Genomic DNA, 139,730 nt, shown 5'->3' with positions numbered 1-139,730 from the left:
CAGGGTACTGGCTAAATCCTAAATCAGGCCTTGCACATTAGCAAAGACTGTTATTTTACTTGATATCACTCATAAACACTAGAATTCAAGTTCAACAGTATTACACATATTTAGCACTCTGATAAGAGAAAATACAGGTTCAGATAGCAGCTAAGGAGATTATTTAAATACAATATTGTAAGAACAATGAGGATCCACGACGTGCATGCAGTCACTCACAAGAAACAAAACCGGAGGCCTTTTACTTCAGGGTACTCACAAGAAACAGTCGCTCACTCCAATAAAGAAGTGAGGTGTCATTAATCCCAGGAAGTTTCCTTAGACGCTGTTCCTGTCTAAGGAAAGGACTCCAGTTCACAGACCCGCAGCTCCGAGAAGACCACTCAAAGGGGGTCTTCGGCGGGAACCCCGTTTCATTGTTTGGCCAGATGTGGCTGTGGGCGTTACAACATAGTCCAGAAGCTTCTCAGCGAGTCTGGGCATCTCCTTTGTTAAGGACCCTGTCGACTGACCAAGGGTCCCACCCCTCCTGACCCATCGGTTGGTAGAGGTGAAGTTTATTGACAACACCTTGGTACCATTCTAGGTGTATGTATGTGGGGACAGGCACAGTGGGGCACAGAAGGTGCTAAAGAGCCGTCAACCTCCTCACTGAAAGCTCCAGATTTCAGGGGAATGTGTAACTGCCTCACAATCCAGCCTGCGACCACAGCCATCTGGCAAACTACTTTGGAGTGGTGGTGCAGTCACCTCTTGCCTCCAAAGTCAAAAGGGGGCATTCTGTTGGTGAGTTTGAGTGCCTACTGTGGATCGTCATACCTTATGTGTCATTTTCTTGTTGCAAATCAACCTACAACAAAATAATACAAATTACAACAATTACAGTTATTAACAAATATTGGAGAAAGCTGGTTAGCCATACTAATAAGGAAAATAAATGCATTGAAAGTGCTTTCGACAGTTAGTCGCCAGTCCACATCATGTAAATCTGTATCATTCTGATATGGCAGTGCCTCTTCCTTTGATCTCTTCTATTTCTTTGTTGTCCTCTGCCGCAGGGACAGATGCTGGATCTCTGGCATTAGGTCCTGCATCGTGTTTGTCCAGCTCGTAGAAAGGTTTAACGTATTTCACAGGAAGCCACTTTGGTCCTGTTGGAAGAAGAACACAAGCAGAGCCCTTCCCCAGGCGATTAACTACAGGCCCTTGCCACTGACTGTTGTGCAGGGGATCCGGTTATAAAACCTTTGGTCTCTGAGACAGTGAATCTGGAACACGGCAGTGTTTTTCCGCTGCTGCGATAGAGGAGGGAGGCACAGTACGATTCAAAACATTTAAAGCATATATTGCATTGTCTGATTGTTCTTGAGGCACCATATTTGCCCTTTTTTGTTTTAATAACATGTGTTTCAGTGTGGAATGTGCTCGTTCAGTGATGGCCTGTCCAGTAGGAGAATGTGGAACACCTGTGACATGCGAAACACCCCACTGCTATAGAAATTATTGCATGGATCTAGCAGTGTATCCAGGACTGTTGTCAGTTTTAATCTGTTGTGGCACTCCCAGCATAGCAAAACAGTCGATCCAGTGGGGCTGAACATCTCGACTTTTCTCACTTGTATGTGCAGATGCACAAAACGTACCTGAAAAAGTATCTATAGAAACATGTACGTATTTCAAACGGCCAAAAGATGAAACACGTGTAACATCAGAGTGCCAAACGCCATTAGCTGAGAGTCCGCGAGGGTTAACTCCAAGGGAGGGCGAGCTTGTAATCAGACCTTGACATTCCCTCCAGCGCATCCACGGCACCACTCGGTTTGGTGGAAAAGCAAAACTGAATTCTCTTGGGTGATGCAGAGACCAGGGAAAGCTGCCTGGCTTTAGCTCTCTGCCAAGCACACCTGGGGAACCCTTTGAAATGCTTCAGCCACTTTAGCAGAGAAAAATAACACCCCCACACAGCTGCCAGGCTTTCACTGCTCACGCAGGGACAAAGGACAGCGCGGGGACAGCACAGCTCTCACTCCGGAGCTCGCCGGCTCTGACACCGGTGTCTGTTTAGGACAAATATCAATGGGAAAGATTTCGTGCTCTGGGATTCAGGTCATCTGGAGAACACCAGCAAGGAGAACGACTGCCAAAACCTGCACAACGATGTGACCAGCTCCAGCTCCCCTGGGGAAGGAGGCGGCTGCTGCTTGTCCCAGCCCAGCCACGCCATGGGCGACCCAGAGCAGATGACAGCAAAGCCTCTTTCCAGGCTCTCTTCGCTGTGAGACCATGGGGCAGGGTCCCATCCATGGGGGACATGGGAGCACATCCTGCCCGAGCTCTCACGGGCCACTCTGCTGCACAGGGAGCAGAGGAAGGGACAAAGGCGCCTGGGTGGGCAGGTAGCCCCCCAGCACTGGGTGGTGCAGTGACACAGCGCGGTGACACTTGGTGCAGCCACCATCACCCCAAGTGGCTCATTTTGCCCACCAAGGTGGTTCTGTCTCCAGGATGATTCTACCCTGTCCTGGGGGGTGGAGGAGAAGCTCCAGTGCTTGGGCCAGAAGCTGCAGTACCTGGAGCAGTGGGCAGCCCACCTGCCCCCTGAGTGCAAGATCCTCGATGAGAGCAATGAGGTACGTGGGGTGTCCATCCCTGCTGGGGTCTTTGGGGACCCGCACCAGGCTCCTCCTGGCGGCCCGTCCCAAGTGAGGAGAATGGCGGTGGCCCCATGTCGAGCGATCCTCGGAACGTGATGGTTTCCTTTGCGGAGAGAGACGGTAGGAGCAGCGATGATGGTAGGAGAGCATAGCGGGGACGTGTCCCACGGCGACTGTCCCTGCCCCTGCCTGTTGGGATTTCTGACCATCCTTGCCTGTCTCTCCCTGTCCCAGCAGAACCCAGCCCATGAGTTCTCTCCAGACCTTGGGGCTGTCTCCAAGGCTTTGAGCACGGGTGGCGCTTTTAGGTGGGGATGTGGGAGCATGAAGGTGGCCGGTGGGGTGGCAAGCATTGGACCACAGAGGGAACAAGAAAAGCTCCGTGGGAACAGGGAGCAGCTCCCCTGCCTGTGTGAGGCCGTGCAGGAGGATGCCCAGGCTCTGGCCACGGCCCGGAAGGTAGCGGGAGGTCCCATCTGCCACATCCCCCTGCCTGGTCCTGGCCCTGCAGAGCCACCTGCTCCGCCAGCCCTCTCCGGGAGCAGACAGCAGTAGGACGTGACCGTCCCCATGCTGACGGGCAGTGCTGGAGTCACCAGTCCTGGAGGGGTTTGAATGATGCAGAGATGAGGTTCTCAGGACATGTGGCAGTGCCAGGGGTGGGTCATGGTTGGACTCAATCTTGAAATGATTCTATGATTATTGAATCAGGGTTATATTATCTACACTTTATGGATGACACAAGTACAACACAAGTGGCACCTGTTTACAGTAGAACTCCACCAAAACTCTCTTGCCAGCTCTCTGGTTTCATCTCCGTGTGTGTGGCTGCATCATGCCCTGCACACACCAGTGTCCCTCTGTCACCTCTGCTCACCCACGGACTGGGTGCACGGAAAGGTCAATTTAATTCAGAAATTAATTGCAAAGATAGTAAAACAACCTCCTTATAGTTACCTTCATAAGTGATTTCACATACCGTGTATGACATCTTCCCATATGTTAATTTCCTTTCAAGGCATCTCAGATGCCCAGGTCCCAGCTTCGCATCGTGCGCTGAGCTACAGCCGAGGGCAGGACTGGCTCCAGCGCTGCCTTTTCACTCATTTCTGGCTGTTTCTGTTGGCTGCAGCATCTTAGAAGTGCCCGAGCATCCACACCCACGGGGAGATGCTGATTTGTTGGCTACAAATAGGAAGACAGCACTAATCCTTCTCACTTCAGCACAACTGAAAAGTCATCAGTCTTTCTGTGATGTTTTTCCACCAGTCTCCCTTTATTAGATTTTTCCCCAGGGGCTGTGCCAAAGGCTGCGCTGGGATTGAGCCCGATTGCTTTTCAGAAAGTGCCATTCTGTGGCCAAGTGTGAAATCCTTGCTGCTTCCTGTTCTAAAACTGAAGTCAGCAAAGCCACCTCAGACACCATAATCCCTGTAGCACACCACGGATGTGCTGCAGTGAGGCAAATACCCAACCTCTCAGCCTTGCTCATCCCCAGATCTACAACAGTCCTGCTCCCACATCTTCACGGTTCTACATGGACCCTTAGTTTTAATTACCCATTCATTTTTTTCTTTGAGGGACAACTATCATTATTTTTCACTGTGAGGCCTGACTTAATCACAGGGTTTGGAAGTTGAAGATGACGCTCAAATAAATGAAGCAAAAATCACCACCACTCTACTGTAAGGGGAGTTTCCCAGAGTGAAACTGCTGCTTACAGCACCCCCTCATCCACATCGTTATAACAAACATGCCAGACAAAATCAGAGCCAGGACTGCCCTGTGTGCTACACCACTAGTTACCGGCCTCCACGTAGACTTTGCGACACTGATCACCAACCCGTAGGCTCGGTACACACTTCTTCAGCTTATAAACTCTAATCAATCCACCCAATCTCCAATAAGATTTATTATTATCATTGAGACACCTTGGAGACATGTCGAGCTTTATTAGTGTCTGTATTACCAGCAGGTCTAGCAGGATAAATCCAGGACAGGACTCAGTCCACTCACTGCCTTGAGAAATAGCTGAATACACCAAGAATATCTCTTCAGAAAAAAACATACAGGGGAGACGTCTTTTATACTTAGAAACTACAGGGGTCGTGGCAGCTGGACGCCAGAACCCTCAGATAACGGTTGGTTGTTGGACTGAGGGATCAGCTCAGATAAATGTATTAAAGCCCAGCTCAGGAGCGGGTATCTTCCCCTCCCCAGTGAAAGAGTCCACAGGCAGGCCTTTCGCTTTCCGTAGCCAGGCTTTCCTGCGCGCTCGCTCCCGTTCTTCCGTGAGCTGCTGCTCTGCCTTACACTGAGCTGCAACAGCTGCCTCGCACCGCTCCTTCCATTTTTCCGTCAGAAGCCTGAACCCACCGTTAGGCTGGGAAGGGTCTGCAGCACTCGTGCAAAAAGAGATTTTTCTCCTGGAAACCTCTTTGTTTCCCATTCGTGCAATGGTCGCATGCGTTGGTTTGGTCCTCTCAGCAGCAGCTGTAACGGGATCAACAACCTGAACCCCATCTCCAGGGGGAGGAATGACTTCCCCAGGAGCTTTCTTTTCCTTCAGCAACCCAGAGCAAGTCTTGAGCCGCACAACAGAGGGAGCAGGGATGGAGGACTTCACAGTGGGGCCATGCAAAGAGTTTTTCAGCTTGAGCTGCAGCATTTTGGTTTCAAAGGGCACAGAGATTACCCTTGGGGTCAGAGAATCACTGTGCAATTTGGCACGTTGGAGCTGGGCTGCCTGATCGTTTTTGCGTTGCAGGGAGGGTTTGTGTATTTGTACCTTTTCAGGGTGGTGTTGCTCACTTTCACAGACTTCCCTGACTTCTGCGTGGCGATGAACGGGGTACCTGAGGGCGGCTGCCTTGCGGGCATTCTGCAGCGTGTTGAGCGATAAGAGGAACTTGTCAACGGACATGGCACCACTTTCACCTCTTCTCTTTCCAAATTGCCAAGTGGATTCTGCCTTGTCAAGATGCGCAGGTACATTGATAGGAGGGCCATGTTGGAGTCTGCTACCTGTTCCCAAAAATACAACACAGCAGGAGTCAAAAATACTTTTTCTGATCATCATTGCACTCCTATTTGTTTCCTGTTTCTACAAACTGTGCGTCCCTTACCAAGTAGAGCCACATCAGTGAGGTCAACACCCGGTGGCCTTAAAAGCATGAAAACTTTCTCAGTTTCCCTGCAATACACAGTTTGACTGTGGAGCTGGAAGATCTGTGATACGTCCTGCATTAAATAACTGCTGATTAAAAAAAATCACTGTGTTACGATTTAAAAGGTGCCTGCTCATGTCCAATTGCATTTCCCACGGATGGCAGATCCCGAACGCAGGTGTCCTGTGGCTTTCTGGAGTATTTTCTAATAAATCAGAACTGAACCAGCAGCCTGTTTCCCTGCACACCAGCTGTAATAATGTGAATAATACTGATTTCTCTGTTACTGAGCTGGAAAAACGACAGTGCCTGTCTGTATGGGGATATAGCAGAAGATTTGGTGAGGAGCTTAGTTAAATGTAAATACGCTCAAGTGACTTGCACCTGTCTGTAAAAAAGCACACACATCACACTCATTGTTTTACTGACCTTGTGTGCTTGGCGAGCAGAACCTCTGTGTTAGATACCATAGGCCTGTGAGAAACTCCAGGCACCTCATCACTATGGCTGAGATTCCTGCTCTGGTGTGAGAAAGAGCAGGAGGCTGCGCCTCCCTGAAGCCTTGAAGCACAGGTGAGCTCAGCAGCTCAGAGCTCCCAGCAGGGCTGAACTGACCAGCGCCTGCGTCCCTGCCGGTGTCACCTCTGCTGGGAGCTCCCGTGAGGCTTCGGAGATCCCCCGGTAGAGAGGGAACTAAAATGAAGCTCGCTCTTTGCAGCACACCCGTGCCCTCTGGCTCTTCTTGCGACGCCTGCGGATGTGCACACACTGTCTTGGCAAATGTCTCGAATTTATACCAAACCTTTCTAAAAAGGCACAAAAGTTTTGCAAAAGCCTACAAGTGACGGAACCATTGAAACCAACAGCACACCTCCCAGACCGCGCTTTTGAAAAGCACAGAGTCTGTATATTGATTAAGACGAAGGCAGCCATATACTTGCAATTATTTCAAATTCATTTTAGGAAACGCCAGCGTGTTGCAGAGGCCGTTTGTAATATTTTGAGGTGTTCCCCAGCCTTTCAGTGACCGGCAGCGGACCCAGGTTGAAAACAGGAGCGGCCAGCACCTTCTGGTTCCAGAGCCAGGCGGCGCATCCGGTCGTGGTACAGCCTTCGCCAGCAGGGAACCGCGGTTCTGCTCCAAGTCGCCTGCTGCTGGTTGGTCTTCCCCGCCACCTCTCGGGCAGCATCCAAGGTGTAGTCCCAGCTGACGTCCTCAAACTGGAACACCAGCACTACGGCTGGAGAATTTATCACCATCCTGAAGGAGGGAAGGAAAAGCTGTGAAAGCACCAATACCATTAACCCAGGGCTTAGTGCCTGCAGACACTTCAACAGCTCTGCGATGACCTGCACTTGTTTAAGGGAGCAGGAACAATTAACCCCATCGGTGGTGCTGCACATTGTAACCCAACCTCTGTGTGAGCTCTGTGGGGCTCTTTTCATTCAGCTCTATAATAAATTTAGTTGTAAGATGATTAGGATGAAAACTTGCAGCAGTAGAGTGAGCTAGATCAGTGCAATGCCAAAAGAAACTGGAGACACCATATTATGAGGGACATTTAATGGAAATTGGAGGGGTGGAACGGGCCTGGCTGGGATGGAGTTTTCTTCATAGCAGCCCATATTTTGCTGTGGTTCAGAGCTGTGACCAAAACACCAGCATTTTAGCCATTGCTTATGCAGAAGCTGGGAACCACCTTCACTTCAGAGCTGCAGATGTGAGGACACCTGGGAGAACTTTCCACTGTTGGCTTTTACAAAGAGGCAGTAAGGCAGGGAACAGGTAGAGGCTTTGTCAGGCCTTGGCTCCAGTCCCCAACCTGCTAAGAAATTTGGGTGCTCAATTCAACTTTACAGTTGGTCCATAGAATCTTTTAAGCTGGAAAAAACCATTAAGATCATGAAGTCGACCATAAACTCGGCACTGCCGAGTCCACCGCTGAGCCACGGCCTGAGGTGCCACATCTTTAAAATACCTTCGGGGATGGGGACTCCACCGCTTGCCCGGGCAGCCAGTTCCTCTGTGTGTCTTAAGTTGGATAGAAACGGGAAATTGTCAATTGCTGGATGGAGTAAGCAAATCTATTTTTAGCCACTGCTAACAAAACCAAGTTATTAAAGCAGTCAACAAGCAGTAGAGCCCTTTAAAGCTTATTTGTGAGAAGGAAAAATGCTTAATTCCTTCAATTACCAAGTTATCTACCTAGTTTAGTTCAGAGACGACAGCTGCCCTCACCAACCTGTTTTCTGACACATGGACAGAAGAGATGGGGCCCCCGCTGGTATCGGCCGTCAGCACTTTCAGGCAGGTCCCAGTCAGGTAGTTAAATATACGGATGTTCCCGTCAGCGCAGCCGCTGATGACCCGGAGATAGAGGAGCTGCAGAGACACGACTTCCCTGGAAACACAACACGGCAGCGCTGGGACATCCACCGTGCTTTCCCGAGGAGACGCGATCAGCTCCCTCTTTTGTCCTGGAGGAGATGCAGAGCTCTGCCTCCATCAACAGCCTGAATAAAGAAGCTCATGGAGATATTTCAAAGGCCTGGTAGCGAAGTCCTTCATAATCCCTCCCTGCCCAAACCAACCAACCCAGCGCATCCTCAGAGCAGCCACTGTGGCTGTGGCCATCTGCCGTGTTTTGAATTGCATTTTTATGTCCAGGAAAGTAAAAGAAAATAATCTGATGGTACAGTTGTAATGAGGATTAGAAAATAACATAGTACACAGTTGGCAGGGTTCAGCATATAACTTGGCCACCTCTGACATATACCGTGTCTTCTCTTGACCAGGTAGCATGACACCCTCTTGCATACAGGTTATGATCCTTGGATTATTAGACTATGCCCTGCCATCCCTGTTCCGGAACAAGTGGTTGCAATATTTGCATTTGAGGTTGTTATAGGTCTTAACTGACAAACACTGGTTATGATCACATAGTGCCTGACACTTTTAAAGATGAAGACTGTTGAATGTGGGGATATTTCAGATACTAAGCTTGATAATTGAGGCATTCTGTGTTTCTATAAGGAAAATGTTTTCTTTACAGACTTAGTAGATTGCTGAATACGACTCGAAACGCATCCGATTCCTACTTTGGGTGGTGGAAAGCTACGAGGCATCTGCTCAGCTTTCCCAACATGCTCCATCCCAGGGCGCTCCCATCGGTGCTGCCTGTGACAAGGTGCCACTGGTCAAAGGACAAGCACTTCACTGGGCCTTGGTGCTCCTCTAATGTCTGCAAAGTAAAAGAAATAGGTGTAACCCTCAGTAATCTAGATGTAAATACGCCAAGGTATCTTATGGCATTCCCAATACCAGCCTCATGTACTATATTGTAGTTTTATCAGGTATTATTCTAATGTACCAATATACTCTGTGGATAACTGTTGGGTTTATAGTCACCAGAAATATTTCGGGCTCGCTGCTGATAATGAGCTGCTGGTGTGGAATTAACATTAATTTTCCATCTTTATTTATGTGCTCAATAGATGTCACCACACCAAGACCTTTATCATCCATTGAATACTCACCCAGGAGAGAAGAGACCCAATGGCCCTGACTGTAATGAAAGGGACAATCGCAAATGTAGTTCAGCTGGAGCTGGGAAATCCTGCATCTGAGATGCTCTCAATTTGCAGCTAGATTGCTGTCAATTTGCAGATAGAAAGAGCTTCACTCCTCTCAAATGTGGACTAACACTGATTCTGGACACCTGCTAAGGTAATTAGCAGTCTCCAGCCTCGACCTTTAAAATGCAGAGCAGCCATCCAGCTACTTCAGCTGCATCAACTGCTACCAGTTGTGAAGGTTTCATATTTTAGGCTGACAGGTGAGACCCAACCCCAAGAGCTGTTGGTCAGACCCCAACCTCTTCCCAGGGTCTGAATGTTCCTGCAGGAGCAGAGGTGAACGTTTCTACAGGAATGAAGGGGTCAGGCACAGCACATCAAACCCTGCATTAAAATTGACAGTTGTTTGCAAACAAGTTTTATATTATTTGCTTACAAATAAATCTGTGGTTTCTTTTACCAGTTTAGGCTGCCTTTGGGTTGGGGCTTTTTTTTTTTTTAGAAAATTTTTGACAGGAACCAAAGGCTGTGATAAACTAGCACAGATTTTTAAACATTTAGCACAAAACGATCCACCTAAGAAGAAACTCACTTTGATCAGAGCGCCCGTATCCGCAGCCCAGACTCTGACCAGCCCTCGCTCGCACCCGCTGACAACGCGGGCACCGTCGGTTCTGACCACCCAGACAGCGCTGCTGTGCTGCAGGGTCTGGAGACATCGCCCACTCCTCAGATTCCACACTGTTGGGAGCAAGGGGGAGAAAGGTCACAAATTAATAGTAAAGAAACCTCTGGCAAAGCTGCAAGCTGATACCATTTTCCCCGAGAGCTGGTGTGGCCTTAGAGCCAGAAAACCTTTGAAAGTGAATAAAAGCAGAAGTAACGAGAATTTATGCAGTGACACAGAGACCTTGCATGTGCACGTGGCCACAGCTTCGGCTGCTCTGGAATCAAAATGGGATGCTAAACTCCACCCTCCAATCGATGCCCTTGCTCTATTCAGACGCTGCCCGTGTCACCCGTCACACCTCCAGCACTCTGCCCATCTCGCTACTCCCGGCCTTTGTCTGGAAGCTCCTGGTCTCACCTTTTACCATCCCATCCCTGGCTCCCGACACGAGCTGCTCTTCGTGTAAATCCAAGCAGGTGACTGTCCCACGGTGACCATCGAAGACTTTCACACAAGCACCACTGTAGATATTCCAGCACCTACAAAGGACCAACCAAAACAGGAATACAGCGATTAACTTAATTGATGGCTTATTCATTTTATTATTTCCTACTTAACAGGCCCAGCGTTTCTCCTCTACACACTAGGCTAAAGCCAGGAGTCATTCCACTAAGGTGTCAGAGTATTTGGAATGATCAAGTCAGGATTAGTATTAATTTTTTACCAATATCATTTGTTCTACCTGCAGACTACCTGGAAACACATGTCTAGATTCCACCTTAGGCACAGCTACCTCCAATTAACCTTAAAATGTAGAGCTTTGCAGATAAAATTGTTTCTTTAGTGGCTGGTGTCAATGTGATTCCTGTTGGCCTCGGAGAACACCAGCACCTGTTCAGACGAACATTTTGGAGCAGGGAAGAGCAGGGGGGTCAGAGCCTGAGTCACTGTAAACTCTTTCCCTTTTTAAGTGCTGCCTTTCATGAATTTCTGGTATTGCTGTGCCAGAGCCAGACAGCCTGCTGTTCAGCTTTTACCCCTCCTTGTGATACTCTCGAGATGTAGAGATGAATAACACGGAAGAGCTGAGCATCTCCTTGTCTGAGGGGGCAGTGTCTGCAAAGGAGCAGCTGTGCAGCGGGTACCAGGCTGTTAAACCTGCTCAGCCAAACTGTCACAGATAGACCCAGCCTTGCTGAATTCAGTGCTGACCTTAGCAAGGCCAGAATCTCACAGCAAGTGCCTATGGGAAACATCTGGTGTTTTGAGGCACTTTAGGAAGACCTGTGCGTCACCAGGTGAAACCGGAAAAGAGAAGCTGTCCTATGTGAGTGGGGGTTGTTTCCTTATCTACTGTCCTTTCCTCGTTACTATAACGAAAGTGAGGGAAGGAAGATTCCGAAGATGGGCTGGAAGGACTAAAGATGAATGTTTTCCTGGATATTCCAAGAGGCTGGTAATCCCGTGGCACGGTCCCTGTGCTGCTCACCTGATGCTGAGATCAAAGCCTGTGCTGAGGACCAAGCCTTTGTTCTCATCGAGGAGCAGAGCTTTGCTCCCAGCACTACCAGAGAGCAGAGGCGGCACTTCTTTCGTCCCCGGCATGCCAAGGAACCGCACTTTTCGGCTTGCAGAGCCAACGGCTACCAGGTCACCACCACTGTAGTGGATTATTCTGCTCTGGTCTGATCTGGATAAGAAACAGTGACTGAGATGAGCTTTAGCCAGGTGACAAGGTACAACATGTCTAAGGTTGTGACAGGGATTTCTCTGATGCTTAATGGTCTTCACTGAACAACCTGACACACAACACACTTAAATGGGTGAATCCTTTGCAGGGCACCACAGCCAAGGTCCCTAATTCTGCATATTCAAGATCGTGTCTGGAGAATAAGCTCAATAGGTGCTGGAGCGAGTTGAGAGAAGGGAACGGAGCTGGTGAGGGGCTGGAGCACATGTGTGATGGGAGCAGCTGAGGGACCTGGGGGGTTCAGCTGGAGAACAGGAGCTGAGGGGAGACCTTCTGATCTCTGAACTGCCTGAAAGGAGCTTGGAGCCAGGGGGGTTGGGCTCTGCTCCCCAGGAACAAGAGCCAGGAGCAGAGGAAACGGCCTCAAGTTGCACCAGGGGAGGTTGAGGTTGGATGTGGGGAACAATTTCTTCCCCAAAGGGCTGTGGGGCATTGGAACAGGCTGCCCAGGGCAGTGCTGGAGTCAGCATCCCTGGAGGGTTGGACAGACAGACATGAGGTTCTCAGGACATGGGTCAGTGCTAGGGGTGGGTTAATGTTTGGACTCCATGATCTTGAGGGTCTTTTCCAATCAACACAATTCTGTAATTCTAAAACGGCCGGGGTGCTCTGTATCCTTTCTGATACACTGGGGATCACCAACCCTTAAGCCTTTAAAAATTCCCCTGCTATCTTTATTAAAAACTGGATTTGACACTGAGGATTTTTCAACACTGATGCTGAGGGACTCTCCCCTCCAGCCACACATTCCCACAGAAGGACCGCAGGGAACAGAACGGGTTTGGAGGAGCTGCTGTTGGGCCCTACAGGGTTAGTGCAGAGAGCAGCCAGGCAATCTACTCACTGGTCCATGAGGACACGAACACTGTAGGAGCCACAGAAGACATTTCTCTCTTCTAGTTGGACTGTGTTGGTTTTCAGATCGCGATAGGCTTCCTGCAGATTGTCTTTCTCCTCCCGTCTTTCTCCTCTCTGTCCAAAGAGAAATAGGGAAAAGTAGCTCATGGAGGGAGGAAGGTAGCATTATTCCACAGTATTAAACATCAAGGCTTGGTCCCTACTATAGTGATGAGACCAGAGACAGAATGTGTTGGTAAGGAACACCCAGAGTGCAGGAGCTTCCTGCTTGGTGCAGAAACAAGGGTTGTTCCTTGGCAAAAATGCAAGGCCTGACATCTGCACCCTTGATTTCTGGGGAAAATGCTGTGCCCTCGGGATGCTGCCCGACCCTGCTCGCAGCCCTGGCCCCAAGGCTACGCCTGCGAGATGCAGTAGGACAAGGCAGGATTTAGGGATGCAGGCTCCTGCTCGTGACAGAAGGTGCTGAGCAAGCTCTGGTCCTTAGGAGTTGCTCACGATGGTACAAACCAGAAGAGCAAAGCAACTCCAAATTCACTGTCACATCTTCCAAGATGTGTCCTCCTTCTTCCTCAAATGCTGAAATGCAGGATCCATGGAAGGCAAACACCTTTCAACATACCTGCGGTTTACTTTCGCAGTCATGGCCTTCAATGACATCCCCCTCTTCGTTTAACACTGGAACTGTCACATCGACTCTTTTGGCATAGGTTGGAACTGCTCTTCTGGGGCACAACCCCTGGAATGAACCGGCAGAGGCACCACAGTCACCGCAGAGCCCGAGCACACAGAGGACGCTGCTCACGGGTGGTGCTCCAGCATCTCCATGGGACGCTGAAGCCACACGCAAATCTGAACTGCACACACTGGTTTACTGTTCCTTAAGAGACCTGACTTGCATTTACCACCTTGTTGCTATATGACTTGACTTGTTGTGAAAAATCATTGCCCTTTCTTTTTTTCCTCCAAAATCCAGTCTTGAGCTTCTAAGAGCCTCCAAAACTTTTCCATTTCAACAGAAAAAAGTTGGAAAGTGCATCTCATCTCTGGTGAGCGCTCACTTGGTTCAGAATCCAAACCCACTGAGATGAGAGGCTCTCAAAACATCTTCAGCAATATCTAAGTTTCATATGTAATGCGCAAAGCCTGACATGAAACAGCCTTTAAATGCTGGCCCAGAGCTGAGATTTCAATGCTCTCTTCACAAATCAAAGCACACAAAGATCTCCTACTTTCTCTCTTTGGGGATTTACCTTTACACTTAGCTTGCTCTATGGCAAGTCTGTCCTAAGCAGGACAGGCATTTCCTAGCAGTTCTGCTTTACTGTGTCCCAACCGCCAGCTGTGACTTCTCACAAAGTCATCTCATCTTTCCATCTTCCTTGGTGGAGCAAATAAAGCTCAGGGAGCTGTTGCAGGTCTGCCAAATTGTCACCAGCTCCTGGACATACAGGATTTGCATTCCTGACCAAACCCTGTTTTCTTTGTTACAAGAGTGTTTTGATCCATTTTTAGAGTCGCAGGCTCCCTGAAGGTCAGTAAAGGCTCTTACGTTGTGCTTACTGGTGATAGTATGAACATCTAACCTGGCTTAACTCTGCAGATGGAAGAACAGGACAAAGGTGGGAGGCGGCCTCTAGTAAAAGCATTTCCATCTAAGGGTTTGGGCAGTAGCAGAAAAACCCTCTTTTTAAAGCACATCATCATGGCAGAAGCCCAGACATCATACCTGCAAATATAGGATACTCTCCTGGATTGTTTTTTGACATTCACGTTCCTTATTGACTTCTTCAACCAGATGAGCCCAGAATCTATTCACAGACGCACATGCTTCGAGGGATTTCTCATCCAAAAGTCCTGAGGAATTAAAAGGACAGAATGGTCAACCAAGATCCACACTACAGGCCATCCATGGCCCTCGGGGGAAACCACCCTTGGAAAAACGAGGGCAGCTTTACCAAAGATGTACAGGGACAGGTGAGATGGCAGGCAGCTAATTAAGTTCTTGCACCCAAAGACATTAGAGGGTGACCGGTGGGCGGCAGGACCCACAGCCTCATCTCGACCAGTTAAGGGGCACAGCAGGCGAGTTCTCCTCTGCATCAGGACCCTCCCGGGGTAGGCACTTGATGCCGTGGGGCCAGCAGCTCACTGCTGGTGGGTGACCACCTAGGAAACAGAGGAATTGACAGTTTTGTAAGCACTTGAGCTTCAGTGGCTATTAATGATGCTGTTGTTAGCAGTGCACCGCAAGAGCTGGTTGATTTTCCTTAAACCCTTCACTATTGTACTGTTGAAAGGAAAACACTGGACACTCAGTGTCTTGCAGGACAATTCAAGCCAGCAAGGCTGGGGGGCAGAGGTGTGTGGGATGACAACTCTTCCCACTCCCCTTTGTCCCGAGGAGCAGGCAGGGGCTCCCGAACAGCCCGGAATCCCAGTTCTAGTCTGCAAACAAAAGCTCCCTCCCCAGAGGAGGGAGGGCTGTGTGCTGCTCCTCCCCACCGCCGGCCCTGCAGGGAGGGGCTCTGCTGACAGCCACCCAGGCTGCTGACAGGCGACATCTTCCTGCCTGGGCACAGTTGCTTGCAGTTTGTGTTAAATTCAGCCACTTTAAGTCTCAGCTGGGAGAAATCAAGAGGATTTTCGCAGCTCAGGGGAATCCAGCACAAGCCCCAGCAAAGCAGCATTTGCTTTTCCTACACCCTTAACCCTCAAAAACACTACAGGGAAAACCAGCACGGCATCTGCACCCAAAACACCGAACCGCGCCGGCCTGGTTGCCCTCGGTGCGAGGTTTCGGTCCCCTCCAAGCAGCACATGAAGCATCAAGCGGTGCCCCCAGGCCCAGGTTCAGACAAACCCCTTTGTCCCCGGCTCCACCCGCGCCCACCGGCCCCGGGCCCGCTCACCCGCCCCGATGCCCCCGCCGCGTCCCGTTGCCAGGAGGCAACCGCTTAACGGAAACCTCCGAGCGCCGCCCGTGTTCTGCCGACAGCCGCGCCCGCCCGCCAGCGCCCGGCGTTCCGTGCGAGCACGGGAACCCGCGGCGGGGCAGGGGGCACAGAGCCCCCGGAGCACAAGGCAGCTGGAAAGTGAAGCAGAGGGGCTGTAAAAAGACCTCAGGGAAGTGGGAGACAAGAGAGGGGTAAAACAGCCAAACACCACACACACTCCAAAACAACAACCAGCAAACCACACTTCCTTAGCCATCTAATGATTCAAAAATGCATGTAGATTAAGATTAAAGACCTGTTCATCTATCATTTGGAAGAAGGTAGGGGGATTAATTAGATTATTAGAAAAAACCTTTTGAAAAGAAGATCAAGTTCTGCAGAACAGCCTGCAAAGGCCAGGATGAACTCGTACCTCCCCAGGGACTCCCCTCAGCCTTGCAGGGACAGGCCCAGATGCATCAGGACAGCAGTGGCACGTACCTGGGTCATGCTCTGTTCACAGCAAGTTCGGAGTTATCGCTGTGCCTGTTAGGCAGGACTGGAAACGATGGTGCTGGATGGGAGCACAACAGTCTCTGCCCTGCGGAGATCTCAGCGCTGTGCAAAGCACTCGAGGCACCATCCCATGCACATCCCCATGGTCACATTCGCCGTGCAGGATTTTAACACAGCCCTCGGGCTGAGCAAGCAGAGAAATGCAATGCTCCAGCCTCAGCTATTTCTCCAGCGCTGGGTTGTTTTCCTGCCCCAAAGAGCTACTTAGAACAAATCCACCCCTTTTCACCAGTACCAAGCACTGCTACGGGGTCTCTCTGGGTGCTTGCTCAACTAGATCAAAGTTTGGAGCTCTGCCCAGATCACAAACCCCTCCAGAAATGCGTTTTACTCCCTACGCACAAAAATGCTTCTCTTACCTACCTTCCTGCATATCTAATGGTATCTCATAAATAATATTTTCTAGCAAAACAGTCCATTTGGGATTACAGCACCCAGCACCGAGACACTGCTGTCCCAGGTGAGAGAAGCTCTCAGACCCCAGACCTCCAGGAGGGCTCTGGAGGGAGCAGCCACCTCTCCCTGGGCCAGATTGCATTCTGTCCCCTTCTCCATGTTCACAAGAAGGTGCAAGCACCCTGATAGGGCAGCTCCTACTAAAACCAGCACTGAGACCCTCATACAACCGCCCATGGCCTCCTGGCTTTCACAGAGACCCCCAGCCCCAGCGCTGAGATGTCACTCTCCACACCAAACCTGAGCCCTGCCAGGGGGACCAGGAGCACATCCCACCCTGCCAGCTCTATTCAGAAAACCCAGAGTTACCTTCCTAGCTGCACATGACTTCCTACCTGTGGGGTGCTCAGCACAGCAAACAAGCTGGGGCTGCGGGTGGCCCCAGCACCCCCACCCCAGGCAGCAAAGGGGGAACCATGGCAGCAGCAGATCCCACAACACATCCAGTACCCATCAGGGGGAAAGAAAACACCTGAGTGGGGGCAGGTAAAACAAGAAACCCCCACAGTGGGCACAGAGAACAGGGCTGAGCAGGACACATCCCAGCACTGGGGCTGCTGGGATTAAATTGGTGTCCAGGAGCAGAGGGGTGCAGGTGAGGATGTTCAGGGTAATGAAGGCATCAGGGTGGGGATGCCCGTGGGAGGGGGTGTTGGGGGCTCTGAGGTGCCTGGGGATGTGTGTGTGTCCCCAGCCGTGCAGGGGACAGGGGGACAAGCACAGCCCTGTGACACACACGTAGTGGCTGCTGCTGGGTGTCACGGTGTGGAGACCCAGGATCGCCCCAACACGCTGCCCTGGGCTGGGCCCAGGTGGGTGCTCCCCCAAACTGCCAGCACCCACTCCTGGGCACCCCCCCCACTGGCTGCCACCCCTGGGCAGGCACAGCGGTGCTGGGCTGTACTGGGACCTCCTGGTTCACAGCAGGATTTCGGGGGGGCCCAGGAAGAGTAGTCAGGCACCCCACCCCGTGCTGAGCTGGATCCATCCACCAGCACCATGTGCAGGACATTGGGGTGCAGGTGGGCTGGGAGGGGGCTTGCAGGGTGAAGGGGCAGCATAGTGGGGTACAGGACAGGATAGTGGGGTGCAGGGAGAAATAGCAGGGTGCAGATGGATGATGCCCACTGGAGGGCAGGTAGAAAGACAGTCCATGGATCCCAGTACCACCCCACCAGCTCCTGGTGAAGCCAACCTGCGGTAACTGGGCATTGGTGCTCATGGTGGGGGACCAGCCATAGCAAGCGCCCACGGTGTATCCCAGCAGGGCTCACCCCATCATGGGGGGGGCACAAGGATGTTGGGGGCAACTCATGAAGAGCAATCGCATCCCCAGCCCAGGATCCCTGCTCTGCTCCCCCAGGTCCCATCACGGTCCTCACACCAGCGGGACCCCAGGGCAGTGCATGGGGGGACCCTCACCCTTGGCTGCTGCCTCAGCCCCCAGGTGGGGTCCCACAGGGCTCTCCCACCCCCCTCCAAGCTGGGTGCCCCTGTGGGTGCAGCAGAACCCCCCCCAACATCCATTTTAAGCCTTTTTCCAGGAAATAGGAGCCAGAAGCCGCTGAGCGGTCACTGTCAGCCCCTGCCCGCACGGAAGCCACTCGGGGTTGCAGTCAAGCCGGGTCAGCCGTGTTTATTGAGAATGGTTGTGGAGGGATTAAAAATATTTCCACTAGCTCTGTAAGAATGTATAAACCTATACTCTGCTTCTCCCTGAATAAATGCCTCTCTGGCCCTCATGCAAAGGGAGGTACTTCTGTAAGAAAATAGCAACGTTAAAAAAAGGAAAGCGCTAATACACCCTGCAGGGCCCTGCCGTGTCAGGGGGGTCCCTGCCCGCGGGGGCCAAGGGACCCTCTGGCTGGCACGGGGACATGGGTGACGCACGCGGACGCTGCTCCAGCACCCTGCAGCACCCACCCCCAGTACAGCCCCCGTCAGCAGAGCCCTTGGTGTGCAAACCCCTTCGCTCAGGGGTGACCCCCCCGGGGACCACGGCTCAGGTGGCTCTGATAGGGAGGGGACACGTCCCCGCGCTAGGGAGCTCCCAGTGATCCCATTGCTCCCAGTTCTGCCTCCACCCTGCAGCTTTGCTGTCCCATCATCTCTCCCCATAGCCAGGGACACCCCTGCGGGGGACACGGCACAGTGTTCTGCAGGGCAGCAACACGGATGGGGACATCCTGGGGGGACACAGGGACACAAAACTGTGTCCCCAGCAGCAGGGCAGATGGAGCGGCTGGGATCGCTCCTCCACTTAAGCCAGGGCCAAGCTGAGCGTAACAGTGGAAAGCAGGCAGCTCGAGGTGACACGGGGACAAGGGACACGATTGGCGAGCAGATTGGCCAGTGGCCCTGCCCCGAGCGGCAAGGGGCACAGAGAAAGCCAAAGCTTGGGGATCAGAGCTGTCCCCAGCCCGCCAGGGGGTGGCTGGGGCAGCATCTGGCCGAGACAAGGGGCCTGTCCCCCTGGGTGGCCTGTCCCCTCGCTGTCCCCGCGGGCTGGGCGCTGGCCGCTTGGCGAAGGCGATACCGCAGCAGCGTAGGGTGGCGGGTGCGGCGTTGGTACCGGGGCAGGATGGAGCGCGATGTAAACATTTCTGATCTGGGGGGTGGCAAGGAGGAGAAGGAGGAGGAGGAGGGGGCTAGTGCCAGTCCTTCATCTGCTTCTGGATCTTCTGCAGCATCTCCTGCATCCGCCGCAGCTGGAGGGGAGCAGAGCAGGGAGCGTGGCGGGGGCTCGCACCCCCCAGCCCCCTTGCAAACCATAGTGGGGTTGAGCATCCCAAGCAAATTGGGATCCGCGAGTGCTGTGGGTTGGGGAGGGAACCTCTGACACCCCTCCAGCACCCCCCACCATGGCTGGCAGCTGCTGGGGTCTGCGGGAAGGGTGGTCCCTTGCTGTGGTCGCCGTTTGCTCTGCCCGCTCCGTGATCTTACTCACCATCTTCTGTATTATCACAAAACGCACATTTTGAGTCAACGGATTCTCATGATTTAACAGTCTGTGAACTTACTGTACCATATAACAGACAAAGACCTATTAAACGGTAATATGCTTAAACAGATACCTACAAAGGAAACAGGTTAATAAGGAAAGCATCTTGCAGAGTTCAGCAAGTTTACTGTGACCTGTGTGTTATCAGTTAACTCTCTCAGCTTGTTGAAGTTCAAACCGTTCCGCCTGTAAAACTGTCCGAAATGATTTAATGATCTCTTGTAGAGATTTCTTTTGTCCTGTTCCTCTCGCCTTAAAAGCAACATTAATTGTAACAAAGTGTTATACTTCAAGATTCTATTCTTCGGCCACTTTTCCCAATCATTTGACTTATACAGGAGCCACCATTAATTATAATATTTCACAAGATCTTCCTTCCTCATATTTCCAAGTGCTTTCCTATGTTTTAAAACACCTCCCAATACCGATTTCTTAGGAACACGAATGAAAACAGTCGTTCCCGACCCCATCTCGTAAGTAAAGACCATGAGAAGAGGGAGGGGGGAAGCACAGGGCTGCTGGCAGCGCGAGTGGGAAAAGTGGGGAGAAAGTCTTACGGTGCACTTATAGCACAAAGAAACAATTCTGACAACAACCAGTAAAACAATGAACTCGCGTTCCTGACAAGCTGCTTGATTTTCAGCGAGGCAATGCACAGAAGCATGCAATATGTACTGTAAAACCCGCAGATAACACGTCGATAGCAAACATTAGCATTCTCTGCTGCTTATTTCAACACCAGCGCTTCCTTAAATTCTAAGTTTTCAACCTACTTATTGATGGCCTCTTGAAGATGGTCGATAAATTGCATGTAATCCTCATTGGGACCCTGATAATAGTTATAAACGATTTGGCTGCTTTGTTGGTTTCAGACACCTCTACTATAGCTTGATATGCAAAGTCCGTTGACTGTCTCAGGATTTCAGAACTAATCGCTCCTGTAATTGTGGTGTGCCAATTAGTGTCTGTCCCAGGAGTTGGGGGATACCCACTCCTTTCAACGAGTCCCCATCGTTCCGTCCTAAATGATCCACAGCTGTTACACTGCATAGGTCTAATTTTGCTTGAGTCTTTCATGGTTTTTATCTGATCTCGAGGCAACACATACACGAACTCTTTTTCCTGTTAACTTTTGAAGAAAATGCTGCAAACCCCCGTCCTCATCCGAGTCATCAGATAACGCGGACTCGGGCGGTGCTGCAGAATCGTTAGGAACAGGGGGGTTCGGAACAGTGCACGTTCTCGCCAATACTTTCTAGCATCATAGCTATTCGTATAACCTGAGTCCCCAGGCGCACCCCCTTTCCCGTCACGATCAGCGTGACCGCATTGCCGACTGCTGGATTCCAGCGACTCCTTCTGCTCTCTCGTGGAAGTTGGAGGGTTAAAAGGCGATAAAAAAAAGATACAAATTGGCAAAATTGTTTGCGACTTTAGCATTCTCAGCTTTCTCAGGTTCTTTGGGCAAGTTGTCCGGCTCCATTCCTCTGGACTTGCTGTTCTCACCAGGGTTGGGCAATGGTACAGGAACCCACCCGCTCGGCATTTTTCCTCCCCCCGCCCCGGACTGCTGAGCTATCGGGGGTGCCGAAAGCGCAGCAGGGGATGGAGTAGGGAGGGAATCAAAGACACGAACCGGGTGAACTTCACAGCGACTTTCAGGATACTTATCAGGCTGCAACGCTGCAAAAATTCCGGCAGCAGCAGACCGTTCAGCCTTAAGATCTTTTAAGGTGCTAATTATAAGCTTCCATGTGGTTGCTAATGATTTAGCTTCTTTACCTCCATTGCTGACTTTATCGCATAATTTCTGCCCTGTGTCGTCCCAAAGTTCAAGTTCGAGTCACTAATGCTCATAACAGTCTTTTCAGGTTTTAATTGCTTCGCTGTAGTAATTATCAGTTTCCAGGCGGTTACAAGGCCGAGAATATGTTTTTCACTGCGACTAATTGCCTTCCACAACACCGTTCCCACTTTTTCTCAAGTCTCTCTTTGAAAAGCTCCTAAGAGATCAGCAGGAAACCCATTGCCTCTGCACCAAATTAATAGTCTTTTGAGGTTACTCTCCTCATGCTTCACCCCTCTCTTAGAGAGAATATGCGAGAGGAGCCGCAGTATTTCTTCTTCTTTAAAAATATTCTGCCCCGTCTCCTCCCGCCCCCAGCTGCCCACCTCTTTGGGTGTCCGTTGCAACGATATCGGATCCTTTATCCCTCCTCTGTCGCTTCTGTAGCGATCAATCAGGAGTCACGCAGCCCGCAGACCGCGTCCCGGTCACGGTCCAGCCGAGCCGTTCCAGCTGGGGCTCGCTCCCCGCAGCGATCGTCCCCCTGCCGTAAATTCTCCTTATGGGTCACGTCGGGGTCACCACTTGCGGGGGCGAAAACTCATGGACTCCACACAATTCAATATGGATTAAAGCGAAGCCATTTATTAGAGAAACAAGCCTCTTTATATACGCAGTTATTTCCTGATCACGCGTCCACGCTCCAGGCGTGCACGGGCCGATTGGATATTGTCCGTGTTCACGAGCTGTCCACGGGCCCGAGTCTCACTGCTGATAGGCCTGTTGATTTACATCCCCCACCACGGCTGGCAGCTGCTGGGATGCTGCGGGAAGGGTGCTCCCTTGCTGTGGTCGCCGTTTGCTCTGCCCGCTCCGTGACGATTAAACAGAGCTCTGGTTTGTGCTCCTGACACGACCTTTGCCTTTGTGCCATTAACGCGGTGTGAATTGTGTAGAATCGAAGCAGGGAGAGCTGATGTCAACGGGAGGAGCTTTGACGTGTGGGGTGCGGAGAGTCTTCGGGACTGGATGCTCTTGGAAGCTGATTTCTGCGGCGGTCGATTTACGGGAGCTCGTGCAAGGCTGGGTTAAGTTTCTTTAGGAATATTTTCAAAGTATTTGCCACTATAGACTCTGAGTTTTGCTGAGGGCCACTGCAATGGAGATTCTTGAACACTTTCTCCTGCCCCCAGGCTAATCTTCCGCGGTGTTTAAATGCTGCCTAGGAAAGTTCAGTGGCATAATGATTCTATTTGCTGTGTGGCCACAGCCTCAGTGTGGAAATCTCTCCGTGGACAGATCGGTAAGATTCCTCGCGTGTACAATCCGTGCTTTTCAGACGCCCATCTCTTCATGCGTGCTTTGTGAAGCGCTGAGGATGGTAACGTTGATATTTAGCTTGTCCCTGGCAATTAGCGCTAACATTCAATTCATGAATGTGCGAGTGAGACGCTGAGGAAGAGCCTCCGATGATGTTGTGTCAGTAATACTCGATTTCCTAATCCCGCCATTTGTTTTCTACATCCCAACACGCAGAGCACAAGAGGACGGCTGCAGGTCAAAGAGCTTCTGTTACAGAAACTTCATCTAAGCCAATTTACGCGCTTGATGCTAGGAAGGCAATTTCCTTATCAAGTCTGTTTTTTCTGCAAATGAAATGTTAAGTGTTTTCTCTGGTAGGGGGAGCTTCATTTGATCTATTAACACATCAATGCACATGCTTGCAGTTGTTCTCATAGTTGTCCTTCAGCAGGAATGTATGGTAAGCATCCAAATAAAGATCAGTATTGGCGGCTGGTTTCCGTGTGCGGGTTTGAAGAACTCCCTGCGCAAGCGTGTCCTGACCAATGAGGTGGAATTTGGGAAGGAGGATGTGCAGGGAGTGACAGACTCCTCCTGGCACTTGGAGCGAGCTGGCAGCTCCCGGGCGAGCGCTGCTGTGTTGTGTGTCCGTGTGCGCGTGTTTTGGCTGTGAGCGGCCGTGTGGCCGTTGGAGCTGCCGCGTGGCCGTTGGAGCTGCCGCGGCAACGGTTCCGCAGGCAACGGACACCCGGTTCCACAGGCGGTGCCGGCGGCGGCTCCGGCAGGCGGTGGAGCGGCCATGGCTGCGGCGGGGCCGGGGGACCGGGACGCGACTGCCACCGTGCGGGGCCAGAAGACACGGCTGAGCCGGCGCGCCCAGGAGCTGCGCGCCGCCACCGCCGTGCAAGGTGCTGCCCCTTGGGCTTGGCGGGGACGGGCTGGGGCTCTCGCTCCCCCCGTTGTCCCGCACCAACGGCGCCTTCGTGTCCCCCAGAGCAAGGGAGTGAGTTTTTCACGCAGTCCTGCGAGAAAAAGCTCCGTGGGAACAGGGAGCGGCTCCCCCGCCTGTGTGAGGCCGTGCAGGAGGATGCCCAGGCTCTGGCCACGGCCCGGAAGGTAGCGGGAGGTCCCATCTGCCACGTCCCCCTGCCCGGTGCTGGCCCTGCAGAGCCACCTGCTCCGCCAGCCCTCTCCGGGAGCAGACAGCAGTAGGACGTGACCGTCCCCATGCTGACGGGGACGTTCTCTCTGCCCGCAGCACAAGCCCGTCCTGGCCCCCGAGGTCCTCAGGGCGCACAACTTGCCCCCCGATCTGGCCGGGCTGACGGTGGAGGTAACGGGCTCTGGTGGGCACGGGCTGGTGCGGGGGCTGGGGCTCAAGGGACGCTGGGAACAGGGTGCGCCGTGGAGGGACCCGGTGCCGGCACAAGGACAAGCCCACAGGGCTGGTGTGGTGAGACACGGGGTGTTCACCTGTGTCCCACGGGTCCCTTTCCACCGCAGGACGCATCCGTGCAAGGTCCTCCTTTAGCTCCCGGAGCAGATCCCTTGCCCCAGCAGAGCTCCTGGCCCTTCCAGCCTGCCTCTCCTGGGCTGTCTGACGCAGAGTCCCCCAGCCCTGAGGTGTTGATGTCACCTCTGCCTTACCCCACCCACCCCCCAGAGCAAAGCTCTCCCAGTCCCCATCCTTCCAAGGGAGTGACAATGTCCTGGAGCAACGTCCCAGCGTCCCCGGCTCTACGGTGGGGGGAGTTTCCCAGGCAGGACCCCCTTCTCCCGCGGGTGCCCAGCAAGCGCTGCCTCCAGCTTGGTGACCTCTGGCTTGCCCATCCAGGAGGCCCGGGAGAAGCTCCGGGCCACAATCTACAAACAGGCGAACACGCTCAACATGCTGGACTACCAGCTGAGGCAGCGCTGCCAAATCCGGGACAAGCTGCAGCAGCAGCTGCTGCGGCTGCAGGAGGAGGAGTCGGATGAGACCAAGAAGCAAAAGCGGGTACCCAGGACCCCTCTTCCTGGGGTGGCTGCACCCATGGGAGGCTTGAACCCAAGCCCTGCAGCCCCTGGGTAGGTGCTGGGTTCAGCAGGTGGTGTCAGCCCATGTGTCCCCCCCATCTCTGCCCCAGATGATTCGCCAGCTGGAGAAGGAGCTTGACAAGATGCGCGCCAAACTCCGCGCTGCAGAGAAAGTGGGCACCGTGTACGAGCGGGTGTATGATGCCCTGCAGAAGGTGAGCCCCTCCTCAGCGGGCCATCGTCCCACCTGCTCCCCCTGCAAAGGCAGCGAGGTGCCCCAGGGACTGTGCTGGAGGGACGTCCTCCTGGCTCAGCGAGGTCCTTGTGCTCCCCTCCATGAAGTGGTGAGAGCCTGGCCCGGGTTGCCCAGAGAGGTGGTGGAGGAACCATCCCTGGAGACATCCCAGGCCAGGCTGGAGTGGGCTCTGAGCAACCTGAGCTGGTGAAGACGTCCCCGCTGATGGCAGGGGTGGCACTGGGGGAGCTGGGAAGGTCCCTTCAACCCCAGCTATTCTAGGATTCTGTGATTCCATCCATTGTCACAGTGTGGGGACCCCCAGGGCTCAGTGGGGTGACACGCTGTGGTTCCCTGTGTCCCAGGAGGTGAGCCAGCTGACTAGAGACGTGGAGCGCATGTGCAGGGAGTCCGAGCTGGACGACATGGAGCTGAAGGACATGGAGGCCAGGGCCGAGGAGGCCCGCAAAGCTGCTGAGAGAGCCCAGGTGAGATCAGCCAGGGCACCCTGGGGCCCACTGCCACCCTCCAGAGCCCACAGACAGCACCATGCACCCAGGCTGGTGGATCTTCCTGCAATGAAGAACAAAAGAGACTAAGCTGGGCTGGCCCACGGCACCTAGATCCTCTGGAGCTCCTCTCACGTCTCATTCTTGGGCCAGGATGCCCTAGGGCTGGGGACAACGTGCCCAAAGCAACAGCCATGGTGAAAGTAGCACTCTCCACCCTCCAGCCCTCCCTGCCCTCCATCCTGCTCGCTTTCCTACCCAGCCCATTTACACGGGGGGTCATTTATGACACTGGCCATCTCAGAAGCTCAGCTGGCTCACAGAGGTCCATCCTCAGAACAAGAAAGCCCTTGAGGTGCTGGAGCGAGTTGAGAGAAGGGAACAGAGCTGGTGAGGGGCTAGAGCACAAGTGTGATGGGAGCGGCTGAGGGACCTGGGGGGTTCAGCTGGAGAACAGGAGCTGAGGGGAGACCTTCTGATCTCTGAACTGCCTGAAAGGAGCTTGGAGCCAGGGGGGTCGGGCTCTGCTCCCCAGGAACAAGCGCCAGGAGCAGAGGAAACGGCCTCAAGTTGCACCAGGGGAGGTTGAGGTTGGATGTGGGGAACAATTTCTTCCCCAAAGGGCTGTGGGGCATTGGAACAGGCTGCCCAGGGCAGTGCTGGAGTCACCATCCCTGGAGGGCTGGACAGACGGACATGAGGTTTTTAGGGACATGGGGCAGTGCCAGGGGTGGGTTGACGGTCGGACTCGATGATCTTGAGGGGCTTTTCCAAGCCAAATGATTCCATGATTCTGTGGTCCCAGCTTCTGCAGCCACTTCTCTCTTCTCTGATACCCTCCAGAAGGAGCTGGCCAAGAGGGAAGCCGAGTTCCTTGCGGAGCGCTCCCTGGACACCCAGAAGGTTCCCATGGAGAGGCTGTGGCTGAGGGAACTGAGCGAAAAGAAAGTGCCAGCGGTGAGCTGAGGGGAAAGCAGCAGCACCGAGCCCCATGGGTGGGGGTGGCAGGGCCAGCTCCCCAGGGTGCCAGCAGCTCGGGGGGTGACCATGAACGTCCTTACAGGCAGCCAAGTCCGAGCCCAGCACGGACGTCTCGACCCAGCAGGACCCAGTGGTGGGTGAGTGCTTGGCGGGGTGCAGTGGGGTGGGACGCGGGGGCAGCTCCGGGCATCCCTCTCTGCCGCTTTTCTCCCGCCTCAGCCACCGAACTGGAGGCCGCCGAGTCCCAGAGAGACCGCGAGGCCAGGATAAGCGAGACGATGGAGGCGGCCAAGGCTGCAGTACAGTGCTCCCGCCTCTGGGTAACGGAACAAGCCATCTCCCCAAAAACCTGAGGCTGCTCGTAGCCACAGGGAGCCGAGACCTCTCAGCTCGCTTTGTTTTCTTGAGGGGTTCTCAGCTCTCATGTGGGCCTGGAGAGCCCAGAGCCCCTATGTGTGGGCAAGGATGGAGCTGTGTTTCTCCACGCCTTGAGCCTGCAGTGGTCCCTGGTGCAGAAACCTCCCTGAGGCCACGGGCCAGCTCCTGCACCCTGCATGAGCACTGTGGGCTGAGTTCTCGTGCTGTCCCTTGGTTAGAACGTCCCCAGCAAGCTCCTGACACAGGACTCAACCTTGGAGGACCTGGAGAAGTACATCAAGGAGCAGGAAGAGCTGCAGGAGGAGCTGAAGAAAAAACTGAGGGATCTGGAGCTGAAGAAGGCTTTGCTCCTGTTTCAACCGGCCCCCAACAAAACCAGGTGCTGCTGGCCTCGGGACAGCCGTGTCATAGAATCACAGACTCGCTTTGGTTGAAAAAGACTCTCAAGATCACTGAGTCCAACCATCAACCCACCCCTGGCACTGCCCCATGTCCCTGAGAACCTCATGTCCGTCTGTCCAACCCTCCAGGGATGGTGACTCCAGCACTGCCCTGGGCAGCCTGTTCCAATGCCCCACAGCCCTTTGGGGAAGAAACTGTGCCCCAGATCCAAGCTCAACATCCCTTGGCGCAACTTGAGGCCATTTCTGTTTGTCCTATCACTTGTTAGGATTAGGGTGGCGAGAGCCTGTCCCATGTTGGCCAGAGAGGTGGTGGATGAACCATCCCTGGAGACATCCCAGGCCAGGCTGGACGGGGCTCTGAGCAACCTGAGCTGGTGAAGATGTCCCCGCTCATGGCAGGGGGGGGTGGGTTGCAACCTGAGCAGCTTTTGCAATGATTTGTGGTGTCTCTGCACCCCTGTGCAGTTGTATGCATGTGGCTGTGGTTGGCTGCAGGATGCTGGAGAAGGAGCTGAGGGCGAAACTGCAGGAGCAAGAGGCCCGGCGGGACCGGTCGCGAGCCCAGATGCTGAAGAACGAGGAGCTCCTCTTTCAGATTGAGAACAGAATCGACCACCTCCTCTTCCGTGTGCGTGACATCACCGTGCCCGGCCAGGTAACCCCCCAGCGCTGGGTGGTGCAGTGACACAGCGCGGTGACACTTGGCGCAGCCACCGTCACCCCAGGTGGCTCATTTTGCCCACCAAGGTTGTTCTCTCTGTCTCCAGGATGATTCTCTCCTGTCCCGGGGGCTGGAGGAGAAGCTCCAGTGCCTGGTCCAGAAGTGGCAGTACCTGGAGCAGCGGGTGGCCCACCTGCCCCCTGAGTACAAGATCCTGGACGAGAGCAGCAAGGTACGTGGGGTGTCCATCCCTGCTGGGGTCTTCGGGGACCCGCACCAGGAGGCTCCTCCTGATGGCCCGTCCCAAGTGAGGAGAATGGCGGTGGCCCCGTGGAGCAGCTCAGCTCCAGGTGGCACTGGGCACTGCAGGGCGTTGTTGCCAGGGGATCATCAAGGGCATCCCTTGGGTTGTAACACCCACCTCCCCTTCAACAACTAACCCAGGGTGTGTTTCACAGATTTTTGTGAAGGCCAGGGATTTTCTAGAGAAGAAAATGTCAAGCGATCCTCGGAACGTGATGGTTTCCTTCGAGGAGAGAGACAGCAGCGCTGATGGTAGGAGAACACAGCGGGGACGCGTCCCCCGGCGACTGTCCCTGCCCCTGCCTGTTGGGATTTCTGACCATCCTCGCCTGTCTCTCCCTGTCCCAGCAGAGCCCAGCCCATGAGTTCTCTCCAGACCTTGGGGCTGTCTCCAAGGCTTTGAGCATGGGTGGTGCTTTTAGGTGGGGATGTGGGAGCATGAAGGTGGCCGGTGGGGTGGCGAGCGTTGGACCACAGAAGGAACAAGAAAAGATGCTATGGGGGAGGGAGGGAGAGCCTTGTCTTCAAAATCACCTGGTTTCGAAGAATAACCAGTGCTGGGGTCTGTCTGTGGCCTCTTCCTCTTGGATGCTCTTGGAGGAGCCACTGAGTTTTTGGAGCTTGCCACCTCTTTTGAATGAAGCTGGAGCGGCGTCCAGCACCGCGTGGCTCCAGACCTTTCTGGGAAGCCCCAGCAGCTGGGGATGGGCCACAGCAGCGGCACTGCCAGGCCCTGCAGGTCAGCCTGGGATGCTGGGCAGGAAGAGCCAGGGCTTGGCAGGAAAGCTCACTGGGATGCCACCAGCCCTCCAAAACGTGCTGGCTCTCCCTGGTGACACCGGCACAGCGGAGGTGGCCCTGCAGACCCTCCCCAGCCCATTTCTCTCTGTTCGCTCCTCCAGAATCCTCTGAATCCTCTGAAGAGAAGGAGGACGAAGATGGCGAGCACGTCCCCACTCGGGAAGACATCAAGAGGGAGGGGCAGCTGCTGATCCAAAGACACAAAAAAGCCATCGAAAAGTAGCAACCGCTCCACGAGAGCTTTGGATGCCCCCGCCCACCCCTTGTTCTTTGGATGCCCCCACTACCCCTGTGTTTTGGATGGCCCAGACCATCCACTTGACCCTGTATTCTCCCACCACCCCTTGTACCCTTTCTCCAACAGGTTTAATAAAGCAGATCTTTTTCGTTCCTCCCAAACCTGTGGTCAAGCTGCAATGGGGGGTCCTAGGTCACTTCTGTCACCCGGGGCGCGTGAGGGTCAAACCTTGAGGAGCACTCACCTGGGTTTGGAGGCAGCCCCATCGCCCTGGCCCTCACCCAGCTGTTCTCCTCGCAGAGCTGGGGATGGGCTGGGGTGGGGACGGCGTTCCTGGCCAGAGGAAAGCCGGGGGCAGCCTGGCTTTTCCCCACTTGATGCTGTGGAGCCAGCAACTTCCTGGGACCTCTGTCCCCCAGACGGCTCTGAGTGCACCAGTGGGCCACTGTGTGTCCACAAACATCTGCCAAAGCCTCAGGTAACCAAGAAACCCACTTCTCAGCAGTGACATCACCGAATCCAAGAGCCAGAGTCTGTTGGTCAACAGCTGGGAATGTCCAGTTCCAGGTATTCTGACAGCCTGAAGGTCATAGAGAAGAAAATCATGGAATCCCAGAATCAGACTCACAGAACAGTTTGGGTTGGAAGGGACCTTCAAAGCTCCTCCAGTCCAACCTCTGCCATGAGCAGGGACATCTTCACCCAGATCAGGTTGCAGCTGGTAGAAATGATGACCTTTCAGAGCGTGCTGGTGGTACTTTGTCCCTTGTGCCCTGCCCTGATGTGCAGAGGAGACAGAAGGGACACTGGGAAGCTTTGGGGAAGACCCTCCATATGCTGAGGTGTTGCGTCTCCTTCCTCTTCAGCCTCTAAAAGGCATTTGGTAAAGAGCAGAGTTGGAACTGGGGGTTCCCACCTTTTGAGATAAACTGTAAAAACTCATTAATCATTTTGGTTGGAAAAGACCCTCCAGATCATGGAGCCCAACCATAACCCACCCCTGGCACTGCCCCATATCTCTGAGAACCTCATCTCCGTCTGTCCAACCCTCCAGGGATGGTGACTCCAGCACTGCCCTGGGCAGCCTGTTCCAATGCCCCACAGCCCTTTGGGGAGGAAATTGTTCCCTATATCCCATCTAAAGCCTCCCCTGGTGCCAGTTGTTTCAGGCTCTTGGTCTGGTCTTTGCACTGGGACTGTGGGGAACAGAGAAGCCACAAAACGTGTTGAAGACTTCTCTCTGGTAAAGCTGGACTCCAAGGACATTCGCACATCCCACGCACTTGGGGGCGGTTATCCGGCCCGAGATACCATTCTCACAAGTCTGGGCTATAACTTTTTACAATTACAAGAAACGTACACAAAGTAATCTGTCCAAGGCCCTTTATATGTTATTATGTTAGTATTATGTCTTTGACCATCCAAATGGTCACGTTAGTATTGATCTTCCTTTATCATCCAGATGGCTGGAACCGCACGTCTTGCTCTCCCATATTTGACTTTCCAACATTTTCCCCTTTTTTGTTTTAAAATCAGGTTCTCAATGAGTGCAGTAAGGACCCTGGCTTTGTTCTTCTTTGCATTCTGTATCATTGTCCAGATGATTCGAAGGACTACAAGAAAAACATCACACAAGCATATCCAAATCCCTCAAAAACCCATATACGTAGACTGAGAGCTGAAAGTGAAGTTTTAGGGTCTAATCACTTTATGCTATGAGATAATGTTAGCCATTTTGTCTTACAGTCCTAACTCTTACAAACTGTGTAATTATTTGCAGGGTACTGGCTAAATCCTAAATCAGGCCTTGCACATTAGCAAAGACTGTTATTTTACTTGATATCACTCATAAACACTAGAATTCAAGTTCAACAGTATTACACATATTTAGCACTCTGATAAGAGAAAATACAGGTTCAGATAGCAGCTAAGGAGATTATTTAAATACAATATTGTAAGAACAATGAGGATCCACGACGTGCATGCAGTCACTCACAAGAAACAAAACCGGAGGCCTTTTACTTCAGGGTACTCACAAGAAACAGTCGCTCACTCCAATAAAGAAGTGGGGTGTCATTAATCCCAGGAAGTTTCCTTAGACACTGTTCCTGTCTAAGGAAAGGACTCCAGTTCACAGACCCGCAGCTCCGAGAAGACCACTCAAAGGGGGTCTTCGGCGGAACCCCGTTTCACTGTTTGGCCAGATGTGGCTGTGGGCGTTACAACATAGTCCAGAAGCTTCTCAGCGAGTCTGGGCATCTCCTTTGTTAAGGACCCTGTCGACTGACCAAGGGTCCCACCCCTCCTGACCCATCGGTTGGTAGAGGTGAAGTTTATTGACAACACCTTGGTACCATTCTAGGTGTATGTATGTGGGGACAGGCACAGTGGGGCACAGAAGGTGCTAAAGAGCCGTCAACCTCCTCACTGAAAGCTCCAGATTTCAGGGGAATGTGTAACTGCCTCACAATCCAGCCTGCGACCACAGCCATCTGGCAAACTACTTTGGAGTGGTGGTGCAGTCACCTCTTGCCTCCAAAGTCAAAAGGGGGCATTCTGTTGGTGAGTTTGAGTGCCTACTGTGGATCGTCATACCTTATGTGTCATTTTCTTGTTGCAAATCAACCTACAACAAAATAATACAAATTACAACAATTACAGTTATTAACAAATATTGGAGAAAGCTGGTTAGCCATACTAATAAGGAAAATAAATGCATTGAAAGTGCTTTCGACAGTTAGTCGCCAGTCCACATCATGTAAATCTGTATCATTCTGATATGGCAGTGCCTCTTCCTTTGATCTCTTCTATTTCTTTGTTGCCCTCTGCCGCAGGGACAGATGCTGGATCTCTGGCATTAGGTCCTGCATCGTGTTTGTCCAGCTCGTAGAAAGGTTTAACATATTTCACAGGAAGCCACTTTGGTCCTGTTGGAAGAAGAACACAAGCAGAGCCCTTCCCCAGGCGATTAACTACAGGCCCTTGCCACTGACTGTTGTGCAGGGGATCCGGTTATAAAACCTTTGGTCTCTGAGACAGTGAATCTGGAACACGGCAGTGTTTTTCCACTGCTGCAATAGAGGAGGGAGGCACAGTACGATTCAAAACATTTAAAGCATATATTGCATTGTCTGATTGTTCTTGAGGCACCATATTTGCCCTTTTTTGTTTTAATAACATGTGTTTCAGTGCGGAATGTGCTCGTTCAGTGATGGCCTGTCCAGTGGGAGAATGTGGAATACCTGTGACATGCGAAACACCCCACTGCTATAGAAATTATTGCATGGATCTAGCAGTGTATCCAGGACTGTTGTCAGTTTTAATCTGTTGTGGCACTCTCAGCATAGCAAAACAGTCGATCCAGTGGGGCTGAACATCTCGACTTTTCTCACTTGTATGTGCAGATGCACAAAACGTACCTGAAAAAGTATCTATAGAAACATGTACGTATTTCAAACGGCCAAAAGATGAAACACGTGTAACATCAGAGTTCCTAACGCCATTAGCTGAGAGTCCGCGAGGGTTAACTCCAAGGGAGGGCGAGCTTGTAATCAGACCTTGACATTCCCTCCAGCGCATCCACGGCACCACTCGGTTTGGTGGAAAAGCAAAACTGAAGTGTCTTGGGTGATGCAGAGACCAGGGAAATGTGCCTGGCTTTAGCTCTCTGCCAAGCACACCTGGGGAACCCTTTGAAATGCTTCAGCCACTTTAGCAGAGAAAAATAACACCCCCACACAGCTGCCAGGCTTTCACTGCTCACGCAGGGACAAAGGACAGCGCGGGGATAGCACGGCTCTCACTCCGGAGCTCGCCGGCTCTGACACCGGTGCCTGTTTAGGACAAATATCAATGGGAAAGATTTCGTGCTCTGGGATTCAGGTCATCTGGAGAACACCAGCAAGGAGAACGACTGCCAAAACCTGCACAACGATGTGACCAGCTCCAGCTGCCCTGGGGAAGGAGGCGGCTGCTGCTTGTCCCAGCCCAGCCACGCCATGGGCGACCCAGAGCAGATGACAGCAAAGCCTCTTTCCAGGCTCTCTTCACTGTGAGACCGTGGGGCAGGGTCCCATCCTGGGGGGACATGGGAGCACATCCTGCCCGAGCTCTCACGGGCCACTCTGCTGCACAGGGAGCAGAGGAAGGGACAAAGGCGCCTGGGTGGGCAGGTAGCCCCCCAGCGCTGGGTGGTGCAGTGACACAGCGCGGTGACACTTGGTGCAGCCACCATCACCCCAAGTGGCTCATTTTGCCCACCAAGGTGGTTCTGTCTCCAGGATGATTCTACCCTGTCCTGGGGGGTGGAGGAGAAGCTCCAGTGCTTGGGCCAGAAGCTGCAGTACCTGGAGCAGTGGGCAGCCCACCTGCCCCCTGAGTGCAAGATCCTCGATGAGAGCAATGAGGTACGTGGGGTGTCCATCCCTGCTGGGGTCTTTGGGGACCCGCACCAGGCTCCTCCTGGCGGCCCGTCCCAAGTGAGGAGAATGGCGGTGGCCCCATGTCGAGCGATCCTCGGAACGTGATGGTTTCCTTTGCGGAGAGAGACGGTAGGAGCAGCGATGATGGTAGGAGAGCATAGCGGGGACGCGTCCCACGGCGACTGTCCCTGCCCCTGCCTGTTGGGATTTCTGACCATCCTTGCCTGTCTCTCCCTGTCCCAGCAGAGCCCAGCCCATGAGTTCTCTCCAGACCTTGGGGCTGTCTCCAAGGCTTTGAGCACGGGTGGCGCTTTTAGGTGGGGATGTGGGAGCATGAAGGTGGCCGGTGGGGTGGCAAGCATTGGACCACAGAGGGAACAAGAAAAGCTCCGTGGGAACAGGGAGCAGCTCCCCTGCCTGTGTGAGGCCGTGCAGGAGGATGCCCAGGCTCTGGCCATGGCCCGGAAGGCAGCGGGAGGTCCCATCTACCACGTCCCCCTGCCCGGTGCTGGCCCTGCAGAGCCACCTGCTCCACCAGTCGTCTCTGGGAGCAGACAGCAGTAGGACGTGACCGTCCCCATGCTGACGGGCAGTGCTGGAGTCACCAGTCCTGGAGGGGTTTGAATGATGCAGAGATGAGGTTCTCAGGACATGTGGCAGTGCCAGGGGTGGGTCATGGTTGGACTCAATCTTGAAATGATTCTATGATTATTGAATCAGGGTTATATTATCTACACTTTATGGATGACACAAGTACAACACAAGTGGCACCTGTTTACAGCAGAACTCCACCAAAACTCTCTTGCCAGCTCTCTGGTTTCATCTCCGTGTGTGTGGCCGCATCATGCCCTGCACACACCAGTGTCCCTCTGTCACCTCTGCTCGCCCACGGACTGGGTGCACGGAAAGGTCAATTTAATTCAGAAATTAATTGCAAAGATAGTAAAACAACCTCCTTATAGTTACCTTCATAAGTGATTTCACATACCATGTATGACATCTTCCCATATGTTAATTTCCTTTCAAGGCATCTCAGATGCCCAGGTCCCAGCTTCGCATCGTGCGCTGAGCTACAGCCGAGGGCAGGACTGGCTCCAGCGCTGCCTTTTCACTCATTTCTTGCTGTTTCTGTTGGCTGCAGCATCTTAGAAGTGCCCGAGCATCCACACCCACGGGGAGATGCTGATTTGTTGGCTACAAATAGGAAGACAACACTAATCCTTCTCACTTCAGCACAACTGAAAAGTCATCAGTCTTTCTGTGATGTTTTTCCACCAGTCTCCCTTTATTAGATTTTTCCCCAGGGGCTGTGCCAAAGGCCGTGCTGGGATTGAGCCCAATTGCTTTTCAGAAAGTGCCATTCTGTGGCCAAGTGTGAAATCCTTGCTGCTTCCTGTTCTAAAACTGAAGTCAGCAAAGCCACCTCAGACACCATAATCCCTGTAGCACACCACGGATGTGCTGCAATGAGGCAAATACCCAACCTCTCAGCCTTGCTCATCCCCAGATCTACAACAGTCCTGCTCCCACATCTTCACGGTTCTACATGGACCCTTAGTTTTAATTACCCATTCATTTTTTTCTTTGAGGGACAACTATCATTATTTTTCACTGTGAGGCCTGACTTAATCACAGGGTTTGGAAGTTGAAGATGACGCTCAAATAAATGAAGCAAAAATCACCACCACTCTACTGTGAGGAGAGTTTCCCAGAGTGAAACTGCTGCTTACAGCACCCCCTCATCCACACCGTTATAACAAACATGTCAGACAAAATCAGACCCAGGACTGCCCTGTGTGCTACACCACTAGTTACCGGCCTCCACGTAGACTTTGCGACACTGATCACCAACCCCTAGGCTCGGTACACACTTCTTCAGCTTATAAACTCTAATCAATCCACCCAATCTCCAATAAGATTTATTATTATCATTGAGACACCTTGGAGACATATGTCGAGCTTTATTAGTGTCTGTATTACCAGCAGGTCTAGCAGGATAAATCCAGGACAGGACTCAGTCCACTCACTGCCTTGGGAAATAGCTGAATACACCAAGAATATCTCTTCAGAAAAAACATACAGGGGAGACATCTTTTATACTTAGAAACTACAGGGGTCGTGGCATCTGGACGCCAGAACCCTCAGATAACGGTTGGTTGTTGGACTGAGGGATCAGCTCAGATAAATGTATTAAAGCCCAGCTCAGGAGCGGGTATCTTCCCCTCCCCAGTGAAAGAGTCCACAGGCAGGCCTTTCGCTTTCCGTAGCCAGGCTTTCCTGCGCGCTCGCTCCCGTTCTTCCGTGAGCTGCTGCTCTGCCTTACACTGAGCTGCAACAGCTGCCTCGCACCGCTCCTTCCATTTTTCCGTCAGAAGCCTGAACCCACCGTTAGGCTGGGAAGGGTCTGCAGCACTCGTGCAAAAAGAGATTTTTCTCCTGGAAACCACTTTGTTTCCCGTTTGTGCAATGGTCGCATGCGTTGGTTTGGTCCTCTCAGCAGCAGCTGTAACGGGATCAACAACCTGAACCCCATCTCCAGGGGGAGGAATGACTTCCCCAGGAGCTTTCTTTTCCTTCAGCAACCCAGAGCAAGTCTTGAGCCGCACAACAGAGGGAGCAGGGATGGAGGACTTCACAGTGGGGCCATGCAAAGAGTTTTTCAGCTTGAGCTGCAGCATTTTGGTTTCAAAGGGCACAGAGATTACCCTTGGGGTCAGAGAATCACTGTGCAATTTGGCACGTTGGAGCTGGGCTGCCTGATCGTTTTTGCGTTGCAGGGAGGGTTTGTGTATTTGTACCTTTTCAGGGTGGTGTTGCTCACTTTCACAGACTTCCCTGACTTCTGCGTGGCGATGAACGGGGTACCTGAGGGCGGCTGCCTTGCGGGCATTCTGCAGCGTGTTGAGCGATAAGAGGAACTTGTCAACGGACATGGCACCACTTTCACCTCTTCTCTTTCCAAATTGCCAAGTGGATTCTGCCTTGTCAAGATGCGCAGGTACATTGACAGAAGGGCCATGTTGGAGTCTGCTACCTGTTCCCAAAAATACAACACAGCAGGAGTCAAAAATAGTTTTTCTGATCATCATTGCACTCCTATTTGTTTCCTGTTTCTACAAACTGTGCGTCCCTTACCAAGTAGAGCCACATCAGTGAGGTCAACACCCGGTGGCCTTAAAAGCATGAAAACTTTCTCAGTTTCCCTGCAATACACAGTTTGACTGTGGAGCTGGAAGATCTGTGATACGTCCTGCATTAAATAACTGCTGATTAAAAAAAATCACTGTGTTACGATTTAAAAGGTGCCTGCTCATGTCCAATTGCATTTCCCACGGATGGCAGATCCCAAACGCAGGTGTCCTGTGGCTTTCTGGAGTATTTTCTAATAAATCAGAACTGAACCAGCAGCCTGTTTCCCTGCACACCAGCTGTAATAATGTGAATAATACTGATTTCTCTGTTACTGAGCTGGAAAAACGACAGCGCCTGTCTGTATGGGGATATAGCGGAAGATTTGGTGAGGAGCTTAGTTAAATGTAAATACGCTCAAGTGACTTGCACCTGTCTGTAAAAAAGCACACACATCACACTCATTGTTTTACTGACCTTGTGTGCTTGACGAGCAGAACCTCTGTGTTAGATACCATAGGCCTGTGAGAAACTCCAGGCACCTCATCACTATGGCTGAGATTCCTGCTCTGTTGTGAGAAAGAGCAGGAGGCTGCGCCTGCCTGAAGCCTCGAAGCACAGGTGAGCTCAGCAGCTCAGAGCTCCCAGCAGGGCTGAACTGACCAGCGCCTGCGTCCCTGCCGGTGTCACCTCTGCTGGGAGCTCCCGTGAGGCTTCGGAGATCCCCCGGTAGAGAGGGAACTAAAATGAAGCTCGCTCTTTGCAGCACACCCGTGCCCTCTGGCTCTTCTTGCGACGCCTGCGGATGTGCACACACTGTCTTGGCAAATGTCTCGAATTTATACCAAACCTTTCTAAAAAGGCACAAAAGTTTTACAAAAGCCTACAAGTGACGGAACCATTGAAACCAACAGCACACCTCCCAGACCGCACTTTAGAAAAGCACAGAGTCTCTATATTGATTAAGACGAAGGCAGCCATATACTTGCAATTATTTCAAATTCATTTTAGGAAACGCCAGCGTGTTGCAGAGGCCGTTTGTAATGTTTTGAGGTGTTCCCCAGCCTTTCAGTGACCGGCAGCGGACCCAGGTTGAAAACAGGAGCCGCCAGCACCTTCTGGTTCCAGAGCCAGGCGGCGCATCCGGTCGTGGTACAGCCTTCGCCAGCTGGGAACCGCGGTTCTGCTCCAAGTCGCCTGCTGCTGGTTGGTCTTCCCCGCCACCTCTCGGGCAGCATCCAAGGTGTAGTCCCAGCTGACGTCCTCAAACTGGAACACCAGCACTACGGCTGGAGAATTTATCACCATCCTGAAGGAGGGAAGGAAAAGCTGTGAAAGCACCAATACCATTAACCCAGGGCTTAGTGCCTGCAGGCACTTCAACAGCTCTGAGATGACCCGCACTTGTTTAAGGGAGCAGGAACAATTAACCCCATTGGTGGTGCTGCACATGGTAACCCAACCTCTGTGTGAGCTCTGTGGGGCTCTTTTCGTTCAGCTCTATAATAAATTTAGTTGTAAGATGATTAGGATGAAAACTTGCAGCAGTAGAGTGAGCTAGATCAGTGCAATGCCAAAAGAAACTGGAGACACCATATTATGAGGGACATTTAATGGAAATTGGAGGGGTGGAGCGGGCCTGGCTGGGATGGAGTTTTCTTCATAGCAGCCCATATTTTGCTGTGGTTCAGAGCTGTGACCAAAACACCAGCATTTTAGCCATTGCTTATGCAGAAGCTGGGAACCACCTTCAGTTCAGAGGTGCAGATGTGAGGACACCTGGGAGAACTTTCCACTGCTGGCTTTTACAAAGAGGCAGTAAGGCAGGGAACAGGTAGAGGCTTTGTCAGGCCTTGGCTCGAGTCCCCAACCTGCTAAGAAATTTGGGTGCTCAATTCAACTTTACAGTTGGTCCATAAAATCTTTTAAGCTGGAAAAAACCATTAAGATCATGAAGTCGACCATAAACTCGGCACTGCCGAGTCCACCGCTGAGCCACGGCCTGAGGTGCCACATCTTTAAAATACCTTCGGGGATGGGGACTCCACCGCTTGCCCGGGCAGCCAGTTCCTCTGTGTGTCTTAAGTTGGATAGAAACGGGAAATTGTCAATTGCTGGATGGAGTAAGCAAATCTATTTTTAGCCACTGCTAACAAAACCAAGTTATTAAAGCAGTCAACAAGCAGTAGAGCCCTTTAAAGCTTATTTGTGAGAAGGAAAAATGCTTAATTCCTTCAATTACCAAGTTATCTACCTAGTTTAGTTCATAGACGACAGCTGCCCTCACCAACCTGTTTTCTGACACATGGACAGAAGAGATGGGGCCCCCGCTGGTTTCGGCCGTCAGCACTTTCAGGCAGGTCCCAGTCAGGTAGTTAAATACACGGATGTTCCCGTCAGCGCAGCCGCTGATGACCCGGAGATAGAGGAGCTGCAGAGACACGACTTCCCTGGAAACACAACACGCAGCGCTGGGACATCCACCGTGCTTTCCCGAGGAGACGCGATCAGCTCCCTCTTTTGTCCTGGAGGAGATGCAGAGCTCTGCCTCCATCAACAGCCTGAATAAAGAAGCTCATGGAGATATTTCAAAGGCCTGGTAGCGAAGTCCTTCATAATCCCTCCCTGCCCAAACCAACCAACCCAGCGCATACTCAGAGCAGCCACTGTGGCTGTGGCCATCTGCCGTGTTTTGAATTGCATTTTTATGTCCAGGAAAGTAAAAGAAAATAATCTGATGGTACAGTTGTAATGAGTATTAGAAAATAACATAGTACACAGTTGGCAGGGTTCAGCATATAACTTGGCCACCTCTGACATAGACCGTGTCTTCTCTTGACCAGGTAGCATGACACCCTCTTGCATACAGGTTATGATCCTTGGATTATTAGACTATGCCCTGCCATCCCTGTTCGTGAACAAGTGGTTGCAATATTTGCATTTGAGGTTGTTATAGGTCTTAACTGACAAACACTGGTTATGATCACATAGTGCCTGACACTTTTAAAGATGAAGACTGTTGAATGTGGGGATATTTCAGATACTAAGCTTGATAATTAAGGCATTCTGTGTTTCTATAAGGAAGATGTTTTCTTTACAGACTTAGTAGATTGCTGAATACAACTCCAAACGCATCCGATTCCTACTTTGGGTGGTGGAAAGCTACGAGGCATCTGCTCAGCTTTCCCAACATGCTCCATCCCAGGGCGCTCCCATCGGTGCTGCCTGTGACAAGGTGCCACTGGTCAAAGGACAAGCACTTCACTGGGCCTTGGTGCTCCTCTAATGTCTGCAAAGTAAAAGAAATAGGTGTAACCCTCAGTAATCTAGATGTAAATACGCCAAGGTATCCTATGGCATTCCCAATACCAGCCTCATGTACTATATTGTAGTTTTATCAGGTATTATTCTAATGTACCAATATACTCTGTGGATAACTGTTGGGTTTATAGTCACCAGAAATATTTCGGGCTCGCTGCTGATAATGAGCTGCTGGTGTGGAATTAACATTAATTTTCCATCTTTATTTATGTGCTCAATAGATGTCACCACACCAAGACCTTTATCATCCATTGAATACTCACCCAGGAGAGAAGAGACCCAATGGCCCTGACTGTAATGAAAGGGACAATCGCAAATGTAGCTCAGCTGGAGCTGGGAAATCCTGCATCTGAGATGCTCTCAATTTGCAGCTAGATTGCTGTCAATTTGCAGACAGAAAGAGCTTCACTCCTCTCAAATGTGGACTAACACTGATTCTGGACATCTGCTAAGGTAATTAGCAGTCTCCAGCCTCGACCTTTAAAATGCAGAGCAGCCATCCAGCTGCTTCAGCTGCATCAACTGTTACCAGTTGTGAAGGTTTCATATTTTAGGCTGACAGGTGAGACCCAACCCCAAGAGCTGTTGGTCAGACCCCAACCTCTTCCCAGGGTCTGAATGTTCCTGCAGGAGCAGAGGTGAACGTTTCTACAGGAATGAAGGGGTCAGGCACAGCACATCAAACCCTGCATTAAAATTGACAGTTGTTTGCAAACAAGTTTTATATTATTTGCTTACAAATAAATCTGTGGTTTCTTTTACCAGTTTAGGCTGCCTTTGGTTTGGGGCTTTTTTTTTTTCTTCAGAAAATTTTCGGCAAGAACCAAAGGCTGTGATGAACTAGCACAGATTTTTAAACATTTAGCACAAAACGATCCACCTAAGAAGAAACTCACTTTGATCAGAGCGCCCGTATCCGCAGCCCAGACTCTGACCAGCCCTCGCTCGCACCCGCTGACAACGCGGGCACCGTCGGTTCTGACCACCCAGACAGCGCTGCTGTGCTGCAGGGTCTGGAGACATCGCCCACTCCTCAGATTCCACACTGTTGGGAGCAAGGGGGAGAAAGGTCACAAATTAATAGTAAAGAAACCTCTGGCAAAGCTGCAAGCTGATACCATTTTCCCCGAGAGCTGGTGTGGCCTTAGAGCCACAAAACCTTTAAAAGTGAATAAAAGCAGAAGTAACGAGAATTTATGCAGTGACACAGAGACCTTGCATGTGCACGTGGCCACAGCTTCGGCTGCTCTGGAATCGAAATGGGATGCTAAACTCCACCCTCCAATGGATGCCCTTGCTCTATTCAGACGCTGCCCGTGTCACCCGTCACACCTCCAGCACTCTGCCCATCTCGCTACTCCCGGCCTTTGTCTGGAAGCTCCTGGTCTCACCTTTTACCATCCCATCCCTGGCTCCCGACACGAGCTGCTCTTCGTGTAAATCCAAGCAGGTGACTGTCCCACGGTGACCATCGAAGACTTTCACACAAGCACCACTGTAGATATTCCAGCACCTACAAAGGACCAACCAAAACAGGAATACAGCGATTAACTTAATTGATGGCTTATTCATTTTATTATTTCCTACTTAACAGGCCCAGCGTTTCTCCTCTACACACTAGGCTAAAGCCAGGAGTCATTCCACTAAGGTGTCAGAGTATTTGGAATGATCAAGTCAGGATTAGTAGTAATTTTTTACCAATATCATTTGTTCTACCTGCAGACTACCTGGAAACACATGTCTAGATTCCACCTTAGGCACAGCTACCTCCAATTAACCTTAAAATGTAGAGCTCTGCAGATAAAATTGTTTCTTTAGTGGCTGGTGTCAATGTGATTCCTGTTGGCCTCGGAGAACACCAGCACCTGTTCAGACAAACATTTTGAAGCAGGGAAGAGCAGGGGGGTCAGAGCCTGAGTCACTGTAAACTCTTTCCCTTTTTAAGTGCTGCCTTTCATGAATTTCTGGTATTGCTGTGCCAGAGCCAGACAGCCTGCTGTTCAGCTTTTACCCCTCCTTGTGATACTCTCGAGATGTAGAGATGAATAACACGGAAGAGCTGAGCATCTCCTTGTCTGAGGGGGCAGTGTCTGCAAAGGAGCAGCTGTGCAGCGGGTACCAGGCTGTTAAACCTGCTCAGCCAAACTGTCACAGATAAACCCAGCCTTGCTGAACTCAGTGCTGACCTTAGCAAGGCCAGAATCTCACAGCAAGTGCCTTTGGGAAACATCTGGTGTTTTGAGGCACTTTAGGAAGACCTGTGCGTCACCAGGTGAAACCGGAAAAGAGAAGCTGTCCTATGTGAGTGGGGGTTGTTTCCTTATCTACTGTCCTTTCCTCGTTACTATAACGAAAGTGAGGGAAGGAAGATTCCGAAGATGGGCTGGAAGGACTAAAGATGAATGTTTTCCTGGATATTCCAAGAGGCTGGTAATCCCGTGGCACGGTCCCTGTGCTGCTCACCTGATGCTGAGATCAAAGCCTGTGCTGAGGACCAAGCCTTTGTTCTCATCGAGGAGCAGAGCTTTGCTCCCAGCACTACCAGAGAGCAGAGGCGGCACTTCTTTCGTCCCCGGCATGCCAAGGAACCGCACTTTTCGGCTTGCAGAGCCAACGGCTACCAGGTCACCACCACTGTAGTGGATTATTCTGCTCTGGTCTGATCTGGATAAGAAACAGCGACTGAGATGAGCTTTAGCCAGGTGACAAGGTACAACATGTCTAAGGTTGTGACAGGGATTTCTCTGATGCTTAATGGTCTTCACTGAGCAACCTGACACACAACACACTTAAATGGGTGAATCCTTTGCAGGGCACCACAGCCAAGGTCCCTAATTCTGCATATTTAAGGTTGTATCTGGAGAATAAGCTCAATAGGTGCTGGAGTGAGTTGAGAGAAGGGAACGGAGCTGGTGAGGGGCTGGAGCACAAGTGTGATGGGAGCGGCTGAGGGACCTGGGGGGTTCAGCTGGAGAACAGGAGCTGAGGGGAGACCTTCTGATCTCTGAACTGCCTGAAAGGAGCTTGGAGCCAGGGGGGTCGGGCTCTGCTCCCCAGGAACAAGCGCCAGGAGCAGAGGAAATGGCCTCAAGTTGCACCAGGGGAGGTTGAGGTTGGATGTGGGGAACAATTTCTTCCCCAAAGGGCTGTGGGGCATTGGAACAGGCTGCCCAGGGCAGTGCTGGAGTCACCATCCCTGGAGGGCTGGACAGACGGACATGAGGTTCTCAGGAACATGGGTCAGTGCTAGGGGTGGGTTAATGTTTGGACTCCATGATCTTGAGGGTCTTTTCCAATCAACACAATTCTGTAATTCTAAAACAGGGAGAGTGCTCTGTATCCTTTTGTGATACACTGGGGATCACCAACCCTTAAGCCTTTAAAAATTCCCCTGCTATCTTTATTAAAAACTGGATTTGACACTGAGGATTTTTCAACACTGATGCTGAGGGACTCTCCCCTCCAGCCACACATTCCCACAGAAGGACCGCAGGGAACAGAACGGGTTTGCAGGAGCTGCTGTTGGGCCCTACAGGGTTAGTGCAGAGAGCAGCCAGGCAATCTACTCACTGGTCCATGAGGACACGAACACTGTAGGAGCCACAGAAGACATTTCTCTCTTCTAGTTGGATTGCATCGGTTTTCAGATCGCTATAGGCTTCCTGCAGATTGTCTTTCTCCTCCCGTCTTTCTCCTCTCTGTCCAAAGAGAAATAGGGAAAAGTAACTCATGGAGGGAGGAAGGTAGCATTATTCCACAGTATTAAACATCAAGGCTTGGTCCCTACTATAGTGATGAGACCAGAGACAGAATGTGTTGGTAAGGAACACCCAGAGTGCAGGAGCTTCCTGCTTGGTGCAGAAACAAGGGTTGTTCCTTGGCAAAAATGCAAGGCCTGACATCTGCACCCTTGATTTCTGGGGAAAATGCTGTGCCCTTGGGATGCTGCCCGACCCTGCTCGCAGCCCTGGCCCCAAGGCTACGCCTGCGAGATGCAGTAGGACAAGGCAGGATTTAGGGATGCAGGCTCCTGCTCGTGACAGAAGGTGCTGAGCAAGCTCTGGTCCTTAGGAGTTGCTCACGATGGTACAAACCAGAAGAGCAAAGCAACTCCAAATTCACTGTCACATCTTCCAAGATGTGTCCTCCTTCTTCCTCAAATGCTGAAATGCAGGATCCATGGAAGGCAAACACCTTTCAACATACCTGCGGTTTACTTTCGCAGTCATGGCCTTCAATGACATCCCCCTCTTCGTTTAACACTGGAACTGTCACATCGACTCTTTTGGCATAGGTTGGAACTGCTCTTCTGGGGCACAACCCCTGGAATGAACCGGCAGAGGCACCACAGTCACCGCAGAGCCCGAGCACACAGAGGACGCTGCTCACGGGTGGTGCTCCAGCATCTCCATGGGACGCTGAAGCCACACGCAAATCTGAACTGCACACACTGGTTTACTGTTCCTTAAGAGACCTGACTTGCATTTACCACCTTGTTGCTATATGACTTGACTTGTTGTGAAAAATCATTGCCCTTTCTTTTTTTCCTCCAAAATCCAGTCTTGAGCTTCTAAGAGCCTCCAAAACTTTTCCATTTCAACAGAAAAAAGTTGGAAAGTGCATCTCATCTCTGGTGAGCGCTCACTTGGTTCAGAATCCAAACCCACTGAGATGAGAGGCTCTCAAAACATCTTCAGCAATATCTAAGTTTCATATGTAATGCGCAAAGCCTGACATGAAACAGCCTTTAAATGCTGGCCCAGAGCTGAGATTTCAATGCTCTCTTCACAAATCAAAGCACACAAAGATCTCCTACTTTCTCTCTTTGGGGATTTACCTTTACACTTAGCTTGCTCTATGGCAAGTCTGTCCTAAGCAGGACAGGCATTTCCTAGCAGTTCTGCTTTACTGTGTCCCAACCGCCAGCTGTGACTTCTCACAAAGTCATCTCATCTTTCCATCTTCCTTGGTGGAGCAAATAAAGCTCAGGGAGCTGTTGCAGGTCTGCCAAATTGTCACCAGCTCCTGGACATACAGGATTTGCATTCCTGACCAAACCCTGTTTTCTTTGTTACAAGAGTGTTTTGATCCATTTTTAGAGTCGCAGGCTCCCTGAAGGTCAGTAAAGGCTCTTACGTTGTGCTTACTGGTGATAGTATGAACATCTAACCTGGCTTAACTCTGCAGATGGAAGAACAGGACAAAGGTGGGAGGCGGCCTCTAGTAAAAGCATTTCCATCTAAGGGTTTGGGCAGTAGCAGAAAAACCCTCTTTTTAAAGCACATCATCATGGCAGAAGCCCAGACATCATACCTGCAAATATAGGATACTCTCCTGGATTGTTTTTTGACATTCACGTTCCTTATTGACTTCTTCAACCAGATGAGCCCAGAATCTATTCACAGACGCACATGCTTCGAGGGATTTCTCATCCAAAAGTCCTGAGGAATTAAAAGGACAGAATGGTCAACCAAGATCCACACTACAGGCCATCCATGGCCCTCGGGGGAAACCACCCTTGGAAAAACGAGGGCAGCTTTACCAAAGATGTACAGGGACAGGTGAGATGGCAGGCAGCTAATTAAGTTCTTGCACCCAAAGACATTAGAGGGTGACCGGTGGGCGGCAGGACCCACAGCCTCATCTCGACCAGTTAAGGGGCACAGCAGGCGAGTTCTCCTCTGCATCAGGACCCTCCCGGGGTAGGCACTTGATGCCGTGGGGCCAGCAGCTCACTGCTGGTGGGTGACCACCTAGGAAACAGAGAAATTGACAGTTTTGTAAGCACTTGAGCTTCAGTGGCTATTAATGATGCTGTTGTTAGCAGTGCACCACAAGAGCTGGTTGATTTTCCTTAAACCCTTCACTATTGTACTGTTGAAAGGAAAACACTGGACACTCAGTGTCTTGCAGGACAATTCAACCCAGCAAGGCTGGGGGGCAGAGGTGTGTGGGATGACAACTCTTCCCACTCCCCTTTGTCCCGAGGAGCAGGCAGGGGCTCCCGAACAGCCCGGAATCCCAGTTCTAGTCTGCAAACAAAAGCTCCCTCCCCAGAGGAGGGAGGGCTGTGTGCTGCTCCTCCCCACCGCCGGCCCTGCAGGGAGGGGCTCTGCTGACAGCCACCCAGGCTGCTGACAGGCGACATCTTCCTGCCTGGGCACAGTTGCTTGCAGTTTGTGTTAAATTCAGCCACTTTAAGTCTCAGCTGGGAGAAATCAAGAGGATTTTCGCAGCTCAGGGGAATCCAGCACAAGCCCCAGCAAAGCAGCATTTGCTTTTCCTACACCCTTAACCCTCAAAAACACTACAGGGAAAACCAGCACGGCATCCGCACCCAGAACACCGAACCGCGCCGGCCTGGTTGCCCTCGGTGCGAGGTTTCGGTCCCCTCCAAGCAGCACATGAAGCATCAAGCGGTGCCCCCAGGCCCAGGTTCAGACAAACCCCTTTGTCCCCGGCTCCACCCGCGCCCACCGGCCCCGGGCCCGCTCACCCGCCCCGATGCCCCCGCCGCGTCCCGTTGCCAGGAGGCAACCGCTGAACGGAAACCTCCGAGCGCCGCCCGTGTTCTGCCGACAGCCGCGCCCGCCCGCCAGCGCCCGGCGTTCCGTGCCGAGCACGGGAACCCGCGGCGGGGCAGGGGGCACAGAGCCCCCGGAGCACAAGGCAGCTGGAAAGTGAAGCAGAGGGGCTGTAAAAAGACCTCAGGGAAGTGGGAGACAAGAGAGGGGTAAAACAGCCAAACACCACACACACTCCAAAACAACAACCAGCAAACCACACTTCCTTAGCCATCTAATGATTCAAAAATGCATGTAGATTAATTAGATTATTAGAAAAAACCTTCTGAAAAGAAGATCAAGTTCTGCAGAACAGCCTGCAAAGGCCAGGATGAACTCGTACCTCCCCAGGGACTCCCCTCAGCCTTGCAGGGACAGGCCCAGATGCATCAGGACAGCAGTGGCACGTACCTGGGTCATGCTCTGTTCACAGCAAGTTCGGAGTTATCGCTGTGCCTGTTAGGCAGGACTGGAAACGATGGTGCTGGATGGGAGCACAACAGTCTCTGCCCTGCGGAGATCTCAGCGCTGTGCAAAGCACTCGAGGCACCATCCCATGCACATCCCCACGGTCACATTCGCCGTGCAGGATTTTAACACAGCCCTCGGGCTGAGCAAGCAGAGAAATGCAATGCTCCAGCCTCAGCTATTTCTCCAGCGCTGGGTTGTTTTCCTGCCCCAAAAAGCTACTTAGAACAAATCCACCCCTTTTCACCAGTACCAAGCACTGCTACGGGGTCTCTCTGGGTGCTTGCTCAACTAGATCAAAGTTTGGAGCTCTGCCCAGATCACAAACCCCTCCAGAAATGCGTTTTACTCCCTACGCACAAAAATGCTTCTCTTACCTACCTTCCTGCATATCTAATGGTATCTCATAAATAATATTTTCTAGCAAAACAGTCCATTTGGGATTACAGCACCCAGCACCGAGACACTGCTGTCCCAGGTGAGAGAAGCTCTCAGACCCCAGACCTCCAGGAGGGCTCTGGAGGGAGCAGCCACCTCTCCCTGGGCCAGATTGCATTCTGTCCCCTTCTCCATGTTCACAAGAAGGTGCAAGCACCCTGATAGGGCAGCTCCTACTAAAACCAGCACTGAGACCCTCATACAACCGCCCATGGCCTCCTGGCTTTCACAGAGACCCCCAGCCCCAGCGCTGAGATGTCACTCTCCACACCAAACCTGAGCCCTGCCAGGGGGACCAGGAGCACATCCCACCCTGCCAGCTCTATTCAGAAAACCCAGAGTTACCTTCCTAGCTGCACATGACTTCCTACCTGTGGGGTGCTCAGCACAGCAAACAAGCTGGGGCTGCGGGTGGCCCCAGCACCCCCACCCCAGGCAGCAAAGGGGGAACCATGGCAGCAGCAGATCCCACAACACATCCAGTACCCATCAGGGGGAAAGAAAACACCTGAGTGGGGGCAGGTAAAACAAGAAACCCCCACAGTGGGCACAGAGAACAGGGCTGAACAGGACACATCCCAGCACTGGGGCTGCTGGGATTAAATTGGTGTCCAGGAGCAGAGGGGTGCAGGTGAGGATGTTCAGGGTAATGAAGGCATCAGGGTGGGGATGCCCGTGGGAGGGGCTGTTGGGGGCTCTGAGGTGCCTGGGGATGTGTGTGTGTCCCCAGCCGTGCAGGGGTCAGGGGGACAAGCACAGCCCTGTGACACACACGTAGTGGCTGCTGCTGGGTGTCACGGTGTGGAGACCCAGGATCGCCCCAACACGCTGCCCTGGGCTGGGCCCAGGTGGGTGCTCCCCCAAACTGCCAGCACCCACTCCTGGGCACCCCCCCCACTGGCTGCCACCCCTGGGCAGGCACAGCGGTGCTGGGCTGTACTGGGACCTCCTGGTTCACAGCAGGATTTCGGGGGGGCCCAGGAAGAGTAGTCAGGCACCCCACCCCGTGCTGAGCTGGATCCATCCACCAGCACCATGTGCAGGACATTGGGGTGCAGGTGGGCTGGGAGGGGGCTTGCAGGGTGAAGGGGCAGCATAGTGGGGTACAGGACAGGATAGTGGGGTGCAGGGAGAAATAGCAGGGTGCAGATGGATGATGCCCACTGGAGTGCAGGTAGAAACACAGTCCATGGATCCCAGTACCACCCCACCAGCTCCTGGTGAAGCCAACCTGCGGTAACTGGGCATTGGTGCTCATGGTGGGGGACCAGCCATAGCAAGCGCCCACGGTGTATCCCAGCAGGGCTCACCCCATCATGGGGGGGGCACAAGGATGTTGGGGGCAACTCATGAAGAGCAATCGCATCCCCAGCCCAGGATCCCTGCTCTGCTCCCCCAGGTCCCATCACGGTCCTCACACCAGCGGGACCCCAGGGCAGTGCATGGGGGGACCCTCACCCTTGGCTGCTGCCTCAGCCCCCAGGTGGGGTCCCACAGGGCTCTCCTACCCCCCTCCAAGCTGGGTGCCCCTGTGGGTGCAGCAGAACCCCCCCCAACATCCATTTTAAGCCTTTTTCCAGGAAATAGGAGCCAGAAGCCGCTGAGCGGTCACTGTCAGCCCCTGCCCGCACGGAAGCCACTCGGGGTTGCAGTCAAGCCGGGTCAGCCGTGTTTATTGAGAATGGTTGTGGAGGGATTAAAAACATTTCCACTAGCTCTGTAAGAATGTATAAACCTATACTCTGCTTCTCCCTGAATAAATGCCTCTCTGGCCCTCATGCAAAGGGAGGTACTTCTGTAAGAAAATAGCAACGTTAAAAAAAGGAAAGCGCTAATACACCCTGCAGGGCCCTGCCGTGTCAGGGGGGTCCCTGCCCGCGGGGGCCAAGGGACCCTCTGGCTGGCACGGGGACATGGGTGACGCACGCGGACGCTGCTCCAGCACCCTGCAGCACCCACCCCCAGTACAGCCCCCGTCAGCAGAGCCCTTGGTGTGCAAACCCCTTCGCTCAGGGGTGACCCCCCCGGGGACCACGGCTCAGGTGGCTCTGATAGGGAGGGGACACGTCCCCGCGCTAGGGAGCTCCCAGTGATCCCATTGCTCCCAGTTCTGCCTCCACCCTGCAGCTTTGCTGTCCCATCATCTCTCCCCATAGCCAGGGACACCCCTGCGGGGGACACGGCACAGTGTTCTGCAGGGCAGCAACACGGATGGGGACATCCTGGGGGGACACAGGGACACAAAACTGTGTCCCCAGCAGCAGGGCAGATGGAGCGGCTGGGATCGCTCCTCCACTTAAGCCAGGGCCAAGCTGAGCGTAACAGTGGAAAGCAGGCAGCTCGAGGTGACACGGGGACAAGGGACACGATTGGCGAGCAGATTGGCCAGTGGCCCTGCCCCGAGCGGCAAGGGGCACAGAGAAAGCCAAAGCTTGGGGATCAGAGCTGTCCCCAGCCCGCCAGGGGGTGGCTGGGGCAGCATCTGGCCGAGACAAGGGGCCTGTCCCCCTGGGTGGCCTGTCCCCTCGCTGTCCCCGCGGGCTGGGCGCTGGCCGCTTGGCGAAGGCGATACCGCAGCAGCGTAGGGTGGCGGGTGCGGCGTTGGTACCGGGGCAGGATGGAGCGCGATGTAAACATTTCTGATCTGGGGGGTGGCAAGGAGGAGAAGGAGGAGGAGGAGGGGGCTAGTGCCAGTCCTTCATCTGCTTCTGGATCTTCTGCAGCATCTCCTGCATCCGCCGCAGCTGGAGGGGAGCAGAGCAGGGAGCGTGGCGGGGGCTCGCACCCCCCAGCCCCCTTGCAAACCATAGTGGGGTTGAGCATCCCAAGCAAATTGGGATCCGCGAGTGCTGTGGGTTGGGGAGGGAACCTCTGACACCCCTCCAGCACCCCCCACCATGGCTGGCAGCTGCTGGGGTCTGCGGGAAGGGTGGTCCCTTGCTGTGGTCGCCGTTTGCTCTGCCCGCTCCGTGATCTTACTCACCATCTTCTGTATTATCACAAAACGCACATTTTGAGTCAACGGATTCTCATGATTTAACAGTCTGTGAACTTACTGTACCATATAACAGACAAAGACCTATTAAACGGTAATATGCTTAAACAGATACCTACAAAGGAAACAGGTTAATAAGGAAAGCATCTTGCAGAGTTCAGCAAGTTTACTGTGACCTGTGTGTTATCAGTTAACTCTCTCAGCTTGTTGAAGTTCAAACCGTTCCGCCTGTAAAACTGTCCGAAATGATTTAATGATCTCTTGTAGAGATTTCTTTTGTCCTGTTCCTCTCGCCTTAAAAGCAACATTAATTGTAACAAAGTGTTATACTTCAAGATTCTATTCTTCGGCCACTTTTCCCAATCATTTGACTTATACAGGAGCCACCATTAATTATAATATTTCACAAGATCTTCCTTCCTCATATTTCCAAGTGCTTTCCTATGTTTTAAAACACCTCCCAATACCGATTTCTTAGGAACACGAATGAAAACAGTCGTTCCCGACCCCATCTCGTAAGTAAAGACCATGAGAAGAGGGAGGGGGGAAGCACAGGGCTGCTGGCAGCGCGAGTGGGAAAAGTGGGGAGAAAATCTTACGGTGCACTTATAGCACAAAGAAACAATTCTGACAACAACCAGTAAAACAATGAACTCGCGTTCCTGACAAGCTGCTTGATTTTCAGCGAGGCAATGCACAGAAGCATGCAATATGTACTGTAAAACCCGCAGATAACACGTCGATAGCAAACATTAGCATTCTCTGCTGCTAATTTCAACACCAGCGCTTCCTTAACTTCTAAGTTTTCAACCTACTTATTGATGGCCTCTTGAAGATGGTCGATAAATTGCATGTAATCCTCATTGGGACCCTGATAATAGTTATAAACGATTTGGCTGCTTTGTTGGTTTCAGACACCTCTACTATAGCTTGATATGCAAAGTCCGTTGACTGTCTCAGGATTTCAGAACTAATCGCTCCTGTAATTGTGGTGTGCCAATTAGTGTCTGTCCCAGGAGTTGGGGGATACCCACTCCTTTCAACGAGTCCCCATCGTTCCGTCCTAAATGATCCACAGCTGTTACACTGCATAGGTCTAATTTTGCTTGAGTCTTTCATGGTTTTTATCTGATCTCGAGGCAACACATACACGAACTCTTTTTCCTGTTAACTTTTGAAGAAAATGCTGCAAACCCCCGTCCTCATCCGAGTCATCAGATAACGCGGACTCGGGCGGTGCTGCAGAATCGTTAGGAACAGGGGGGTTCGGAACAGTGCACGTTCTCGCCAATACTTTCTAGCATCATAGCTATTCGTATAACCTGAGTCCCCAGGCGCACCCCCTTTCCCGTCACGATCAGCGTGACCGCATTGCCGACTGCTGGATTCCAGCGACTCCTTCTGCTCTCTCGTGGAAGTTGGAGGGTTAAAAGGCGATAAAAAAAAGATACAAATTGGCAAAATTGTTTGCGACTTTAGCATTCTCAGCTTTCTCAGGTTCTTTGGGCAAGTTGTCCGGCTCCATTCCTCTGGACTTGCTGTTCTCACCAGGGTTGGGCAATGGTACAGGAACCCACCCGCTCGGCATTTTTCCTCCCCCCGCCCCGGACTGCTGAGCTATCGGGGGTGCCGAAAGCGCAGCAGGGGATGGAGTAGGGAGGGAATCAAAGACACGAACCGGGTGAACTTCACAGCGACTTTCAGGATACTTATCAGGCTGCAACGCTGCAAAAATTCCGGCAGCAGCAGACCGTTCAGCCTTAAGATCTTTTAAGGTGCTAATTATAAGCTTCCATGTGGTTGCTAATGATTTAGCTTCTTTACCTCCATTGCTGACTTTATCGCATAATTTCTGCCCTGTGTCGTCCCAAAGTTCAAGTTCGAGTCACTAATGCTCATAACAGTCTTTTCAGGTTTTAATTGCTTCGCTGTAGTAATTATCAGTTTCCAGGCGGTTACAAGGCCGAGAATATGTTTTTCACTGCGACTAATTGCCTTCCACAACACCGTTCCCACTTTTTCTCAAGTCTCTCTTTGAAAAGCTCCTAAGAGATCAGCAGGAAACCCATTGCCTCTGCACCAAATTAATAGTCTTTTGAGGTTACTCTCCTCATGCTTCACCCCTCTCTTAGAGAGAATATGCGAGAGGAGCCGCAGTATTTCTTCTTCTTTAAAAATATTCTGCCCCGTCTCCTCCCGCCCCCAGCTGCCCACCTCTTTGGGTGTCCGTTGCAACGATATCGGATCCTTTATCCCTCCTCTGTCGCTTCTGTAGCGAGCAATCAGGAGTCACGCAGCCCGCAGACCGCGTCCCGATCACGGTCCAGCCGAGCCGTTCCAGCTGGGGCTCGCTCCCCGCAGCGACCGTCCCCCTGCCGTAAATTCTCCTTATGGGTCACGTCGGGGTCTCCACTTGCGGGGGCGAAAACTCATGGACTCCACACAATTCAATATGAATTCAAGCGAAGCCATTTATTAGAGAAACAAGCCTCTTTATATATGCAGTTATTTCCTGATCACGCGTCCACGCTCCAGGCGTGCACGGGCCGATTGGATGTTGTCCGTGTTCACGAGCTGTCCACGGGCCCGAGTCTCACTGCTGATAGGCCTGTTGATTTACATCCCCCACCACGGCTGGCAGCTGCTGGGATGCTGCGGGAAGGGTGCTCCCTTGCTGTGGTCGCCGGTTGCTCTGCCCGCTCCGTGACGATTAAACAGAGCTCTGCTTTGTGCTCCTGACACGACCTTTGCCTTTGTGCCATTAACGCGGTGTGAATTGTGTAGAATCGAAGCAGGGAGAGCTGATGTCAACGGGAGGAGCTTTGACGTGTGGGGTGTGGAGAGTCTGCGGGACTGGATGCTCTTGGAAGCTGATTTCTGCGGCGGCCGATTTACGGGAGCTCGTGCAAGGCTGGGTTAAGTTTCTTTAGGAATATTTTCAAAGTATTTGCCACTATAGACTCTGAGTTTTGCTGAGGGCCACTGCAATGGAGATTCTTGAACACTTTCTCCTGCCCCCAGGCTAATCTTCCGCGGTGTTTAAATGCTGCCTAGGAAAGTTCAGTGGCATAATGATTCTATTTGCTGTGTGGCCACAGCCTCAGTGTGGAAATCTCTCCGTGGACAGATCGGTAAGATTCCTCGCGTGTACAATCCGTGCTTTTCAGACGCCCATCTCTTCATGCTTGCTTTGTGAAGCGCTGAGGATGGTAACGTTGATATTTAGCTTGTCCCTGGCAATTAGCGCTAACATTCAATTCATGAATGTGCGAGTGAGACGCTGAGGAAGAGCCTCCGATGATGTTGTGTCAGTAATACTCGATTTCCTAATCCCGCCGTTTGTTTTCTACATCCCAACACGCAGGGCACAAGAGGACGGCTGCAGGTCAAAGAGCTTCTGTTACAGAAACTTCATCTAAGCCAATTTACGCGCTTGATGCTAGGAAGGCAATTTCCTTATCAAGTCTGTTTTTTCTGCAAATGAAATGTTAAGTGTTTTCTCTGGTAGGGGGAGCTTCATTTGATTTATTAATACATCAATGTACATGCTTGCAGTTGTTGTCATAGTTGTCCTTCAGCAGGAATGTATGGTAAGCATCCAAATAAAGATCAGTATTGGCGGCTGGTTTCCGTGTGCGGGTTTGAAGAACTCCCTGCGCAAACGTGTCCTGACCAATGAGGTGGAATTTGGGAAGGAGGATGTGCAGGGAGTGACAGACTCCTCCTGGCACTTGGAGCGAGCTGGCAGCTCCCGGGCGAGCGCTGCTGTGTTGTGTGTCCGTGTGCGCGTGTTTTGGCTGTGAGCGGCCGTGTGGCCGTTGGAGCTGCCGCGTGGCCGTTGGAGCTGCCGCGGCAACGGTTCCGCAGGCAACGGACACCCGGTTCCACAGGCGGTGCCGGCGGTGGCTCCGGCAGGCGGTGGAGCGGCCATGGCTGCGGCGGGGCCGGGGGACCGGGACGCGACTGCCACCGTGCGGGGCCAGAAGACACGGCTGAGCCGGCGCGCCCAGGAGCTGCGCGCCGCCACCGCCGTGCAAGGTGCTGCCCCTTGGGCTTGGCGGGGACGGGCTGGGGCTCTCGCTCCCCCCGTTGTCCCGCACCAACGGCGCCTTCGTGTCCCCCAGAGCAAGGGAGTGAGTTTTTCACGCAGTCCTGCGAGAAAAAGCTCCGTGGGAACAGGGAGCGGCTCCCCCGCCTGTGTGAGGCCGTGCAGGAGGATGCCCAGGCTCTGGCCACGGCCCGGAAGGTAGCGGGAGGTCCCATCTGCCACGTCCCCCTGCCCGGTGCTGGCCCTGCAGAGCCACCTGCTCCGCCAGCCCTCTCCGGGAGCAGACAGCAGTAGGACGTGACCGTCCCCATGCTGACGGGGACGTTCTCTCTGCCCGCAGCACAAGCCCGTCCTGGCCCCCGAGGTCCTCAGGGCGCACAACTTGCCCCCCGATCTGGCCGGGCTGACGGTGGAGGTAACGGGCTCTGGTGGGCACGGGCTGGTGCGGGGGCTGGGGCTCAAGGGACGCTGGGAACAGGGTGCGCCGTGGAGGGACCCGGTGCCGGCACAAGGACAAGCCCACAGGGCTGGTGTGGTGAGACACGGGGTGTTCACCTGTGTCCCACGGGTCCCTTTCCACCGCAGGACGCATCCGTGCAAGGTCCTCCTTTAGCTCCCGGAGCAGATCCCTTGCCCCAGCAGAGCTCCTGGCCCTTCCAGCCTGCCTCTCCTGGGCTGTCTGACGCAGAGTCCCCCAGCCCTGAGGTGTCACCTCTGCCTTACCCCACCCACCCCCCAGAGCAAAGCTCTCCCAGTCCCCATCCTTCCAAGGGAGTGACAATGTCCTGGAGCAACGTCCCAGCGTCCCCGGCTCTACGGTGGGGGGAGTTTCCCAGGCAGGACCCCCTTTTCCCGCGGGTGCCCAGCAAGCGCTGCCTCCAGCTTGGTGACCTCTGGCTTGCCCATCCAGGAGGCCCGGGAGAAGCTCCGGGCCACAATCTACAAACAGGCGAACACGCTCAACATGCTGGACTACCAGCTGAGGCAGCGCTGCCAAATCCGGGACAAGCTGCAGCAGCAGCTGCTGCGGCTGCAGGAGGAGGAGTCGGATGAGACCAAGAAGCAAAAGCGGGTACCCAGGACCCCTCTTCCTGGGGTGGCTGCACCCATGGGAGGCTTGAACCCAAGCCCTGCAGCCCCTGGGTAGGTGCTGGGTTCAGCAGGTGGTGTCAGCCCATGTGTCCCCCCCATCTCTGCCCCAGATGATTCGCCAGCTGGAGAAGGAGCTTGACAAGATGCGCGCCAAACTCCGCGCTGCAGAGAAAGTGGGCACCGTGTACGAGCGGGTGTATGATGCCCTGCAGAAGGTGAGCCCCTCCTCAGCGGGCCATCGTCCCACCTGCTCCCCCTGCAAAGGCAGCGAGGTGCCCCAGGGACTGTGCTGGAGGGACGTCCTCCTGGCTCAGCGAGGTCCTTGTGCTCCCCTCCATGAAGTGGTGAGAGCCTGGCCCGGGTTGCCCAGAGAGGTGGTGGAGGAACCATCCCTGGAGACATCCCAGGCCAGGCTGGAGTGGGCTCTGAGCAACCTGAGCTGGTGAAGACGTCCCCGCTGATGGCAGGGGTGGCACTGGGGGAGCTGGGAAGGTCCCTTCAACCCCAGCTATTCTAGGATTCTGTGATTCCATCCATTGTCACAGTGTGGGGACCCCCAGGGCTCAGTGGGGTGACACGCTGTGGTTCCCTGTGTCCCAGGAGGTGAGCCAGCTGACTAGAGACGTGGAGCGCATGTGCAGGGAGTCCGAGCTGGACGACATGGAGCTGAAGGACATGGAGGCCAGGGCCGAGGAGGCCCGCAAAGCTGCTGAGAGAGCCCAGGTGAGATCAGCCAGGGCACCCTGGGGCCCACTGCCACCCTCCAGAGCCCACAGACAGCACCATGCACCCAGGCTGGTGGATCTTCCTGCAATGAAGAACAAAAGAGACTAAGCTGGGCTGGCCCACGGCACCTAGATCCTCTGGAGCTCCTCTCACGTCTCATTCTTGGGCCAGGATGCCCTAGGGCTGGGGACAACGTGCCCAAAGCAACAGCCATGGTGAAAGTAGCACTCTCCACCCTCCAGCCCTCCCTGCCCTCCATCCTGCTCGCTTTCCTACCCAGCCCATTTACACGGGGGGTCATTTATGACACTGGCCATCTCAGAAGCTCAGCTGGCTCACAGAGGTCCATCCTCAGAACAAGAAAGCCCTTGAGGTGCTGGAGCGAGTTGAGAGAAGGGAACAGAGCTGGTGAGGGGCTAGAGCACAAGTGTGATGGGAGCGGCTGAGGGACCTGGGGGGTTCAGCTGGAGAACAGGAGCTTCTGATCTCTGAACTGCCTGAAAGGAGCTTGGAGCCAGGGGGGTCGGGCTCTGCTCCCCAGGAACAAGCGCCAGGAGCAGAGGAAACGGCCTCAAGTTGCGCCAGGGGAGGTTGAGGTTGGATGTGGGGAACAATTTCTTCCCCAAAGGGCTGTGGGGCATTGGAACAGGCTGCCCAGGGCAGTGCTGGAGTCACCATCCCTGGAGGGCTGGACAGACGGACATGAGGTTTTTAGGGACATGGGGCAGTGCCAGGGGTGGGTTGACGGTCGGACTCGATGATCTTGAGGGGCTTTTCCAAGCCAAATGATTCCATGATTCTGTGGTCCCAGCTTCTGCAGCCACTTCTCTCTTCTCTGATACCCTCCAGAAGGAGCTGGCCAAGAGGGAAGCCGAGTTCCTTGCGGAGCGCTCCCTGGACACCCAGAAGGTTCCCATGGAGAGGCTGTGGCTGAGGGAACTGAGCGAAAAGAAAGTGCCAGCGGTGAGCTGAGGGGAAAGCAGCAGCACCGAGCCCCATGGGTGGGGGTGGCAGGGCCAGCTCCCCAGGGTGCCAGCAGCTCGGGGGGTGACCATGAACGTCCTTACAGGCAGCCAAGTCCGAGCCCAGCACGGACGTCTCGACCCAGCAGGACCCAGTGGTGGGTGAGTGCTTGGCGGGGTGCAGTGGGGTGGGACGCGGGGGCAGCTCCGGGCATCCCTCTCTGCCGCTTTTCTCCCGCCTCAGCCACCGAACTGGAGGCCGCCGAGTCCCAGAGAGACCGCGAGGCCAGGATAAGCGAGACGATGGAGGCGGCCAAGGCTGCAGTACAGTGCTCCCGCCTCTGGGTAACGGAACAAGCCATCTCCCCAAAAACCTGAGGCTGCTCGTAGCCACAGGGAGCCGAGACCTCTCAGCTCGCTTTGTTTTCTTGAGGGGTTCTCAGCTCTCATGTGGGCCTGGAGAGCCCAGAGCCCCTATGTGTGGGCAAGGATGGAGCTGTGTTTCTCCACGCCTTGAGCCTGCAGTGGTCCCTGGTGCAGAAACCTCCCTGAGGCCACGGGCCAGCTCCTGCACCCTGCATGAGCACTGTGGGCTGAGTTCTCGTGCTGTCCCTTGGTTAGAACGTCCCCAGCAAGCTCCTGACACAGGACTCAACCTTGGAGGACCTGGAGAAGTACATCAAGGAGCAGGAAGAGCTGCAGGAGGAGCTGAAGAAAAAACTGAGGGATCTGGAGCTGAAGAAGGCTTTGCTCCTGTTTCAACCGGCCCCCAACAAAACCAGGTGCTGCTGGCCTCGGGACAGCCGTGTCATAGAATCACAGACTCGCTTTGGTTGAAAAAGACTCTCAAGATCACTGAGTCCAACCATCAACCCACCCCTGGCACTGCCCCATGTCCCTGAGAACCTCATGTCCGTCTGTCCAACCCTCCAGGGATGGTGACTCCAGCACTGCCCTGGGCAGCCTGTTCCAATGCCCCACAGCCCTTTGGGGAAGAAACTGTGCCCCAGATCCAAGCTCAACATCCCTTGGCGCAACTTGAGGCCATTTCTGTTTGTCCTATCACTTGTTAGGATTAGGGTGGCGAGAGCCTGTCCCATGTTGGCCAGAGAGGTGGTGGATGAACCATCCCTGGAGACATCCCAGGCCAGGCTGGACGGGGCTCTGAGCAACCTGAGCTGGTGAAGATGTCCCCGCTCATGGCAGGGGGGGGTGGGTTGCAACCTGAGCAGCTTTTGCAATGATTTGTGGTGTCTCTGCACCCCTGTGCAGTTGTATGCATGTGGCTGTGGTTGGCTGCAGGATGCTGGAGAAGGAGCTGAGGGCGAAACTGCAGGAGCAAGAGGCCCGGCGGGACCGGTCGCGAGCCCAGATGCTGAAGAACGAGGAGCTCCTCTTTCAGATTGAGAACAGAATCGACCACCTCCTCTTCCGTGTGCGTGACATCACCGTGCCCGGCCAGGTAACCCCCCAGCGCTGGGTGGTGCAGTGACACAGCGCGGTGACACTTGGCGCAGCCACCGTCACCCCAGGTGGCTCATTTTGCCCACCAAGGTTGTTCTCTCTGTCTCCAGGATGATTCTCTCCTGTCCCGGGGGCTGGAGGAGAAGCTCCAGTGCCTGGTCCAGAAGTGGCAGTACCTGGAGCAGCGGGTGGCCCACCTGCCCCCTGAGTACAAGATCCTGGACGAGAGCAGCAAGGTACGTGGGGTGTCCATCCCTGCTGGGGTCTTCGGGGACCCGCACCAGGAGGCTCCTCCTGATGGCCCGTCCCAAGTGAGGAGAATGGCGGTGGCCCCGTGGAGCAGCTCAGCTCCAGGTGGCACTGGGCACTGCAGGGCGTTGTTGCCAGGGGATCATCAAGGGCATCCCTTGGGTTGTAACACCCACCTCCCCTTCAACAACTAACCCAGGGTGTGTTTCACAGATTTTTGTGAAGGCCAGGGATTTTCTAGAGAAGAAAATGTCAAGCGATCCTCGGAACGTGATGGTTTCCTTCGAGGAGAGAGACAGCAGCGCTGATGGTAGGAGAACACAGCGGGGACGCGTCCCCCGGCGACTGTCCCTGCCCCTGCCTGTTGGGATTTCTGACCATCCTCGCCTGTCTCTCCCTGTCCCAGCAGAGCCCAGCCCATGAGTTCTCTCCAGACCTTGGGGCTGTCTCCAAGGCTTTGAGCATGGGTGGTGCTTTTAGGTGGGGATGTGGGAGCATGAAGGTGGCCGGTGGGGTGGCGAGCGTTGGACCACAGAAGGAACAAGAAAAGATGCTATGGGGGAGGGAGGGAGAGCCTTGTCTTCAAAATCACCTGGTTTCGAAGAATAACCAGTGCTGGGGTCTGTCTGTGGCCTCTTCCTCTTGGATGCTCTTGGAGGAGCCACTGAGTTTTTGGAGCTTGCCACCTCTTTTGAATGAAGCTGGAGCGGCGTCCAGCACCGCGTGGCTCCAGACCTTTCTGGGAAGCCCCAGCAGCTGGGGATGGGCCACAGCAGCGGCACTGCCAGGCCCTGCAGGTCAGCCTGGGATGCTGGGCAGGAAGAGCCAGGGCTTGGCAGGAAAGCTCACTGTGATGCCACCAGCCCTCCAAAACGTGCTGGCTCTCCCTGGTGACACCGGCACAGTGGAGGTGGCCCTGCAGACCCTCCCCAGCCCATTTCTCTCTGTTCGCTCCTCCAGAATCCTCTGAATCCTCTGAAGAGAAGGAGGACGAAGATGGCGAGCACGTCCCCACTCGGGAAGACATCAAGAGGGAGGGGCAGCTGCTGATCCAAAGACACAAAAAAGCCATCGAAAAGTAGCAACCGCTCCACGAGAGCTTTGGATGCCCCCGCCCACCCCTTGTTCTTTGGATGCCCCCACTACCCCTGTGTTTTGGATGGCCCAGACCATCCACTTGACCCTGTATTCTCCCACCACCCCTTGTACCCTTTCTCCAACAGGTTTAATAAAGCAGATCTTTTTCGTTCCTCCCAAACCTGTGGTCAAGCTGCAATGGGGGGTCCTAGGTCACTTCTGTCACCCGGGGCGCGTGAGGGTCAAACCTTGAGGAGCACTCACCTGGGTTTGGAGGCAGCCCCATCGCCCTGGCCCTCACCCAGCTGTTCTCCTCGCAGAGCTGGGGATGGGCTGGGGTGGGGACGGCGTTCCTGGCCAGAGGAAAGCCGGGGGCAGCCTGGCTTTTCCCCACTTGATGCTGTGGAGCCAGCAACTTCCTGGGACCTCTGTCCCCCAGACGGCTCTGAGTGCACCAGTGGGCCACTGTGTGTCCACAAACATCTGCCAAAGCCTCAGGTAACCAAGAAACCCACTTCTCAGCAGTGACATCACCGAATCCAAGAGCCAGAGTCTGTTGGTCAACAGCTGGGAATGTCCAGTTCCAGGTATTCTGACAGCCTGAAGGTCATAGAGAAGAAAATCATGGAATCCCAGAATCAGACTCACAGAACAGTTTGGGTTGGAAGGGACCTTCAAAGCTCCTCCAGTCCAACCTCTGCCATGAGCAGGGACATCTTCACCCAGATCAGGTTGCAGCTGGTAGAAATGATGACCTTTCAGAGCGTGCTGGTGGTACTTTGTCCCTTGTGCCCTGCCCTGATGTGCAGAGGAGACAGAAGGGACACTGGGAAGCTTTGGGGAAGACCCTCCATATGCTGAGGTGTTGCGTCTCCTTCCTCTTCAGCCTCTAAAAGGCATTTGGTAAAGAGCAGAGTTGGAACTGGGGGTTCCCACCTTTTGAGATAAACTGTAAAAACTCATTAATCATTTTGGTTGGAAAAGACCCTCCAGATCATGGAGCCCAACCATAACCCACCCCTGGCACTGCCCCATATCTCTGAGAACCTCATCTCCGTCTGTCCAACCCTCCAGGGATGGTGACTCCAGCACTGCCCTGGGCAGCCTGTTCCAATGCCCCACAGCCCTTTGGGGAGGAAATTGTTCCCTATATCCCATCTAAAGCCTCCCCTGGTGCCAGTTGTTTCAGGCTCTTGGTCTGGTCTTTGCACTGGGACTGTGGGGAACAGAGAAGCCACAAAACGTGTTGAAGACTTCTCTCTGGTAAAGCTGGACTCCAAGGACATTCGCACATCCCACGCACTTGGGGGCGGTTATCCGGCCCGAGATACCATTCTCACAAGTCTGGGCTATAACTTTTTACAATTACAAGAAACGTACACAAAGTAATCTGTCCAAGGCCCTTTATATGTTATTATGTTAGTATTATGTCTTTGACCATCCAAATGGTCACGTTAGTATTGATCTTCCTTTATCATCCAGATGGCTGGAACCGCACGTCTTGCTCTCCCATATTTGACTTTCCAACATTTTCCCCTTTTTTGTTTTAAAATCAGGTTCTCAATGAGTGCAGTAAGGACCCTGGCTTTGTTCTTCTTTGCATTCTGTATCATTGTCCAGATGATTCGAAGGACTACAAGAAAAACATCACACAAGCATATCCAAATCCCTCAAAAACCCATATACGTAGACTGAGAGCTGAAAGTGAAGTTTTAGGGTCTAATCACTTTATGCTATGAGATAATGTTAGCCATTTTGTCTTACAGTCCTAACTCTTACAAACTGTGTAATTATTTGCAGGGTACTGGCTAAATCCTAAATCAGGCCTTGCACATTAGCAAAGACTGTTATTTTACTTGATATCACTCATAAACACTAGAATTCAAGTTCAACAGTATTACACATATTTAGCACTCTGATAAGAGAAAATACAGGTTCAGATAGCAGCTAAGGAGATTATTTAAATACAATATTGTAAGAACAATGAGGATCCACAACGTGCATGCAGTCACTCACAAGAAACAAAACCGGAGGCCTTTTACTTCAGGGTACTCACAAGAAACAGTCGCTCACTCCAATAAAGAAGTGGGGTGTCATTAATCCCAGGAAGTTTCCTTAGACACTGTTCCTGTCTAAGGAAAGGACTCCAGTTCACAGACCCGCAGCTCCGAGAAGACCACTCAAAGGGGGTCTTCGGCGGAACCCCGTTTCACTGTTTGGCCAGATGTGGCTGTGGGCGTTACAACATAGTCCAGAAGCTTCTCAGCGAGTCTGGGCATCTCCTTTGTTAAGGACCCTGTCGACTGACCAAGGGTCCCACCCCTCCTGACCCATCGGTTGGTAGAGGTGAAGTTTATTGACAACACCTTGGTACCATTCTAGGTGTATGTATGTGGGGACAGGCACAGTGGGGCACAGAAGGTGCTAAAGAGCCGTCAACCTCCTCACTGAAAGCTCCAGATTTCAGGGGAATGTGTAACTGCCTCACAATCCAGCCTGCGACCACAGCCATCTGGCAAACTACTTTGGAGTGGTGGTGCAGTCACCTCTTGCCTCCAAAGTCAAAAGGGGGCATTCTGTTGGTGAGTTTGAGTGCCTACTGTGGATCGTCATACCTTATGTGTCATTTTCTTGTTGCAAATCAACCTACAACAAAATAATACAAATTACAACAATTACAGTTATTAACAAATATTGGAGAAAGCTGGTTAGCCATACTAATAAGGAAAATAAATGCATTGAAAGTGCTTTCGACAGTTAGTCGCCAGTCCACATCATGTAAATCTGTATCATTCTGATATGGCAGTGCCTCTTCCTTTGATCTCTTCTATTTCTTTGTTGCCCTCTGCCGCAGGGACAGATGCTGGATCTCTGGCATTAGGTCCTGCATCGTGTTTGTCCAGCTCGTAGAAAGGTTTAACATATTTCACAGGAAGCCACTTTGGTCCTGTTGGAAGAAGAACACAAGCAGAGCCCTTCCCCAGGCGATTAACTACAGGCCCTTGCCACTGACTGTTGTGCAGGGGATCCGGTTATAAAACCTTTGGTCTCTGAGACAGTGAATCTGGAACACGGCAGTGTTTTTCCACTGCTGCAATAGAGGAGGGAGGCACAGTACGATTCAAAACATTTAAAGCATATATTGCATTGTCTGATTGTTCTTGAGGCACCATATTTGCCCTTTTTTGTTTTAATAACATCTGTTTCAGTGTGGAATGTGCTCGTTCAGTGATGGCCTGTCCAGTGGGAGAATGTGGAATACCTGTGACATGCGAAACACCCCACTGCTATAGAAATTATTGCATGGATCTAGCAGTGTATCCAGGACTGTTGTCAGTTTTAATCTGTTGTGGCACTCTCAGCATAGCAAAACAGTCGATCCAGTGGGGCTGAACATCTCGACTTTTCTCACTTGTATGTGCAGATGCACAAAACGTACCTGAAAAAGTATCTATAGAAACATGTACGTATTTCAAACGGCCAAAAGATGAAACACGTGTAACATCAGAGTGCCAAACGCCATTAGCTGAGAGTCCGCGAGGGTTAACTCCAAGGGAGGGCGAGCTTGTAATCAGACCTTGACATTCCCTCCAGCGCATCCACGGCACCACTCGGTTTGGTGGAAAAGCAAAACTGAAGTGTCTTGGGTGATGCAGAGACCAGGGAAATGTGCCTGGCTTTAGCTCTCTGCCAAGCACACCTGGGGAACCCTTTGAAATGCTTCAGTCACTTTAGCAGAGAAAAATAACACCCCCACACAGCTGCCAGGCTTTCACTGCTCACGCAGGGACAAAGGACAGCGCGGGGATAGCACGGCTCTCACTCCGGAGCTCGCCGGCTCTGACACCGGTGCCTGTTTAGGACAAATATCAATGGGAAAGATTTCGTGCTCTGGGATTCAGGTCATCTGGAGAACACCAGCAAGGAGAACGACTGCCAAAACCTGCACAACGATGTGACCAGCTCCAGCTCCCCTGGGGAAGGAGGCGGCTGCTGCTTGTCCCAGCCCAGCCACGCCATGGGCGACCCAGAGCAGATGACAGCAAAGCCTCTTTCCAGGCTCTCTTCACTGTGAGACCGTGGGGCAGGGTCCCATCCTGGGGGGACATGGGAGCACATCCTGCCCGAGCTCTCACGGGCCACTCTGCTGCACAGGGAGCAGAGGAAGGGACAAAGGCGCCTGGGTGGGCAGGTAGCCCCCCAGCGCTGGGTGGTGCAGTGACACAGCGCGGTGACACTTGGTGCAGCCACCATCACCCCAAGTGGCTCATTTTGCCCACCAAGGTGGTTCTGTCTCCAGGATGATTCTACCCTGTCCTGGGGGGTGGAGGAGAAGCTCCAGTGCTTGGGCCAGAAGCTGCAGTACCTGGAGCAGTGGGCAGCCCACCTGCCCCCTGAGTGCAAGATCCTCGATGAGAGCAATGAGGTACGTGGGGTGTCCATCCCTGCTGGGGTCTTTGGGGACCCGCACCAGGCTCCTCCTGGCGGCCCGTCCCAAGTGAGGAGAATGGCGGTGGCCCCATGTCGAGCGATCCTCGGAACGTGATGGTTTCCTTTGCGGAGAGAGACGGTAGGAGCAGCGATGACGGTAGGAGAGCATAGCGGGGACGCGTCCCACGGCGACTGTCCCTGCCCCTGCCTGTTGGGATTTCTGACCATCCTTGCCTGTCTCTCCGTGTCCCAGCAGTACCCAGCCCATGAGTTCTCTCCAGACCTTGGGGCTGTCTCCAAGGCTTTGAGCACGGGTGGCGCTTTTAGGTGGGGATGTGGGAGCATGAAGGTGGCCGGTGGGGTGGCAAGCATTGGACCACAGAGGGAACAAGAAAAGCTCCGTGGGAACAGGGAGCAGCTCCCCTGCCTGTGTGAGGCCGTGCAGGAGGATGCCCAGGCTCTGGCCATGGCCCGGAAGGCAGCGGGAGGTCCCATCTGCCACGTCCCCCTGCCCGGTGCTGGCCCTGCAGAGCCACCTGCTCCACCAGTCGTCTCTGGGAGCAGACAGCAGTAGGACGTGACCGTCCCCATGCTGACGGGCAGTGCTGGAGTCACCAGTCCTGGAGGGGTTTGAATGATGCAGAGATGAGGTTCTCAGGACATGTGGCAGTGCCAGGGGTGGGTCATGGTTGGACTCAATCTTGAAATGATTCTATGATTATTGAATCAGGGTTATATTATCTACACTTTATGGATGACACAAGTACAACACAAGTGGCACCTGTTTACAGCAGAACTCCACCAAAACTCTCTTGCCAGCTCTCTGGTTTCATCTCCGTGTGTGTGGCCGCATCATGCCCTGCACACACCAGTGTCCCTCTGTCACCTCTGCTCGCCCACGGACTGGGTGCACGGAAAGGTCAATTTAATTCAGAAATTAATTGCAAAGATAGTAAAACAAGCTCCTTATAGTTACCTTCATAAGTGATTTCACATACCATGTATGACATCTTCCCATATGTTAATTTCCTTTCAAGGCATCTCAGATGCCCAGGTCCCAGCTTCGCATCGTGCGCTGAGCTACAGCCGAGGGCAGGACTGGCTCCAGCGCTGCCTTTTCACTCATTTCTTGCTGTTTCTGTTGGCTGCAGCATCTTAGAAGCGCCCGAGCATCCACACCCACGGGGAGATGCTGATTTGTTGGCTACAAATAGGAAGACAACACTAATCCTTCTCACTTCAGCACAACTGAAAAGTCATCAGTCTTTCTGTGATGTTTTTCCACCAGTCTCCCTTTATTAGATTTTTCCCCAGGGGCTGTGCCAAAGGCCGTGCTGGGATTGAGCCCGATTGCTTTTCAGAAAGTGCCATTCTGTGGCCAAGTGTGAAATCCTTGCTGCTTCCTGTTCTAAAACTGAAGTCAGCAAAGCCACCTCAGACACCATAATCCCTGTAGCACACCACGGATGTGCTGCAATGAGGCAAATACCCAACCTCTCAGCCTTGCTCATCCCCAGATCTACAACAGTCCTGCTCCCACATCTTCACGGTTCTACATGGACCCTTAGTTTTAATTACCCATTCATTTTTTTCTTTGAGGGACAACTATCATTATTTTTCACTGTGAGGCCTGACTTAATCACAGGGTTTGGAAGTTGAAGATGACGCTCAAATAAATGAAGCAAAAATCACCACCACTCTACTGTAAGGAGAGTTTCCCAGAGTGAAACTGCTGCTTACAGCACCCCCTCATCCACACCATTATAACAAACATGTCAGACAAAATCAGACCCAGGACTGCCCTGTGTGCTACACCACTAGTTACCGGCCTCCACGTAGACTTTGCGACACTGATCACCAACCCCTAGGCTCGGTACACACTTCTTCAGCTTATAAACTCTAATCAATCCACCCAATCTCCAATAAGATTTATTATTATCATTGAGACACCTTGGAGACATGTCGAGCTTTATTAGTGTCTGTATTACCAGCAGGTCTAGCAGGATAAATCCAGGACAGGACTCAGTCCACTCACTGCCTTGGGAAATAGCTGAATACACCAAGAATATCTCTTCAGAAAAAAACATACAGGGGAGACATCTTTTATACTTAGAAACTACAGGGGTCGTGGCAGCTGGACGCCAGAACCCTCAGATAACGGTTGGTTGTTGGACTGAGGGATCAGCTCAGATAAATGTATTAAAGCCCAGCTCAGGAGCGGGTATCTTCCCCTCCCCAGTGAAAGAGTCCACCGGCAGGCCTTTCGCTTTCCGTAGCCAGGCTTTCCTGCGCGCTCGCTCCCGTTCTTCCGTGAGCTGCTGCTCTGCCTTACACTGAGCTGCAACAGCTGCCTCGCACCGCTCCTTCCATTTTTCCGTCAGAAGCCTGAACCCACCGTTAGGCTGGGAAGGGTCTGCAGCACTCGTGCAAAAAGAGATTTTTCTCCTGGAAACCACTTTGTTTCCCGTTTGTGCAATGGTCGCATGCGTTGGTTTGGTCCTCTCAGCAGCAGCTGTAACGGGATCAACAACCTGAACCCCATCTCCAGGGGGAGGAATGACTTCCCCAGGAGCTTTCTTTTCCTTCAGCAACCCAGAGCAAGTCTTGAGCCGCACAACAGAGGGAGCAGGGATGGAGGACTTCACAGTGGGGCCATGCAAAGAGTTTTTCAGCTTGAGCTGCAGCATTTTGGTTTCAAAGGGCACAGAGATTACCCTTGGGGTCAGAGAATCACTGTGCAATTTGGCACGTTGGAGCTGGGCTGCCTGATCGTTTTTGCGTTGCAGGGAGGGTTTGTGTATTTGTACCTTTTCAGGGTGGTGTTGCTCACTTTCACAGACTTCCCTGACTTCTGCGTGGCGATGAACGGGGTACCTGAGGGCGGCTGCCTTGCGGGCATTCTGCAGTGTGTTGAGCGTTAAGAGGAACTTGTCAACGGACATGGCACCACTTTCACCTCTTCTCTTTCCAAATTGCCAAGTGGATTCTGCCTTGTCAAGATGCGCAGGTACATTGACAGAAGGGCCATGTTGGAGTCTGCTACCTGTTCCCAAAAATACAACACAGCAGGAGTCAAAAATAGTTTTTCTGATCATCATTGCACTCCTATTTGTTTCCTGTTTCTACAAACTGTGCGTCCCTTACCAAGTAGAGCCACATCAGTGAGGTCAACACCCGGTGGCCTTAAAAGCATGAAAACTTTCTCAGTTTCCCTGCAATACACAGTTTGACTGTGGAGCTGGAAGATCTGTGATACGTCCTGCATTAAATAACTGCTGATTAAAAAAAATCACTGTGTTACGATTTAAAAGGTGCCTGCTCATGTCCAATTGCATTTCCCACGGATGGCAGATCCCAAACGCAGGTGTCCTGTGGCTTTCTGGAGTATTTTCTAATAAATCAGAACTGAACCAGCAGCCTGTTTCCCTGCACACCAGCTGTAATAATGTGAATAATACTGATTTCTCTGTTACTGAGCTGGAAAAACGACAGCGCCTGTCTGTATGGGGATATAGCGGAAGATTTGGTGAGGAGCTTAGTTAAATGTAAATACGCTCAAGTGACTTGCACCTGTCTGTAAAAAAGCACACACATCACACTCATTGTTTTACTGACCTTGTGTGCTTGACGAGCAGAACCTCTGTGTTAGATACCATAGGCCTGTGAGAAACTCCAGGCACCTCATCACTATGGCTGAGATTCCTGCTCTGTTGTGAGAAAGAGCAGGAGGCTGCGCCTGCCTGAAGCCTCGAAGCACAGGTGAGCTCAGCAGCTCAGAGCTCCCAGCAGGGCTGAACTGACCAGCGCCTGCGTCCCTGCCGGTGTCACCTCTGCTGGGAGCTCCCGTGAGGCTTCGGAGATCCCCCGGTAGAGAGGGAACTAAAATGAAGCTCGCTCTTTGCAGCACACCCGTGCCCTCTGGCTCTTCTTGCGACGCCTGCGGATGTGCACACACTGTCTTGGCAAATGTCTCGAATTTATACCAAACCTTTCTAAAAAGGCACAAAAGTTTTACAAAAGCCTACAAGTGACGGAACCATTGAAACCAACAGCACACCTCCCAGACCGCACTTTAGAAAAGCACAGAGTCTCTATATTGATTAAGACGAAGGCAGCCATATACTTGCAATTATTTCAAATTCATTTTAGGAAACGCCAGCGTGTTGCAGAGGCCGTTTGTAATGTTTTGAGGTGTTCCCCAGCCTTTCAGTGACCGGCAGCGGACCCAGGTTGAAAACAGGAGCCGCCAGCACCTTCTGGTTCCAGAGCCAGGCGGCGCATCCGGTCGTGGTACAGCCTTCGCCAGCTGGGAACCGCGGTTCTGCTCCAAGTCGCCTGCTGCTGGTTGGTCTTCCCCGCCACCTCTCGGGCAGCATCCAAGGTGTAGTCCCAGCTGACGTCCTCAAACTGGAACACCAGCACTACGGCTGGAGAATTTATCACCATCCTGAAGGAGGGAAGGAAAAGCTGTGAAAGCACCAATACCATTAACCCAGGGCTTAGTGCCTGCAGGCACTTCAACAGCTCTGAGATGACCCGCACTTGTTTAAGGGAGCAGGAACAATTAACCCCATTGGTGGTGCTGCACATGGTAACCCAACCTCTGTGTGAGCTCTGTGGGGCTCTTTTCGTTCAGCTCTATAATAAATTTAGTTGTAAGATGATTAGGATGAAAACTTGCAGCAGTAGAGTGAGCTAGATCAGTGCAATGCCAAAAGAAACTGGAGACACCATATTATGAGGGACATTTAATGGAAATTGGAGGGGTGGAGCGGGCCTGGCTGGGATGGAGTTTTCTTCATAGCAGCCCATATTTTGCTGTGGTTCAGAGCTGTGACCAAAACACCAGCATTTTAGCCATTGCTTATGCAGAAGCTGGGAACCACCTTCAGTTCAGAGGTGCAGATGTGAGGACACCTGGGAGAACTTTCCACTGCTGGCTTTTACAAAGAGGCAGTAAGGCAGGGAACAGGTAGAGGCTTTGTCAGGCCTTGGCTCGAGTCCCCAACCTGCTAAAAAATTTGGGTGCTCAATTCAACTTTACAGTTGGTCCATAAAATCTTTTAAGCTGGAAAAAACCATTAAGATCATGAAGTCGACCATAAACTCGGCACTGCCGAGTCCACCGCTGAGCCACGGCCTGAGGTGCCACATCTTTAAAATACCTTCGGGGATGGGGACTCCACCGCTTGCCCGGGCAGCCAGTTCCTCTGTGTGTCTTAAGTTGGATAGAAACGGGAAATTGTCAATTGCTGGATGGAGTAAGCAAATCTATTTTTAGCCACTGCTAACAAAACCAAGTTATTAAAGCAGTCAACAAGCAGTAGAGCCCTTTAAAGCTTATTTGTGAGAAGGAAAAATGCTTAATTCCTTCAATTACCAAGTTATCTACCTAGTTTAGTTCATAGACGACAGCTGCCCTCACCAACCTGTTTTCTGACACATGGACAGAAGAGATGGGGCCCCCGCTGGTTTCGGCCGTCAGCACTTTCAGGCAGGTCCCAGTCAGGTAGTTAAATACACGGATGTTCCCGTCAGCGCAGCCGCTGAGGACCCGGAGATAGAGGAGCTGCAGAGACACGACTTCCCTGGAAACACAACACGCAGCGCTGGGACATCCACCGTGCTTTCCCGAGGAGACGCGATCAGCTCCCTCTTTTGTCCTGGAGGAGATGCAGAGCTCTGCCTCCATCAACAGCCTGAATAAAGAAGCTCATGGAGATATTTCAAAGGCCTGGTAGCGAAGTCCTTCATAATCCCTCCCTGCCCAAACCAACCAACCCAGCGCATACTCAGAGCAGCCACTGTGGCTGTGGCCATCTGCCGTGTTTTGAATTGCATTTTTATGTCCAGGAAAGTAAAAGAAAATAATCTGATGGTACAGTTGTAATGAGTATTAGAAAATAACATAGTACACAGTTGGCAGGGTTCAGCATATAACTTGGCCACCTCTGACATAGACCGTGTCTTCTCTTGACCAGGTAGCATGACGCCCTCTTGCATACAGGTTATGATCCTTGGATTATTAGACTATGCCCTGCCATCCCTGTTCGTGAACAAGTGGTTGCAATATTTGCATTTGAGGTTGTTATAGGTCTTAACTGACAAACACTGGTTATGATCACATAGTGCCTGACACTTTTAAAGATGAAGACTGTTGAATGTGGGGATATTTCAGATACTAAGCTTGATAATTAAGGCATTCTGTGTTTCTATAAGGAAGATGTTTTCTTTACAGACTTAGTAGATTGCTGAATACAACTCCAAACGCATCCGATTCCTACTTTGGGTGGTGGAAAGCTACGAGGCATCTGCTCAGCTTTCCCAACATGCTCCATCCCAGGGCGCTCCCATCGGTGCTGCCTGTGACAAGGTGCCACTGGTCAAAGGACAAGCACTTCACTGGGCCTTGGTGCTCCTCTAATGTCTGCAAAGTAAAAGAAATAGGTGTAACCCTCAGTAATCTAGATGTAAATACGCCAAGGTATCCTATGGCATTCCCAATACCAGCCTCATGTACTATATTGTAGTTTTATCAGGTATTATTCTAATGTACCAATATACTCTGTGGATAACTGTTGGGTTTATAGTCACCAGAAATATTTCGGGCTCGCTGCTGATAATGAGCTGCTGGTGTGGAATTAACATTAATTTTCCATCTTTATTTATGTGCTCAATAGATGTCACCACACCAAGACCTTTATCATCCATTGAATACTCACCCAGGAGAGAAGAGACCCAATGGCCCTGACTGTAATGAAAGGGACAATCGCAAATGTAGCTCAGCTGGAGCTGGGAAATCCTGCATCTGAGATGCTCTCAATTTGCAGCTAGATTGCTGTCAATTTGCAGACAGAAAGAGCTTCACTCCTCTCAAATGTGGACTAACACTGATTCTGGACACCTGCTAAGGTAATTAGCAGTCTCCAGCCTCGACCTTTAAAATGCAGAGCAGCCATCCAGCTGCTTCAGCTGCATCAACTGTTACCAGTTGTGAAGGTTTCATATTTTAGGCTGACAGGTGAGACCCAACCCCAAGAGCTGTTGGTCAGACCCCAACCTCTTCCCAGGGTCTGAATGTTCCTGCAGGAGCAGAGGTGAACGTTTCTACAGGAATGAAGGGGTCAGGCACAGCACATCAAACCCTGCATTAAAATTGACAGTTGTTTGCAAACAAGTTTTATATTATTTGCTTACAAATAAATCTGTGGTTTCTTTTACCAGTTTAGGCTGCCTTTGGTTTGGGGCTTTTTTTTTTTCTTCAGAAAATTTTCGGCAAGAACCAAAGGCTGTGATGAACTAGCACAGATTTTTAAACATTTAGCACAAAACGATCCACCTAAGAAGAAACTCACTTTGATCAGAGCGCCCGTATCCGCAGCCCAGACTCTGACCAGCCCTCGCTCGCACCCGCTGACAACGCGGGCACCGTCGGTTCTGACCACCCAGACAGCGCTGCTGTGCTGCAGGGTCTGGAGACATCGCCCACTCCTCAGATTCCACACTGTTGGGAGCAAGGGGGAGAAAGGTCACAAATTAATAGTAAAGAAACCTCTGGCAAAGCTGCAAGCTGATACCATTTTCCCCGAGAGCTGGTGTGGCCTTAGAGCCACAAAACCTTTAAAAGTGAATAAAAGCAGAAGTAACGAGAATTTATGCAGTGACACAGAGACCTTGCATGTGCACGTGGCCACAGCTTCGGCTGCTCTGGAATCAAAATGGGATGCTAAACTCCACCCTCCAATTGATGCCCTTGCTCTATTCAGACGCTGCCCCTGTCACCCGTCACACCTCCAGCACTCTGCCCATCTCGCTACTCCCGGCCTTTGTCTGGAAGCTCCTGGTCTCACCTTTTACCATCCCATCCCTGGCTCCCGACACGAGCTGCTCTTCGTGTAAATCCAAGCAGGTGACTGTCCCATGGTGACCATCGAAGACTTTCACACAAGCACCACTGTAGATATTCCAGCACCTACAAAGGACCAACCAAAACAGGAATACAGCGATTAACTTAATTGATGGCTTATTCATTTTATTATTTCCTACTTAACAGGCCCAGCGTTTCTCCTCTACACACTAGGCTAAAGCCAGGAGTCATTCCACTAAGGTGTCAGAGTATTTGGAATGATCAAGTCAGGATTAGTAGTAATTTTTTACCAATATCATTTGTTCTACCTGCAGACTACCTGGAAACACATGTCTAGATTCCACCTTAGGCACAGCTACCTCCAATTAACCTTAAAATGTAGAGCTCTGCAGATAAAATTGTTTCTTTAGTGGCTGGTGTCAATGTGATTCCTGTTGGCCTCGGAGAACACCAGCACCTGTTCAGACAAACATTTTGGAGCAGGGAAGAGCAGGGGGGTCAGAGCCTGAGTCACTGTAAACTCTTTCCCTTTTTAAGTGCTGCCTTTCATGAATTTCTGGTATTGCTGTGCCAGAGCCAGACAGCCTGCTGTTCAGCTTTTACCCCTCCTTGTGATACTCTCGAGATGTAGAGATGAATAACACGGAAGAGCTGAGCATCTCCTTGTCTGAGGGGGCAGTGTCTGCAAAGGAGCAGCTGTGCAGTGGGTACCAGGCTGTTAAACCTGCTCAGCCAAACTGTCACAGATAAACCCAGCCTTGCTGAACTCAGTGCTGACCTTAGCAAGGCCAGAATCTCACAGCAAGTGCCTATGGGAAACATCTGGTGTTTTGAGGCACTTTAGGAAGACCTGTGCGTCACCAGGTGAAACCGGAAAAGAGAAGCTGTCCTATGTGAGTGGGGGTTGTTTCCTTATCTACTGTCCTTTCCTCGTTACTATAACGAAAGTGAGGGAAGGAAGATTCCGAAGATGGGCTGGAAGGACTAAAGATGAATGTTTTCCTGGATATTCCAAGAGGCTGGTAATCCCGTGGCACGGTCCCTGTGCTGCTCACCTGATGCTGAGATCAAAGCCTGTGCTGAGGACCAAGCCTTTGTTCTCATCGAGGAGCAGAGCTTTGCTCCCAGCACTACCAGAGAGCAGAGGCGGCACTTCTTTCGTCCCCGGCATGCCAAGGAACCGCACTTTTCGGCTTGCAGAGCCAACGGCTACCAGGTCACCACCACTGTAGTGGATTATTCTGCTCTGGTCTGATCTGGATAAGAAACAGCGACTGAGATGAGCTTTAGCCAGGTGACAAGGTACAACATGTCTAAGGTTGTGACAGGGATTTCTCTGATGCTTAATGGTCTTCACTGAGCAACCTGACACACAACACACTTAAATGGGTGAATCCTTTGCAGGGCACCACAGCCAAGGTCCCTAATTCTGCATATTTAAGGTTGTATCTGGAGAATAAGCTCAATAGGTGCTGGAGTGAGTTGAGAGAAGGGAACGGAGCTGGTGAGGGGCTGGAACACAAGTGTGATGGGAGCGGCTGAGGGACCTGGGGGGTTCAGCTGGAGAACAGGAGCTGAGGGGAGACCTTCTGATCTCTGAACTGCCTGAAAGGAGCTTGGAGCCAGGGGGGTCGGGCTCTGCTCCCCAGGAACAAGCGCCAGGAGCAGAGGAAACGGCCTCAAGTTGCACCAGGGGAGATTGAGGTTGGATGTGGGGAACAATTTCTTCCCCAAAGGGCTGTGGGGCATTGGAACAGGCTGCCCAGGGCAGTGCTGGAGTCACCATCCCTGGAGGGCTGGACAGACGGACATGAGGTTCTCAGGAACATGGGTCAGTGCTAGGGGTGGGTTAATGTTTGGACTCCATGATCTTGAGGGTCTTTTCCAATCAACACAATTCTGTAATTCTAAAACAGGGAGAGTGCTCTGTATCCTTTTGTGATACACTGGGGATCACCAACCCTTAAGCCTTTAAAAATTCCCCTGCTATCTTTATTAAAAACTGGATTTGACACTGAGGATTTTTCAACACTGATGCTGAGGGACTCTCCCCTCCAGCCACACATTCCCACAGAAGGACCGCAGGGAACAGAACGGGTTTGCAGGAGCTGCTGTTGGGCCCTACAGGGTTAGTGCAGAGAGCAGCCAGGCAATCTACTCACTGGTCCATGAGGACACGAACACTGTAGGAGCCACAGAAGACATTTCTCTCTTCTAGTTGGATTGCATCGGTTTTCAGATCGCTATAGGCTTCCTGCAGATTGTCTTTCTCCTCCCGTCTTTCTCCTCTCTGTCCAAAGAGAAATAGGGAAAAGTAACTCATGGAGGGAGGAAGGTAGCATTATTCCACAGTATTAAACATCAAGGCTTGGTCCCTACTATAGTGATGAGACCAGAGACAGAATGTGTTGGTAAGGAACACCCAGAGTGCAGGAGCTTCCTGCTTGGTGCAGAAACAAGGGTTGTTCCTTGGCAAAAATGCAAGGCCTGACATCTGCACCCTTGATTTCTGGGGAAAATGCTGTGCCCTCGGGATGCTGCCCGACCCTGCTCGCAGCCCTGGCCCCAAGGCTACGCCTGCGAGATGCAGTAGGACAAGGCAGGATTTAGGGATGCAGGCTCCTGCTCGTGACAGAAGGTGCTGAGCAAGCTCTGGTCCTTAGGAGTTGCTCACGATGGTACAAACCAGAAGAGCAAAGCAACTCCAAATTCACTGTCACAACTTCCAAGATGTGTCCTCCTTCTTCCTCAAATGCTGAAATGCAGGATCCATGGAAGGCAAACACCTTTCAACATACCTGCGGTTTACTTTCGCAGTCATGGCCTTCAATGACATCCCCCTCTTCGTTTAACACTGGAACTGTCACATCGACTCTTTTGGCATAGGTTGGAACTGCTCTTCTGGGGCACAACCCCTGGAATGAACCGGCAGAGGCACCACAGTCACCGCAGAGCCCGAGCACACAGAGGACGCTGCTCACGGGTGGTGCTCCAGCATCTCCATGGGACGCTGAAGCCACACGCAAATCTGAACTGCACACACTGGTTTACTGTTCCTTAAGAGACCTGACTTGCATTTACCACCTTGTTGCTATATGACTTGACTTGTTGTGAAAAATCATTGCTCTTTCTTTTTTTCCTCCAAAATCCAGTCTTGAGCTTCTAAGAGCCTCCAAAACTTTTCCATTTCAACAGAAAAAAGTTGGAAAGTGCATCTCATCTCTGGTGAGCGCTCACTTGGTTCAGAATCCAAACCCACTGAGATGAGAGGCTCTCAAAACATCTTCAGCAATATCTAAGTTTCATATGTAATGCGCAAAGCCTGACATGAAACAGCCTTTAAATGCTGGCCCAGAGCTGAGATTTCAATGCTCTCTTCACAAATCAAAGCACACAAAGATCTCCTACTTTCTCTCTTTGGGGATTTACCTTTACACTTAGCTTGCTCTATGGCAAGTCTGTCCTAAGCAGGACAGGCATTTCCTAGCAGTTCTGCTTTACTGTGTCCCAACCGCCAGCTGTGACTTCTCACAAAGTCATCTCATCTTTCCATCTTCCTTGGTGGAGCAAATAAAGCTCAGGGAGCTGTTGCAGGTCTGCCAAATTGTCACCAGCTCCTGGACATACAGGATTTGCATTCCTGACCAAACCCTGTTTTCTTTGTTACAAGAGTGTTTTGATCCATTTTTAGAGTTGCAGGCTCCCTGAAGGTCAGTAAAGGCTCTTACGTTGTGCTTACTGGTGATAGTATGAACATCTAACCTGGCTTAACTCTGCAGATGGAAGAACAGGACAAAGGTGGGAGGCGGCCTCTAGTAAAAGCATTTCCATCTAAGGGTTTGGGCAGTAGCAGAAAAACCCTCTTTTTAAAGCACATCATCATGGCAGAAGCCCAGACATCATACCTGCAAATATAGGATACTCTCCTGGATTGTTTTTTGACATTCACGTTCCTTATTGACTTCTTCAACCAGATGAGCCCAGAATCTATTCACAGACGCACATGCTTCGAGGGATTTCTCATCCAAAAGTCCTGAGGAATTAAAAGGACAGAATGGTCAACCAAGATCCACACTACAGGCCATCCATGGCCCTCGGGGGAAACCACCCTTGGAAAAACGAGGGCAGCTTTACCAAAGATGTACAGGGACAGGTGAGATGGCAGGCAGCTAATTAAGTTCTTGCACCCAAAGACATTAGAGGGTGACCGGTGGGCGGCAGGACCCACAGCCTCATCTCGACCAGTTAAGGGGCACAGCAGGCGAGTTCTCCTCTGCATCAGGACCCTCCCGGGGTAGGCACTTGATGCCGTGGGGCCAGCAGCTCACTGCTGGTGGGTAACCACCTAGGAAACAGAGGAATTGACAGTTTTGTAAGCACTTGAGCTTCAGTGGCTATTAATGATGCTGTTGTTAGCAGTGCACCACAAGAGCTGGTTGATTTTCCTTAAACCCTTCACTATTGTACTGTTGAAAGGCAAACACTGGACACTCAGTGTCTTGCAGGACAATTCAACCCAGCAAGGCTGGGGGGCAGAGGTGTGTGGGATGACAACTCTTCCCACTCCCCTTTGTCCCGAGGAGCAGGCAGGGGCTCCCGAACAGCCCGGAATCCCAGTTCTAGTCTGCAAACAAAAGCTCCCTCCCCAGAGGAGGGAGGGCTGTGTGCTGCTCCTCCCCACCGCCGGCCCTGCAGGGAGGGGCTCTGCTGACAGCCACCCAGGCTGCTGACAGGCGACATCTTCCTGCCTGGGCACAGTTGCTTGCAGTTTGTGTTAAATTCAGCCACTTTAAGTCTCAGCTGGGAGAAATCAAGAGGATTTTCGCAGCTCAGGGGAATCCAGCACAAGCCCCAGCAAAGCAGCATTTGCTTTTCCTACACCCTTAACCCTCAAAAACACTACAGGGAAAACCAGCACGGCATCCGCACCCAGAACACCGAACCGCGCCGGCCTGGTTGCCCTCGGTGCGAGGTTTCGGTCCCCTCCAAGCAGCACATGAAGCATCAAGCGGTGCCCCCAGGCCCAGGTTCAGACAAACCCCTTTGTCCCCGGGTCCCACCGGCGCCCACCGGCCCCGGGCCCGCTCACCCGCCCCGATGCCCCCGCCGCGTCCCGTTGCCAGGAGGCAACCGCTTAACGGAAACCTCCGAGCGCCGCCCGTGTTCTGCCGACAGCCGCGCCCGCCCGCCAGCGCCCGGCGTTCCGTGCCGAGCACGGGAACCCGCGGCGGGGCAGGGGGCACAGAGCCCCCGGAGCACAAGGCAGCTGGAAAGTGAAGCAGAGGGGCTGTAAAAAGACCTCAGGGAAGTGGGAGAGAAGAGAGGGGTAAAACAGCCAAACACCACACACACTCCAAAACAACAACCAACAAACCACACTTCCTTAGCCATCTAATGATTCAAAAATGCATGTAGATTAAGATTAAAGACCTGTTCATCTATCATTTGGGAGAAGGTAGGGGGGTTAATTAGGTTATTAGAAAAAACCTTTTGAAAAGAAGATCAAGTTCTGCAGAACAGCCTGCAAAGGCCAGGATGAACTCGTACCTCCCCAGGGACTCCCCTCAGCCTTGCAGGGACAGGCCCAGATGCATCAGGACAGCAGTGGCACGTACCTGGGTCATGCTCTGTTCACAGCAAGTTCGGAGTTATCGCTGTGCCTGTTAGGCAGGAGTGGAAACGATGGTGCTGGATGGGAGCACAACAGTCTCTGCCCTGCGGAGATCTCAGCGCTGTGCAAAGCACTCGAGGCACCATCCCATGCACATCCCTATGGTCACATTCGCCGTGCAGGATTTTAACACAGCCCTCGGGCTGAGCAAGCAAAGAAATGCAATGCTCCAGCCTCAGCTATTTCTCCAGCGCTGGGTTGTTTTCCTGCCCCAAAGAGCTACTTAGAACAAATCCACCCCTTTTCACCAGTACCAAGCACTGCTACGGGGTCTCTCTGGGTGCTTGCTCAACTAGATCAAAGTTTGGAGCTCTGCCCAGATCACAAACCCCTCCAGAAATGCGTTTTACTCCCTACGCACAAAAATGCTTCTCTTACCTACCTTCCTGCATATCTAATGGTATCTCATGAATAATATTTTCTAGCAAAACAGTCCATTTGGGATTACAGCACCCAGCACCGAGACACTGCTGTCCCAGGTGAGAGAAGCTCTCAGACCCCAGACCTCCAGGAGGGCTCTGGAGGGAGCAGCCACCTCTCCCTGGGCCAGATTGCATTCTGTCCCCTTCTCCATGTTCACAAGAAGGTGCAAGCACCCTGATAGGGCAGCTCCTACTAAAACCAGCACTGAGACCCTCATACAACCGCCCATGGCCTCCTGGCTTTCACAGAGACCCCCAGCCCCAGCGCTGAGATGTCACTCTCCACACCAAACCTGAGCCCTGCCAGGGGGACCAGGAGCACATCCCACCCTGCCAGCTCTGTTCAGAAAACCCAGAGTTACCTTCCTAGCTGCACATGGCTTCCTACCTGTGGGGTGCTCAGCACAGCAAACAAGCTGGGGCTGCAGGTGGCCCCAGCACCCCCACCCCAGGCAGCAAAGGGGGAACCATGGCAGCAGCAGATCCCACAACACATCCAGTACCCATCAGGGGGAAAAAAAACACCTGAGTGGGGGCAGGCAAAGCAAGAAACCCCCACAGTGGGCACAGAGAACAGGGCTGAGCAGGACACATCCCAGCACTGGGGCTGCTGGGCTTAAATTGGTGTCCAGGAGCAGAGGGGTGCAGGTGAGGATGTTCAGGGTAATGAAGGCATCAGGGTGGGGATGCCCGTGGGAGGGGGTGTTGGGGGCTCTGAGGTGCCTGGGGATGTGTGTGTGTCCCCAGCCGTGCAGGGGACAGGGGGACAAGCACAGCCCTGTAACACACACGTAGTGGCTGCTGCTGGGTGTCACGGTGTGGAGACCCAGGATCGCCCCTACACGCTGCCCTGCGCTGGGCCCAGGCGGGTGCTCCCCCAAACTGCCAGCACCCACTCCTGGGCACCCCCCCCACTGGCTGCCACCCCTGGGCAGGCACAACGGTGCTGGGCTGTACTGGGACCTGCTGGTTCACAGCAGGATTTGGGGGGGGCCTGGAAGAGTAGTCAGGCACCCCACCCCATGCTGAGCTGGATCCATCCACCAGCACCATGTGGAGGACATTGGGGTGCAGGTGGGCTGGGAGGGGGCTTGCAGGGTGAAGGGGCAGCATAGTGGGGTACAGGACAGGATAGTGGGGTGCAGGGAGAAATAGCAGGGTGCAGATGGATGACGCCCACTGGAGGGCAGGTAGAAACACAGTCCATGGATCCCAGTACCACCCCACCAGCTCCTGGTGAAGCCAACCTGCGGTAACTGGGCATTGGTGCTCATGGTGGGGGACCAGCCATAGCAAGCGCCCACTGTGTATCCCAGCAGGGCTCACCACATCATGGGGGAGGCACAAGGATGTTGGGGGGCAACTCATGAAGAGCAATCACACCCCCAGCCCAGGATCCCTGCTCTGCTCCCCCAGGTCCCATCTCGGTCCTCACACCAGCGGGACCCCAGGGCAGTGCATGGGGGGACCCTCACCCTTGGCTGCTGCCTCAGCCCCCAGGTGGGGTCCCACAGGGCTCTCCCACCCCCCTCCCAGCTGGGTGTCCCTGTGGGTGCAGCAGAACCCCCCCCAACATCCATTTTAAGCCTTTTTCCAGGAAATAGGAGCCAGAAGCCGCTGAGCGGTCACTGTCAGCCCCTGCCCGCACGGAAGCCACTCGGGGTTGCAGTCAAGCCGGGTCAGCCGTGTTTATTGAGAATGGTTGTGGAGGGATTAAAAACATTTCCACTAGCTCTGTAAGAATGTATAAACCTATACTCTGCTTCTCCCTGAATAAATGCCTCTCTGACCGTCATGCAAAGGGAGGTACTTCTGTAAGAAAATAGCAACGTTAAAAAAAGGAAAGCGCTAATACACCCTGCAGGGCCCTGCCGTGTCAGGGGGGTCCCTGCCCGCGGGGGCCAAGGGACCCTCTGGCTGGCACGGGGACATGGGTGACGCACGCGGACGCTGCTCCAGCACCCTGCAGCACCCACCCCCAGTACAGCCCCCGTCAGCAGAGCCCTTGGTGTGCAAACCCCTTCGCTCAGGGGTGACCCCCCCGGGGACCACGGCTCAGGTGGCTCTGATAGGGAGGGGACACGTCCCCGCGCTAGGGAGCTCCCAGTGATCCCATTGCTCCCAGTTCTGCCTCCACCCTGCAGCTTTGCTGTCCCATCATCTCTCCCCATAGCCAGGGACACCCCTGCGGGGGACACGGCACAGTGTTCTGCAGGGCAGCAACACGGATGGGGACATCCTGGGGGGACACAGGGACACAAAACTGTGTCCCCAGCAGCAGGGCAGATGGAGGGGCTGGGATCGCTCCTCCACTTAAGCCAGGGCCAAGCTGAGCGTAACAGTGGAAAGCAGGCAGCTCGAGGTGACACGGGGACAAGGGACACGATTGGCGAGCAGATTGGCCAGTGGCCCTGCCCCGAGCGGCAAGGGGCACAGAGAAAGCCAAAGCTTGGGGATCAGAGCTGTCCCCAGCCCGCCAGGGGGTGGCTGGGGCAGCATCTGGCCGAGACAAGGGGCCTGTCCCCCTGGGTGGCCTGTCCCCTCGCTGTCCCCGCGGGCTGGGCGCTGGTCGCTTGGCGAAGGCGATACCGCAGCAGCGCAGGGTGGCGGGTGCGGCGTTGGTACCGGGGCAGGATGGAGCGCGATGTAAACATTTCTGATCTGGGGGGTGGCAAGGAGGAGAAGGAGGAGGAGGAGGGGGCTAGTGCCAGTCCTTCATCTGCTTCTGGATCTTCTGCAGCATCTCCTGCATCCGCCGCAGCTGGAGGGGAGCAGAGCAGGGAGCGTGGCGGGGGCTCGCACCCCCCAGCCCCCTTGCAAACCATAGTGGGGTTGAGCATCCCAAGCAAATTGGGATCCGCGAGTGCTGTGGGTTGGGGAGGGAACCTCTGACACCCCTCCAGCACCCCCCACCATGGCTGGCAGCTGCTGGGGTCTGCGGGAAGGGTGGTCCCTTGCTGTGGTCGCCGTTTGCTCTGCCCGCTCCGTGATCTTACTCACCATCTTCTGTATTATCACAAAACGCACATTTTGAGTCAACGGATTCTCATGATTTAACAGTCTGTGAACTTACTGTACCATATAACAGACAAAGACCTATTAAACGGTAATATGCTTAAACAGATACCTACAAAGGAAACAGGTTAATAAGGAAAGCATCTTGCAGAGTTCAGCAAGTTTACTGTGACCTGTGTGTTATCAGTTAACTCTCTCAGCTTGTTGAAGTTCAAACCGTTCCGCCTGTAAAACTGTCCGAAATGATTTAATGATCTCTTGTAGAGATTTCTTTTGTCCTGTTCCTCTCGCCTTAAAAGCAACATTAATTGTAACAAAGTGTTATACTTCAAGATTCTATTCTTCGGCCACTTTTCCCAATCATTTGACTTATACAGGAGCCACCATTAATTATAATATTTCACAAGATCTTCCTTCCTCATATTTCCAAGTGCTTTCCTATGTTTTAAAACACCTCCCAATACCGATTTCTTAGGAACACGAATGAAAACAGTCGTTCCCGACCCCATCTCGTAAGTAAAGACCATGAGAAGAGGGAGGGGGGAAGCACAGGGCTGCTGGCAGCGCGAGTGGGAAAAGTGGGGAGAAAGTCTTACGGTGCACTTATAGCACAAAGAAACAATTCTGACAACAACCAGTAAAACAATGAACTCGCGTTCCTGACAAGCTGCTTGATTTTCAGCGAGGCAATGCACAGAAGCATGCAATATGTACTGTAAAACCCGCAGATAACACGTCGATAGCAAACATTAGCATTCTCTGCTGCTAATTTCAACACCAGCGCTTCCTTAACTTCTAAGTTTTCAACCTACTTATTGATGGCCTCTTGAAGATGGTCGATAAATTGCATGTAATTCTCATTGGGACCCTGATAATAGTTATAAACGATTTGGCTGCTTTGCTGGTTTCAGACACCTCTACTATAGCTTGATATGCGAAGTCCGTTGACTGTCTCAGGATTTCAGAACTAATCGCTCCTGTAATTGTGGTGTGCCAATTAGTGTCTGTCCTAGGAGTTGGGGGATACCCACTCCTTTCAACGAGTCCCCATCGTTCCGTCCTAAATGATCCACAGCTGTTACACTGCATAGGTCTAATTTTGCTTGAGTCTTTCATGGTTTTTATCTGATCTCGAGGCAACACACACACGAACTCTTTTTCCTGTTAACTTTTGAAGAAAATGCTGCAAACCCCCGTCCTCATCCGAGTCATCAGATAACGCGGACTCGGGCGGTGCTGCAGAATCGTTAGGAACATGGGGGTTCGGAACAGTGCACATTCTCGCCAATACTTTCTAGCATCATAGCTATTCGTACAACCTGAGTCCCCAGGCGCACCCCCTTTCCCGTCACGATCAGCGTGACCGCATTGCCGACTGCTGGATTCCAGCGACTCCTTCTGCTCTCTCGTGGAAGCTGGAGGGTTAAAAGGCGATAAAAAAAGATACAAATTGGCAAAATTGTTTGCGACTTTAGCATTCTCAGCTTTCTCAGGTTCTTTGGGCAAGTTGTCCGACTCCAATCCTCTGGACTTGCTGTTCTCACCAGGGTTGGGCAATGGTACAGGAGCCCACCCGCTCGGCATTTTTCCTCCCCCCGCCCCGGACTGCTGAGCTATCGGGGGTGCCGAAAGCACAGCAGGGGATGGAGTAGGGAGGGAATCAAAGACACGAACCGGGTGAACTCCACAGCGACTTTCAGGATACTTATCAGGCTGCAACGCTGCAAAAATTCCGGCAGCAGCAGACCGTTCAGCCTTAAGATCTTTTAAGGTGCTAATTATAAGCTTCCATGTAGTTGCTAATGATTTAGTTTCTTTATCTCCATTGCTGACTTTATCCCATAATTTCTGCCCTGTGTCGTCCCAAAGTTCAAGTTTAAGTCACTAATGCTCATAACAGTCTTTTCAGGTTTTAATTGCTTCGCTGTAGTAATTATCAGTTTCCAGGCGGTTACAAGGCCGAGAATATGTTTTTCACTGCGACTAATTGCCTTCCACAACACCGTTCCCACTTTTTCTCAAGTCTCTCTTTGAAAAACTCCTAAGAGATCAGCAGGAAACCCATTGCCTCTGCACCAAATTAATAGTCTTTTGAGGTTACTCTCCTCATACTTCACCCCTCTCTTAGAGAGAATATGCGAGAGGAGCCGCAGTATTTCTTCTTCTTTAAAAATATTCTGCCCCGTCTCCTCCCGCCCCCAGCTGCCCACCTCTTTGGGTGTCCGTTGCAACGATATCGGATCCTTTATCCCTCCTCTGTCGCTTCTGTAGCGATCAATCAGGAGTCACGCAGCCCGCAGACCGCGTCCCGGTCACGGTCCAGCCGAGCCGTTCCAGCTGGGGCTCGCTCCCCGCAGCGACCGTCCCCCTGCCGTAAATTCTCCTTATGGGTCACGTCGGGGTCTCCACTTGCGGGGGCGAAAACTCATGGACTCCACACAATTCAATATGAATTCAAGCGAAGCCATTTATTAGAGAAACAAGCCTCTTTATATATGCAGTTATTTCCTGATCACGCGTCCACGCTCCAGGCGTGCACGGGCCGATTGGATGTTGTCCGTGTTCACGAGCTGTCCACGGGCCCGAGTCTCACTGCTGATAGGCCTGTTGATTTACATCCCCCACCACGGCTGGCAGCTGCTGGGATGCTGCGGGAAGGGTGCTCCCTTGCTGTGGTCGCCGGTTGCTCTGCCCGCTCCGTGACGATTAAACAGAGCTCTGCTTTGTGCTCCTGACACGACCTTTGCCTTTGTGCCATTAACGCGGTGTGAATTGTGTAGAATCGAAGCAGGGAGAGCTGATGTCAACGGGAGGAGCTTTGACGTGTGGGGTGTGGAGAGTCTTCGGGACTGGATGCTCTTGGAAGCTGATTTCTGCGGCGGCCGATTTACGGGAGCTCGTGCAAGGCTGGGTTAAGTTTCTTTAGGAATATTTTCAAAGTATTTGCCACTATAGACTCTGAGTTTTGCTGAGGGCCACTGCAATGGAGATTCTTGAACACTTTCTCCTGCCCCCAGGCTAATCTTCCGCGGTGTTTAAATGCTGCCTAGGAAAGTTCAGTGGCATAATGATTCTATTTGCTGTGTGGCCACAGCCTCAGTGTGGAAATCTCTCCGTGGACAGATCGGTAAGATTCCTCGCGTGTACAATCCGTGCTTTTCAGACGCCCATCTCTTCATGCGTGCTTTGTGAAGCGCTGAGGATGGTAACGTTGATATTTAGCTTGTCCCTGGCAATTAGCGCTAACATTCAATTCATGAATGTGCGAGTGAGACGCTGAGGAAGAGCCTCCGATGATGTTGTGTCAGTAATACTCGATTTCCTAATCCCGCCATTTGTTTTCTACATCCCAACACGCAGGGCACAAGAGGACGGCTGCAGGTCAAAGAGCTTCTGTTACAGAAACTTCATCTAAGCCAATTTACGCGCTTGATGCTAGGAAGGCAATTTCCTTATCAAGTCTGTTTTTTCTGCAAATGAAATGTTAAGTGTTTTCTCTGGTAGGGGGAGCTTCATTTGATCTATTAACACATCAATGCACATGCTTGCAGTTGTTGTCATAGTTGTCCTTCAGCAGGAATGTATGGTAAGCATCCAAATAAAGATCAGTATTGGCGGCTGGTTTCCGTGTGCGGGTTTGAAGAACTCCCTGCGCAAGCGTGTCCTGACCAATGAGGTGGAATTTGGGAAGGAGGATGTGCAGGGAGTGACAGACTCCTCCTGGCACTTGGAGCGAGCTGGCAGCTCCCGGGCGAGCGCTGCTGTGTTGTGTGTCCGTGTGCGCGTGTTTTGGCTGTGAGCGGCCGTGTGGCCGTTGGAGCTGCCGCGTGGCCGTTGGAGCTGCCGCGGCAACGGTTCCGCAGGCAACGGACACCCGGTTCCACAGGCGGTGCCGGCGGCGGCTCCGGCAGGCGGTGGAGCGGCCATGGCTGCGGCGGGGCCGGGGGACCGGGACGCGACTGCCACCGTGCGGGGCCAGAAGACACGGCTGAGCCGGCGCGCCCAGGAGCTGCGCGCCGCCACCGCCGTGCAAGGTGCTGCCCCTTGGGCTTGGCGGGGACGGGCTGGGGCTCTCGCTCCCCCCGTTGTCCCGCACCAACGGCGCCTTCGTGTCCCCCAGAGCAAGGGAGTGAGTTTTTCACGCAGTCCTGCGAGAAAAAGCTCCGTGGGAACAGGGAGCGGCTCCCCCGCCTGTGTGAGGCCGTGCAGGAGGATGCCCAGGCTCTGGCCACGGCCCGGAAGGTAGCGGGAGGTCCCATCTGCCACGTCCCCCTGCCCGGTGCTGGCCCTGCAGAGCCACCTGCTCCGCCAGCCCTCTCCGGGAGCAGACAGCAGTAGGACGTGACCGTCCCCATGCTGACGGGGACGTTCTCTCTGCCCGCAGCACAAGGCCGTCCTGGCCCCCGAGGTCCTCAGGGCGCACAACTTGCCCCCCGATCTGGCCGGGCTGACGGTGGAGGTAACGGGCTCTGGTGGGCACGGGCTGGTGCGGGGGCTGGGGCTCAAGGGACGCTGGGAACAGGGTGCGCCGTGGAGGGACCCGGTGCCGGCACAAGGACAAGCCCACAGGGCTGGTGTGGTGAGACACGGGGTGTTCACCTGTGTCCCACGGGTCCCTTTCCACCGCAGGACGCATCCGTGCAAGGTCCTCCTTTAGCTCCCGGAGCAGATCCCTTGCCCCAGCAGAGCTCCTGGCCCTTCCAGCCTGCCTCTCCTGGGCTGTCTGACGCAGAGTCCCCCAGCCCTGAGGTGTTGATGTCACCTCTGCCTTACCCCACCCACCCCCCAGAGCAAAGCTCTCCCAGTCCCCATCCTTCCAAGGGAGTGACAATGTCCTGGAGCAACGTCCCAGCGTCCCCGGCTCTACGGTGGGGGGAGTTTCCCAGGCAGGACCCCCTTTTCCCGCGGGTGCCCAGCAAGCGCTGCCTCCAGCTTGGTGACCTCTGGCTTGCCCATCCAGGAGGCCCGGGAGAAGCTCCGGGCCACAATCTACAAACAGGCGAACACGCTCAACATGCTGGACTACCAGCTGAGGCAGCGCTGCCAGACCCGGGACAAGCTGCAGCAGCAGCTGCTGCGGCTGCAGGAGGAGGAGTCGGATGAGACCAAGAAGCAAAAGCGGGTACCCAGGACCCCTCTTCCTGGGGTGGCTGCACCCATGGGAGGCTTGAACCCAAGCCCTGCAGCCCCTGGGTAGGTGCTGGGTTCAGCAGGTGGTGTCAGCCCATGTGTCCCCCCCATCTCTGCCCCAGATGATTCGCCAGCTGGAGAAGGAGCTTGACAAGATGCGCGCCAAACTCCGCGCTGCAGAGAAAGTGGGCACCGTGTACGAGCGGGTGTATGATGCCCTGCAGAAGGTGAGCCCCTCCTCAGCGGGCCATCGTCCCACCTGCTCCCCCTGCAAAGGCAGCGAGGTGCCCCAGGGACTGTGCTGGAGGGACGTCCTCCTGGCTCAGCGAGGTCCTTGTGCTCCCCTCCATGAAGTGGTGAGAGCCTGGCCCGGGTTGCCCAGAGAGGTGGTGGAGGAACCATCCCTGGAGACATCCCAGGCCAGGCTGGAGTGGGCTCTGAGCAACCTGAGCTGGTGAAGACGTCCCCGCTGATGGCAGGGGTGGCACTGGGGGAGCTGGGAAGGTCCCTTCAACCCCAGCTATTCTAGGATTCTGTGATTCCATCCATTGTCACAGTGTGGGGACCCCCAGGGCTCAGTGGGGTGACACGCTGTGGTTCCCTGTGTCCCAGGAGGTGAGCCAGCTGACTAGAGACGTGGAGCGCATGTGCAGGGAGTCCGAGCTGGACGACATGGAGCTGAAGGACATGGAGGCCAGGGCCGAGGAGGCCCGCAAAGCTGCTGAGAGAGCCCAGGTGAGATCAGCCAGGGCACCCTGGGGCCCACTGCCACCCTCCAGAGCCCACAGACAGCACCATGCACCCAGGCTGGTGGATCTTCCTGCAATGAAGAACAAAAGAGACTAAGCTGGGCTGGCCCACGGCACCTAGATCCTCTGGAGCTCCTCTCACGTCTCATTCTTGGGCCAGGATGCCCTAGGGCTGGGGACAACGTGCCCAAAGCAACAGCCATGGTGAAAGTAGCACTCTCCACCCTCCAGCCCTCCCTGCCCTCCATCCTGCTCGCTTTCCTACCCAGCCCATTTACACGGGGGGTCATTTATGACACTGGCCATCTCAGAAGCTCAGCTGGCTCACAGAGGTCCATCCTCAGAACAAGAAAGCCCTTGAGGTGCTGGAGCGAGTTGAGAGAAGGGAACAGAGCTGGTGAGGGGCTAGAGCACAAGTGTGATGGGAGCGGCTGAGGGACCTGGGGGGTTCAGCTGGAGAACAGGAGCTTCTGATCTCTGAACTGCCTGAAAGGAGCTTGGAGCCAGGGGGGTCGGGCTCTGCTCCCCAGGAACAAGCGCCAGGAGCAGAGGAAACGGCCTCAAGTTGCGCCAGGGGAGGTTGAGGTTGGATGTGGGGAACAATTTCTTCCCCAAAGGGCTGTGGGGCATTGGAACAGGCTGCCCAGGGCAGTGCTGGAGTCACCATCCCTGGAGGGCTGGACAGACGGACATGAGGTTCTTAGGGACATGGGGCAGTGCCAGGGGTGGGTTGACGGTCGGACTCGATGATCTTGAGGGGCTTTTCCAAGCCAAATGATTCCATGATTCTGTGGTCCCAGCTTCTGCAGCCACTTCTCTCTTCTCTGATACCCTCCAGAAGGAGCTGGCCAAGAGGGAAGCCGAGTTCCTTGCGGAGCGCTCCCTGGACACCCAGAAGGTTCCCATGGAGAGGCTGTGGCTGAGGGAACTGAGCGAAAAGAAAGTGCCAGCGGTGAGCTGAGGGGAAAGCAGCAGCACCGAGCCCCATGGGTGGGGGTGGCAGGGCCAGCTCCCCAGGGTGCCAGCAGCTCGGGGGGTGACCATGAACGTCCTTACAGGCAGCCAAGTCCGAGCCCAGCACGGACGTCTCGACCCAGCAGGACCCAGTGGTGGGTGAGTGCTTGGCGGGGTGCAGTGGGGTGGGACGCGGGGGCAGCTCCGGGCATCCCTCTCTGCCGCTTTTCTCCCGCCTCAGCCACCGAACTGGAGGCCGCCGAGTCCCAGAGAGACCGCGAGGCCAGGATAAGCGAGACGATGGAGGCGGCCAAGGCTGCAGTACAGTGCTCCCGCCTCTGGGTAACGGAACAAGCCATCTCCCCAAAAACCTGAGGCTGCTCGTAGCCACAGGGAGCCGAGACCTCTCAGCTCGCTTTGTTTTCTTGAGGGGTTCTCAGCTCTCATGTGGGCCTGGAGAGCCCAGAGCCCCTATGTGTGGGCAAGGATGGAGCTGTGTTTCTCCACGCCTTGAGCCTGCAGTGGTCCCTGGTGCAGAAACCTCCCTGAGGCCACGGGCCAGCTCCTGCACCCTGCATGAGCACTGTGGGCTGAGTTCTCGTGCTGTCCCTTGGTTAGAACGTCCCCAGCAAGCTCCTGACACAGGACTCAACCTTGGAGGACCTGGAGAAGTACATCAAGGAGCAGGAAGAGCTGCAGGAGGAGCTGAAGAAAAAACTGAGGGATCTGGAGCTGAAGAAGGCTTTGCTCCTGTTTCAACCGGCCCCCAACAAAACCAGGTGCTGCTGGCCTCGGGACAGCCGTGTCATAGAATCACAGACTCGCTTTGGTTGAAAAAGACCCTCAAGATCACTGAGTCCAACCATCAACCCACCCCTGGCACTGCCCCATGTCCCTGAGAACCTCATGTCCGTCTGTCCAACCCTCCAGGGATGGTGACTCCAGCACTGCCCTGGGCAGCCTGTTCCAATGCCCCACAGCCCTTTGGGGAAGAAACTGTGCCCCAGATCCAAGCTCAACATCCCTTGGCGCAACTTGAGGCCATTTCTGTTTGTCCTATCACTTGTTAGGATTAGGGTGGCGAGAGCCTGTCCCATGTTGGCCAGAGAGGTGGTGGATGAACCATCCCTGGAGACATCCCAGGCCAGGCTGGACGGGGCTCTGAGCAACCTGAGCTGGTGAAGATGTCCCCGCTCATGGCAGGGGGGGGTGGGTTGCAACCTGAGCAGCTTTTGCAATGATTTGTGGTGTCTCTGCACCCCTGTGCAGTTGTATGCATGTGGCTGTGGTTGGCTGCAGGATGCTGGAGAAGGAGCTGAGGGCGAAACTGCAGGAGCAAGAGGCCCGGCGGGACCGGTCGCGAGCCCAGATGCTGAAGAACGAGGAGCTCCTCTTTCAGATTGAGAACAGAATCGACCACCTCCTCTTCCGTGTGCGTGACATCACCGTGCCCGGCCAGGTAACCCCCCAGCGCTGGGTGGTGCAGTGACACAGCGCGGTGACACTTGGCGCAGCCACCGTCACCCCAGGTGGCTCATTTTGCCCACCAAGGTTGTTCTCTCTGTCTCCAGGATGATTCTCTCCTGTCCCGGGGGCTGGAGGAGAAGCTCCAGTGCCTGGTCCAGAAGTGGCAGTACCTGGAGCAGCGGGTGGCCCACCTGCCCCCTGAGTACAAGATCCTGGACGAGAGCAGCAAGGTACGTGGGGTGTCCATCCCTGCTGGGGTCTTCGGGGACCCGCACCAGGAGGCTCCTCCTGATGGCCCGTCCCAAGTGAGGAGAATGGCGGTGGCCCCGTGGAGCAGCTCAGCTCCAGGTGGCACTGGGCACTGCAGGGCGTTGTTGCCAGGGGATCATCAAGGGCATCCCTTGGGTTGTAACACCCACCTCCCCTTCAACAACTAACCCAGGGTGTGTTTCACAGATTTTTGTGAAGGCCAGGGATTTTCTAGAGAAGAAAATGTCAAGCGATCCTCGGAACGTGATGGTTTCCTTCGAGGAGAGAGACAGCAGCGCTGATGGTAGGAGAACACAGCGGGGACGCGTCCCCCGGCGACTGTCCCTGCCCCTGCCTGTTGGGATTTCTGACCATCCTCGCCTGTCTCTCCCTGTCCCAGCAGAGCCCAGCCCATGAGTTCTCTCCAGACCTTGGGGCTGTCTCCAAGGCTTTGAGCATGGGTGGTGCTTTTAGGTGGGGATGTGGGAGCATGAAGGTGGCCGGTGGGGTGGCGAGCGTTGGACCACAGAAGGAACAAGAAAAGATGCTATGGGGGAGGGAGGGAGAGCCTTGTCTTCAAAATCACCTGGTTTCGAAGAATAACCAGTGCTGGGGTCTGTCTGTGGCCTCTTCCTCTTGGATGCTCTTGGAGGAGCCACTGAGTTTTTGGAGCTTGCCACCTCTTTTGAATGAAGCTGGAGCGGCGTCCAGCACCGCGTGGCTCCAGACCTTTCTGGGAAGCCCCAGCAGCTGGGGATGGGCCACAGCAGCGGCACTGCCAGGCCCTGCAGGTCAGCCTGGGATGCTGGGCAGGAAGAGCCAGGGCTTGGCAGGAAAGCTCACTGGGATGCCACCAGCCCTCCAAAACGTGCTGGCTCTCCCTGGTGACACCGGCACAGCGGAGGTGGCCCTGCAGACCCTCCCCAGCCCATTTCTCTCTGTTCGCTCCTCCAGAATCCTCTGAATCCTCTGAAGAGAAGGAGGACGAAGATGGCGAGCACGTCCCCACTCGGGAAGACATCAAGAGGGAGGGGCAGCTGCTGATCCAAAGACACAAAAAAGCCATCGAAAAGTAGCAACCGCTCCACGAGAGCTTTGGATGCCCCCGCCCACCCCTTGTTCTTTGGATGCCCCCACTACCCCTGTGTTTTGGATGGCCCAGACCATCCACTTGACCCTGTATTCTCCCACCACCCCTTGTACCCTTTCTCCAACAGGTTTAATAAAGCAGATCTTTTTCGTTCCTCCCAAACCTGTGGTCAAGCTGCAATGGGGGGTCCTAGGTCACTTCTGTCACCCGGGACGCATGAGGGTCAAACCTTGAGGAGCACTCACCTGGGTTTGGAGGCAGCCCCATCGCCCTGGCCCTCACCCAGCTGTTCTCCTCGCAGAGCTGGGGATGGGCTGGGGTGGGGACGGCGTTCCTGGCCAGAGGAAAGCCGGGGGCAGCCTGGCTTTTCCCCACTTGATGCTGTGGAGCCAGCAACTTCCTGGGACCTCTGTCCCCCAGACGGCTCTGAGTGCACCAGTGGGCCACTGTGTGTCCACAAACATCTGCCAAAGCCTCAGGTAACCAAGAAACCCACTTCTCAGCAGTGACATCACCGAATCCAAGAGCCAGAGTCTGTTGGTCAACAGCTGGGAATGTCCAGTTCCAGGTATTCTGACAGCCTGAAGGTCATAGAGAAGAAAATCACGGAATCCCAGAATCAGACTCACAGAACAGTTTGGGTTGGAAGGGACCTTCAAAGCTCCTCCAGTCCAACCTCTGCCATGAGCAGGGACATCTTCACCCAGATCAGGTTGCAGCTGGTAGAAATGATGACCTTTCAGAGCGTGCTGGTGGTACTTTGTCCCTTGTGCCCTGCCCTGATGTGCAGAGGAGACAGAAGGGACACTGGGAAGCTTTGGGGAAGACCCTCCATATGCTGAGGTGTTGCGTCTCCTTCCTCTTCAGCCTCTAAAAGGCATTTGGTAAAGAGCAGAGTTGGAACTGGGGGTTCCCACCTTTTGAGATAAACTGTAAAAACTCATTAATCATTTTGGTTGGAAAAGACCCTCCAGATCATGGAGCCCAACCATAACCCACCCCTGGCACTGCCCCATATCTCTGAGAACCTCATCTCCGTCTGTCCAACCCTCCAGGGATGGTGACTCCAGCACTGCCCTGGGCAGCCTGTTCCAATGCCCCACAGCCCTTTGGGGAGGAAATTGTTCCCTATATCCCATCTAAAGCCTCCCCTGGTGCCAGTTGTTTCAGGGTCTTGGTCTGGTCTTTGCACTGGGACTGTGGGGAACAGAGAAGCCACAAAACGTGTTGAAGACTTCTCTCTGGTAAAGCTGGACTCCAAGGACATTCGCACATCCCACGCACTTGGGGGCGGTTATCCGGCCCGAGATACCATTCTCACAAGTCTGGGCTATAACTTTTTACAATTACAAGAAACGTACACAAAGTAATCTGTCCAAGGCCCTTTATATGTTATTATGTTAGTATTATGTCTTTGACCATCCAAATGGTCACGTTAGTATTGATCTTCCTTTATCATCCAGATGGCTGGAACCGCACGTCTTGCTCTCCCATATTTGACTTTCCAACATTTTCCCCTTTTTTGTTTTAAAATCAGGTTCTCAATGAGTGCAGTAAGGACCCTGGCTTTGTTCTTCTTTGCATTCTGTATCATTGTCCAGATGATTCGAAGGACTACAAGAAAAACATCACACAAGCATATCCAAATCCCTCAAAAACCCATATACGTAGACTGAGAGCTGAAAGTGAAGTTTTAGGGTCTAATCACTTTATGCTATGAGATAATGTTAGCCATTTTGTCTTACAGTCCTAACTCTTACAAACTGTGTAATTATTTGCAGGGTACTGGCTAAATCCTAAATCAGGCCTTGCACATTAGCAAAGACTGTTATTTTACTTGATATCACTCATAAACACTAGAATTCAAGTTCAACAGTATTACACATATTTAGCACTCTGATAAGAGAAAATACAGGTTCAGATAGCAGCTAAGGAGATTATTTAAATACAATATTGTAAGAACAATGAGGATCCACGACGTGCATGCAGTCACTCACAAGAAACAAAACCGGAGGCCTTTTACTTCAGGGTACTCACAAGAAACAGTCGCTCACTCCAATAAAGAAGTGAGGTGTCATTAATCCCAGGAAGTTTCCTTAGACGCTGTTCCTGTCTAAGGAAAGGACTCCAGTTCACAGACCCGCAGCTCCGAGAAGACCACTCAAAGGGGGTCTTCGGCGGGAACCCCGTTTCATTGTTTGGCCAGATGTGGCTGTGGGCGTTACAACATAGTCCAGAAGCTTCTCAGCGAGTCTGGGCATCTCCTTTGTTAAGGACCCTGTCGACTGACCAAGGGTCCCACCCCTCCTGACCCATCGGTTGGTAGAGGTGAAGTTTATTGACAACACCTTGGTACCATTCTAGGTGTATGTATGTGGGGACAGGCACAGTGGGGCACAGAAGGTGCTAAAGAGCCGTCAACCTCCTCACTGAAAGCTCCAGATTTCAGGGGAATGTGTAACTGCCTCACAATCCAGCCTGCGACCACAGCCATCTGGCAAACTACTTTGGAGTGGTGGTGCAGTCACCTCTTGCCTCCAAAGTCAAAAGGGGGCATTCTGTTGGTGAGTTTGAGTGCCTACTGTGGATCGTCATACCTTATGTGTCATTTTCTTGTTGCAAATCAACCTACAACAAAATAATACAAATTACAACAATTACAGTTATTAACAAATATTGGAGAAAGCTGGTTAGCCATACTAATAAGGAAAATAAATGCATTGAAAGTGCTTTCGACAGTTAGTCGCCAGTCCACATCATGTAAATCTGTATCATTCTGATATGGCAGTGCCTCTTCCTTTGATCTCTTCTATTTCTTTGTTGTCCTCTGCCGCAGGGACAGATGCTGGATCTCTGGCATTAGGTCCTGCATCGTGTTTGTCCAGCTCGTAGAAAGGTTTAACGTATTTCACAGGAAGCCACTTTGGTCCTGTTGGAAGAAGAACACAAGCAGAGCCCTTCCCCAGGCGATTAACTACAGGCCCTTGCCACTGACTGTTGTGCAGGGGATCCGGTTATAAAACCTTTGGTCTCTGAGACAGTGAATCTGGAACACGGCAGTGTTTTTCCGCTGCTGCGATAGAGGAGGGAGGCACAGTACGATTCAAAACATTTAAAGCATATATTGCATTGTCTGATTGTTCTTGAGGCACCATATTTGCCCTTTTTTGTTTTAATAACATGTGTTTCAGTGTGGAATGTGCTCGTTCAGTGATGGCCTGTCCAGTAGGAGAATGTGGAACACCTGTGACATGCGAAACACCCCACTGCTATAGAAATTATTGCATGGATCTAGCAGTGTATCCAGGACTGTTGTCAGTTTTAATCTGTTGTGGCACTCCCAGCATAGCAAAACAGTCGATCCAGTGGGGCTGAACATCTCGACTTTTCTCACTTGTATGTGCAGATGCACAAAACGTACCTGAAAAAGTATCTATAGAAACATGTACGTATTTCAAACGGCCAAAAGATGAAACACGTGTAACATCAGAGTGCCAAACGCCATTAGCTGAGAGTCCGCGAGGGTTAACTCCAAGGGAGGGCGAGCTTGTAATCAGACCTTGACATTCCCTCCAGCGCATCCACGGCACCACTCGGTTTGGTGGAAAAGCAAAACTGAATTCTCTTGGGTGATGCAGAGACCAGGGAAAGCTGCCTGGCTTTAGCTCTCTGCCAAGCACACCTGGGGAACCCTTTGAAATGCTTCAGCCACTTTAGCAGAGAAAAATAACACCCCCACACAGCTGCCAGGCTTTCACTGCTCACGCAGGGACAAAGGACAGCGCGGGGACAGCACAGCTCTCACTCCGGAGCTCGCCGGCTCTGACACCCGTGTCTGTTTAGGACAAATATCAATGGGAAAGATTTCGTGCTCTGGGATTCAGGTCATCTGGAGAACACCAGCAAGGAGAACGACTGCCAAAACCTGCACAACGATGTGACCAGCTCCAGCTCCCCTGGGGAAGGAGGCGGCTGCTGCTTGTCCCAGCCCAGCCACGCCATGGGCGACCCAGAGCAGATGACAGCAAAGCCTCTTTCCAGGCTCTCTTCACTGTGAGACCATGGGGCAGGGTCCCATCCATGGGGGACATGGGAGCACATCCTGCCCGAGCTCTCACGGGCCACTCTGCTGCACAGGGAGCAGAGGAAGGGACAAAGGCGCCTGGGTGGGCAGGTAGCCCCCCAGCGCTGGGTGGTGCAGTGACACAGCGCGGTGACACTTGGTGCAGCCACCATCACCCCAAGTGGCTCATTTTGCCCACCAAGGTGGTTCTGTCTCCAGGATGATTCTCCCCTGTCCTGGGGGGTGGAGGAGAAGCTCCAGTGCTTGGGCCAGAAGCTGCAGTACCTGGAGCAGTGGGCAGCCCACCTGCCCCCTGAGTGCAAGATCCTCGATGAGAGCAATGAGGTACGTGGGGTGTCCATCCCTGCTGGGGTCTTTGGGGACCCGCACCAGGCTCCTCCTGGCGGCCCGTCCCAAGTGAGGAGAATGGCGGTGGCCCCATGTCGAGCGATCCTCGGAACGTGATGGTTTCCTTTGCGGAGAGAGACGGTAGGAGCAGCGATGATGGTAGGAGAGCATAGCGGGGACGCGTCCCACGGCGACTGTCCCTGCCCCTGCCTGTTGGGATTTCTGACCATCCTTGCCTGTCTCTCCCTGTCCCAGCAGAACCCAGCCCATGAGTTCTCTCCAGACCTTGGGGCTGTCTCCAAGGCTTTGAGCACGGGTGGCGCTTTTAGGTGGGGATGTGGGAGCATGAAGGTGGCCGGTGGGGTGGCAAGCATTGGACCACAGAGGGAACAAGAAAAGCTCCGTGGGAACAGGGAGCAGCTCCCCTGCCTGTGTGAGGCCGTGCAGGAGGATGCCCAGGCTCTGGCCACGGCCCGGAAGGTAGCGGGAGGTCCCATCTGCCACATCCCCCTGCCTGGTCCTGGCCCTGCAGAGCCACCTGCTCCGCCAGCCCTCTCCGGGAGCAGACAGCAGTAGGACGTGACCGTCCCCATGCTGACGGGCAGTGCTGGAGTCACCAGTCCTGGAGGGGTTTGAATGATGCAGAGATGAGGTTCTCAGGACATGTGGCAGTGCCAGGGGTGGGTCATGGTTGGACTCAATCTTGAAATGATTCTATGATTATTGAATCAGGGTTATATTATCTACACTTTATGGATGACACAAGTACAACACAAGTGGCACCTGTTTACAGTAGAACTCCACCAAAACTCTCTTGCCAGCTCTCTGGTTTCATCTCCGTGTGTGTGGCCGCATCATGCCCTGCACACACCAGTGTCCCTCTGTCACCTCTGCTCACCCACGGACTGGGTGCACGGAAAGGTCAATTTAATTCAGAAATTAATTGCAAAGATAGTAAAACAAGCTCCTTATAGTTACCTTCATAAGTGATTTCACATACCGTGTATGACATCTTCCCATATGTTAATTTCCTTTCAAGGCATCTCAGATGCCCAGGTCCCAGCTTCGCATCGTGCGCTGAGCTACAGCCGAGGGCAGGACTGGCTCCAGCGCTGCCTTTTCACTCATTTCTGGCTGTTTCTGTTGGCTGCAGCATCTTAGAAGTGCCCGAGCATCCACACCCACGGGGAGATGCTGATTTGTTGGCTACAAATAGGAAGACAGCACTAATCCTTCTCACTTCAGCACAACTGAAAAGTCATCAGTCTTTCTGTGATGTTTTTCCACCAGCCTCCCTTTATTAGATTTTTCCCCAGGGGCTGTGCCAAAGGCTGCGCTGGGATTGAGCCCGATTGCTTTTCAGAAAGTGCCATTCTGTGGCCAAGTGTGAAATCCTTGCTGCTTCCTGTTCTAAAACTGAAGTCAGCAAAGCCACCTCAGACACCATAATCCCTGTAGCACACCACGGATGTGCTGCAGTGAGGCAAATACCCAACCTCTCAGCCTTGCTCATCCCCAGATCTACAACAGTCCTGCTCCCACATCTTCACGGTTCTACATGGACCCTTAGTTTTAATTACCCATTCATTTTTTTCTTTGAGGGACAACTATCATTATTTTTCACTGTGAGGCCTGACTTAATCACAGGGTTTGGAAGTTGAAGATGACGCTCAAATAAATGAAGCAAAAATCACCACCACTCTACTGTAAGGAGAGTTTCCCAGAGTGAAACTGCTGCTTACAGCACCCCCTCATCCACATCGTTATAACAAACATGCCAGACAAAATCAGAGCCAGGACTGCCCTGTGTGCTACACCACTAGTTACCGGCCTCCACGTAGACTTTGCGACACTGATCACCAACCCGTAGGCTCGGTCCACACTTCTTCAGCTTATAAACTCTAATCAATCCACCCAATCTCCAATAAGATTTATTATTATCATTGAGACACCTTGGAGACATGTCGAGCTTTATTAGTGTCTGTATTACCAGCAGGTCTAGCAGGATAAATCCAGGACAGGACTCAGTCCACTCACTGCCTTGGGAAATAGCTGAATACACCAAGAATATCTCTTCAGAAAAAAACATACAGGGGAGACGTCTTTTATACTTAGAAACTACAGGGGTCGTGGCAGCTGGACGCCAGAACCCTCAGATAACGGTTGGTTGTTGGACTGAGGGATCAGCTCAGATAAATGTATTAAAGCCCAGCTCAGGAGCGGGTATCTTCCCCTCCCCAGTGAAAGAGTCCACCGGCAGGCCTTTCGCTTTCCGTAGCCAGGCTTTCCTGCGCGCTCGCTCCCGTTCTTCCGTGAGCTGCTGCTCTGCCTTACACTGAGCTGCAACAGCTGCCTCGCACCGCTCCTTCCATTTTTCCGTCAGAAGCCTGAACCCACCGTTAGGCTGGGAAGGGCCTGCAGCACTCGTGCAAAAAGAGATTTTTCTCCTGGAAACCACTTTGTTTCCCGTTCGTGCAATGGTCGCATGCGTTGGTTTGGTCCTCTCAGCAGCAGCTGTAACGGGATCAACAACCTGAACCCCATCTCCAGGGGGAGGAATGACTTCCCCAGGAGCTTTCTTTTCCTTCAGCAACCCAGAGCAAGTCTTGAGCCGCACAACAGAGGGAGCAGGGATGGAGGACTTCACAGTGGGGCCATGCAAAGAGTTTTTCAGCTTGAGCTGCAGCATTTTGGTTTCAAAGGGCACAGAGATTACCCTTGGGGTCAGAGAATCACTGTGCAATTTGGCACGTTGGAGCTGGGCTGCCTGATCGTTTTTGCGTTGCAGGGAGGGTTTGTGTATTTGTACCTTTTCAGGGTGGTGTTGCTCACTTTCACAGACTTCCCTGACTTCTGCGTGGCGATGAACGGGGTACCTGAGGGCGGCTGCCTTGCGGGCATTCTGCAGCGTGTTGAGCGTTAAGAGGAACTTGTCAACGGACATGGCACCACTTTCACCTCTTCTCTTTCCAAATTGCCAAGTGGATTCTGCCTTGTCAAGATGCGCAGGTACATTGATAGGAGGGCCATGTTGGAGTCTGCTACCTGTTCCCAAAAATACAACACAGCAGGAGTCAAAAATAGTTTTTCTGATCATCATTGCACTCCTATTTGTTTCCTGTTTCTACAAACTGTGCGTCCCTTACCAAGTAGAGCCACATCAGTGAGGTCAACACCCGGTGGCCTTAAAAGCATGAAAACTTTCTCAGTTTCCCTGCAATACACAGTTTGACTGTGGAGCTGGAAGATCTGTGATACGTCCTGCATTAAATAACTGCTGATTAAAAAAAATCACTGTGTTACGATTTAAAAGGTGCCTGCTCATGTCCAATTGCATTTCCCACGGATGGCAGATCCCGAACGCAGGTGTCCTGTGGCTTTCTGGAGTATTTTCTAATAAATCAGAACTGAACCAGCAGCCTGTTTCCCTGCACACCAGCTGTAATAATGTGAATAATACTGATTTCTCTGTTACTGAGCTGGAAAAACGACAGTGCCTGTCTGTATGGGGATATAGCAGAAGATTTGGTGAGGAGCTTAGTTAAATGTAAATACGCTCAAGTGACTTGCACCTGTCTGTAAAAAAGCACACACATCACACTCATTGTTTTACTGACCTTGTGTGCTTGGCGAGCAGAACCTCTGTGTTAGATACCATAGGCCTGTGAGAAACTCCAGGCACCTCATCACTATGGCTGAGATTCCTGCTCTGGTGTGAGAAAGAGCAGGAGGCTGCGCCTGCCTGAAGCCTTGAAGCACAGGTGAGCTCAGCAGCTCAGAGCTCCCAGCAGGGCTGAACTGACCAGCGCCTGCGTCCCTGCCGGTGTCACCTCTGCTGGGAGCTCCCGTGAGGCTTCGGAGATCCCCCGGTAGAGAGGGAACTAAAATGAAGCTCGCTCTTTGCAGCACACCCGTGCCCTCTGGCTCTTCTTGCGACGCCTGCGGATGTGCACACACTGTCTTGGCAAATGTCTCGAATTTATACCAAACCTTTCTAAAAAGGCACAAAAGTTTTGCAAAAGCCTACAAGTGACGGAACCATTGAAACCAACAGCACACCTCCCAGACCGCGCTTTTGAAAAGCACAGAGTCTGTATATTGATTAAGACGAAGGCAGCCATATACTTGCAATTATTTCAAATTCATTTTAGGAAACGCCAGCGTGTTGCAGAGGCCGTTTGTAATATTTTGAGGTGTTCCCCAGCCTTTCAGTGACCGGCAGCGGACCCAGGTTGAAAACAGGAGCGGCCAGCACCTTCTGGTTCCAGAGCCAGGCGGCGCATCCGGTCGTGGTACAGCCTTCGCCAGCTGGGAACCGCGGTTCTGCTCCAAGTCGCCTGCTGCTGGTTGGTCTTCCCCGCCACCTCTCGGGCAGCATCCAAGGTGTAGTCCCAGCTGACGTCCTCAAACTGGAACACCAGCACTACGGCTGGAGAATTTATCACCATCCTGAAGGAGGGAAGGAAAAGCTGTGAAAGCACCAATACCATTAACCCAGGGCTTAGTGCCTGCAGACACTTCAACAGCTCTGCGATGACCTGCACTTGTTTAAGGGAGCAGGAACAATTAACCCCATCGGTGGTGCTGCACATTGTAACCCAACCTCTGTGTGAGCTCTGTGGGGCTCTTTTCATTCAGCTCTATAATAAATTTAGTTGTAAGATGATTAGGATGAAAACTTGCAGCAGTAGAGTGAGCTAGATCAGTGCAATGCCAAAAGAAACTGGAGACACCATATTATGAGGGACATTTAATGGAAATTGGAGGGGTGGAACGGGCCTGGCTGGGATGGAGTTTTCTTCATAGCAGCCCATATTTTGCTGTGGTTCAGAGCTGTGACCAAAACACCAGCATTTTAGCCATTGCTTATGCAGAAGCTGGGAACCACCTTCACTTCAGAGCTGCAGATGTGAGGACACCTGGGAGAACTTTCCACTGTTGGCTTTTACAAAGAGGCAGTAAGGCAGGGAACAGGTAGAGGCTTTGTCAGGCCTTGGCTCCAGTCCCCAACCTGCTAAGAAATTTGGGTGCTCAATTCAACTTTACAGTTGGTCCATAGAATCTTTTAAGCTGGAAAAAACCATTAAGATCATGAAGTCGACCATAAACTCGGCACTGCCGAGTCCACCGCTGAGCCACGGCCTGAGGTGCCACATCTTTAAAATACCTTCGGGGATGGGGACTCCACCGCTTGCCCGGGCAGCCAGTTCCTCTGTGTGTCTTAAGTTGGATAGAAACGGGAAATTGTCAATTGCTGGATGGAGTAAGCAAATCTATTTTTAGCCACTGCTAACAAAACCAAGTTATTAAAGCAGTCAACAAGCAGTAGAGCCCTTTAAAGCTTATTTGTGAGAAGGAAAAATGCTTAATTCCTTCAATTACCAAGTTATCTACCTAGTTTAGTTCAGAGACGACAGCTGCCCTCACCAACCTGTTTTCTGACACATGGACAGAAGAGATGGGGCCCCCGCTGGTATCGGCCGTCAGCACTTTCAGGCAGGTCCCAGTCAGGTAGTTAAATATACGGATGTTCCCGTCAGCGCAGCCGCTGATGACCCGGAGATAGAGGAGCTGCAGAGACACGACTTCCCTGGAAACACAACACGGCAGCGCTGGGACATCCACCGTGCTTTCCCGAGGAGACGCGATCAGCTCCCTCTTTTGTCCTGGAGGAGATGCAGAGCTCTGCCTCCATCAACAGCCTGAATAAAGAAGCTCATGGAGATATTTCAAAGGCCTGGTAGCGAAGTCCTTCATAATCCCTCCCTGCCCAAACCAACCAACCCAGCGCATCCTCAGAGCAGCCACTGTGGCTGTGGCCATCTGCCGTGTTTTGAATTGCATTTTTATGTCCAGGAAAGTAAAAGAAAATAATCTGATGGTACAGTTGTAATGAGGATTAGAAAATAACATAGTACACAGTTGGCAGGGTTCAGCATATAACTTGGCCACCTCTGACATAGACCGTGTCTTCTCTTGACCAGGTAGCATGACACCCTCTTGCATACAGGTTATGATCCTTGGATTATTAGACTATGCCCTGCCATCCCTGTTCGTGAACAAGTGGTTGCAATATTTGCATTTGAGGCTGTTATAGGTCTTAACTGACAAACACTGGTTATGATCACATAGTGCCTGACACTTTTAAAGATGAAGACTGTTGAATGTGGGGATATTTCAGATACTAAGCTTGATAATTGAGGCATTCTGTGTTTCTATAAGGAAGATGTTTTCTTTACAGACTTAGTAGATTGCTGAATACGACTCGAAATGCATCCGATTCCTACTTTGGGTGGTGGAAAGCTATGAGGCATCTGCTCAGCTTTCCCAACATGCTCCATCCCAGGGCGCTCCCATCGGTGCTGCCTGTGACAAGGTGCCACTGGTCAAAGGACAAGCACTTCACTGGGCCTTGGTGCTCCTCTAATGTCTGCAAAGTAAAAGAAATAGGTGTAACCCTCAGTAATCTAGATGTAAATACGCCAAGGTATCCTATGGCATTCCCAATACCAGCCTCATGTACTATATTGTACTTTTATCAGGTATTATTCTAATGTACCAATATACTCTGTGGATAACTGTTGGGTTTATAGTCACCAGAAATATTTCGGGCTCGCTGCTGATAATGAGCTGCTGGTGTGGAATTAACATTAATTTTCCATCTTTATTTATGTGCTCAATAGATGTCACCACACCAAGACCTTTATCATCCATTGAATACTCACCCAGGAGAGAAGAGACCCAATGGCCCTGACTGTAATGAAAGGGACAATCGCAAATGTAGCTCAGCTGGAGCTGGGAAATCCTGCATCTGAGATGCTCTCAATTTGCAGCTAGATTGCTGTCAATTTGCAGATAGAAAGAGCTTCACTCCTCTCAAATGTGGACTAACACTGATTCTGGACACCTGCTAAGGTAATTAGCAGTCTCCAGCCTTGACCTTTAAAATGCAGAGCAGCCATCCAGCTGCTTCAGCTGCATCAACTGTTACCAGTTGTGAAGGTTTCATATTTTAGGCTGACAGGTGAGACCCAACCCCAAGAGCTGTTGGTCAGACCCCAACCTCTTCCCAGGGTCTGAATGTTCCTGCAGGAGCAGAGGTGAACGTTTCTACAGGAATGAAGGGGTCAGGCACAGCACATCAAACCCTGCATTAAAATTGACAGTTGTTTGCAAACAAGTTTTATATTATTTGCTTACAAATAAATCTGTGGTTTCTTTTACCAGTTTAGGCTGCCTTTGGGTTGGGGCTTTTTTTTTTTTTAGAAAATTTTTGGCAAGAACCAAAGGCTGTGATAAACTAGCACAGATTTTTAAACATTTAGCACAAAACGATCCACATAAGAAGAAACTCACTTTGATCAGAGCGCCCGTATCCGCAGCCCAGACTCTGACCAGCCCTCGCTCGCACCCGCTGACAACGCGGGCACCGTCGGTTCTGACCACCCAGACAGCGCTGCTGTGCTGCAGGGTCTGGAGACATCGCCCACTCCTCAGATTCCACACTGTTGGGAGCAAGGGGGAGAAAGGTCACAAATTAATAGTAAAGAAACCTCTGGCAAAGCTGCAAGCTGATACCATTTTCCCCGAGAGCTGGTGTGGCCTTAGAGCCACAAAACCTTTAAAAGTGAATAAAAGCAGAAGTAACGAGAATTTATGCAGTGACACAGAGACCTTGCATGTGCACGTGGCCACAGCTTCGGCTGCTCTGGAATCAAAATGGGATGCTAAACTCCACCCTCCAATCGATGCCCTTGCTCTATTCAGACGCTGCCCGTGTCACCCGTCACACCTCCAGCACTCTGCCCATCTCGCTACTCCCGGCCTTTGTCTGGAAGCTCCTGGTCTCACCTTTTACCATCCCATCCCTGGCTCCCGACACGAGCTGCTCTTCGTGTAAATCCAAGCAGGTGACTGTCCCACGGTGACCATCGAAGACTTTCACACAAGCACCACTGTAGATATTCCAGCACCTACAAAGGACCAACCAAAACAGGAATACAGCGATTAACTTAATTGATGGCTTATTCATTTTATTATTTCCTACTTAACAGGCCCAGCGTTTCTCCTCTACACACTAGGCTAAAGCCAGGAGTCATTCCACTAAGGTGTCAGAGTATTTGGAATGATCAAGTCAGGATTAGTAGTAATTTTTTACCAATATCATTTGTTCTACCTGCAGACTACCTGGAAACACATGTCTAGATTCCACCTTAGGCACAGCTACCTCCAATTAACCTTAAAATGTAGAGCTTTGCAGATAAAATTGTTTCTTTAGTGGCTGGTGTCAATGTGATTCCTGTTGGCCTCGGAGAACACCAGCACCTGTTCAGACGAACATTTTGGAGCAGGGAAGAGCAGGGGGGTCAGAGCCTGAGTCACTGTAAACTCTTTCCCTTTTTAAGTGCTGCCTTTCATGAATTTCTGGTATTGCTGTGCCAGAGCCAGACAGCCTGCTGTTCAGCTTTTACCCCTCCTTGTGATACTCTCGAGATGTAGAGATGAATAACACGGAAGAGCTGAGCATCTCCTTGTCTGAGGGGGCAGTGTCTGCAAAGGAGCAGCTGTGCAGCGGGTACCAGGCTGTTAAACCTGCTCAGCCAAACTGTCACAGATAGACCCAGCCTTGCTGAACTCAGTGCTGACCTTAGCAAGGCCAGAATCTCACAGCAAGTGCCTATGGGAAACATCTGGTGTTTTGAGGCACTTTAGGAAGACCTGTGCGTCACCAGGTGAAACCGGAAAAGAGAAGCTGTCCTATGTGAGTGGGGGTTGTTTCCTTATCTACTGTCCTTTCCTCGTTACTATAACGAAAGTGAGGGAAGGAAGATTCCGAAGATGGGCTGGAAGGACTAAAGATGAATGTTTTCCTGGATATTCCAAGAGGCTGGTAATCCCGTGGCACGGTCCCTGTGCTGCTCACCTGATGCTGAGATCAAAGCCTGTGCTGAGGACCAAGCCTTTGTTCTCATCGAGGAGCAGAGCTTTGCTCCCAGCACTACCAGAGAGCAGAGGCGGCACTTCTTTCGTCCCCGGCATGCCAAGGAACCGCACTTTTCGGCTTGCAGAGCCAACGGCTACCAGGTCACCACCACTGTAGTGGATTATTCTGCTCTGGTCTGATCTGGATAAGAAACAGCGACTGAGATGAGCTTTAGCCAGGTGACAAGGTACAACATGTCTAAGGTTGTGACAGGGATTTCTCTGATGCTTAATGGTCTTCACTGAGCAACCTGACACACAACACACTTAAATGGGTGAATCCTTTGCAGGGCACCACAGCCAAGGTCCCTAATTCTGCATATTCAAGATTGTGTCTGGAGAATAAGCTCAATAGGTGCTGGAGCAAGTTGAGAGAAGGGAACAGAGCTGGTGAGGGGCTGGAACACAAGTGTGATGGGAGCGGCTGAGGGACCTGGGGGGTTCAGCTGGAGAACAGGAGCTGAGGGGAGACCTTCTGATCTCTGAACTGCCTGAAAGGAGCTTGGAGCCAGGGGGGTCGGGCTCTGCTCCCCAGGAACAAGCGCCAGGAGCAGAGGAAACGGCCTCAAGTTGCATCAGGGGAGGTTGAGGTTGGATGTGGGGAACAATTTCTTCCCCAAAGGGCTGTGGGGCATTGGAACAGGCTGCCCAGGGCAGTGCTGGAGTCACCATCCCTGGAGGGCTGGACAAACGGACATGAGGTTCTCAGGGACATGGGTCAGTGCTAGGGGTGGGTTATGGTTGGACTCCATGATCTTGAGGGTCTTTTCCAATCAACACAATTCTGTAATTCTAAAACAGGGAGAGTGCTCTGTATCCTTTTGTGATACACTGGGGATCACCAACCCTTAAGTCTTTAAAAATTCCCCTGCTATCTTTATTAAAAACTGGATTTGACACTGAGGATTTTTCAACACTGATGCTGAGGGACTCTCCCCTCCAGCCACACATTCCCACAGAAGGACCGCAGGGAACAGAACGGGTTTGCAGGAGCTGCTGTTGGGCCCTACAGGGTTAGTGCAGAGAGCAGCCAGGCAATCTACTCACTGGTCCATGAGGACACGAACACTGTAGGAGCCACAGAAGACATTTCTCTCTTCTAGTTGGATTGTGTCGGTTTTCAGATCGCGATAGGCTTCCTGCAGATTGTCTTTCTCCTCCCGTCTTTCTCCTCTCTGTCCAAAGAGAAATAGGGAAAAGTAACTCATGGAGGGAGGAAGGTAGCATTATTCCACAGTATTAAACATCAAGGCTTGGTCCCTACTATAGTGATGAGACCAGAGACAGTATGTGTTGGTAAGGAACACCCAGAGTGCAGGAGCTTCCTGCTTGGTGCAGAAACAAGGGTTGTTCCTTGGCAAAAATGCAAGGCCTGACATGTGCAGCCTTGATTTCTGGGGAAAATGCTGTGCCCTTGGGATGCTGCCCGACCCTGCTCGCAGCCCTGGCCCCAAGGCTACGCCTGCGAGATGCATTAGGACAAGGCAGGATTTAGGGATGCAGGCTCCTGCTCGTGACAGAAGGTGCTGAGCAAGCTCTGGTCCTTAGGAGTTGCTCACGATGGTACAAACCAGAAGAGCAAAGCAACTCCAAATTCACTGTCACATCTTCCAAGATGTGTCCTCCTTCTTCCTCAAATGCTGAAATGCAGGGTCCATGGAAGGCAAACACCTTTCAACATACCTGCGGTTTACTTTCACAGTCATGGCCTTCAATGACATCCCCCTCTTCGTTTAACACTGGAACTGTCACATCGACTCTTTTGGCATAGGTTGGAACTGCTCTTCTGGGGCACAACCCCTGGAATGAACCGGCAGAGGCACCACAGTCACCGCAGAGCCCGAGCACACAGAGGACGCTGCTCACGGGTGGTGCTCCAGCATCTCCATGGGACGCTGAAGCCACACGCAAATCTGAACTGCACACACTGGTTTACTGTTCCTTAAGAGACCTGACTTGCATTTACCACCTTGTTGCTATATGACTTGACTTGTTGTGAAAAATCATTGCCCTTTCTTTTTTTCCTCCAAAATCCAGTCTTGAGCTTCTAAGAGCCTCCAAAACTTTTCCATTTCAACAGAAAAAAGTTTGAAAGTGCATCTCATCTCTGGTGAGCGCTCACTTGGTTCAGAATCCAAACCCACTGAGATGAGAGGCTCTCAAAACATCTTCAGCAATATCTAAGTTTCATATGTAATGCGCAAAGCCTGACATGAAACAGCCTTTAAATGCTGGCCCAGAGCTGAGATTTCAATGCTCTCTTCACAAATCAAAGCACACAAAGATCTCCTACTTTCTCTCTTTGGGGATTTACCTTTACACTTAGCTTGCTCTATGGCAAGTCTGTCCTAAGCAGGACAGGCATTTCCTAGCAGTTCTGCTTTACTGTGTCCCAACCGCCAGCTGTGACTTCTCACAAAGTCATCTCATCTTTCCATCTTCCTTGGTGGAGCAAATAAAGCTCAGGGAGCTGTTGCAGGTCTGCCAAATTGTCACCAGCTCCTGGAAATACAGCACTTGCATTCCTGACCAAACCCTGTTTTCTTTGTTACAAGAGTGTTTTGATCCATTTTTAGAGTCGCAGGCTCCCTGAAGGTCAGTAAAGGCTCTTACGTTGTGCTTACTGGTGATAGTATGAACATCTAACCTGGCTTAACTCTGCAGATGGAAGAACAGGACAAAGGTGGGAGGTGGCCTCTAGTAAAAGCATTTCCATCTAAGGGTTTGGGCAGTAGCAGAAAAACCCTCTTTTTAAAGCACATCATCATGGCAGAAGCCCAGACATCATACCTGCAAATATAGGATACTCTCCTGGATTGTTTTTTGACATTCACGTTCCTTATTGACTTCTTCAACCAGATGAGCCCAGAATCTATTCACAGACGCACATGCTTCGAGGGATTTTTCATCCAAAAGTCCTGAGGAATTAAAAGGACAGAATGGTCAACCAAGATCCACACTACAGGCCATCCATGGCCCTCGGGGGAAACCACCCTTGGAAAAACGAGGGCAGCTTTACCAAAGATGTACAGGAACAGGTGAGATGGCAGGCAGCTAATTAAGTTCTTGCACCCAAAGACATTAGAGGGTGACCGGTGGGCGGCAGGACCCACAGCCTCATCTCGACCAGTTAAGGGGCACAGCAGGCGAGTTCTCCTCTGCATCAGGACCCTCCCGGGGTAGGCACTTGATGCCGTGGGGCCAGCAGCTCACTGCTGGTGGGTGACCACCTAGGAAACAGAGGAATTGACAGTTTTGTAAGCACTTGAGCTTCAGTGGCTATTAATGATGCTGTTGTTAGCAGTGCACCGCAAGAGCTGGTTGATTTTCCTTAAACCCTTCAGTATTGTACTGTTGAAAGGAAAACACTGGACACTCAGTGCCTTGCAGGACAATTCAACCCAGCAAGGCTGGGGGGCAGAGGTGTGTGGGATGACAACTCTTCCCACTCCCCTTTGTCCCGAGGAGCAGGCAGGGGCTCCCGAACAGCCCGGAATCCCAGTTCTAGTCTGCAAACAAAAGCTCCCTCCCCAGAGGAGGGAGGGCTGTGTGCTGCTCCTCCCCACCGCCGGCCCTGCAGGGAGGGGCTCTGCTGACAGCCACCCAGGCTGCTGACAGGCGACATCTTCCTGCCTGGGCACAGTTGCTTGCAGTTTGTGCCAAATTCAGCCACTTTAAGTCTCAGCTGGGAGAAATCAAGAGGATTTTCGCAGCTCAGGGGAATCCAGCACAAGCCCCAGCAAAGCAGCATTTGCTTTTCCTACACCCTTAACCCTCAAAAACACTACAGGGAAAACCAGCACGGCATCAGCACCCAGAACACCGAACCGCGCCGGCCTGGTTGCCCTCGGTGCGAGGTTTCGGTCCACTCCAAGCAGCACATGAAGCATCAAGCGGTGCCCCCAGGCCCAGGTTCAGACAAACCCCTTTGTCCCCGGGTCCCACCGGCGCCCACCGGCCCCGGGCCCGCTCACCCGCCCCGATGCCCCCGCCGCGTCCCGTTGCCAGGAGGCAACCGCTTAACGGAAACCTCCGAGCGCCGCCCGTGTTCTGCCGACAGCCGCGCCCGCCCGCCAGCGCCCGGCGTTCCGTGCCGAGCACGGGAACCCGCGGCGGGGCAGGGGGCACAGAGCCCCCGGAGCACAAGGCAGCTGGAAAGTGAAGCAGAGGGGCTGTAAAAAGACCTCAGGGAAGTGGGAGAGAAGAGAGGGGTAAAACAGCCAAACACCACACACACTCCAAAACAACAACCAACAAACCACACTTCCTTAGCCATCTAATGATTCAAAAATGCATGTAGATTAAAATTAAAGACCTGTTCATCTATCATTTGGGAGAAGGTAGGGGGATTAATTAGATTATTAGAAAAAACCTTTTGAAAAGAAGATCAAGTTCTGCAGAACAGCCTGCAAAGGCCAGGATGAACTCGTACCTCCCCAGGGACTCCCCTCAGCCTTGCAGGGACAGGCCCAGATGCATCAGGACAGCAGTGGCACGTACCTGGGTCATGCTCTGTTCACAGCAAGTTCGGAGTTATCGCTGTGCCTGTTAGGCAGGAGTGGAAACGATGGTGCTGGATGGGAGCACAACAGTCTCTGCCCTGCGGAGATCTCAGCGCTGTGCAAAGCACTCGAGGCACCATCCCATGCCCATCCCCATGGTCACATTCGCCGTGCAGGATTTTAACACAGCCCTCGGGCTGAGCAAGCAGAGAAATGCAATGCTCCAGCCTCAGCTATTTCTCCAGCGCTGGGTTGTTTTCCTGCCCCAAAGAGCTACTTAGAACAAATCCACCCCTTTTCACCAGTACCAAGCACTGCTACGGGGTCTCTCTGGGTGCTTGCTCAACTAGATCAAAGTTTGGTGCTCTGCCCAGATCACAAACCCCTCCAGAAATGCGTTTTACTCCCTACGCACAAAAATGCTTCTCTTACCTACCTTCCTGCATATCTAATGGTATCTCATAAATAATATTTTCTAGCAAAACAGTCCATTTGGGATTACAGCACCCAGCACCGAGACACTGCTGTCCCAGGTGAGAGAAGCTCTCAGACCCCAGACCTCCAGGAGGGTTCTGGAGGGAGCAGCCACCTCTCCCTGGGCCAGATTGCATTCTGTCCCCTTCTCCATGTTCACAAGAAGGTGCAAGCACCCTGATAGGGCAGCTCCTACTAAAACCAGCACTGAGACCCTCATACAACCGCCCATGGCCTCCTGGCTTTCACAGAGACCCCCAGCCCCAGCACTGAGATGTCACTCTCCACACCAAACCTGAGCCCTGCCAGGGGGACCAGGAGCACATCCCACCCTGCCAGCTCTGTTCAGAAAACCCAGAGTTACCTTCCTAGCTGCACATGGCTTCCTACCTGTGGGGTGCTCAGCACAGCAAACGAGCTGGGGCTGCGGGTGGCCCCAGCACCCCCACCCCAGGCAGCAAAGGGGGAACCATGGCAGCAGCAGATCCCACAACACATCCAGTACCCATCAGGGAGAAAGAAAACACCTGAGTGGGGGCAGGTAAAGCAAGAAACCCCCACAGTGGGCACAGAGAACAGGGCTGAGCAGGACACATCCCAGCACTGGGGCTGCTGGGATTAAATTGGTGTCCAGGAGCAGAGGGGTGCAGGTGAGGATGTTCAGGGTAATGAAGGCATCAGGGTGGGGATGCCCGTGGGAGGGGCTGTTGGGGGCTCTGAGGTGCCTGGGGATGTGTGTGTGTCCCCAGCCATGCAGGGGACAGGGGGACAAGCACAGCCCTGTGACACACACGTAGTGGCTGCTGCTGGGTGTCACGGTGTGGAGACCCAGGATCGCCCCAACACGCTGCCCTGGGCTGGGCCCAGGCGGGTGCTCCCCCAAACTGCCAGCACCCACTCCTGGGCACCCCCCCACTGGCTGCCACCCCTGGGCAGGCACAGCGGTGCTGGGCTGTACTGGGACCTGCTGGTTCACAGCAGGATTTGGGTGGGGCCCAGGAAGAGTAGTCAGGCACCCCACCCCGTGCTGAGCTGGATCCATCCACCAGCACCATGTGGAGGACATTGGGGTGCAGGTGGGCTGGGAGGGGGCTTGCAAGGTGAAGGGGCAGGATAGTGGGGTACAGGATAGGATAGTGGGGTGCAGGGAGAAATAGCAGGGTGCAAATGGATGATGCCCACTGGAGGGCAGGTAGAAACACAGTCCATGGATCCCAGCACCACCCCACCAGCTCCTGGTGAAGCCAACCTGCGGTAACTGGGCATTGGTGCTCATGGTGGGGGACCAGCCATAGCAAGCGCCCACGGTGTATCCCAGCAGGGCTCACCACATCATGGGGGGGGCACAAGGATGTTGGGGGGCAACTCATGAAGAGCAATCGCATCCCCAGCCCAGGATCCCTGCTCTGCTCCCCCAGGTCCCGTCCTCACACCAGCGGGACCCCAGGGCAGTGCATGGGGGGACCCTCACCCTTGGCTGCTGCCTCAGCCCCCAGGTGGGGTCCCACAGGGCTCTCCCACCCCCCTCCCAGCTGGGTGCCCCTGTGGGTGCAGCAGAACCCCCCCCAACATCCATTTTAAGCCTTTTTCCAGGAAATAGGAGCCAGAAGCCGCTGAGCGGTCACTGTCAGCCCCTGCCCGCACGGAAGCCACTCGGGGTTGCAGTCAAGCCGGGTCAGCCGTGTTTATTGAGAATGGTTGTGGAGGGATTAAAAACATTTCCACTAGCTCTGTAAGAATGTATAAACCTATACTCTGCTTCTCCCTGAATAAATGCCTCTCTGGCCCTCATGCAAAGGGAGGTACTTCTGTAAGAAAATAGCAACATTAAAAAAAGGAAAGCGCTAATACACCCTGCAGGGCCCTGCCGCGTCAGGGGGGTCCCTGCCCGCGGGGGCCAAGGGACCCTCTGGCTGGCACGGGGACATGGGTGACGCACGCGGACGCTGCTCCAGCACCCTGCAGCACCCACCCCCAGTACAGCCCCCGTCAGCAGAGCCCTTGGTGTGCAAACCCCTTCGCTCAGGGGTGACCCCCCCGGGGACCACGGCTCAGGTGGCTCTGATAGGGAGGGGACACGTCCCCGCGCTAGGGAGCTCCCAGTGATCCCATTGCTCCCAGTTCTGCCTCCACCCTGCAGCTTTGCTGTCCCATCATCTCTCCCCATAGCCAGGGACACCCCTGCGGGGGACACGGCACAGTGTTCTGCAGGGCAGCAACACGGATGGGGACATCCTGGGGGGACACAGGGACACAAAACTGTGTCCCCAGCAGCAGGGCAGATGGAGGGGCTGGGATCGCTCCTCCACTTAAGCCAGGGCCAAGCTGAGCGTAACAGTGGAAAGCAGGCAGCTCGAGGTGACACGGGGACAAGGGACACGATTGGCGAGCAGATTGGCCAGTGGCCCTGCCCCGAGCGGCAAGGGGCACAGAGAAAGCCAAAGCTTGGGGATCAGAGCTGTCCCCAGCCCGCCAGGGGGTGGCTGGGGCAGCATCTGGCCGAGACAAGGGGCCTGTCCCCCTGGGTGGCCTGTCCCCTCGCTGTCCCCGCGGGCTGGGCGCTGGCCGCTTGGCGAAGGCGATACCGCAGCAGCGTAGGGTGGCGGGTGCGGCGTTGGTACCGGGGCAGGATGGAGCGCGATGTAAACATTTCTGATCTGGGGGGTGGCAAGGAGGAGAAGGAGGAGGAGGAGGGGGCTAGTGCCAGTCCTTCATCTGCTTCTGGATCTTCTGCAGCATCTCCTGCATCTGCCGCAGCTGGAGGGGAGCAGAGCAGGGAGCGTGGCGGGGGCTCGCACCCCCCAGCCCCCTTGCAAACCATAGTGGGGTTGAGCATCCCAAGCAAATTGGGATCCGCGAGTGCTGTGGGTTGGGGAGGGAACCTCTGACACCCCTCCAGCACCCCCCACCATGGCTGGCAGCTGCTGGGGTCTGCGGGAAGGGTGGTCCCTTGCTGTGGTCGCCGTTTGCTCTGCCCGCTCCGTGATCTTACTCACCATCTTCTGTATTATCACAAAACGCACATTTTGAGTCAACGGATTCTCATGATTTAACAGTCTGTGAACTTACTGTACCATATAACAGACAAAGACCTATTAAACGGTAATATGCTTAAACAGATACCTACAAAGGAAACAGGTTAATAAGGAAAGCATCTTGCAGAGTTCAGCAAGTTTACTGTGACCTGTGTGTTATCAGTTAACTCTCTCAGCTTGTTGAAGTTCAAACCGTTCCGCCTGTAAAACTGTCCGAAATGATTTAATGATCTCTTGTAGAGATTTCTTTTGTCCTGTTCCTCTCGCCTTAAAAGCAACATTAATTGTAACAAAGTGTTATACTTCAAGATTCTATTCTTCGGCCACTTTTCCCAATCATTTGACTTATACAGGAGCCACCATTAATTATAATATTTCACAAGATCTTCCTTCCTCATATTTCCAAGTGCTTTCCTATGTTTTAAAACACCTCCCAATACCGATTTCTTAGGAACACGAATGAAAACAGTCGTTCCCGACCCCATCTCGTAAGTAAAGACCATGAGAAGAGGGAGGGGGGAAGCACAGGGCTGCTGGCAGCGCGAGTGGGAAAAGTGGGGAGAAAGTCTTACGGTGCACTTATAGCACAAAGAAACAATTCTGACAACAACCAGTAAAACAATGAACTCGCGTTCCTGACAAGCTGCTTGATTTTCAGCGAGGCAATGCACAGAAGCATGCAATATGTACTGTAAAACCCGCAGATAACACGTCGATAGCAAACATTAGCATTCTCTGCTGCTAATTTCAACACCAGCGCTTCCTTAACTTCTAAGTTTTCAACCTACTTATTGATGGCCTCTTGAAGATGGTCGATAAATTGCATGTAATTCTCATTGGGACCCTGATAATAGTTATAAACGATTTGGCTGCTTTGTTGGTTTCAGACACCTCTACTATAGCTTGATATGCGAAGTCCGTTGACTGTCTCAGGATTTCAGAACTAATCGCTCCTGTAATTGTGGTGTGCCAATTAGTGTCTGTCCCAGGAGTTGGGGGATACCCACTCCTTTCAACGAGTCCCCATCGTTCCGTCCTAAATGATCCACAGCTGTTACACTGCATAGGTCTAATTTTGCTTGAGTCTTTCATGGTTTTTATCTGATCTCGAGGCAACACATACACGAACTCTTTTTCCTGTTAACTTTTGAAGAAAATGCTGCAAACCCCCGTCCTCATCCGAGTCATCAGATAACGCGGACTCGGGCGGTGCTGCAGAATCGTTAGGAACAGGGGGGTTCGGAACAGTGCACGTTCTCGCCAATACTTTCTAGCATCATAGCTATTCGTACAACCTGAGTCCCCAGGCGCACCCCCTTTCCCGTCACGATCAGCGTGACCGCATTGCCGACTGCTGGATTCCAGCGACTCCTTCTGCTCTCTCGTGGAAGTTGGAGGGTTAAAAGGCGATAAAAAAAAGATACAAATTGGCAAAATTGTTTGCGACTTTAGCATTCTCAGCTTTCTCAGGTTCTTTGGGCAAGTTGTCCGGCTCCATTCCTCTGGACTTGCTGTTCTCACCAGGGTTGGGCAATGGTACAGGAACCCACCCGCTCGGCATTTTTCCTCCCCCCGCCCCGGACTGCTGAGCTATCGGGGGTGCCGAAAGCACAGCAGGGGATGGAGTAGGGAGGGAATCAAAGACACGAACCGGGTGAACTTCACAGCGACTTTCAGGATACTTATCAGGCTGCAACGCTGCAAAAATTCCGGCAGCAGCAGACCGTTCAGCCTTAAGATCTTTTAAGGTGCTAATTATAAGCTTCCATGTGGTTGCTAATGATTTAGCTTCTTTACCTCCATTGCTGACTTTATCGCATAATTTCTGCCCTGTGTCGTCCCAAAGTTCAAGTTTGAGTCACTAATGCTCATAACAGTCTTTTCAGGTTTTAATTGCTTCGCTGTAGTAATTATCAGTTTCCAGGCGGTTACAAGGCCGAGAATATGTTTTTCACTGCGACTAATTGCCTTCCACAACACCGTTCCCACTTTTTCTCAAGTCTCTCTTTGAAAAGCTCCTAAGAGATCAGCAGGAAACCCATTGCCTCTGCACCAAATTAATAGTCTTTTGAGGTTACTCTCCTCATGCTTCACCCCTCTCTTAGAGAGAATATGCGAGAGGAGCCGCAGTATTTCTTCTTCTTTAAAAATATTCTGCCCCGTCTCCTCCCGCCCCCAGCTGCCCACCTCTTTGGGTGTCCGTTGCAACGATATCGGATCCTTTATCCCTCCTCTGTCGCTTCTGTAGCGATCAATCAGGAGTCACGCAGCCCGCAGCCCGCGTCCCGGTCACGGTCCAGCCGAGCCGTTCCAGCTGGGGCTCGCTCCCCGCAGCGACCGTCCCCCTGCCGTAAATTCTCCTTATGGGTCACGTCGGGGTCACCACTTGCGGGGGCGAAAACTCATGGACTCCACACAATTCAATATGAATTCAAGCGAAGCCATTTATTAGAGAAACAAGCCTCTTTATATATGCAGTTATTTCCTGATCACGCGTCCACGCTCCAGGCGTGCACGGGCCGATTGGATGTTGTCCGTGTTCACGAGCTGTCCACGGGCCCGAGTCTCACTGCTGATAGGCCTGTTGATTTACATCCCCCACCACGGCTGGCAGCTGCTGGGATGCTGCGGGAAGGGTGCTCCCTTGCTGTGGTCGCCGTTTGCTCTGCCCGCTCCGTGACGATTAAACAGAGCTCTGGTTTGTGCTCCTGACACGACCTTTGCCTTTGTGCCATTAACGCGGTGTGAATTGTGTAGAATCGAAGCAGGGAGAGCTGATGTCAACGGGAGGAGCTTTGACGTGTGGGGTGTGGAGAGTCTTCGGGACTGGATGCTCTTGGAAGCTGATTTCTGCAGCGGCCGATTTACGGGAGCTCGTGCAAGGCTGGGTTAAGTTTCTTTAGGAATATTTTCAAAGTATTTGCCACTATAGACTCTGAGTTTTGCTGAGGGCCACTGCAATGGAGATTCTTGAACACTTTCTCCTGCCCCCAGGCTAATCTTCCGCGGTGTTTAAATGCTGCCTAGGAAAGTTCAGTGGCATAATGATTCTATTTGCTGTGTGGCCACAGCCTCAGTGTGGAAATCTCTCCGTGGACAGATCGGTAAGATTCCTCGCGTGTACAATCCGTGCTTTTCAGACGCCCATCTCTTCATGCGTGCTTTGTGAAGCGCTGAGGATGGTAACGTTGATATTTAGCTTGTCCCTGGCAATTAGCGCTAACATTCAATTCATGAATGTGCGAGTGAGACGCTGAGGAAGAGCCTCCGATGATGTTGTGTCAGTAATACTCGATTTCCTAATCCCGCCATTTGTTTTCTACATCCCAACACGCAGGGCACAAGAGGACGGCTGCAGGTCAAAGAGCTTCTGTTACAGAAACTTCATCTAAGCCAATTTACGCGCTTGATGCTAGGAAGGCAATTTCCTTATCAAGTCTGTTTTTTCTGCAAATGAAATGTTAAGTGTTTTCTCTGGTAGGGGGAGCTTCATTTGATCTATTAACACATCAATGCACATGCTTGCAGTTGTTGTCATAGTTGTCCTTCAGCAGGAATGTATGGTAAGCATCCAAATAAAGATCAGTATTGGCGGCTGGTTTCCGTGTGCGGGTTTGAAGAACTCCCTGCGCAAGCGTGTCCTGACCAATGAGGTGGAATTTGGGAAGGAGGATGTGCAGGGAGTGACAGACTCCTCCTGGCACTTGGAGCGAGCTGGCAGCTCCCGGGCGAGCGCTGCTGTGTTGTGTGTCCGTGTGCGCGTGTTTTGGCTGTGAGCGGCCGTGTGGCCGTTGGAGCTGCCGCGTGGCCGTTGGAGCTGCCGCGGCAACGGTTCCGCAGGCAACGGACACCCGGTTCCACAGGCGGTGCCGGCGGCGGCTCCGGCAGGCGGTGGAGCGGCCATGGCTGCGGCGGGGCCGGGGGACCGGGACGCGACTGCCACCGTGCGGGGCCAGAAGACACGGCTGAGCCGGCGCGCCCAGGAGCTGCGCGCCGCCACCGCCGTGCAAGGTGCTGCCCCTTGGGCTTGGCGGGGACGGGCTGGGGCTCTCGCTCCCCCCGTTGTCCCGCACCAACGGCGCCTTCGTGTCCCCCAGAGCAAGGGAGTGAGTTTTTCACGCAGTCCTGCGAGAAAAAGCTCCGTGGGAACAGGGAGCGGCTCCCCCGCCTGTGTGAGGCCGTGCAGGAGGATGCCCAGGCTCTGGCCACGGCCCGGAAGGTAGCGGGAGGTCCCATCTGCCACGTCCCCCTGCCCGGTGCTGGCCCTGCAGAGCCACCTGCTCCGCCAGCCCTCTCCGGGAGCAGACAGCAGTAGGACGTGACCGTCCCCATGCTGACGGGGACGTTCTCTCTGCCCGCAGCACAAGGCCGTCCTGGCCCCCGAGGTCCTCAGGGCGCACAACTTGCCCCCCGATCTGGCCGGGCTGACGGTGGAGGTAACGGGCTCTGGTGGGCACGGGCTGGTGCGGGGGCTGGGGCTCAAGGGACGCTGGGAACAGGGTGCGCCGTGGAGGGACCCGGTGCCGGCACAAGGACAAGCCCACAGGGCTGGTGTGGTGAGACACGGGGTGTTCACCTGTGTCCCACGGGTCCCTTTCCACCGCAGGACGCATCCGTGCAAGGTCCTCCTTTAGCTCCCGGAGCAGATCCCTTGCCCCAGCAGAGCTCCTGGCCCTTCCAGCCTGCCTCTCCTGGGCTGTCTGACGCAGAGTCCCCCAGCCCTGAGGTGTTGATGTCACCTCTGCCTTACCCCACCCACCCCCCAGAGCAAAGCTCTCCCAGTCCCCATCCTTCCAAGGGAGTGACAATGTCCTGGAGCAACGTCCCAGCGTCCCCGGCTCTACGGTGGGGGGAGTTTCCCAGGCAGGACCCCCTTCTCCCGCGGGTGCCCAGCAAGCGCTGCCTCCAGCTTGGTGACCTCTGGCTTGCCCATCCAGGAGGCCCGGGAGAAGCTCCGGGCCACAATCTACAAACAGGCCAACACGCTCAACATGCTGGACTACCAGCTGAGGCAGCGCTGCCAGACCCGGGACAAGCTGCAGCAGCAGCTGCTGCGGCTGCAGGAGGAGGAGTCGGATGAGACCAAGAAGCAAAAGCGGGTACCCAGGACCCCTCTTCCTGGGGTGGCTGCACCCATGGGAGGCTTGAACCCAAGCCCTGCAGCCCCTGGGTAGGTGCTGGGTTCAGCAGGTGGTGTCAGCCCATGTGTCCCCCCCATCTCTGCCCCAGATGATTCGCCAGCTGGAGAAGGAGCTTGACAAGATGCGCGCCAAACTCCGCGCTGCAGAGAAAGTGGGCACCGTGTACGAGCGGGTGTATGATGCCCTGCAGAAGGTGAGCCCCTCCTCAGCGGGCCATCGTCCCACCTGCTCCCCCTGCAAAGGCAGCGAGGTGCCCCAGGGACTGTGCTGGAGGGACGTCCTCCTGGCTCAGCGAGGTCCTTCTGCTCCCCTCCATGAAGTGGTGAGAGCCTGGCCCGGGTTGCCCAGAGAGGTGGTGGAGGAACCATCCCTGGAGACATCCCAGGCCAGGCTGGAGTGGGCTCTGAGCAACCTGAGCTGGTGAAGACGTCCCCGCTGATGGCAGGGGTGGCACTGGGGGAGCTGGGAAGGTCCCTTCAACCCCAGCTATTCTAGGATTCTGTGATTCCATCCATTGTCACAGTGTGGGGACCCCCAGGGCTCAGTGGGGTGACACGCTGTGGTTCCCTGTGTCCCAGGAGGTGAGCCAGCTGACTAGAGACGTGGAGCGCATGTGCAGGGAGTCCGAGCTGGACGACATGGAGCTGAAGGACATGGAGGCCAGGGCCGAGGAGGCCCGCAAAGCTGCTGAGAGAGCCCAGGTGAGATCAGCCAGGGCACCCTGGGGCCCACTGCCACCCTCCAGAGCCCACAGACAGCACCATGCACCCAGGCTGGTGGATCTTCCTGCAATGAAGAACAAAAGAGACTAAGCTGGGCTGGCCCACGGCACCTAGATCCTCTGGAGCTCCTCTCACGTCTCATTCTTGGGCCAGGATGCCCTAGGGCTGGGGACAACGTGCCCAAAGCAACAGCCATGGTGAAAGTAGCACTCTCCACCCTCCAGCCCTCCCTGCCCTCCATCCTGCTCGCTTTCCTACCCAGCCCATTTACACGGGGGCTCATTTATGACACTGGCCATCTCAGAAGCTCAGCTGGCTCACAGAGGTCCATCCTCAGAACAAGAAAGCCCTTGAGGTGCTGGAGCGAGTTGAGAGAAGGGAACAGAGCTGGTGAGGGGCTGGAGCACAAGTGTGATGGGAGCGGCTGAGGGACCTGGGGGGTTCAGCTGGAGAACAGGAGCTTCTGATCTCTGAACTGCCTGAAAGGAGCTTGGAGCCAGGGGGGTCGGGCTCTGCTCCCCAGGAACAAGCGCCAGGAGCAGAGGAAACGGCCTCAAGTTGCGCCAGGGGAGGTTGAGGTTGGATGTGGGGAACAATTTCTTCCCCAAAGGGCTGTGGGGCATTGGAACAGGCTGCCCAGGGCAGTGCTGGAGTCACCATCCCTGGAGGGCTGGACAGACGGACATGAGGTTCTTAGGGACATGGGGCAGTGCCAGGGGTGGGTTGACGGTCGGACTCGATGATCTTGAGGGGCTTTTCCAAGCCAAATGATTCCATGATTCTGTGGTCCCAGCTTCTGCAGCCACTTCTCTCTTCTCTGATACCCTCCAGAAGGAGCTGGCCAAGAGGGAAGCCGAGTTCCTTGCGGAGCGCTCCCTGGACACCCAGAAGGTTCCCATGGAGAGGCTGTGGCTGAGGGAACTGAGCGAAAAGAAAGTGCCAGCGGTGAGCTGAGGGGAAAGCAGCAGCACCGAGCCCCATGGGTGGGGGTGGCAGGGCCAGCTCCCCAGGGTGCCAGCAGCTCGGGGGGTGACCATGAACGTCCTTACAGGCAGCCAAGTCCGAGCCCAGCACGGACGTCTCGACCCAGCAGGACCCAGTGGTGGGTGAGTGCTTGGCGGGGTGCAGTGGGGTGGGACGCGGGGGCAGCTCCGGGCATCCCTCTCTGCCGCTTTTCTCCCGCCTCAGCCACCGAACTGGAGGCCGCCGAGTCCCAGAGAGACCGCGAGGCCAGGATAAGCGAGACGATGGAGGCGGCCAAGGCTGCAGTACAGTGCTCCCGCCTCTGGGTAACGGAACAAGCCATCTCCCCAAAAACCTGAGGCTGCTCGTAGCCACAGGGAGCCGAGACCTCTCAGCTCGCTTTGTTTTCTTGAGGGGTTCTCAGCTCTCATGTGGGCCTGGAGAGCCCAGAGCCCCTATGTGTGGGCAAGGATGGAGCTGTGTTTCTCCACGCCTTGAGCCTGCAGTGGTCCCTGGTGCAGAAACCTCCCTGAGGCCACGGGCCAGCTCCTGCACCCTGCATGAGCACTGTGGGCTGAGTTCTCGTGCTGTCCCTTGGTTAGAACGTCCCCAGCAAGCTCCTGACACAGGACTCAACCTTGGAGGACCTGGAGAAGTACATCAAGGAGCAGGAAGAGCTGCAGGAGGAGCTGAAGAAAAAACTGAGGGATCTGGAGCTGAAGAAGGCTTTGCTCCTGTTTCAACCGGCCCCCAACAAAACCAGGTGCTGCTGGCCTCGGGACAGCCGTGTCATAGAATCACAGACTCGCTTTGGTTGAAAAAGACTCTCAAGATCACTGAGTCCAACCATCAACCCACCCCTGGCACTGCCCCATGTCCCTGAGAACCTCATGTCCGTCTGTCCAACCCTCCAGGGATGGTGACTCCAGCACTGCCCTGGGCAGCCTGTTCCAATGCCCCACAGCCCTTTGGGGAAGAAACTGTGCCCCAGATCCAAGCTCAACATCCCTTGGCGCAACTTGAGGCCATTTCTGTTTGTCCTATCACTTGTTAGGATTAGGGTGGCGAGAGCCTGTCCCATGTTGGCCAGAGAGGTGGTGGATGAACCATCCCTGGAGACATCCCAGGCCAGGCTGGACGGGGCTCTGAGCAACCTGAGCTGGTGAAGATGTCCCCGCTCATGGCAGGGGGGGGTGGGTTGCAACCTGAGCAGCTTTTGCAATGATTTGTGGTGTCTCTGCACCCCTGTGCAGTTGTATGCATGTGGCTGTGGTTGGCTGCAGGATGCTGGAGAAGGAGCTGAGGGCGAAACTGCAGGAGCAAGAGGCCCGGCGGGACCGGTCGCGAGCCCAGATGCTGAAGAACGAGGAGCTCCTCTTTCAGATTGAGAACAGAATCGACCACCTCCTCTTCCGTGTGCGTGACATCACCGTGCCCGGCCAGGTAACCCCCCAGCGCTGGGTGGTGCAGTGACACAGCGCGGTGACACTTGGCGCAGCCACCGTCACCCCAGGTGGCTCATTTTGCCCACCAAGGTTGTTCTCTCTGTCTCCAGGATGATTCTCTCCTGTCCCGGGGGCTGGAGGAGAAGCTCCAGTGCCTGGTCCAGAAGTGGCAGTACCTGGAGCAGCGGGTGGCCCACCTGCCCCCTGAGTACAAGATCCTGGACGAGAGCAGCAAGGTACGTGGGGTGTCCATCCCTGCTGGGGTCTTCGGGGACCCGCACCAGGAGGCTCCTCCTGATGGCCCGTCCCAAGTGAGGAGAATGGCGGTGGCCCCGTGGAGCAGCTCAGCTCCAGGTGGCACTGGGCACTGCAGGGCGTTGTTGCCAGGGGATCATCAAGGGCATCCCTTGGGTTGTAACACCCACCTCCCCTTCAACAACTAACCCAGGGTGTGTTTCACAGATTTTTGTGAAGGCCAGGGATTTTCTAGAGAAGAAAATGTCAAGCGATCCTCGGAACGTGATGGTTTCCTTCGAGGAGAGAGACAGCAGCGATGACGGTAGGAGAACACAGCGGGGACGCGTCCCACGGCGACTGTCCCTGCCCCTGCCTGTTGGGATTTCTGACCATCCTCGCCTGTCTCTCCCTGTCCCAGCAGAGCCCAGCCCATGAGTTCTCTCCAGACCTTGGGGCTGTCTCCAAGGCTTTGAGCATGGGTGGTGCTTTTAGGTGGGGATGTGGGAGCATGAAGGTGGCCGGTGGGGTGGTGAGCGTTGGACCACAGAAGGAACAAGAAAAGATGCTATGGGGGAGGGAGGGAGAGCCTTGTCTTCAAAATCACCTGGTTTCGAAGAATAACCAGTGCTGGGGTCTGTCTGTGGCCTCTTCCTCTTGGATGCTCTTGGAGGAGCCACTGAGTTTTTGGAGCTTGCCACCTCTTTTGAATGAAGCTGGAGCGGCGTCCAGCACCGCGTGGCTCCAGACCTTTCTGGGAAGCCCCAGCAGCTGGGGATGGGCCACAGCAGCGGCACTGCCAGGCCCTGCAGGTCAGCCTGGGATGCTGGGCAGGAAGAGCCAGGGCTTGGCAGGAAAGCTCACTGGGATGCCACCAGCCCTCCAAAACGTGCTGGCTCTCCCTGGTGACACCGGCACAGCGGAGGTGGCCCTGCAGACCCTCCCCAGCCCATTTCTCTCTGTTCGCTCCTCCAGAATCCTCTGAATCCTCTGAAGAGAAGGAGGACGAAGATGGCGAGCACGTCCCCACTCGGGAAGACATCAAGAGGGAGGGGCAGCTGCTGATCCAAAGACACAAAAAAGCCATCGAAAAGTAGCAACCGCTCCACGAGAGCTTTGGATGCCCCAGCCCACCCCTTGTTCTTTGGATGCCCCCACTACCCCTGTGTTTTGGATGGCCCAGACCATCCACTTGACCCTGTATTCTCCCACCACCCCTTGTACCCTTTCTCCAACAGGTTTAATAAAGCAGATCTTTTTCGTTCCTCCCAAACCTGTGGTCAAGCTGCAATGGGGGGTCCTAGGTCACTTCTGTCACCCGGGACGCATGAGGGTCAAACCTTGAGGAGCACTCACCTGGGTTTGGAGGCAGCCCCATCGCCCTGGCCCTCACCCAGCTGTTCTCCTCGCAGAGCTGGGGATGGGCTGGGGTGGGGACGGCGTTCCTGGCCAGAGGAAAGCCGGGGGCAGCCTGGCTTTTCCCCACTTGATGCTGTGGAGCCAGCAACTTCCTGGGACCTCTGTCCCCCAGACGGCTCTGAGTGCACCAGTGGGCCGCTGTGTGTCCACAAACATCTGCCAAAGCCTCAGGTAACCAAGAAACCCACTTCTCAGCAGTGACATCACCGAATCCAAGAGCCAGAGTCTGTTGGTCAACAGCTGGGAATGTCCAGTTCCAGGTATTCTGACAGCCTGAAGGTCATAGAGAAGAAAATCATGGAATCCCAGAATCAGACTCACAGAACAGTTTGGGTTGGAAGGGACCTTCAAAGCTCCTCCAGTCCAACCTCTGCCATGAGCAGGGACATCTTCACCCAGATCAGGTTGCAGCTGGTAGAAATGATGACCTTTCAGAGCGTGCTGGTGGTACTTTGTCCCTTGTGCCCTGCCCGGATGTGCAGAGGAGACAGAAGGGACACTGGGAAGCTTTGGGGAAGACCCTCCATATGCTGAGGTGTTGCGTCTCCTTCCTCTTCAGCCTCTAAAAGGCATTTGGTAAAGAGCAGAGTTGGAACTGGGGGTTCCCACCTTTTGAGATAAACTGTAAAAACTCATTAATCATTTTGGTTGGAAAAGACCCTCCAGATCATGGAGCCCAACCATAACCCACCCCTGGCACTGCCCCATATCTCTGAGAACCTCATCTCCGTCTGTCCAACCCTCCAGGGATGGTGACTCCAACACTGCCCTGGGCAGCCTGTTCCAATGCCCCACAGCCCTTTGGGGAGGAAATTGTTCCCTATATCCCATCTAAAGCCTCCCCTGGTGCCAGTTGTTTCAGGCTCTTGGTCTGGTCTTTGCACTGGGACTGTGGGGAACAGAGAAGCCACAAAACGTGTTGAAGACTTCTCTCTGGTAAAGCTGGACTCCAAGGACATTCGCACATCCCACGCACTTGGGGGCGGTTATCCGGCCCGAGATACCATTCTCACAAGTCTGGGCTATAACTTTTTACAATTACAAGAAACGTACACAAAGTAATCTGTCCAAGGCCCTTTATATGTTATTATGTTAGTATTATGTCTTTGACCATCCAAATGGTCACGTTAGTATTGATCTTCCTTTATCATCCAGATGGCTGGAACCGCACGTCTTGCTCTCCCATATTTGACTTTCCAACATTTTCCCCTTTTTTGTTTTAAAATCAGGTTCTCAATGAGTGCAGTAAGGACCCTGGCTTTGTTCTTCTTTGCATTCTGTATCATTGTCCAGATGATTCGAAGGACTACAAGAAAAACATCACACAAGCATATCCAAATCCCTCAAAAACCCGTATACGTAGACTGAGAGCTGAAAGTGAAGTTTTAGGGTCTAATCACTTTATGCTATGAGATAATGTTAGCCATTTTGTCTTACAGTCCTAACTCTTACAAACTGTGTAATTATTTGCAGGGTACTGGCTAAATCCTAAATCAGGCCTTGCACATTAGCAAAGACTGTTATTTTACTTGATATCACTCATAAACACTAGAATTCAAGTTCAACAGTATTACACATATTTAGCACTCTGATAAGAGAAAATACAGGTTCAGATAGCAGCTAAGGAGATTATTTAAATACAATATTGTAAGAACAATGAGGATCCACAACGTGCATGCAGTCACTCACAAGAAACAAAACCGGAGGCCTTTTACTTCAGGGTACTCACAAGAAACAGTCGCTCACTCCAATAAAGAAGTGAGGTGTCATTAATCCCAGGAAGTTTCCTTAGACACTGTTCCTGTCTAAGGAAAGGACTCCAGTTCACAGACCCGCAGCTCCGAGAAGACCACTCAAAGGGGGTCTTCGGCGGGAACCCCGTTTCATTGTTTGGCCAGATGTGGCTGTGGGCGTTACAACATAGTCCAGAAGCTTCTCAGCGAGTCTGGGCATCTCCTTTGTTAAGGACCCTGTCGACTGACCAAGGGTCCCACCCCTCCTGACCCATCGGTTGGTAGAGGTGAAGTTTATTGACAACACCTTGGTACCATTCTAGGTGTATGTATGTGGGGACAGGCACAGTGGGGCACAGAAGGTGCTAAAGAGCCGTCAACCTCCTCACTGAAAGCTCCAGATTTCAGGGGAATGTGTAACTGCCTCACAATCCAGCCTGCGACCACAGCCATCTGGCAAACTACTTTGGAGTGGTGGTGCAGTCACCTCTTGCCTCCAAAGTCAAAAGGGGGCATTCTGTTGGTGAGTTTGAGTGCCTACTGTGGATCGTCATACCTTATGTGTCATTTTCTTGTTGCAAATCAACCTACAACAAAATAATACAAATTACAACAATTACAGTTATTAACAAATATTGGAGAAAGCTGGTTAGCCATACTAATAAGGAAAATAAATGCATTGAAAGTGCTTTCGACAGTTAGTCGCCAGTCCACATCATGTAAATCTGTATCATTCTGATATGGCAGTGCCTCTTCCTTTGATCTCTTCTATTTCTTTGTTGCCCTCTGCCGCAGGGACAGATGCTGGATCTCTGGCATTAGGTCCTGCATCGTGTTTGTCCAGCTCGTAGAAAGGTTTAACGTATTTCACAGGAAGCCACTTTGGTCCTGTTGGAAGAAGAACACAAGCAGAGCCCTTCCCCAGGCGATTAACTACAGGCCCTTGCCACTGACTGTTGTGCAGGGGATCCGGTTATAAAACCTTTGGTCTCTGAGACAGTGAATCTGGAACACGGCAGTGTTTTTCCGCTGCTGCGATAGAGGAGGGAGGCACAGTACGATTCAAAACATTTAAAGCATATATTGCATTGTCTGATTGTTCTTGAGGCACCATATTTGCCCTTTTTTGTTTTAATAACATGTGTTTCAGTGTGGAATGTGCTCGTTCAGTGATGGCCTGTCCAGTGGGAGAATGTGGAACACCTGTGACATGCGAAACACCCCACTGCTATAGAAATTATTGCATGGATCTAGCAGTGTATCCAGGACTGTTGTCAGTTTTAATCTGTTGTGGCACTCTCAGCATAGCAAAACAGTCGATCCAGTGGGGCTGAACATCTCGACTTTTCTCACTTGTATGTGCAGATGCACAAAACGTACCTGAAAAAGTATCTATAGAAACATGTACGTATTTCAAATGGCCAAAAGATGAAACACGTGTAACATCAGAGTGCCAAACGCCATTAGCTGAGAGTCCGCGAGGGTTAACTCCAAGGGAGGGCGAGCTTGTAATCAGGCCTTGACATTCCCTCCAGCGCATCCACGGCACCACTCGGTTTGGTGGAAAAGCAAAACTGAATTCTCTTGGGTGATGCAGAGACCAGGGAAAGGTGCCTGGCTTTAGCTCTCTGCCAAGCACACCTGGGGAACCCTTTGAAATGCTTCAGCCACTTTAGCAGAGAAAAATAACACCCCCACACAGCTGCCAGGCTTTCACTGCTCACGCAGGGACAAAGGACAGCGCGGGGACAGCACAGCTCTCACTCCGGAGCTCGCCGGCTCTGACACCGGTGTCTGTTTAGGACAAATATCAATGGGAAAGATTTTGTGCTCTGGGATTCAGGTCATCTGGAGAACACCAGCAAGGAGAACGACTGCCAAAACCTGCACAACGATGTGACCAGCTCCAGCTCCCCTGGGGAAGGAGGCGGCTGGTGCTTGTCCCAGCCCAGCCACGCCATGGGCGACCCAGAGCAGATGACAGCAAAGCCTCTTTCCAGGCTCTCTTCCCTGTGAGACCATGGGGCAGGGTCCCATCCTGGGGGGACATGGGAGCACATCCTGCCCGAGCTCTCACGGGCCACTCTGCTGCACAGGGAGCAGAGGAAGGGACAAAGGCGCCTGGGTGGGCAGGTAGCCCCCCAGCGCTGGGTGGTGCAGTGACACAGCGAGGTGACACTTGGTGCAGCCACCATCACCCCAAGTGGCTCATTTTGCCCACCAAGGTGGTTCTGTCTCCAGGATGATTCTACCCTGTCCTGGGGGGTGGAGGAGAAGCTCCAGTGCTTGGGCCAGAAGCTGCAGTACCTGGAGCAGTGGGCAGCCCACCTGCCCCCTGAGTGCAAGATCCTCGATGAGAGCAATGAGGTACGTGGGGTGTCCATCCCTGCTGGGGTCTTTGGGGACCCGCACCAGGCTCCTCCTGGCGGCCCGTCCCAAGTGAGGAGAATGGCGGTGGCCCCATGTCGAGCGATCCTCGGAACGTGATGGTTTCCTTTGCGGAGAGAGACGGTAGGAGCAGCGATGATGGTAGGAGAGCATAGCGGGGACGCGTCCCACGGTGACCGTCCCCATGCTGACGGGCAGTGCTGGAGTCACCAGTCCTGGAGGGGTTTGAATGATGCAGAGATGAGGTTCTCAGGACATGTGGCAGTGCCAGGGGTGGGTCATGGTTGGACTCAATCTTGAAATGATTCTATGATTATTGAATCAGGGTTATATCATCTACGCTTTATGGATGACACAAGTACAACACAAGTGGCACCTGTTTACAGTAGAACTCCACCAAAACTCTCTTGCCAGCTCTCTGGTTTCATCTCCGTGTGTGTGGCCGCATCATGCCCTGCACACACCAGTGTCCCTCTGTCACCTCTGCTCACCCACGGACTGGGTGCACGGAAAGGTCAATTTAATTCAGAAATTAATTGCAAAGATAGTAAAACAAGCTCCTTATAGTTACCTTCACAAGTGATTTCACATACCATGTATGACATCTTCCCATATGTTAATTCCCTTCCAAGGCATCTCAGATGCCCAGGTCCCAGCTTCGCATCGTGCGCTGAGCTACAGCCGAGGGCAGGACTGGCTCCAGCGCTGCCTTTTCACTCATTTCTTGCTGTTTCTGTTGGCTGCAGCATCTTAGAAGCGCCCGAGCATCCACACCCACGGGGAGATGCTGATTTGTTGGCTACAAATAGGAAGACAACACTAATCCTTCTCACTTCAGCACAACTGAAAAGTCATCAGTCTTTCTGTGATGTTTTTCCACCAGTCTCCCTTTATTAGATTTTTCCCCAGGGGCTGTGCCAAAGGCCGTGCTGGGATTGAGCCCGATTGCTTTTCAGAAAGTGCCATTCTGTGGCCAAGTGTGAAATCCTTGCTGCTTCCTGTTCTAAAACTAAAGTCAGCAAAGCCACCTCAGACACCATAATCCCTGTAGCACACCACAGATGTGCTGCAGTGAGGCAAATACCCAACCTCTCAGCCTTGCTCATCCCCAGATCTACAACAGTCCTGCTCCCACATCTTCACGGTTCTACATGGACCCTTAGTTTTAATTACCCATTCATTTTTTTCTTTGAGGGACAACTATCATTATTTTTCACTGTGAGGCCTGACTTAATCACAGGGTTTGGAAGTTGAAGACGACACTAAAACAAATGAATCAAAAATCACCACCACTCTACTGTAAGGGGAGTTTCCCAGAGTGAAACTGCTGCTTACAGCACCCCCTCATCCACATCGTTATAACAAACATGTCAGACAAAATCAGAGCCAGGACTGCCCTGTGTGCTACACCACTAGTTACCGGCCTCCACGTAGACTTTGCGACACTGATCACCACCCCCTAGGCTCGGTCTACACTTCTTCAGCTTATAAACTCTAATCAATCTACCCAATCTCCAATAAGATTTATTATTATCATTGAGACACCTTGGAGACATGTCGAGCTTTATTAGTGTCTGTATTACCAGCAGGTCTAGCAGGATAAATCCAGGACAGGACTCAGTCCACTCACTGCCTTGAGAAATAGCTGAATACACCAAGAATATCTCTTCAGAAAAAAACATACAGGGGAGACGTCTTTTATACTTAGAAACTACAGGGGTCGTGGCAGCTGGACGCCAGAACCCTCAGATAACGGTTGGTTGTTGGACTGAGGGATCAGCTCAGATAAATGTATTAAAGCCCAGCTCAGGAGCGGGTATCTTCCCCTCCCCAGTGAAAGAGTCCACAGGCAGGCCTTTCGCTTTCCGTAGCCAGGCTTTCCTGCGCGCTCGCTCCCGTTCTTCCGTGAGCTGCTGCTCTGCCTTACACTGAGCTGCAACAGCTGCCTCGCACCGCTCCTTCCATTTTTCCGTCAGAAGCCTGAACCCACCGTTAGGCTGGGAAGGGTCTGCAGCACTCGTGCAAAAAGAGATTTTTCTCCTGGAAACCTCTTTGTTTCCCGTTTGTGCAATGGTCGCATGCGTTGGTTTGGTCCTCTCAGCAGCAGCTGTAACGGGATCAACAACCTGAACCGCATCTCCAGGGGGAGGAATGACTTCCCCAGGAGCTTTCTTTTCCTTCAGCAACCCAGAGCAAGTCTTGAGCCGCACAACAGAGGGAGCAGGGATGGAGGACTTCACAGTGGGGCCATGCAAAGAGTTTTTCAGCTTGAGCTGCAGCATTTTGGTTTCAAAGGGCACAGAGATTACCCTTGGGGTCAGAGAATCACTGTGCAATTTGGCACGTTGGAGCTGGGCTGCCTGATCGTTTTTGCGTTGCAGGGAGGGTTTGTGTATTTGTACCTTTTCAGGGTGGTGTTGCTCACTTTCACAGACTTCCCTGACTTCTGCGTGGCGATGAACGGGGTACCTGAGGGCGGCTGCCTTGCGGGCATTCTGCAGTGTGTTGAGCGTTAAGAGGAACTTGTCAACGGACATGGGACCACTTTCACCTCTTCTCTTTCCAAATTGCCAAGTGGATTCTGCCTTGTCAAGATGCGCAGGTACATTGATAGGAGGGCCATGTTGGAGTCTGCTACCTGTTCCCAAAAATACAACACAGCAGGAGTCAAAAATAGTTTTTCTGATCATCATTGGCAGGTTGTGCGATTATGGCCTTGACTAAGAACTGGACGGGGATTGTGTAAAATGCTCAGCCCCACGGACTTTGCCATAGTGATACGTTTGTCACTGTGTTCTGCCATGTCATTCCCATGTCAGTGCTTTGCAACAACAATTCTCCTTTTCCAGTCTGGCCAGCTGGAACTTCCGCCCCCTGGAAATATAGTTCAGAGAACATTAAGTTCAGTGCAGAAAGGCAGAGCACAGCAAAGCAAACTAATGAAAGCGGTGCTTGTTCCTCATTTACGGAATTTAGAACTGATTAATCTGCACATACACGTGACCCCGCTTCTTAGTTACAAACACGGGAATGTGGGGTTAGAGATTTTTGATGGGCACAGCTCTCTGAAGTTCTATTTCAGAGTCTGCCTTCAACTTCAAGGCCCCAAAACATTCTGAATATAAGACGTTAGAAAAATTAACTTGGGACAAATGCCGTATGGTCACAGGCCACATTTGCGGTCTCAGTGGTCTCTCATTCTCATGTCTCAGGCTGCCGTGTCACTGTTGGCTGAGACAATTCACACGTAATTTTTTTAAACAATTTTCTGAGTTGCTGCTATGGATTAAATACCAGCTCCCCAAATTTTGTGTGTGATTCTGCTACACCTGTTAAAGAAATGAAAAACAGAACAAGGATATAACAAAACCCCCTAGACAGCAGAGAAGTAGAGCCGTACAGCTAGAGCTGAGCACTTGTCCTGTGTCTTCAATGCACAGCAGGTTCTGCAGCCATCACAGGCTCTGCCAGTGATGCGTGTGAGCGCTGCAAACCTTCCATCCCGAGCAGGCCCGGCTTCCAGAGATCCTCGTGTTTCATTCTTTACTTTATCTGAGGTGCACTCGTTTGAGGAATCGCTGTCCTGCCTACCCGCCAAGGGTCCTCACCAGGAATATCTGCCGGGAATCCTCTAGAACGTGCTCTCGCCAGTTTTCCCGAGGTGAGGGCGCGGGGTTGTGTGGTGTCAGGACCACACAGTTTATTGCGCTGCTCTGCCTGAACGTGAGAACTCTGCTTCATCTTGAGCAAATGCGGGTGCTGCTGGCAAGCTGCTGATTTCATCGGTTTCTTGCCGAGAGCTAGAAAACAACAAAAAGTAATCTCAACTTCACTGGTGTCCAACCTTTAAAATTTAAGTCTTTGGTTACTGTTTCGCCTCTTATCACAGCTTCCAAAGATCTAGGGATTAGAAACAATCCAAACACATTTGTTTAGCAGAAAACTTCACAGCATTCAAAGATGACAGCAAATGTAGATCTTTTAAAATATTAAGTATGTACACACAGCCCGTACTTTTTTGCCACTAGAATTACAATACGCTGCACTCCTATTTGTTTCCTGTTTCTACAAACTGTGTGTCCCTTACCAAGTAGAGCCACATCAGTGAGGTCAACACCTGGTGGCCTTAAAAGCATGAAAACTTTCTCAGTTTCCCTGCAATACACAGTTTGACTGTGGAGCTGGAAGATCTGTGATACGTCCTGCATTAAATAACTGCTGATTAAAAAAAATCACTGTGTTACGATTTAAAAGGTGCCTGCTCATGTCCAATTGCATTTCCCACGGATGGCAGATCCCAAACGCAGGTGTCCTGTGGCTTTCTGGAGTATTTTCTAATAAATCAGAACTGAACCAGCAGCCTGTTTCCCTGCACACCAGCTGTAATAATGTGAATACTGATTTCTCTGTTACTGAGCTGGAAAAACGACAGTGCCTGTCTGTATGGGGATATAGCGGAAGATTTGGCGAGGAGCTTAGTTAAATGTAAATACGCTCAAGTGACTTGCACCTGTCTGTAAAAACGCACACACATCACACTCATTGTTTTACTGACCTTGTGTGCTTGACGAGCAGAACCTCTGTGTTAGATACCATAGGCCTGTGAGAAACTCCAGGCACCTCATCACTATGGCTGAGATTCCTGCTCTGGTGTGACAAAGAGCAGGAGGCTGCGCCTGCCTGAAGCCTCGAAGCACAGGTGAGCTCAGCAGCTCAGAGCTCCCAGCAGGGCTGAACTGACCAGCGCCTGCGTCCCTGCCGGTGTCACCTCTGCTGGGAGCTCCCGTGAGGCTTCGGAGATCCCCCGGTAGAGAGGGAACTAAAATGAAGCTCGCTCTTTGCAGCACACCCGTGCCCTCTGGCTCTTCTTGCGACGCCTGCGGATGTGCACACACTGTCTGGACAAATGTCTCGAATTTATACCAAACCTTTCTAAAAAGGCACAAAAGTTTTGCAAAAGCCTACAAGTGACGGAACCATTGAAACCAACAGCACACCTCCCGGACCGCACTTTTGAAAAGCACAGAGTCTGTATATTGATTAAGACGAAGGCAGCCATATACTTGCAATTATTTCAAATTCATTTTAGGAAACGCCAGCGTGTTGCAGAGGCCGTTTGTAATATTTTGAGGTGTTCCCCAGCCTTTCGGTGACCGGCAGCGGACCCAGGTTGAAAACAGGAGCCGCCAGCACCTTCTGGTTCCAGAGCCAGGCGGCGCATCCGGTCGTGGTACAGCCTTCGCCAGCAGGGAACCGCGGTTCTGCTCCAAGTCGCCTGCTGCTGGTTGGTCTTCCCCGCCACCTCTCGGGCAGCATCCAAGGTGTAGTCCCAGCTGACGTCCTCAAACTGGAACACCAGCACTACGGCTGGAGAATTTATCACCATCCTGAAGGAGGGAAGGAAAAGCTGTAAAAGCACCAATACCATTAACCCAGGACTTAGTGCCTGCAGACACTTCAACAGCTCTGAGATGACCTGCACTTGTTTAAGGGAGCAGGAACAATTAACCCCATCGGTGGTGCTGCACATTGTAACCCAACCTCTGTGTGAGCTCTGTGGGGCTCTTTTCATTCAGCTCTATAATAAATTTAGTTGTAAGATGATTAGGATGAAAACTTGCAGCAGTAGAGTGAGCTAGATCAGTGCAATGCCAAAAGAAACTGGAGACACCATATTATTAGGGACATTTAATGTAAATTGGAGGGGTGGAACGGGCCTGGCTGGGATGGAGTTTTCTTCATAGCAGCCCATATTTTGCTGTGGTTCAGAGCTGTGACCAAAACACCAGCATTTTAGCCGTTGCTTATGCAGAAGCTGGGAACCACCTTCACTTCAGAGCTGCAGATGTGAGGACACCTGGGAGAACTTTCCACTGTTGGCTTTTACAAAGAGGCAGTAAGGCAGGGAACAGGTAGAGGCTTTGTCAGGCCTTGGCTTGAGTCCCCAACCTGCTAAGAAATTTGGGTGCTCAATTCAACTTTACAGTTGGTCCATAGAATCTTTTAAGCTGGAAAAAACCATTAAGATCATGAAGTCGACCATAAACTCGGCACTGCCGAGTCCACCGCTGAGCCACGGCCTGAGGTGCCACATCTTTAAAATACCTTCGGGGATGGGGACTCCACCGCTTGCCCGGGCAGCCAGTTCCTCTGTGTGTCTTAAGTTGGATAGAAACGGGAAATTGTCAATTGCTGGATGGAGTAAACAAATCTATTTTTAGCCACTGCTAACAAAACCAAGTTATTAAAGCAGTCAACAAGCAGTAGAGCCCTTTACAGCTTATTTGTGAGACGGAAAAATGCTTAATTCCTTCAATTACCAAGTTATCTACCTAGTTCAGTTCAGAGACGACAGCTGCCCTCACCAACCTGTTTTCTGACACATGGACAGAAGAGATGGGGCCCCCGCTGGTATCGGCCGTCAGCACTTTCAGGCAGGTCCCAGTCAGGTAGTTAAATATACGGATGTTCCCGTCAGCGCAGCCGCTGATGACCCGGAGATAGAGGAGCTGCAGAGACACGACTTCCCTGGAAACACAACACGGCAGCGCTGGGACATCCACCGTGCTTTCCCGAGGAGACGCGATCAGCTCCCTCTTTTGTCCTGGAGGAGATGCAGAGCTCTGCCTCCATCAACAGCCTGAATAAAGAAGCTCATGGAGATATTTCAAAGGCCTGGTAGCGAAGTCCTTCATAATCCCTCCCTGCCCAAACCAACCAACCCAGCGCATCCTCAGAGCAGCCACTGAGGCTGTGGCCATCTGCCGTGTTTTGAATTGCATTTTTATGTCCAGGAAAGTAAAAGAAAATAATCTGATGGTACAGTTGTAATGAGTATTAGAAAATAACATAGTACACAGTTGGCAGGGTTCAGCATATAACTTGGCCACCTCTGACATAGACCGTGTCTTCTCTTGACCAGGTAGCATGACACCCTCTTGCATACAGGTTATGATCCTTGGATTATTAGACTATGCCCTGCCATCCCTGTTCCTGAACAAGTGGTTGCAATATTTGCATTTGAGGTTGTTATAGGTCTTAACTGACAAACACTGGTTATGATCACATAGTGCCTGACACTTTTAAAGATGAAGACTGTTGAATGTGGGGATATTTCAGATACTAAGCTTGATAATTAAGGCATTCTGTGTTTCTATAAGGAAGATGTTTTCTTTACAGACTTAGTAGATTGCTGAATACAACTCCAAACGCATCCGATTCCTACTTTGGGTGGTGGAAAGCTACGAGGCATCTGCTCAGCTTTCCCAACATGCTCCATCCCAGGGCGCTCCCATCGGTGCTGCCTGTGACAAGGTGCCACTGGTCAAAGGACAAGCACTTCACTGGGCCCTGGTGCTCCTCTAATGTCTGCAAAGTAAAAGAAATAGGTGTAACCCTCAGTAATCTAGATGTAAATACGCCAAGGTATCTTATGGCATTCCCAATACCAGCCTCATGTACTATATTGTAGTTTTATCAGGTATTATTCTAATGTACCAATATACTCTGTGGATAACTGTTGGGTTTATAGTCACCAGAAATATTTCGGGCTCGCTGCTGATAATGAGCTGCTGGTGTGGAATTAACATTAATTTTCCATCTTTATTTATGTGCTCAATAGATGTCACCACACCAAGACCTTTATCATCCATTGAATACTCACCCAGGAGAGAAGAGACCCAATGGCCCTGACTGTAATGAAAGGGACAACTGCAAATGTAGCTCAGCTGGAGCTGGGAAATCCTGCATCTGAGATGATCTCAATTTGCAGCTAGATTGCTGTCAATTTGCAGATAGAAAGAGCTTCACTCCTCTCAAATGTGGACTAACACTGATTCTGGACACCTGCTAAGGTAATTAGCAGTCTCCAGCCTTGACCTTTAAAATGCAGAGCAGCCATCCAGCTGCTTCAGCTGCATCAACTGTTACCAGTTGTGAAGTTTTCATATTTTAGGCTGACAGGTGAGACCCAACCCCAAGAGCTGTTGGTCAGACCCCAACCTCTTCCCAGGGTCTGAATGTTCCTGCAGGAGCAGAGGTGAACGTTTCTACAGGAATGAAGGGGTCAGGCACAGCACATCAAACCCTGCATTAAAATTGACAGTTGTTTGCAAACAAGTTTTATATTATTTGCTTACAAATAAATCTGTGGTTTCTTTTACCAGTTTAGGCTGCCTTTGGTTTGGGGCTTTTTTTTTTTTTTTAGAAAATCTTTGGCAAGAACCAAAGGCTGTGATAAACTAGCACAGATTTTTAAACATTTAGCACAAAACGATCCACCTAAGAAGAAACTCACTTTGATCAGAGCGCCCGTATCCGCAGCCCAGACTCTGACCAGCCCTCGCTCGCACCCGCTGACAACGCGGGCACCGTCGGTTCTGACCACCCAGACAGCGCTGCTGTGCTGCAGGGTCTGGAGACATCGCCCACTCCTCAGATTCCACACTGTTGGGAGCAAGGGGGAGAAAGGTCACAAATTAATAGTAAAGAAACCTCTGGCAAAGCTGCAAGCTGATACCATTTTCCCCGAGAGCTGGTGTGGCCTTAGAGCCACAAAACCTTTAAAAGTGAATAAAAGCAGAAGTAACGAGAATTTATGCAGTGACACAGAGACCTTGCATGTGCACGTGGCCACAGCTTCGGCTGCTCTGGAATCGAAATGGGATGCTAAACTCCACCCTCCAATCGATGCCCTTGCTCTATTCAGACGCTGCCCGTGTCACCCGTCACACCTCCAGCACTCTGCCCATCTCGCTACTCCCGGCCTTTGTCTGGAAGCTCCTGGTCTCACCTTTTACCATCCCATCCCGGGCTCCCGACACGAGCTGCTCTTCGTGTAAATCCAAGCAGGTGACTGTCCCACGGTGACCATCGAAGACTTTCACACAAGCACCACTGTAGATATTCCAGCACCTACAAAGGACCAACCAAAACAGGAATACAGCGATTAACTTAATTGATGGCTTATTCATTTTATTGTTTCCTACTTAACAGGCCCAGCGTTTCTCCTCTACACACTAGGCTAAAGCCAGGAGTCATTCCACTAAGGTGTCAGAGTATTTGGAATGATTAAGTCAGGATTAGTAGTAATTTTTTACCAATATCATTTGTTCTACCTGCAGACTACCTGGAAACACATGTCTAGATTCCACCTTAGGCACAGCTACCTCCAATTAACCTTAAAATGTAGAGCTCTGCAGATAAAATTGTTTCTTTAGTGGCTGGTGTCAATGTGATTCCTGTTGGCCTCGGAGAACACCAGCACCTGTTCAGACAAACATTTTGGAGCAGGGAAGAGCAGGGGGGTCAGAGCCTGAGTCACTGTAAACTCTTTCCCTTTTTAAGTGCTGCCTTTCATGAATTTCTGGTATTGCTGTGCCAGAGCCAGACAGCCTGCTGTTCAGCTTTTACCCCTCCTTGTGATACTCTCGAGATGTAGAGATGAATAACACGGAAGAGCTGAGCATCTCCTTGTCTGAGGGGGCAGTGTCTGCAAAGGAGCAGCTGTGCAGCGGGTACCAGGCTGTTAAACCTGCTCAGCCAAACTGTCACAGATAAACCCAGCCTTGCTGAACTCAGTGCTGACCTTAGCAAGGCCAGAATCTCACAGCAAGTGCCTTTGGGAAACATCTGGTGTTTTGAGGCACTTTAGGAAGACCTGTGCGTCACCAGGTGAAACCGGAAAAGAGAAGCTGTCCTATGTGAGTGGGGGTTGTTTCCTTATCTACTGTCCTTTCCTCGTTACTATAACGAAAGTGAGGGAAGGAAGATGGGCTGGAAGAACTAAAGATGAATGTTTTCCTGGATATTCCAAGAGGCTGGTAATCCCGTGGCATGGTCCCTGTGCTGCTCACCTGATGCTGAGATCAAAGCCTGTGCTGAGGACCAAGCCTTTGTTCTCATCGAGGAGCAGAGCTTTGCTCCCAGCACTACCAGAGAGCAGAGGCGGCACTTCTTTCGTCCCCGGCATGCCAAGGAACCGCACTTTTCGGCTTGCAGAGCCAACGGCTACCAGGTCACCACCACTGTAGTGGATTATTCTGCTCTGGTCTGATCTGGATAAGAAACAGCAACTGAGATGAGCTTTAGCCAGGTGACAAGGTACAACATGTCTAAGGTTGTGACAGGGATTTCTCTGATGCTTAATGGTCTTCACTGAACAACCTGACACACAACACTCTTAAATGGGTGAATCCTTTGCAGGGCACCACAGCCAAGGTCCCTAATTCTGCATATTCAAGATTGTGTCTGGAGAATAAGCTCAATAGGTGCTGGAGCGAGTTGAGAGAAGGGAACAGAGCTGGTGAGGGGCTGGAGCACAAGTGTGATGGGAGCGGCTGAGGGACCTGGGGGGTTCAGCTGGAGAACAGGAGCTGAGGGGAGACCTTCTGATCTCTGAACTGCCTGAAAGGAGCTTGGAGCCAGGGGGGTCGGGCTCTGCTCCCCAGGAACAAGAGCCAGGAGCAGAGGAAACGGCCTCAAGTTGCACCAGGGGAGGTTGAGGTTGGATGTGGGGAACAATTTCTTCCCCAAAGGGCTGTGGGGCATTGGAACAGGCTGCCCAGGGCAGTGCTGGAGTCACCATCCCTGGAGGGTTGGACAGACGGACATGAGGTTCTCAGGACATGGGTCAGTGCTAGGGGTGGGTTAATGTTTGGACTCCATGATCTTGAGGGTCTTTTCCAATCAACACAATTCTGTAATTCTAAAACGGCCGGGGTGCTCTGTATCCTTTGTGATACACTGGGGATCACCAACCCTTAAGTCTTTAAAAATTCCCCTGCTATCTTTATTAAAAACTGGATTTGACACTGAGGATTTTTCAACACTGATGCTGAGGGACTCTCCCCTCCAGCCACACATTCCCACAGAAGGACCGCAGGGAACAGAACGGGTTTGGAGGAGCTGCTGTTGGGCCCTACAGGGTTAGTGCAGAGAGCAGCCAGGCAATCTACTCACTGGTCCATGAGGACACGAACACTGTAGGAGCCACAGAAGACATTTCTCTCTTCTAGTTGGATTGTGTCGGTTTTCAGATCGCGATAGGCTTCCTGCAGATTGTCTTTCTCCTCCCGTCTTTCTCCTCTCTGTCCAAAGAGAAATAGGGAAAAGTAACTCATGGACGGAGGAAGGTAGCATTATTCCACAGTATTAAACATCAAGGCTTGATCCCTACTATAGTGATGAGACCAGAGACAGAATGTGTTGGTAAAGAACACCCAGAGTGCAGGAGCTTCCTGCTTGGTGCAGAAACAAGGGTTGTTCCTTGGCAAAAATGCAAGGCCTGACATGTGCAGCCTTGATTTCTGGGGAAAATGCTGTGCCCTTGGGATGCTGCCCGACCCTGCTCGCAGCCCTGGCCCCAAGGCTACGCCTGCGAGATGCAGTAGGACAAGGCAGGATCTAGGGATGCAGGCTCCTGCTCGTGACAGAAGGTGCTGAGCAAGCTCTGGTCCTTAGGAGTTGCTCACGATGGTACAAACCAGAAGAGCAAAGCAACTCCAAATTCACTGTCACATCTTCCAGGATGTGTCCTCCTTCTTCCTCAAATGCTGAAATGCAGGGTCCATGGAAGGCAAACACCTTTCAACATACCTGCGGTTTACTTTCGCAGTCATGGCCTTCAATGACATCCCCCTCTTCGTTTAACACTGGAACTGTCACATCGACTCTTTTGGCATAGGTTGGAACTGCTCTTCTGGGGCACAACCCCTGGAATGAACCGGCAGAGGCACCACAGTCACCACAGAGCCCGAGCACACAGAGGACGCTGCTCACGGGTGGTGCTCCAGCATCTCCATGGGACGCTGAAGCCACACGCAAATCTGAACTGCACACACTGGTTTACTGTTCCTTAAGAGACCTGACTTGCATTTACCACCTCGTTGCTATATGACTTGACTTGTTGTGAAAAATCATTGCTCTTTCTTTTTTTCCTCCAAAATCCAGTCTTGAGCTTCTAAGAGCCTCCAAAACTTTTCCATTTCAACAGAAAAAAGTTGGAAAGTGCATCTCATCTCTGGTGAGCGCTCACTTGGTTCAGAATCCAAACCCACTGAGATGAGAGGCTCTCAAAACATCTTCAGCAATATCTAAGTTTCATATGTAATGCGCAAAGCCTGACATGAAACAGCCTTTAAATGCTGGCCCAGAGCTGAGATTTCAATGCTCTCTTCACAAATCAAAGCACACAAAGATCTCCTACTTTCTCTCTTTGGGGATTTACCTTTACACTTAGCTTGCTCTATGGCAAGTCTGTCCTAAGCAGGACAGGCATTTCCTAGCAGTTCTGCTTTACTGTGTCCCAACCGCCAGCTGTGACTTCTCACAAAGTCATCTCATCTTTCCATCTTCCTTGGTGGAGCAAATAAAGCTCAGGGAGCTGTTGCAGGTCTGCCAAATTGTCACCAGCTCCTGGACATACAGCATTTGCATTCCTGACCAAACCCTGTTTTCTTTGTTACAAGAGTGTTTTGATCCATTTTTAGAGTCGCAGGCTCCCTGAAGGTCAGTAAAGGCTCTTACGTTGTGCTTACTGGTGATAGTATGAACATCTAACCTGGCTTAACTCTGCAGATGGAAGAACAGGACAAAGGTGGGAGGTGGCCTCTAGTAAAAGCATTTCCATCTAAGGGTTTGGGCAGTAGCAGAAAAACCCTCTTTTTAAAGCACATCATCATGGCAGAAGCCCAGACATCATACCTGCAAATATAGGATACTCTCCTGGATTATTTTTTGACATTCACGTTCCTTATTGACTTCTTCAACCAGATGAGCCCAGAATCTATTCACAGACGCACATGCTTCGAGGGATTTTTCATCCAAAAGTCCTGAGGAATTAAAAGGACAGAATGGTCAACCAAGATCCACACTACAGGCCATCCATGGCCCTCGGGGGAAACCACGCTTGGAAAAACGAGGGCAGCTTTACCAAAGATGTACAGGGACAGGTGAAGTGGCAGGCAGCTAATTAAGTTCTTGTACCCAAAGACATTAGAGGGTGACCGGTGGGCAGCAGGACCCAC

General features: G+C 52.6%; 7 protein-coding genes and 1 pseudogene across 7 annotated transcripts in view; 1 reads left to right on the top strand and 7 right to left on the bottom strand.

Moving 5' to 3' along the window:
* Nucleotides 1-4,597: 4,597 nt before the first annotated feature.
* LOC136110221 (F-box/WD repeat-containing protein 10-like) lies at nt 4,598-11,812 on the bottom strand. The gene is made up of 7 exons (XM_071817148.1): nt 11,808-11,812; nt 11,636-11,757; nt 11,105-11,168; nt 10,426-10,606; nt 8,061-8,204; nt 6,889-7,042; nt 4,598-5,678 (listed from the first exon to the last, which is right to left on the bottom strand). The coding sequence occupies exons 1-7, from the start codon at nt 11,810-11,812 to the stop codon at nt 4,822-4,824; spliced, it is 1,527 nt and encodes a 508-aa protein (XP_071673249.1). The 3' UTR covers nt 4,598-4,821.
* A 23,900-nt stretch (nt 11,813-35,712) lies between these two features.
* On the bottom strand, nt 35,713-37,091 carry LOC139829432 (F-box/WD repeat-containing protein 10-like). Its single transcript, XM_071816933.1, has one exon. The coding sequence runs from the start codon at nt 36,766-36,768 to the stop codon at nt 35,857-35,859; it is 912 nt and encodes a 303-aa protein (XP_071673034.1). The 5' UTR covers nt 36,769-37,091; the 3' UTR covers nt 35,713-35,856.
* Nucleotides 37,092-37,549: 458 nt separating this feature from the next.
* Nucleotides 37,550-42,848, bottom strand: LOC136110219 (F-box/WD repeat-containing protein 10-like). The gene is made up of 9 exons (XM_071817147.1): nt 42,844-42,848; nt 42,672-42,793; nt 42,141-42,204; nt 41,521-41,642; nt 41,026-41,174; nt 39,955-40,097; nt 39,100-39,258; nt 37,924-38,117; nt 37,550-37,662 (listed from the first exon to the last, which is right to left on the bottom strand). The coding sequence occupies exons 1-9, from the start codon at nt 42,846-42,848 to the stop codon at nt 37,550-37,552; spliced, it is 1,071 nt and encodes a 356-aa protein (XP_071673248.1).
* A 2,743-nt stretch (nt 42,849-45,591) lies between these two features.
* LOC136110218 (coiled-coil domain-containing protein 183-like) lies at nt 45,592-66,510 on the top strand (annotated as a pseudogene).
* Nucleotides 66,511-66,767: 257 nt separating this feature from the next.
* LOC139829493 (F-box/WD repeat-containing protein 10-like) lies at nt 66,768-67,584 on the bottom strand. Its single transcript, XM_071817146.1, has one exon. The coding sequence runs from the start codon at nt 67,582-67,584 to the stop codon at nt 66,829-66,831; it is 756 nt and encodes a 251-aa protein (XP_071673247.1). The 3' UTR covers nt 66,768-66,828.
* A 937-nt stretch (nt 67,585-68,521) lies between these two features.
* On the bottom strand, nt 68,522-97,630 carry LOC136110217 (F-box/WD repeat-containing protein 10-like). The gene is made up of 11 exons (XM_065853447.2): nt 97,495-97,630; nt 76,415-76,542; nt 75,308-75,424; nt 74,672-74,799; nt 73,565-73,765; nt 72,493-72,614; nt 71,998-72,146; nt 70,927-71,069; nt 70,072-70,230; nt 68,896-69,089; nt 68,522-68,634 (listed from the first exon to the last, which is right to left on the bottom strand). The coding sequence occupies exons 1-11, from the start codon at nt 97,628-97,630 to the stop codon at nt 68,522-68,524; spliced, it is 1,590 nt and encodes a 529-aa protein (XP_065709519.2).
* Nucleotides 97,631-97,725: 95 nt separating this feature from the next.
* Nucleotides 97,726-107,876, bottom strand: LOC136110215 (F-box/WD repeat-containing protein 10-like). The gene is made up of 11 exons (XM_065853445.2): nt 107,669-107,876; nt 107,440-107,567; nt 106,333-106,449; nt 105,697-105,824; nt 104,591-104,791; nt 103,519-103,640; nt 103,024-103,172; nt 101,955-102,097; nt 101,099-101,257; nt 99,923-100,116; nt 97,726-98,712 (listed from the first exon to the last, which is right to left on the bottom strand). The coding sequence occupies exons 1-11, from the start codon at nt 107,811-107,813 to the stop codon at nt 97,856-97,858; spliced, it is 2,343 nt and encodes a 780-aa protein (XP_065709517.1). The 5' UTR covers nt 107,814-107,876; the 3' UTR covers nt 97,726-97,855.
* A 20,386-nt stretch (nt 107,877-128,262) lies between these two features.
* LOC136110131 (F-box/WD repeat-containing protein 10-like) overlaps nt 128,263-139,730 on the bottom strand; it is an 11,578-nt gene continuing 110 nt past the window's right edge. The window contains exons 1-12 of the mRNA XM_065853327.2: nt 139,637-139,730; nt 139,408-139,535; nt 138,301-138,417; nt 137,665-137,792; nt 136,560-136,760; nt 135,497-135,618; nt 135,002-135,150; nt 133,931-134,073; nt 133,075-133,233; nt 131,899-132,092; nt 130,314-130,505; nt 128,263-129,343 (exon numbers count right to left, since the gene is read on the bottom strand). The exon at nt 139,637-139,730 is cut by the window's right edge and continues 110 nt beyond it. Coding sequence (XP_065709399.1) covers nt 128,487-129,343; nt 130,314-130,505; nt 131,899-132,092; nt 133,075-133,233; nt 133,931-134,073; nt 135,002-135,150; nt 135,497-135,618; nt 136,560-136,760; nt 137,665-137,792; nt 138,301-138,417; nt 139,408-139,535; nt 139,637-139,730 — 2,484 coding nt within the window. The 3' untranslated portion in view covers nt 128,263-128,486. The remainder of the gene's footprint in view (nt 129,344-130,313; nt 130,506-131,898; nt 132,093-133,074; nt 133,234-133,930; nt 134,074-135,001; nt 135,151-135,496; nt 135,619-136,559; nt 136,761-137,664; nt 137,793-138,300; nt 138,418-139,407; nt 139,536-139,636) is intronic.

This window comes from Patagioenas fasciata, chromosome 19 (assembly GCF_037038585.1).
Source record: "Patagioenas fasciata isolate bPatFas1 chromosome 19, bPatFas1.hap1, whole genome shotgun sequence".
NCBI classification, from domain to species: domain Eukaryota; kingdom Metazoa; phylum Chordata; class Aves; order Columbiformes; family Columbidae; genus Patagioenas; species Patagioenas fasciata.
This window is presented reverse-complemented; position numbering and strand designations above follow the sequence as displayed.

Coding starts and splice junctions, on each gene's coding strand:
- LOC136110221 (XM_071817148.1), bottom strand. Junction 8,205..10,425: donor AGATGGGCAGAGTGCTGGAG/GTGTGACGGGTG, acceptor GTGTCTCTGCAG/CTCCTCTATCTCCGGGTCAT. Junction 5,679..6,888: donor CCTGGCTCTGGAACCAGAAG/GTGCTGGCCGCT, acceptor TTTTGGGAACAG/GTAGCAGACTCCAACATGGC.
- LOC139829432 (XM_071816933.1), bottom strand. CDS start 36,768: ATGATGATCAGAAAAACTATTTTTGACTCCTGCTGTGTTGTATTTTTG.
- LOC136110219 (XM_071817147.1), bottom strand. Junction 41,175..41,520: donor CAGGGATGGGATGGTAAAAG/GTGAGACCAGGA, acceptor TGCTCCCAACAG/TGTGGAATCTGAGGAGTGGG. Junction 38,118..39,099: donor GTCCATGTGTCAGAAAACAG/GTTGGTGAGGGC, acceptor TCCCTCCTTCAG/GATGGTGATAAATTCTCCAG.
- LOC139829493 (XM_071817146.1), bottom strand. CDS start 67,584: ATGTCCGTTGACAAGTTCCTCTTAACGCTCAACACACTGCAGAATGCC.
- LOC136110217 (XM_065853447.2), bottom strand. CDS start 97,630: ATGTCTCCAAGGTGTCTCAATGATAATAATAAATCTTATTGGAGATTG. Junction 73,766..74,671: donor GTTCGTGTCCTCATGGACCA/GTGAGTAGATTG, acceptor TTTCTTATCCAG/ATCAGACCAGAGCAGAATAA. Junction 70,231..70,926: donor GTAGCTTTCCACCACCCAAA/GTAGGAATCGGA, acceptor TTGTGTTTCCAG/GGAAGTCGTGTCTCTGCAGC.
- LOC136110215 (XM_065853445.2), bottom strand. CDS start 107,813: ATGCAGAGGAGAACTCGCCTGCTGTGCCCCTTAACTGGTCGAGATGAG. Junction 104,792..105,696: donor GTTCGTGTCCTCATGGACCA/GTGAGTAGATTG, acceptor TTTCTTATCCAG/ATCAGACCAGAGCAGAATAA. Junction 100,117..101,098: donor GTCCATGTGTCAGAAAACAG/GTTGGTGAGGGC, acceptor TCCCTCCTTCAG/GATGGTGATAAATTCTCCAG.